Genomic DNA, 136065 nt, shown 5'->3' with positions numbered 1-136065 from the left:
CAGGGTGTGCTGTGCACCCCAAGTACTCCTCAGTACTGGTCACCTCAGAACAGAAGCCTCAGGGTGTCCCGATATCTCTAGCACTATTTCTACGGTTGCCTCTTTTCAATGGGGACAGACTTCCAGGAGTCAAGCACACAGCCTCTCTCCTTCAAGCTGGTGAGCAGTCTGAGCTGGTTACATTCCAGTGCTTGGTCCAGGAGTGGCATGTGACTAGGAGTCCTGGTAGTGAAAGGTTGGGGTGATCTGGCTGAGAACCTAACTTTGGCAAGGCTGCTGGCCCTGGATGGAACCAGGCGATTGTTCAACCAGTGTCTCCAGCTCCCTGCCTGGAGAGCATCCAAAGCACTTGTAGCTGATGTGACCTGGTCCGAATGAGGCCTGAATGGAGGAGGATACGGGACACACTTTACGGGGAAAGGACACCTCCTGTTTGAGGTCTTCCACAACTCCATTTTCCATAGAACTCTCCCATAACCTCTTATCTGGCTAAAAAGCTACACTGGCCGCACTCCACGGTCTGCTGCATCCCAGGCTAAGCACACGAGGTAGAGGGTTTTTTGCGGGTGCCCAGCAGGAATTTATCTTGACTTAAAGAGCTCCTGCATCCCTTATCTAAGTGGAGGGCTGGTGTCAGATAATCGATACCGCAGTTTGAGGTGAAGATGGGAGAGAGCTGAAACATTGGATCAGCCATACGTCACATTAAAAACAACAACACCCTGTCCCCCCACCAAAACCAGTCCCTATCAGCACCTGAGTACAGCCCTGGGGAAGAACCTCTGCTCCATTCTTTCACCAGCATAGAGTGTATTTTAATGCGGATCCCATCATACTTACTGTAGAGCGAAGTGTGCTCAAGTATAAAGATGATGTGAACACGGGGACATCAGGCACATGTGAGATTTCAGTGCCATAGAAACCACTGGCTCTTGTAGAGTGCAGTGTGTGGGTATTGCTTAGACAGGCAAAAGGAAACCTAGGCATTCTACAGTCTGAACAAGAGGTGACATGAAACATGTATATAATAAAGCAATCAGCGGCTACACACTCAGGATTTTCATACTTCCTTATGTCATTCTGTAATTTACACTTCAATAAAACCAGTAGCCACCCCCAAAAGCAATACTGGTCATATAAATATGAGAGCATAATTGTGGGGTAGGAGTTAGCCAGACACTCTAACAGTGTCAAACTCTGTCTTTGTTATGTTCGTAGGCATGCATAAAGGCTTGTTTTTCATCATTTTAGCCTGATGCAACATCTGCTCACAGAGGCACGTCTGTATGTACTTACATGTGCCCACACAAATATACAGGTATACCTATACATATACACATGTGTTTAGACACATGTGTGCACACATTCACACAGGCATAGCATGGGTCTTTGTGCAGATACGTGCATACAGTAGCAGGTACATTCACACATGAGTGATATGGGCCAGCATATACACATGCACTTCAATATATACATACATTTACACATGCACTCATAAACAGTTATTATGGCCCCCAGATGCTGTCCCCACATGATTTTGATTTCATAATGTTTTCTGTGCAGTGCTGGAGCAAGGTGCCATCGAAGGACTTCTATCTTTCTCATTTCTATACTGTTGATATGGGGGGGGGGGGGGAGCCAGCACCTCTCCCTAGGAGCCTAAGTATTGTCCCTAGCCTAGCTGTCCTTTCCTATGCATTTTCCCAAGTGACCAGAAGGGGGAGTAAAAGGGAATGTTTTATGGACTAATGCTGGATTCAATTCACCTCTTCTCCCAATGTTCCTAATTACAAATGCAGTTTTCAAGGAGGGCACAAGTCACTGGGCTGACTCTATTTTGTCCCTCTCTGGCTCTGTTTTTAACCTCTTTAACTTTCTTCTCCCCTGAGTCAGTGTTTCCCACTCTGTGCTGGGGACGACAGTACTGATTAGAACTGCTTGATAAACATTTTCCTGTCCAGGGATTCGAACCACCCACAAAGCAACAGCTAAGCTTTGCAAGACAGATCATCCCTCGAATGGGGGTGACTACCTAGGATGGCAAGTTTGCACCATGGAGAATGAGCAGTCTTTTGGAAACAAGGTTGCTCTAAAGTAATGACAGTGGTGACTTCTGCAGAATCCCTTAGAGAACAGGAACTGGAAAAAAAAAAAATGACCTGGCCAAGATTGCCTTGCCGGTGACCTGCTTCAGCAGGGGTTTCAGGTCCCAAAGAGGATGTGTGGAGTCAGCGGAGGCGGAGGGGGGGGCGGGGAGGCTCTGAGGAGAGGAAGACAGACACTATCTGAGGGTGAATCAGGTTGGCTGCCTGGAACCTTTAATTGAGAAAAGATTACACCTGTTATACTGTGTAGTTTCGCAGAGGACTGAACGAGAGACAAGGGGCATGTGAGCTGGCGTGTGGCTTGAGATCAGGAGTTGAGGAAATAGCGTTGATCTTGACAGTAGGCCCCAGTCCTATGTTTTTATGAAGGACCACAAGCTCCTCTTGCTAGATATAGGAATGACTGCTTTATCAAGCAGGAAGTTTTCCCAAGTCCTCAAGGGAACGGAGACCCTGATCCAATGCCTGGCCTTGGGAAAAGGACCTCTGGGGAGCAGACTCTATGCTACAGTTTCTTAGTCTTACTCTATTGGCCTGCTCCCCTCATACACTCCCAAAAGGGAAAGTCTTAACTCTCCTCCCATTATACCACACCATTCTGATTTCTCTGTATTTATTAACTGAACAGTAGCCCTTAATGGGCTCAGGCTCTGGATCTGAGCTGTAGGCAGTTCATCCTTGGGATCAAGTGTGTCTAGTAAATCTCTAACTTGCCTGCACTTGGTGTTACTAGATGGGCACAATGGGATTCCTGGTTCCCTGGTTGCGGGGATTTTTTTTTCCGATGAATTATTTTGTTTAGAGGCTACCATTGTACACATTTTCATCCTTTTACCAAAGCCCACACAAAATTTCCCAAAGGAAAAGGGATTAGTATTGAGAATCATTAAAAATGAAAGTAAACTGTGCTGGAGAAGTGTGGTCTGCAATGCTGAAATACTGGAACCTTGTCGAGCTTCAATGGTCGTCATGTGGTCCACGCCACAAGATCATCTAGATGCTCTCGGTTATGAAAACTCTCAATCCTGACCGCATCTAGTGTCATTTTCCATAAAATCTCAAGTTCCTGTTGGTCGCTTGAAGATGGGCTCAAGGTTATAGAAGCCCTTTGCTCTTCACCACATGGCCACTGTGATTAAATCTTGCTCTACCCAACTCACTATTTGCCCTTTTTTTTCTTTCTTTCTTTTCTTTTTTTTTTTTTGGTTTTTGTTTTTTTTTTGTTTGTTTGTTTGTTTGTTTGTTTTGGTTTTTTTCAAGACAGTTTCTCTGTAGCTTTGGAGCCTCTCCTGGAACTAGCTCTTGTAGACCAGGCTGGCCTCGAATTCACAGAGCTCCACCTGCCTCTGCCTCCTGAGTGCTGGGATTAAAGGCGTGTGCCACCACCGCCCGGCTTCCGGCTTTTTTTAATTTGTGTTTTGGAATGGGTGGTCTAATCCTTTGGTTCTCCTCGAACTAGAAGATACTTTTGTCAGTTACAATGTATCATCATCAGAACAAACACGACAGACTCAGCAGCCTCAGTCTGGGAAGGGAGTGATACCATAGCCAAGCATCATTCTCTGCGGAGCTAAAATATTTAACAATCCTTTTAGAAGCCAAGAAGCCATATGTCTACCCATCAGCAGTGAAGGAAGAGGACTTTATATTTATGCCAAACCCTTTTTAGTCTCCTTTGCTCTTCCTTCTTTTGACCCCAATATCAGTCCAGTAACAATAAATTCCCTTTTAGAATTTTCTACTGAAGGCCAGGCAGTGGTGGCGCACGCCTTTAATCCCAGCACTTGGGAGGCAGAACCAGGCAGATTTCTATAAATTCGAGACCATCCCGGTCTACAAGAGCTTGTTTCAGGACAGGCTCCAAAGCTACAGAGAAACCCTGTGTTAAAAAACCAAAAGAAAAGAAAAAGAAAACAAAAAAGGAAAAAGAAAAGAAAGAAAAGAAAAAGAAAAAAGAAATTTCTACTGGATTGTTGTAGTCACAAAATAGTAATTGGCACAGTAAATGTGTGCTGGCTAAAAGAGACAGAAGGAGCCAAATGCAGAGGTACAACATTGACGGAAGGTCCAGAATAAAGTTCCATGTCAGAGTGGACGAAAAGAGGCATTGGGGAGCAACCTGTGCCTACTCTGCTACCTTATCTTAGATAAAGGACCTTAAACCGGGCAGTGGTGGTGCATGCCTTTAATCCCAGCACTCGGGAGGCAGAGGCAGGAGGATCTCTATGAGCTCGAGGCCAGCCTGGTCTACAGAGCTAGTTCCAGTGACACCCCTGGGCAGGTTGCACTGGGTTGTATAAGCAGCTGAGCAAGTCAGGTGGAGCAAGCCAGGAAGTAGCCTTCTTCCATGGTTCTGCCTCCGTTCTTGCCCCGACTTTCTTTCATGATGGATTGTGGTATAGAAGTGGTTTTGGTCATGGTGTTTTACCACACCAATCGTAACCCTAACTAAGATACAAAATGGTCCACATGTAAGAAGATTGAAGCCTGAAATCGCAAATAAGCCTCCAGAGGGTAAGGTTTAGTGCTACGTACGGGATAAACAGGATGGTCTGAGGCCTGGTGGGAAAACACAGGGAAGCACTCAGCAGACTGTTCATGTGTCGACACTTCAGAGCATTTCATAGGACCCTTGTTTATGAATGCAGCCTTGGTGAGTAAGGGTTTTTTGTTTGTTTGTTTGTTTGTTTGTTTGGCCTTCTGATGTCAGAAGACCACCTATGGGATGGTTACACTGCCCAAGTGGAGGAACAATGTTTTTAATGTGTTTGGGTTCCTAAAAGACAACTCAAATGACCATTACAAAGTGTGTAGAGTCCGTGGTGGTGATGCAATAACCTTAATCCCAGTACTCAGGAGGCAGAGGCAGGTGGACCTCTGTGAATTCAGCGAGGTTACAGAGCTAGTGCCAGGACAGGCTCCAAAGGTACATAGAGAAACCCTGTCTGGAAAAAAAAAAAACAACAATAACAAAAAACAAAGTGTGCAGAAACATACTGCTCAGCTGAGCAACCTCTAAATCAATGTGTTTACTCAGCCTTTCCCTTGGCTTTAACTTTTAAAGTTTCCTCTCAGCAGTTTTCAACTCATAATTTCTAACATGCGATGTATTATGATTCTTTATATCTCTTAATAGCATAACATGCTTTCATTATGAAATATTTACATTTTTCATACATTCTTAATATTCCAATTATGTAAATATATCTAAATTCAGTAAATCCTGTTGCTCAGTAGTTAGATTATTTGTATGCCTTTTGTTTTGTTTTTGTTGTTTCCATTTGTATTTCTAGGAGTTGGACCCAGGACTTCACGCGGGGAGGCACACATTCCACCAGCGGGGCACTCTAGCCTATATTCAGTACCTTAAATGAGGATACAAATGAACATATCTTGTGCTCTGTGGAAAACTTTGTATTCGGGTGTTTCTGTTGACCTAGGTTTTCGAGTTAGAGCACCAGAGTTAGAAGTACCCTGCGGAGCTCTGGGGTTTTTGCATCAAACCAGGTGCTGCACTGTGTGGAGGACCTAGGGTATTGCAACACCAAGGAAGGAAGCAGGTGACCAAGGCCCAGGGCTCCTAATGCCCAGGTGGATGGTTACTGGGCAACAAGCAGGGAAGGGCAGCAGGTGCACACAGAACACTGGTAGTGGCAGGGGAGGGGAGGGGAGTTGGAGAGGGTTGCAGGTAGGTCAGACCGAGGTCTAAAAGGAATCACTGCAGCAGTTAAGGACAGTGATCTGCCCAGGTGGCTGCAGGTGCCAGGGTGCCAGGGAACCCCAAGAAAGCTGGGTTTTGTACAAAGGTCCAGGAGGAAACCCAAGGCAATTTGATCTAAGTTGAGAAGGTGGGGACAACAGACAGAGGAATCTGGTTTATCCTCAGCCCTGAAGTTTAGGTGACTTGAGGGGGAAAAAATATAAACACAGAACATAAATGGATATAGTGGGTGGGAAAGTCTCTTGTAAATTAAAACTTTAGTTCAAAGTGTGTCTGGTGTCCCCCGAGCAGCCACGGGGTCCTTTACAAGTAGCAGTGACTAGCTATTGGGGTGACTCTATGGGAGTGATTGGGAGGTCAGCTGGAGCTGTGAGTTGATGCACACAGCACAGCACATGGATCTACCCTCATAGTCAGTTCCACGGGCAATACAAAGCTATTACCAGTAACCTGGGGTATCTTCAGGCTCTCGGCATCTTATTGGAGGAACTGAAATAAGCACACACATTATAAGCCAGGTAATTTTATTCAAAGCAAAGCGATAGTACAGGTCAGATATGCTGTCAAGCGTGACTGCGGGCCATAGGAATAGGTTGTTGCCTCCAGGCTTCTTCTATGGAGACTGACGGAAGGAGGGGATACTATTGGCTTAGTTTGTGTGGTTCTCTATTTTGAAGGGCAGGCTTGGAATACATAAACCCCTTGTCCAGTGCACATGTCTCTTCCTGTAATGCATCTTGCTTTAATAACATGCATGCCCAACTATGCATAGGTACAAAATGGTAAATATGGAATTCTCCCTAAACGTTCACCTACAGAACAGTTTGCCTTCAAAGCACATGTATCCCAAGTCAGTGAACACCAAATCAGCCTCCCTAGTCTCACACTGAATGTTAGGAAGGAGAAACTTACTCCGCTTTTCAGAGTGGCATGTACGTGCATCTCAACGAAGGTGGGGGTCCTAGGTGGGTAACAAGTTACTAGATACATTGTTTTGAAGAGGGATGTATGTGCATAGTGCATGTAGGTAAGGATCCCAGGCTGCCAAGTGCATTGTTAGAAGAGAGATGAGGCTCAAACCAAGTGGAGTCCCAGGTTGCTAATCTATTCCCTATGCTTGCTGGCCTTAAAGCCAGAAGAACCCAGGACAGAGCAGGGCTTGAGGGGCAGCTGGAGAGGTAGGAGGAAACAGCAAGGAAAGGCCACCAAGCATGTCCCACAACTGTCCTAATCGCTAGGCAGAAGGAAAGACGTTAACCATGTGAAGAACCAAAGAGACCTGTTGGAGGGTCCTGGGAGGGGGCCAGGCCCTGGGAGGGATACAGGTCACCAAGGACACAGAACTGGAAGTGAAATGGTCGGAGGTCATGCCTCCATCACCAAGCACAGGTCTCAGGTACGGGTTTCACGCCACTCCCAAGCGGCTGTCTGCCTCTTTATAGCATTGCTAAGTAGCAGAAAGGGATTTACAAATCTTCTTGAATGTGTGGGACGTCCCGGCATCCTAGCTAAAAGGTGACAACTCCACAGTCTTCGTCCCTGATCTTCACACAGATTGTGAATAGTTTTTCGTTTGTTGACACACTGAAGTAACATTTAAGTCAAGATGATTTTGATGGTTACTGTTCTTTGTGGAGACAGGATCACAACACATCCTGTCCCAGCCTCCAGTGTCCTTGGATTGTAAGTATGTGCTGCCATGGCCAGCTGAGAGTTGATGTTTATGTAGCAAACGGTCAAGACCATCCCTTTGATCACTGCTTCATTCAGAACCTTCACCCGGGATCTTGCTACAGTACTGCTAGAGATCAGAGGGCACAGACCTACCCACAGGGGCTACCAACTGTCATACTGACACTCCTCTGGAGTTGGAGTCACTTAGAAGTCCCAGGAAAGAATCTCGGTGAGGATCTATAATCACCTACAGGCTACAGGCATGTTTTTTTTTTTTTTTAAAAAAAAAAGCCATCTACTTTCTTCTTTCTGAGTAAGACTTTTAAAAAATATCAGTTTTAAGACCCACAGGCATCTTTTCTCAAGTTGTTCATGGCACACACACACAAACACACAACACCCCCCCCCCACACACACACACACAATGATCTGGATCATGCCTCTCCTCGTACCCCAATGGGAAAGACACAGAGGCTGTGGCCAGTGCCTCCTTTAAGGCCTTGGCTATCTCTGTAGGAAATGAAGTGTGTTTGGCGAAGACATCTGTGAAGACTCCCTGACACCACCTCCAACACAGCTCTAACACAGCGTGCAGTGACCCACCCTCAGCAGGACTTCAGGATGTGCTGAAGGCATCTCCCAGTTCCCATAACCCCCTCACCCTGGGCCCTCTGTTTCCATTTGCCATGGGCACTTAGGCCCTCCACCTGGGCACCACTTTAAAAACAGCCAGGGTCACACCAAGCAGAGTTTATTGAGGCTGTGGGCGGGGCCCACGTACACAGCAGGTGGCGTACGCAGGGCAGATACTCACTCGCTGGACTGCAGGGGTGTTAGCGGCAAAGCAGATGACCTGTTGGGAGCACCCTTTAGGGTGCCCTCCTCCTAGCAGCATTGGGGGCTTTGGGTGAGCATCAAGAACCACCTCGTTGCCCGAAGGTTCTCTTAGAAACCCCTCCCTCTTTCCCCTGAGCTCCTGTGGGTGGGGGCTAGGGTCCCTTCCTGCGATCAGAGACGGGATGATCCCTTGAGATTCACTATAAAAATTAAAATTCATTTATAAATCACAGGAGACGGGCGGGAGGGAACCATGGGGGACCTGACTTCATCAGTTACCTTGAGCCTACTCCCCTCCCTCAAGTTCCACCTCCAAAAGAGAGAGCAAAGAGCGAGGTCTACAGGCACAGAAAGAGGTTGGGGAGACAGAGGGAAGGCAGTTGGAGGAACGGGACAAAGGAAGATAAGAGAGAAAAGATGCTTCAGAAGAAAAGTATGGCTGCTGAGGCTCCTCTCCCCAACAGCTCCCGAAAGCCATGACCTGGGGATAAAGGATAAGAGTTCCCAGCCCGGAGACTCCCACAATGTAAGGTTCCAAATGTCCCCCAATCCAGTCCTTGCTCAAGCCACGGTGGCCTTGAGATACCCAGAGCTGTGTCGACGGGAGCTGAGGGAGGTGGGCGCTACTCCAGGCTACTCCAGGTAGATGTCCTCTGTGGGGCAGGCAAATGCCAGGTGCTCCTGGTAGTACTCCAGGAAGGCCCGGCTGCGGAGAGGGAGGGGACCGAGCTCAGCCCAGAGCTCCTCCTACTTTACTGAAGACGCACTACTGTCTTCACTAGCCACCATGCGTGTCCACACAGTATCCTTTCTAGCGACCTGTACCCATGCCTCTCCCATGCACCAGAGCCCTTCCGTGCCCCATATCCTCCCTCCCGGGGCTCCGGCTCCATCTTCCCACTCACCCCACGCTCTGCGCCACTGGTCTCATAGACTCCTGGGACACAAAGACATGGCAGGCAAAGCGGCTTAGCAGCGGGTGTTTGGTGATGAAGCCAAAATAGCTGGGGAGACGTTGACAAAGGAGGTGTCAGGGCACTGGCCTAGCCCTGGGCACGCCATTAGTACTCAGAGCAACGGCGATCCAGGTGAGCAGCTTGAGACTCCAGATCCCACCCCACCCCAAACTGTGACCAGTCAGATGCACTGCCCCGTATCTAGCAGATGCTAATAAAGCATTTATATTAATTCACACATGTTAGCCATGTGAGGTAGATGTACCATAGTAACTAAGCATACAGGGCATTAGTGTCTTGCCAAAGGGTACACAGTCAGTCCGTGGCAGCACTGTGGTAAGGGAGGCAGTCTGTGATCTTAATACCTAATACCCCACATCCCTAACCTTATACAAACATGGCACACTCAGTTCCTTACTCCTCAGCCAACACCTTAGCCACAGTCATGCAAATCAACCATCCACCCATTCCAATCTTCCTTACAGTGGGACCAGGATGGATTCTGATTCACTCCTGTAGAACTGCAGCTGGATCAGTGTCTAGACTGACTGGCATGAATTGGGCACCATATCAGGGCAGGTGGAGCCCTGAGGGTGGGCGGGGATCGGAGACCAGGTGACCCTCGGCCTTTGAAGGAATGTAGGAAGAACAGGGAAGTCCTTACCAGCTGTTTCGGGGATGGCAGCCGCAGAAGGAGATGTTCTTCATCTGGAAGAAGTGGCTGCAACGCTGGAACTAGAGCAGAGGTGAACAGAATCATCCCACATTGGCTAAGACAAGCCTGAGACCACGCCCACTACACGCCTCCTCGCCGTCCCCGCCCCACCTTTTTCCTGTGCTTTAAGGGCTCCACCGCCGCCACCTCCAAGCCTCCCCCTGGTCCCCAGCCTATCACACTCCCACCTCAGGTCCTCCTCCACTCAGACTCAGCTTGACCCCCCGCAGAGAGATCTCAAGGTCACAAGAGGCAGGAGGGCGCAGGTGGACGGTTAGCTTCCGGGCTGTGGCAATCTGAGGGAGAAGTTAGAGGTGAAGGGAGGGTCTTGAGGAACCCATCAAGGGCTCTCTTGCTCTCTCTTCTCTCTCTCTCTCTCTCTCTCTCTCTCTCTCTCTCTCTCTCTCTCTTCATCATGCCTCTGTTCATTTTAGATTATCTGAATACTCTTGGCACCTCAGGGCCCCAGAGACAATTCTGGAAGACAAAAGGATGACCTTGGTCATCTTTGCTCTAAGTCAATCGCACCCTGCACCTAGCTTGCCTCCCTTCTGTTACAACCAGGTTGTTTCTCTTGCTTGGTTCAGGTGCCAAGAACTTTTTCTGCCCACACTTCCAGCTACCTTATGCCTGATCCCCATAGCCTGACAGGAGCTCTCTGATACAGAGCTGATTTGTGCTGTATTAGCCTCGGGTGTCTGGCAGGGGGAGTGGGGGGGTGGCCAGGTCAGAAGGTACTGATAATTGTCCACGGAGTGGATAAATGGGTGACTAAGGAACTTCCAGGAAAGAGGAGGTGATGAGAGTTGGGTTTTTGTTTTGTTGGTTGGTTTTTTGTTTGTTTGTTGTTTTTTGTTTTGGTTTTTTGTTTTGGTTTTTTGTTTGTTTGTTTGTTTGAGACCGGGTTTCTCGGTAGCTCTGGAGCCAGTCCTGGAACTCACTCTGTAGACCAGGCTGACCTTGAACTCACAGTGATCCACCTGCCTCTGCCTCCCGAGTGCTGGGATTAAAGGCATGTGCTACCAATCAATAGGCCCAGAGGTAAAGGGCACAGCTGCTTCACTCTGCCCTAGGTCTTTCTGCGTAGGCTTCTGAATTGGGCCTGAGAGTCAGTCCTGTAACATCCCCCCCTTCAAGGCTGGAGGCCATTGAGTCAGGGGAGCTGTGCTGTGATGGACTGGGGGACATCCAGGTGGACCTCCAGCCGGTGCCAGCCACCATCTCCACACTGACCTTCTGCATGGCTGCACACAGGATGCCGTTGCCCTGGTGACACGGTACTTCCACAGAGCCCAAGAACTGCACATCAAAGCGCTCCACCCAGCAAGGGCTCCGCTTGCTCCCTGGGGAGAGGAAGGGGGTGAGACAGGAGAAAAGTCTGTGGTGGCAAGCTTCCTCTTGTAGGTGGGGGTCTTACCCAGCAGGTCCTTGGCAGGACCTGGCACTGCATGGGCATAGAAGGCCGGGAACACGCCACGCTCGCCAGTGCGCATGTTGAAGCCACGAAACCAAAAGTCATCCTCTTCAGCTTCCACGAGCACTGGGTCATCCACGTCTAGTTCCAGCTCATCTGGATGCCGAGGGATGAACCTGAGGTCAGGGAGAGATTGACTGAGACCAGGCAGGCCTCAGGCACGCCACAGGCAGCAATGTCCTAAGCAATCTGTAGGCTGGGGCTGGGGGTCCCCATGGGTGAGGGAGTTGATGTACCTGAAGACAGCCCGGTGTGTCTGCTCTCTCTCCTCCCCGTTGACCAGACAGGAAAAAAGACCAAAGGACTCAGTGCCTGAGAGACACGCAAGAGAGGCAGAGATGGGGAGAGTTAGGAACTCTGCCTCCAGGGAGAAAGAAAAGAAAGTGTTTAAAGACTGGCCTTGGGCTGGAGCCAAATCCCCTCCCTGCAGCACACTGTTGGGTACCCTAAGTCAAGAAAGGAAGGGAGTGCACCCGGCTATGGACTGGCTTCCCTGTCCCTTGGGGAGGATCACTGCTCATTGTCCCAGGAAAAAAGTGTCTAGCCTTGACCACCTCTAGAACTTAAGGCCTCCTGGGCACTTTGGGGTACCAGATAGGGTCTGGGACCAGGATGGTGGCTTCTTCTGCTGCCCCCCTCCCATCTTCCCCCACTTTCCCACTCACTGGAGGATCGAGATGTACTGTTGACAAAGACGTTGAGGAACTTCTTGGAGAAGGTGAGGTCGGGGCTGTCAGGAGAGGCATCATCCCCTGGCAGCTGGTCACCACCTAGCAATGTAGCTCCCGCCTCTTCCTCACTGGCCTCGCAGCTGCTGTCCTCTTCACTGTCGTCGTTGCCCAGGCCTGCACAGCGCCGCAGGCTCACCAGCTCCAGCTGCGTGTGCTCATCCACTACTAGTGTGTACTTAACAGCGTCGTACACCAGCGAGGCATCCAGCGGCGCAGTGGAGCCTGTACTCCTGGAACCAGGAGGGACCACGCTGTCCTCCGCATCGTCCTCATCCTCCTCATCCTCTTCGTCCTCGTCCTCCTCCTCTGAGCAGGCAGCAGAGCAGGAGCGGCCAGGGCGGGCCGTGCGGCCCGGTGTGGCCCAAAGCGGGGTGATGGTATCCCGTGTTGGGTTACTGAGGAAGAGGCAGGGCCCAGGCTGCGCAGGGCCAAGCCTAGGCGCTGCAGGGGCCGACGGAGGTGGACCGCAGAGGGTGTCCATGTCCACCAACTCCACGTGGGGCCCTGCTACTGCCTCAGGGTCTTGGCAGTCCTGGGGTACCCGGTTGGCCTGTGACACAGCCTCTTCTGGCAGCCGTGGTGCGGGAGATAAGCACTGGCCAGGGCAACGAATGGGCGAGGATCCCTCAGAGATCATGCGGCTCACCAGGTTGCTGAGCAGCCAGGGCGAGTCGGCGTCCTCGCTGAGGTCAGGCTCCGACTCAGAGCCGGACTCATACTCGCTGTTGGTGTCGTCAGGGCCCACAGGCAGGAAGGCAGGGCGGCGGGGAGGTTCATGCAGTGGTTCAGGCTCGGGCTCTGGCTCTGAGGCTGGCGATGAAGCCTCCTCGATAGAGTTGGTGAGATGTGAGGAGCGGCCGCTGCTGCTGCCACCGTCACTGCTCAGCTCCAGCTCCGTCTCCGAAATGGACGAGATCATGCGGCCCAGGCGTGCACCACCTGCATCCTCAGAGTCCGAGCCTGGTGACGAGAGCTCTTGACTACTTCGCCGACCCTCGTGGCCTCCACTGGAGTGGCTTCTCAAGTCAGCCTCAATCCCAGGATCAGAGGAAGGCGAGGCCCCACCTGACACTGGTGGCTCTGGGGGTTGGTTCCCTTCACAGTCACAGCCAGGGTGTACCAGAGACCGTACCTCATGGGGCTCCTCTTCTGCCGGCATGAGAGGGGCTGGGAGCTCTGAAAGAGAGGGGTTCCGGTCACTGCCTTCAGAAAGCAGGCCTCCTTTCAGCACCCAGCCCCTCCTCTCTTTCCCTCCCTCTTCTACTAGCCTCCATCCCTCACCTTTAAGGGGCTCCTTGGCTGGCGAGCCCAGCACTGTCTCCTGCCAGGAGGATGGAGGTGCAGAGGTGAAGCCGCCATTGTTGTTCAAGGAGTCCTAGGTAGGAGGACAAAGCGGTGTGACTGAAGACCACTCCAGCAATCAAGAGAGGGAGGGGCCTGTGGTGGATATCAGGAAGCTCACCTGGGCCCCGAGTGTAGTCAGGTGCAGAGTGGTGGGTCGGTGCTTGTGGGGCTCCTCTAGGGAAGGAGAGGGAATAAGGGGCTCTCCAGCAAGTGCTTCGGAACCACATCCAACCCCTGCTTTGCCCTCCCCATCTCCTTCTTCCTCCTCTTCCTCCTCTTCGTCTTCCTCTTCTTCCTCCTCCTCCTCATTGTCATCGATCATCTCAAACTCCTGGAAATCATCTTGGAAGGAACAGATAGGGTGTGGCTGCTCTGAGCGACCCAGGGAGAGGCTGTCCTGCAAGAAGGAGGGACAAGACAGGGCTGGGCCAGAGGACAACAGTATCCTGGAGTCCCAGGTAGGAGAAGAGGGGGACGCAGGAAACCAACGAGCTCTTTCCACTTCGCCCCATCAACATAGCAACGTTTGTTTTTTGTTTGTTTGTTTGTTTGTTTGCAAAAAAAAATCTTCTTAAGACACATATTGATCACTGCACTTCCAGGAAGGGCCCAAATTTCGGAGACATTCTCAGAGTAACCCTAAGTAACCTTCGAGCTTTAGTCGTCCCCAAACCGCATCATCTCTGACACTGCCGCTCTGCTGCTTTCACAGTGTTTTAACAACCCACACCTCATGGATTTGATGTGTCTTATGCAGCAGACTGTTAGACTACAGAACAGGTTCACCTCCACGTTATGTACTGATGTACTCTCCCACGGGAACATCATCAATAAGTAACAAATGTATCAATAAGGAGAGCCTGCACTCGGATGATTCACCAAATTTGTACCAAACCCAGGGTCTTTGGCACAGTTAGTCCTTCTGCCAGCGAGTCTTCTCTTCCACACACACCCTCCTGCCTACCCCCCATCTGCCTGCTTCCTGCTAACCTCGGGGTTATGCGCGACGTTTTCTCCGAGAAGTCTTCCTGATTCCTGCAGTCTGGATTAGAATCCCTTCCCCCTGGTCACACTTGGTGTCCAGTTGGAATCCCGCCACTGGCATATTGGGTGATCACAATCTCTCGCTTGTATTTCTCCCCTGCTAAACTGAAAGCTGGTGTGTGTGTGTGTGTGTGTGTGTGTGTGTGTATGTGTGTCTGTGACTCTGCTCCCAACACCTGGAAGCCCCCTGCACTTGGCACATGGCATCTTCTCAGAGCAAATGAAAATGGAAACATGTAGAGACAGAACCAGGAGGCAGGATGGAAAAGATTTTAGAGGGAGACCAGACAGAAAAAAGAGACACAGAGACTGAGTTGTGCTGGAGACCGGAGGGTTTAAACCTTTGTGGGAAGTGACCTGAGTACAGAGGACCCAAGCAAAGGCACACTCCTCCTACCTCTTGGGGCACTATGTCGGGGAGAACTGACAGAGAAGGCCCCTCGAAGGGCCTACCGTGTGTTAGGAAAGACAAATAACAAAGGCTATTAGCAAGGGCAGAGTCTTTCTTGCTTGGAAGTTGAACTCAGACACTCTTAAACCCACAAGGGTGCTAGGGAAACCGAGCCTAGGTGAAAACTCTTCTCTAGGCCAGTCCTGCACACCCAACCCTTTCCCCACCTTCTCGCAGTGGTCTGAATCGTAGCTAAGGCCCAGTCCACAGTCGTCGGTGATCTCAGACAGGTCTTCATCATCAAATTCTTCCAGACTTATGTCCTGGGGAGGCCTGAAGAGGGTGCCAGGGTCAGACAGCCATCAATCCTAGGCTCCTGGCCTGAGAGCTGATCCTGAGGACTTTGGTGGAAAATGTCCAGCTCCCAGGGTCCCCAACATCTAGACTAAAGCCATGCCATTTTGATCCCAGACACTGCTCTCCCCTGGATCCCTTCCTTCCTCACAGCAAATGAGCCCAGAGCAGCCATCACTCCCCAAACCCCTCCTACTTCTCCTCAGCTCAGCTCCCAGTCCCTGTGGGTCACACATCTTTAGCCTCAAGGGAGACACCTTGAGCCAACAGGGAGAGGGGTAGCTGAAGATGCCACAAAAGGAGAGGGAGGGGTTCAGCTGCTCTGCTTGTGTCCCCATCCCCCTCCTACCAAGCAGGCCTACACCCAAAGGTCCAGCCCCCTCCCACCCCAGCATCTCCCATCCCACCCCAGCATCCCCCATCCCACTCCAACATCCCCCATCCTTCTCCAACATCCCCCATCCCACTCCTAAAGCTTCAAGCTTGATTTCACTCTCCGCAGGCCTGGACTAAGGGCCAGGCCCTAGCCTCTTGGAAGGAGACACAACAAGGCCAAAAGGACACTGTCAAGAACGGACTAGGTGCTGGGCACCCTGCCTAAAATCCCTCAAAGGGTCAGTCTAGGGACCCCATCCTTGCCAGGTCATCTCTCCTGACTGGGTGCGGTTCGGTATCCCAACAGGAAAGGTGTGTGTCTGTGAGGGGGTACCATTGGGTCTGCGCGACAGGGAGCAAACACGGAGGGACCCGGAGCCCAGGATGGGGGATGGGCAGCATCAGTCAGAGGCCTGCAAACCAAAGAGGCCCCTGGCTTGAGTAGCTGCAATCGACGGGGTGGGGTAGCAGGCGGAGGAGTCCTACGTGAAGATGAGACCCAGCCGAGTGCGTACCTGCAGCCCGGAGGCGACAGCGAGTGGAAGGTGGAGAGAGAAAACATCTCCGCGCGATCCGCCATCTTCCCAGGAACCGCCGGCCGGCAGCTAGGGGGAGGGGTAAAGAACACCGCGCGCCCTTGGTGCTCAGGCTCGCGGCCTCTGTCTCCCCACTCACCTCGTGACACGCCCTGCGACACCCGCCGGCGACACACCTCAGCGCCCTGCCAGGACACCGCGGCAGCAAGCCGCGCCGCAGGGGTGAAGGGAGGGAGTGGCGCAGGGCGGGGCCTGAGGGGGGCGGGGGGATGGGGGTCGAGCCGTGGGGGATGCGGGATGTAGTGGTGGTGGTGGTGGTGGTGATGGTGGTGAGGTTCTGGCCGGGAGCGCTGGCGTGTGGCTTGCGTGGTCAGAGCGAGGTACCGGCGAGAAGGGATAGGTGGGAGCAGGAACCGGCTCGTAGACCGAAGGTTTCTGCAGGAGCCGAGAAAGATGCCGGGGAAATGGGTGCGACAGACCCAGGAGCCAGGACCGTGGCTGCCCGGGTCTGCGCACTTCTAGTTATCTACGTTGTGCCGTGCTCCTGGGAGGTGGGCGGCTCGTGGGGGTGGGTGAGGCCCTAGGAGCAGCATTCGTGTCCCAGGAAATCCGAAAAGCAGAGCGGGGTTGGCCAGCCGGCCAGACCTCCCAACCCGCTAGATCTCCAAAAGTGTGACTGAGGGAGCTGTCCACCCGTGGGTGCTGATCAGAGCTCGTCGGAGCTGTTCTCCACTGGGTGCTGATGGGGCCAAAGGAAAATTCTCCCTAAAATTCACTGACCCCGGCTAGAGCAGTCATTTCCCTGATAGTGCTAACGGGGCCAGGACAGTGACACTGGCTCAAATGATGTGAAAGAGGTCTGGATTCAGAGTCCACAATCCAGAGGTCAACACTGAACTTTCTGTGTGTAGTACAGTCTGCAGAACCTGAACAGAGATATTGGTGGGTACTGAAAGAAATTGAAGCTGTGTTCTTTCAACTGAACCACTGTTTTTTTGTTTTGTTTTGTTTTTATTTTTGTTTTTGTTTTGTTTTTTATTTTTGTTTTGCTTTTTTTTTTTTTTTTTTTGAGACAGGGTTTCCCTGTGTAACAGTCCTAGCTGTCCTGGAACTAGCTCTTGTAGACCAAGCTGGCCTTGAACTCACAGAGATTCACCTGCCTCTGCCTCCCAAGTGTTGGGATTAAAGGCATGTACCACCACTACCCATCCCTGAATCACTGTTTTTTGAGGTCACCTATGCTCTTGGCTCTTTTCAGAGTATGGACAACCTCCAACTTGAAATGTGGGCTTACTAAGGAGTTCTGTGTAGAGAGAAAGGGCAGAAAAGGAGCCAACTGTGAAACTGAGAGAGATTAAAGTGGTGATGAACAAGCTAGAGAAGGGATAGGGAGCCTCCACTCAGAATTAGCTTTGAAGGGAGTATGAGCCACTAGTGTATGAAGGCTGGAAATCACAGAGCAAAGGGAACTCAGATGATCAGTAGAGACACCTGGTCAACCAGTTTCTTAATTTCTGAATGGCCAATGGTGTGTGGATTCTCTGTAAAGTCTCCAGAATTTCTCAGGATTCATTTGGAATTGCACAACCTTAAACTCATCTCAGACTATAATTTCCACACCCTCCACAAGCCTCCCTCTTCCAAGATCACACCCAGATTCCAAAGGCATAAATAGCATTGGGGGGGGAGCTTTTACCTCCAATTTACTTGGGAGATTTCTATTTGTCTCCAAAAGCACAGTCTCTAGACTTTGGATCTGAGAGATTGCGGTACCCGCTTTATTTAGTCACCAAGTAACTTTCTGAACATCAGCCAATTGTTTCTTCCCCTGCACAAAGATGCTGTGGCACACGCAAAACCCTTGGCATAATGATTTATGAATCATCACTCGATGTCCATCCTTCAAAAATGCATAGTCAGGCATGTTGGCACATGTCTTTAATCACGGCATGCTAGAAGCAAAAGCAAGTAGATCTTTGTGAGTTTGAGGCCAGTTTTGTCTACATAACGAGTTCAAAGCCAGCCTGGTCTACATAGTGAGACCCTCACCCCTCCCAAAAAAGGATACATTAAAGGGCAACAGTGACTTGCACACCTTTAAGGGAGGGGATTTGGGAGAGTCTGCTGACATTGGTTCTGACCTTCTTATCCATCACCCTCAGTGTTTTCCAACCCCACTGTTTTAATCAGAACTTTTCTTTTTACCTCAACGTCCATTTCCACTGCAACACATTGACAGTTCTCTTTCTTCTGCTGCTGGGCATAAAACATCTCCATCTCTGGTGTTTGAAGTTTGCATCATAGTGTAGATTTATTTAACATGTCTAACGTGTCTTCATGAGGCTCACTGACCTTAATTACGTGAATCACTTTTCATCAGTGAAAAATCTGACAACCATTACCTCTTAGAATTTTTTTCCCACTATCTCTTTACTGTCTCAGAGCCAACCTTGGTGGCACAGGCTTGTCATTTCTGCACTTAAGATGTTGAAGCAGGAACAGTTCAAGTATGCCTGGGCTGCATAGTGAAACTCTTCTATCAAGAAAGCAAACAGAGAAATATGGCCTCTGCTCCATTCCTTCGTTTCTTTCAGCACTCCCATTAAACTCATGCTGAATTTCCCGTCTCTGGCCTCCAGGGCTCTTTTAACATCTTCATGTGTTTTTTTCTGTCTAAGTCTTTTCAGACAATATTCTCAACACTTTTCAACTGTTTACAATCTGTGAATAAAGCTGTATGCTGTCTCAAATTTCATTAAATTTAAGATTCAAATAAAATTTCAGTTACAAAGCCAGGTATTTAAATTAAAGGTGACACATGCCTTTAATTCCAGCACCTGGGAGGCAAATATAGGTGGCTCACTGAGAGTTCAAGACTAGCCTGGTCTACATAGTGAGTTCCAGGACAGCCAGGGCTACACAGTGAGACCTTGTCCCAAAATAATAAAACTAAACTATTTCAAATACATTTTAAAACTTCCATTTATTTACTTATAAAAACAGAGTCTTGCTATTTTGTGGTCTCAAATTCATAATCCTACTGCCTCAGCCTCCCAAGTGCTGACATAATAAACAGGTACCAGTACATTTGGTTCATTTTGATTTCTACATCTATTTCAACCTTCTCTATTATTATTTTAGCTGTGTTAAATATTTAATTATTTATTTAATTTAATAATTAAATAAATTTAATTTTTTATTTATACATGTATTTATTTTATACATGTATTTTTTATTTATAATTTAATTTTTATTATTTATACATGTATTTATGTATGTGCAAATGTACATATTGCTGTGAGATGATCTTCCTGTATGTTGTGAATGTGTGTTGCTCTCATTGGTTGATAAATAATGCTGTTTTGGCTATGGCAAGGCAGGATAGAGCCAGGCAGGAAATTCAAGCAGAGATATAGGAGAAGAAGGATGGAGTCTGGGAGATGCCAGCCAGTCAGAAGCAAGACATGTAAAAAATGGGGTAACAAGCCCCAAAACACATGGCAAAGCATAGATTTTAAAATAGGTTAATTTAAATGTAAGAGCTAGCTAAAAATAAGCCTGAGCCATCAGCAAAGCATTTATAAGTAATAGTAAGCCTCTGAGTGGTTATTTGGGAACTGGTGGGCAGGAAAGAAAGCTCCGATTATACATGTGTGCATTTCATGTGGAGGACAAAAGCAACTTTGTGTGTGGAGACCCAAAGATAACTTTGGGTATCTCCTCAGGAATGCCATCCACTTTCTTTGAGATAGGGTCTCTCCTTGGCCTGGAGCACACAGCTAAGCTGGCTAGTGAGCCCCAGAGTTGATCCTATCCGTCTCCCTAAGCCTGAGACAAGGCATATATACCATCGCACCTGGCCTTTTTCCTTGAGTTCTGGGGATCAAACTCAGGTCTTCATGTTTATGAGGCAAATACTTTACTGACTGAGCTATCTTCCCAAACCATAGATGTTTAATAATACTTTAAAAAAAACAGACATGGTCTCTCTACATAGGCCTGGCTCCTCTGTAGACCAGACTAGCCTTGAGATCACAGAGCTCCGCCTGCCTCAGCCTCCCAAGGGGTGAGATTACATGCATGGACCACTATACCTGGCTTTAAAATTCAGGAGTTTTTTTTTATTATTATTTATTTGGTTGGTTAGTTTTGTTTCATGCATGTCTGCCTGTATTGTGTGTGCTAAAACTCAAAACCAAAGCCTCTGTGTGCTAAGCAAGCACTTTACTACTGAGCTGAATTCCTAGCCCAGTTTCCTTGCTGGTTAGTTGCCTTTGTAAACTGGGAATCACTTGTCTTCCTTGGTATTGTATTTCCAAAACAACTCTAAGGCTTAGGAAGAGTTAAGCACTGACACAGAGAAGAACATGTGCTATACTGCGTAGTTTGTAGTCAGTTCGAGCTATTGCATGTCACAGACGCCTGAAAGCTCACAATTAAAGCACAAGAGGATTCGACGCCTTGGCAAGGCCCATTCCATGTAGCTGGAACCCTCTTGTGTATTCTCACATGAAGGACAGGGCAAAGAGGTTCTCTGAAGCCTCATTCAGACATCAATTCCAGGTTCAATCTCTACCACTAAAAAAACAGCAGAAACCTGTGTATTTTTGATGCAGTGGTTCACGCTGCAATACCAGGAATCAGCAGGCTGAGATGGGAGGATTCTGAGTTCAAGGCCATTTAAGGATACATCCTAGATCTGTACTAATCATAACCATAAAGGCTCATTCATAAAGACTGAGCTTTCATGACCTAATCAGTTCCCAAAGACCTCTTCCTCATATTCTTAGATTGGAGGATAGGATTTCAATGTAGAGATCTTGGGGGACAGATGCATTCATTTCATAGCATTCTTTAGAGAAAAAAAAATAACAAAATCCAGATGTTCAACAGGGAGACACTCACAATAATCTGCATCCATTAAAATAATCAAATAATGAAAAAATTAAATACATATTAAAATTGCTGGACCTGAAGTGAAGCAATGAAAAGAGAAAAACCTCCCTCTGACTGACTCACACAGGACAGGAGAGAATGAACAGACACAGGCTTTAGAATGGCTTTTATGGCCATGTATATAAAGAAAACATGGACATAATGACCAACGAATGTGAGAAAGAAACAAGTGGAACCTGTTTGTGGATTTAAAAAGCCAATAAAAACAAACCTTAAGGGGCTGGCTGGAGAAATGGTTCAGCAGTTACAAGCACTTGTTGAGGATTTTTTTGTACAGGGCCTGGGTTTCTTTCTAACATACAGTGGCACACAACCATCCCTAATTCCAATTCTTATAGATTCGATGCCCTATTCTGACTTCCACACGCACCAGGTACACATGTGGTGTGCAACATATATGTAGGCAAAATGTTCATATACATAAACAAACTTTTTTTTTTTCAAAACAGGGTTTCTCTCTGTAGCCCTGACTGTCCTGGGACTCACTCTGTAGACCAGGCTGGCCTCAAACTCAGAGTCTGCCTATCTCTGCCTCCCAAGTTCTGGGATTAAAGATGTGTGTGCCACCAGTGCCCAACTCAAGACAAACAAATCTCAAATCGGGCTACGGAGATAGAGAGATGGCTCAGAAGTTGAGTGTATTTGCTGCTCTTACAGAGGGTATAGTTTAGTTCCCAGCACCTACACTGGGTAGTTAGTACACAGCGGCTAGTAACTCTAGCTCTAGGGGGATCTGATGGCTCTGGTCTCTGTGGGTACCTGAACTCATGAACAGAACACCTCCAGACACATACAGGTATACATAATTAAAAATAAAAATAAATCTTTATTTTTTATTTTTATTTTTGTTTTTTTTGGGGGGGGAGCAAGGTTTCTTTGTGTACCTCTGGCTGTTCTGGAACTCACTCTGTAAGCCAGGGTGGCCTCAAACTCACAGATATTCATTTGCCTCGGCCTCCCTAGTGCTGTGTACACCACCACAACCAGCCAATTGAATCTTTTTTTTTTTTTCCAATATAAGCTGTGGCAAGGAAGAGAGCGCACTGGGTAAAGCGCTTGCTGCACAAGCTTGGCAACCTGAGATTGGATATAAGGAATCCACATAAGTTCCAGGTGGGACAGTGTGTGCTTTTAAGCTCAGCATGCTTCTAAGGCAGTGATCCTCAACCTTCCTAATGCTGTGACCCTTTAACACAGTTTCTCAGGCTGTATGACCCCAACCAGAAAATTATTTTCGTTGCTACTACGTAACTGCAGTTTTGCTGCTGTTATGAATTGTAATGTAAATATCGGATCTACAGAATACCTGATATGTGACCCCTGTGAAAGGGTCATTCAACCCCAAAGGGGTCATGACCCACAGGTTGAGAACCGCTGCTCTAATGGGAAGCTGGAGGCCCAGCTACTCTGACATATGCAGCAATGAACAAGAGACAACCTGACTCAAAACAAGGTAAAAGGTGAGGACGAACAGCCAAGGTTGTCCTCTGACTTTTATATATGTGCTACGGTGCATGTGTGTGCATGCACATACACACACACAAACACGCCCTACAAGCTAAGTTTTGTGGTACAGACATAGGATCCTAGCACTCTGAAGGCTGGGGCTGCAGAAGAAGGAAGTCGAGGTCAGCTACCTTAATGGGACAAAACTTTAAAAGGAAAAGGTCACTTTGGCTTATAATTTCAGAGGTTGCTTGATCCTGTGCCTTTGCATAGGACTTCATGGCTATGAGAGCACAGAGGGAAGAGGTTATTCATCTCTTCTTAGACAGGAAGTACATAGTAAGGACCATGGACTAGGCACAACCTTCAACACACACCCCCAGTGTTTTACATCCTCCAGCTAGGTAACAACTCATAATAGTTTACAGAACCTACCAAAATAGCACCGTCAGCTTGGAGCCAAGGGTTTAATGCCTGAGTCTATTGAGACCTTTTATATTCAAACCACAGTGTTGCACCCATAGACCCAAAGCACAACAGCTCCCACAAAACATAATAATAAAGTTGCAGAAAACCTGTGACTGAGAGAAAATCTTCAGAATTAATCAGATTTTCCAAATACACACTGGAAACACGTGTCTTTCTGATTAGAAAAGGTGCCTTGGTGGCGCGCTTTGACTTTACTTAAATAAACACGTTCTCACAGAATCTCCTAAGATCCTTAGTCTGACATTATCTCTTAAGGACCATATCAGCTTCTCTCTCTCTCTCTCTCTCTCTCTCTCTGTGTGTGTGTGTGTGTGTGTGTGTGGCAGGAGGGTGTTTCCCTGACCTTCTCCCTTATGCTAAGGTAGTTTTGCTACTCAAAATGGTTAAAATTTTGTTATCTTGGCCAGTCATGTACACAATGTAGTCTCTTCTATTATTCTTAGACTCATGTGAGACCAAAAATGTAAAAGGGCTCTTTAAAAATTCAAGCATCATTAAAGTCTGTATAAAAATTCATAGAAAAATAAAAACTTGCAGTTTAGCTGCGTGTGGATAAATGATGTAGCTTGTTTATTCTGTTATAAACACCATTTGGATTCAGCTATCTATTGGTGAGCTTGTGAATTTATTTTGATATGTCGCTGTCTCATGACAAGATCTTTATTTTTGCTATGCTAAGGAAGAAAGCAGGGTAAAAGTGATGTAGTAGAAGGAGAAAGAGAAGAAAAGAAGTCTTTAGGGGAACATTTTTTGAACTAAGGATGGACTTTGCATGATAAAATACTTTGTCCTAAGAATTGCTCCAAAATGGAAGTAGATACGGGCCAAACCAGAAGATCAAAAGTATGTTGCAGAAGAAACATGACAGGAATTATGTCATGCCAGGCATGCCATGAAATCTAGTTGAAAGGGCTGTGTACTGCAGAGAGCAAAATAAAGTAGTGTCCCTGTTCAGAAGCTGCCAACCTCACTCTCCTTCGTAAACTGATACAAGCGATGGGGTTGCATGATGCTAATGCTTTATTTAACGCCTGTGTTTCAGGTTTTTTGTTTTTTTGTTTTTAAAGCCTGAGTTAGTCAGGTAAATTTTCACTCAAAGATTTCCCTTTTATTACACCATCTTTCTTAAAGATTTATTTATTTTATACACATCGGTGTTTTGCCTGCAAGAATATCTGTATGAGAAGTTACAGACAGCTGTGAGCTGCCATGTGGGTCCTGGGAATTGAACCCAGGTCCTCTGGAAGAACAGCCAGTGCTCTTAACCGCTGAGCCATCTCTCCAGCCTGCATTTCAAGTTTTTATTGTCTGTTGTTCATGTAAGCCTCCCTGTGCTCTATCATCACATATGAGTGGGGATGCTTGCATATATTTTGCTGTCCTGGTTTCACACGGTAGAGGTAGAGAAAGAATTTATATGTGTATTTTTGCTATGCAACACCAAGACATCTCCTTAGGGCATTACTCAAGCTATGCTGATCATCAAACCTGCTCTTACAGACAGCAGCAATCGGGTTAGAGATAGCTCCACACTATTCCGGGACCTCCCCCAGCAACCTGAGGAATTTTTTTCAGAGATGTCAACTCAGGTAAAACTGAAATCATGATCTTACTGAAGAAAAGAATTTTCCGGGCAAGCCAGTATGAAGCAGAATTTATTAAAAGACATTTGAAACACACATTTAAGCTTAGGGGTTAATAGAAAAGTGCTCAGGAAGAGTGAGGCTTGTCTAAGAACAGGGAATGGATGTCTTAGTGCTTCTGCTGCTGTGATAAAAAAAAAAAATCACCGTGACCAAAAGCAACTTGGAGAGGAAAGGGCTTCCATTCCACATCACGGTCCATCACCAAAGGAAGTCAGAGGAGGCAGGAGCTGAAGCAGAAGCCACGAAGGAGAGCTGCCTATTGGCTTGTGCAGGCTCAGTTTGCTTATATACTTCAGACCCACCTGCCCAGTGGAGGCACCGCCCACGGTGGGCTGGGCTCTCCCTCATCAATCATCCATCAAGAAAATGACCTACAGGCTTGCTATGGCCAACCTGATGGAAGGATTTTCTCTGTTGAGGTTCTCCCTTCTCAGAAGACTTTGTGTCAAGCTGACAAAAATAAAACAACAAATAAAAAATCAAACCAACCAGGACTTCTCAAAGTGGGCTTCTCAAATGAGAATACTATTTCATTTATCTTGACAATGGCCAGATGTATAGCTTTTGTAAGCTATGACATTAACTTCAAGGGGTTGCTAAGAAATTTAAATGAGATCACAGGATGGTGACCACTGTGGCAAGATTACAGTCAATAAGGTAAAACTCCAGATCACAAAGATTAGGATATCAAAAGTCAACAGTTTTACTTCTGAGGTCCAGGAATTATGCAGTGGAGGAGGGGGTCATACCTAAGGGCAATATACCCAGTATACCCAGGCTAAGTCTGGTTTATTGCTACTTTAACCTTTTTTTTTTTTTTTTTGCTTTTCTTTTCCTTCCCCCCCCCCTTTTTTTTTTGAGCCTGTCCTGGAACAAGCTCTTGTAGACCAGACTGGCTTCAAACTCACAGAGTTCTGCCTGCCTCTGCCTTCTGAGTGCTGGGATTAAAGGCGTGCGCCCCCACCACCTGGCTAACTTTAACATTCTTACTTGAAAATATTTCTGTAAGAAAGAAATATTATTTCCAGGTAGCAACCTTCGCAGCGGTGATCAGCATCCAGGCTTGTGCTGCTGTCCTAGCCTCTGCTGTTTATTTTCCCTCCAACCACCTCACCCCACGCTTCCTGCCCCCATCCCCATTTGCAGACTCCAGGGTCTTGCCATCCTCCTGCCTCCCATTCCTAAGCAGGGCAGACACCTCAAATGGGGCTCCACAGAGCAGGCACCAAGTAGGAGTCCTGAGAACTATGGCAGGAACAGCAGGAATGGCTCCACTCTCAGCAAAAGGGACTTACGAGTGGAGCTTGGTGAAGTGAGGGTTCCTGTAACCTGGAGGACCAAAATGGGGTCCTGGAGTAGAGGAAAGGATAGACCGGCCCTCTCCACCCCCACCCCTGAGGAAAGGAGACCCTACAGGCTTATACTCCTCCCATTGGGAATACTCGGTGTTTAAACACTTGTGCTTTTGACTCTCTGTTTTAGTGCCATGCTAGACCACATAATTTACCAGCCCAAGCTGCTCTTCGATCAAGTTTATCTTGTGCAGACTGAGCTTCCAGTACCACAGGCGCATGCGCTTCAAGTTTCCTCTCAAATGGTTCCAAAAGACTGAGGGAAGACAGGAGATAGTTCATCTGTAAATAGGGAGACAGCTAGGGAGAGACATCCTGAATCAGGTCAGACTAAATCCCAATCACCCTCTGTCTTAGTCAGGGTTTCTATTGCTGTGAAGAGACACCCATGACTACAGAAACCCTTATGAAGGAAAGCATTTAATTGGGGCTGGCTTACAGTTCAGAGGTTTAGTCCATTGTCATCACGGCAGAAAGCATGGCAGGGTGCAGGGAAACTTGGTGCTGGAGAAGCTTGAGAGTTCTACAGCCAGATCCATCGGCAGCAGGAAGAGAGAAACTGAGCTGGCTTGAGCATCTGAAACCTCAAAGTCCACCCCCAGTGACGTGTCCTCCATCAAGACCACAGCTACTCCAACAAGGTCACACCTCCTAATAGTGCCACTCCTTGGTGACCAAACATTCAAATCTATGAGCCTATGGGGGCCATTCTTATTCAAAATACCACACTCCCCCACCCCATCCCCAACTCCCTTTTTAGACTAAAGTCTCATTATGTAACCCTGGCTGTTGTCCTGAAACTCACTATGTAAACCAGGCTGGCCTGAAACTCATAGAAATCCACCTGCCTCTGCCTCCTAAGTGCTGAAACTAAAGGTATCTGCTACTACACCCAGGACCAGTTACCTTTGGAACTGAGATGGCTTATTTCCATGTTCTTATTTCCATGTTCTTGGTCATGCTGGAGAGGCCTCTCTCTCTCTCTCTCTCTCTCTCTCTCTCTCTCTCTCTCTCTCTCTCTCTCAAGATGGATGGGCTAATTACTCCTCACTCTCACTAAACCCGGGATACTGGCCAACACAAGCAGAAACTTCAAAGGCTCTCCCCACCTTATCTCACCCATTCAGGTTCCTGCAGTCATTCAAAATGACCCAACCCACAGAGTACATCCTGGCAGGTCTAACTCAAGAAGAGGGACTCAGCCCTGTACTACACCCAACTAAAAACATCTACAAATCTATCTCAGCTAGTACAGCTGTGAGCAAACACAGGGTCTGGAAAAGGAGGGTAGTGGTAGACAGGGACACTGGACTGTTGGTTCACTTTAGGGATGAAAAACTTATTTTTCCCCCAATGCTGTTTATGTATCATTTAGCAAGCTCCGGAAGAGCTAGCTCTGCAAGCAGAACTTGAGCAAGCAGTCTCTTTGACCTCTTAGTTCCTCATTCCTGTCCTTGAGGTCTTCTTTTGCCTTGCAAGGCGTTCCTTCTAGGCCTCATTTTGTATCTACAGTTTCCTACAATTGCATTTAGGTCAGAGAAAGGAGCTGTGGACCATCTGGACACTCCCAGGGGCAAATGCTGCTCCACCAACACACACACACACACACACACACACACACGCACACACTGTGTTCTTCACTAAGCTATGACTTTGTGTACTGTACTCTCTGCATATGCTATCTTTTGCTGCAATAAACTTTGTGCGAGCTGGACTTCAAACTTCTCATCTATAACTATTTGCCCAGAGAAACTGAAGCAAGAAAAACTATCAGGCGACAGGACTATTTGCCTTCCCTTGAAGGTTCATATCAGAGTCTGTTTTGCAGATTTCCTGGAGATCCTCTTGTTTTTCTCTGCTTTAAATCAAATCTACAAGTCACTGAAAGAGAGAAGCCAACATTAGGAGTTCCTATTCCTAGTTGGGAGTCATCAACTTTTTCCACTAGTGGCTTTGTTTACCTGGGAAACTGATACTCAGCCTCGGGTATATAGGTAATATCAGTGAGTACACAAAACATTTGTGATAATAATTCATAAAATACTTAAAAACAATTCTTAGTCTTGGGTCCGGGGGGTCATGCAATGATGGGGAACAGACCACCAAAACCTATTAAACCAGAAGCAAACTTTATTCCAGAAAAAAAAAAAAGAAATTACCATAGGGCACACAAACTTATCAGCTATAGCTGTGACCACAGCCAGAGATCGGATTTCTGCAACTGTGGCCATGGAGGGCTGGTTTTGGGCCTCCTCTTATAGTAAAACCAAGTACCAGGTGTGGGTCAAAGAGCTTTTACAACCTTGAGGTCAGACTTACATCTTAAGTAAGTCACATTACATCTTAAGTTTTACAGCTTTTGGTTATAGGATATTAACTTACGATGTTTGCGAAAGCCTACGGCTGACAGAGCCGCTTTTCATTGTCCCTGAAAGAATGCAAGGCAGAGAGTAGAGTCCCATGGGGGACAGTTAAAAATGAAGGGAATATAAGCAGAGGGTCCCATAGGCAATAGTTAGCAGCTAACCTTTGTCCCCAGTACCTCCCTAGCTGGGAAGCTGGGAGGCGGGAGCCAATTGTTAAGTTTACCTCTGTATGCAGTGATTGCCAGGATGTCTGCTCTTAAGGCAGAAAGTGTTTGTTAAAGATTAACTGTGGCTACCAGCTTTATTTATTTTTCTCCCAAAATGTGTTTGGGCTTGCACCTTTATATTTCTATATTCCTGGACTCTTCACTTAGGAATACATATAATTTTACCATTTATTAAGATGGGAAAAAGTTGCTGCCTAATGAGATAGACTTGCTTATGTTTACATAAAACATTAAATTTTGGTCAGGCAGTGGTGGCTCACACCTTTAATCTAAGCACTCAAGAATAGCAGAGTTAGGTAGGTCTCTGAGTACAAAGCCAGTCTGGTCACTCTGTAGAATGAGTTCCAGGACAGCCATGTCAACACAGAAAAACCCTATCTCAAAAAAACAAAAAAACCAATCCAAAAACAAACAAACAAAACCCACACCAAAACGTTAAATTTTGGCTGATTTTTTTTTATATTCTTGGCTGTAGATCATCTTCAACATTTTTTTCAAAATTACTGATATTTTGATTTTGTAATGATCAGTACTGAGAGTGTGTCTACAGAAAGGCAGAAATATGCTGAGGGCCACTTCAGAAATATCTCTTGTCACCAAGAACCTTGGAATTATTTACTTCCATATGGCAAATAAAGTTATTCATTTTCCCTTTGCTGTTTTCCCACTCTATTCTTAGAGGAAGAATGAGAACTTGGCCAGAGACAGGAAGCTGATCTCATTTATGACAGGAAACCGACCTCACTTACCAACTGTTTCTATAATATCCAACAGTCTCAAATCCTCGCCAAGCTGTTAAGGTACGTGTTCCCACTTAGTTTAAAATATACATTCTGTGTGTTTTAAACCAAGGCTACAATGATGTTGTCTGGTGGTCAGAAACATCTTGAATTCTATGTTTGGCTTTTTAAAAATGAATTTCTGGTTATTACTTGTTCAGAAATCTTTAGTGGTGCCAAATCTTTCACCAGTTCCCACACTCAGTCAACCTCCTAGGGTCATGACTCGTAGGTTAAGAAACTGACCTCTAATAAACCATAAGTAAAGGACGAATCATGCCAATCCAGACCTAATTTGATTTACTGATAGGAGCAGTTATAAAAAAAAGATTGGAGCCGGGTGGGTGATGGCGCAGGCCTTTAATCCCAGCACTTGGGAGGCAGAGGCAGGCGGATCTCTGTGAATTCAAAGTCAGCCTGGTCTACAAAGAGAGTTCCAGAACTGCCAGAACTACACAGAGAAACCCTGTCTCAATAGAAAAATAAAAAATAAAAATTCAGACAGCAGAATCAAGGCCACTTTCACCTAGAACCTCTGGCCAGAAGGCGGAGCTCATAACTCCCCACCACCACTCCCCACCCCCGCTTTCAAACAAGCCAAAAATAAAATCACCACTAAATATCTCCAGGCCTTCCAACTTCTTAACATTGCAACACAATGGATCGCCTACAAAGTTCACTCTCCACAAAGTTCATGGTCCAAGTAATGTTAGAGCGCCAACTTGATATCGTGAGCTTGCATCTTCAGGCCGGCTCCCACAGCCTCCGTCATGGTATGGCTCTCTCCCACTCAGTGGAACGAGAGTTACACTACCTGTGATGTGAACTGAGAACAGCCCGTGATTTAGGGTCCTAACTGGTACCTGGCTCCATGTTCTTTGTTCTGTATATGAGCTATATTTAACTAGATAAAGTGATGTGAAACTTCTGATACCCCTAAAAAGTTTAATAAAAAAAAAAAAAAAAAGGAGGAAAAAAAGAAGCCAAGTTCCTCTTTTATTTTGGAGATTGGTCTAGAAACTCCTCAGGGATTTCCGGAGAATAAAGTCTGCTCTCTGATCAGCTCCTCTGCACGCTCCCCATTCATTCTCATGGACTCTCTCTTTTTTGAGACAGGGTCTCACCGAGTAACCTTGGCTGGTCCGTAGCTCGATCTGTAGATTAGGCTGGCCTCGAACTCACAGGTAACTAACCACTGGGTTTCTTCCTCCTGAATGCTGGGAGTGAGGACTTGCACCACTCCACCATGCCTAGCTCTCTTACACACACGCTTAATGAAGTCCCTCCCTAGACTTAAAGGGAACTCTTTTAATTTTGTGGTCTCACGTTTAGAGCTACATATATTTTTATTATTTCTGTGAGATTCTCTCTCCCCCATCCCAAAGCCCTTTTATTTTAATAAACCTCATCCTTCAAAGGAATTATGAATTGTGTTGGCTTCCTTTCTGGACTGACCACTAATGTCTCCCCCCGCCCCCCGCGCGCCCCTATATTTAACAGAAGTCGCACACACACACACAAATAGAGAAAAAAAATTCACCGCATAATATTTAACTTTATTGTGTTGGGTCGCATTCACAGTGCTCATGCGGTCCATGCAGTGCTGGAGACGCCGGGCTGATTCCAACTACGCCTTCCAGCATTACGTACACGTGCTGCCTTGTGGAAAGAGGAACTGCTGGAATTTAAAATCCCATTCTTCTATTCACTCACCAAAATGCCACTGTGTGCTCGATCACTCTATGCCCTAGTCGGGCGTCTCAAAACGCCGGTGCTATAAGGAAGCCGCAATCTAGCACAATCGCCCATTCATTGGCCAGAGCCTGGCTCCGGGTCAACGTTGCTGAGCTAATGGCCAACCGTCCACGGCGCTCCGGATTGGCCTACGTCACTTCCTCGGCTCGGGACACAGTCCACGCTGTAGCCTTGTCTTTACTGAGACCCGCCCACAGGGCGGGACCAGAACGCATCCCGCCAGGGAAAACAGCCGTCGGTCTTTGCCCTGAACGCCGCACCCCTGAGACTCTCACTTGACTTGGAAACAGTCCCAGGACTGGGACCACGAAGAAAGCCGAAGGCAGTCGCCACGAGCCGAGTACGCCCAGAGACGCTCCGGACCAGCAGGAAGCGGAACCGAGCAGAGCCGGAAGGAGCTAAGCCCACCTGAAGGTTGCTGAGCACCGGCAAGCGTTGAGCCCAACGGAGCCCACGTCATGGCGGCAGACGGGACAGGTGTACCCGGAGGAGGCGCTGTCGGCTACTGCCTGACCAAAGACAGTTTGCAGGATGCTAAGTCCCCAGCGGCCATCCCCAATCGGCGGCGCGCTTCATCGCTGTCTCGTGACGCGCAGCACCGAGCCTATCAGTGGTGCCGGGAGTACCTGGGCGGAGCCTGGCGTCAAGCCCGGCCGGAGGAGCTGAGCATTTGCCCCGTGAGGTCAGGGGTCAGCCTCGGGGTCCTCCGGACACTCCCTATTTCCACGCTGTCAATGCTCCGCGGGGGCGGGGGCGGGGCCAGTACCAGATCTGCAGACTGCCATGCAGGGGGGTCAGGGTCTTCCTGGGGGCGTGGTGAGGTCTCCTCGGAATAGGGGCTAGGGTGGGTCTCAGCAATCCGGGCGATTTTTGCTGAGCCTGACCCGTGTGGATCTGCAGCGGAGGCCTTAGCAACCTGCTCTTTCGATGCTCGCTACCGAACCACCTGCCCAGTGTGGGCGAGGAGCCCCGCGAGGTGCTACTACGACTGTATGGGGCCATCCTGCAGGTGAGGGGGAGCGAGGGCCGTAACCTGAAGTGAGCAAGGCAGAAACTTGTAATTGTGCATCTGAGTATGGTGGTGCTCGTAGACCATCTAGAGCTTTTGCTCCAGAATCCCCAGTCAGTAAAACCAGAAGTCCCAGCTATGATGGATGAAGAAAACATCCCTTTGCACCCAGGCCCACTTACTTCTGGCTCTTTCTGACTTGGACCCTTTGCCATCTTCCTTCAGGGTGTAGACTCCTTGGTATTAGAGAGCGTGATGTTCGCCATTCTTGCAGAGAGGTCACTAGGGCCCCAACTTTATGGAGTGTTTCCAGAGGGCCGCCTGGAACAGTACCTCCCAGTAAGAGCCCAGTTTTTGTGGGTTTTTTTTTTTTTTCCAAGTCCTTCCTCTTCCCCAATGTCTGCCTTCACATCCTAGGTAGGGAAATTTCCCTAAGACCTTGATCTCCTCCCATCCCATATCCCTTCCCCCTCCTGCCCCAGCCCCCTCACCACCCTGATAGGTTACTGGGTACAGAGCCGACCATTGAAAACTGAAGAGCTTCGGGACCCAGTGTTGTCAGGAGCCATTGCAACCAAGATGGCCCGTTTCCATGGTATGGAGATGCCCTTCACTAAGGAGCCCCACTGGTTGTTCGGGACCATGGAGCGGTGAGTCAAATTTGGGAATGAGACACCTACACTGACCCAGCCTCTAGTTGAGTGGATAGGTTTCCCCGTATCTGTCATGGACTCTGGTGTTTCCCAGCCAAGTGACAGGGACAGGAAAACTTGACCTAAAATTAGATGGGAGAATAAATGTACCCTGTTGGGGGGCTTACAGGTACCTCAAGCAGATCCAGGACCTGCCTTCCACTGGCCTCCCCAAGATGAACCTGCTGGAGAAGTACAGCCTGAAGGATGAGATGGGCAACCTCAGGTGACGGCAGACCTGGCATTCAGCAGTGTCTCCCCCAGGCTTTGCTGAGGGCTAGAGCCAGTGCCAGTCTTGGAAGGTGGCTGTCGTCACATGGCCTTATAACCTATGCCCCTCTCCCTCTACAGGAAGTTGCTAGATGCCACCCCATCGCCAGTGGTCTTCTGCCACAATGATATCCAGGAAGGTATGAGAAAGTGTGAGTCTTCAAGCCCAAACTGAAAGGGGTAGAGTGCCTTGACGTGACCACAACCCCCATGCCCCCAGGGAACATCCTACTGCTCTCAGAGCCAGAAAATGACGACAGCCTCATGTTGGTTGACTTTGAGTACAGTAGTTATAACTACAGGTAAGAATGGGAGGAGAGCCTCCTGTGGGGTCTGTTCCTGCAGGGCTCCGCTCAGACAGACCGCTGGGCCTTCATCTATACATCCAGCTGCCCACAGACGGACGTTTGCTTTCTTCCCTCAGGGACTTTGACATTGGGAATCATTTTTATGAGTGGGTTTATGATTATACCCACGAGGAAAGGCCTTTCTACAAACAGACAGATGTTTGCTTTCTTCTCTCAGGGGCTTTGACATTGGGAATCATTTTTGTGAGTGGGTTTATGATTATACCCACGAGGAATGGCCTTTCTACAAAGCAAGGCCCACAGACTACCCCACTAGAGGACAGCAGGTATGTAGCTGGAGGTTGGGAAAAGAAAAACATTTTATTTATTTATTTTTGATAAAAGGAAAGAATGGCTAATTCTTTAAGCCATTAAATTCTTTAAGAATGGTAATATTCCACAGTCTCCTCAGGTTCTGACTCTTGTCCATTGATCTTAGCTCCATTTTATTCGCCATTATCTGGCAGAGGTCCAGAAAGGTCAGATCCGCTCTGAAGAGGAGCAGAAGAAACTGGAAGAAGATTTGCTGATAGAAGCCAATCGGTGAGAAAAGAGGGGAAGGGTGGGAGTGAGGGAGGACATGGGTGGGAGTGAGGGAGGATGTAGAAGGAAGTAGGGGAGAGGGGAGTGAGAGAGGACAAGGTAGAAGGGGGTGGGAATGAGGGAGGACGAAGAAGGAAAAGGAGGGGGGAGGGGAGAGATGGAGGACATAGAAGGAAAAGGGAGGGTGGAAATGAGGGAGGACATAAAAGGAGAGGGGGAGGGGAGGACTTAGAAGGAAAGGGGAGAGGGAGGGAGGATATAGAAGGAAAGAGGGGAGGGAGGACATAGAAGGAAAAGGAAGAGAGGAAGGGAGGGAGGACACAGAAGGAGAGGGGGAGGGGAATGAGGGAGGACAGAAGGAAAAGGGGAAGAGGAAGGGAGGGAGGACATAGAAGGCAAGGGAGAATTGTGGCAGGGTAGAGATGAAAGATGACATCAGAGGCTAACATAAAAGATAAAGAGAGCTGGGTGGTGGTGGCACATGCCTTTAATCCTAGCACTTGGGATGCAGAGGCAGGTGGATCTCTGTGAGTTCAAAGCCAGCCTGGTCTACAGAGCTAGTGCCAGGATAGTCTCCAAAGCTGCACAAAGAAATCTTGTCGTGAACACCCCCCCCCCCCCCAGAAAAAAAGTCACACTGGGATAAAGATTAGGAAAATGGGGAAGAAGTTGGAGCTTTACAGACTGACGAGCCGTGGGGGAAGCCAGGCAATACTCTTGATTGCACCCTCTTTTCCTGTCCCCCATTCCCTAGGTATGCGCTGGCATCTCATTTTTTCTGGGGTCTGTGGTCCATACTCCAGGCATCCATGTCCACCATAGAGTTTGGCTACTTGGTAAGCAGCCCGTCAGGTGGGCATGTTGGGTGGGGCTTGAGGAGAGCGCTGGTCATGTCCTCCAGCAAATCCAGGCAGTCCCTGGTGGCTGTGGGCAGAACACAGCAGCTATTGGCTCCTGCTTCCAAGCCTTCCTGCTGCTCTGCATTACCGTTTCCTTCCTTAGGAATATGCGCAGTCTCGCTTCCAGTTCTACTTCCAGCAGAAGGAGCAGTTGACCAGTTTCCACCCATCATCTTGACAACCCAACCCCACCTCGGATTCCTCCTGCAGCCTCCAGGGCAGGACCTTGGAGAGAGGGGCAAAGAAGAAGAGACCCCAGAGACTGGGCTGTGCCTCTTAAGTGAGACTGTCGTTAAAATAGCTGACCTCTGTCCCCCTGTTTTGAGTAGTTGCCCAAGGTGGGCATCTGGGAACCCCTGGGAACGTGTACCTAAATAAATGAATTTCTTCAGAAATACAAACCGAGGGATACAGATTTAAGTGGTTTCTCTTTAGTGCACCGTGCTTAAAAATAGCGAGGGGTCCGTCCATTCCACTCATTGAGATTTCCTATCCCATAATATCCCCGGGCTCAAGTTTAGAAGTAACAAATACTGACTTGGGGAAGAGGACTGGAGGGGGTGGGGCAACAGCGGGCCCTGGATGTGATTGTCAACCTTGAGCCCTGAAATTAGGGAAAAGGCTGCACAGCTGACTCCTGATGACCTTTTCCCTACATTCAGCTATTTTTAGCACTAATGCAACCATGCTCACGTGAGACCCTCTACTCCCCAGTCCCAGACCTTTCAGCAACCTTCAGCAGGCTTGTGGGAACCCTGCCCACTCCTTCTAGGTGCCCCCCCCAAAGGAGGGGGTTCTGGTTTCCGCCCATATCTGTTTTCTCCACCCCAATTTGGGAGTGGGTGTCAAGTTCCCAGCGAGGGCAGGGCGGGGCCAGGCCTGAAGGACGTGGGGACGTGGGCCAGAGTGGCCAGACCCATACACCGACTGAAGCAAACCTGAGCTGTGAGTGGGGGACCAGCACAGGGAGGCCAGCGGGACCCAGAGTCATTCCATCCCACAACTCTTCGCCTTTACTGTCGGGTCGGCAGAGTTTTCTGAGCGAGGACTGTGCTGGGTGCATCTAAACCTAGGCTCTGTCCAGGCCCACTTCTTTCCCTGGGCGTCTTTCCCGGACCCCAAACCGCCCTTCGCCGCCCTTGGGGTACCTGGAGCCCCGACTCCTGCACCATTGTAGATAGGCCTGTCCGGAACCCCACGAGGGTTCTGTGGCGGCAGCGGCGGTTAGCCAGGCTTGGGAGGGCCCAGCGGGGCGCGTAGCGTTGGAGCACGGGCGGGTTTGGGGGGTGGTCGCAAGGGGAGCGGGCAGGGGGTGCGGGGGAGCGAGGACCAGATGGGGCGGTGGGGGGCGGAGCCTCAGCTAGAGGTGGATGGGCGGGGGCGGGGCGGCGCTGAGCACACTAAGCACCTCCTGCCCCTACCCTTAGGTGCTGACTAAACCCCCGGGATGGCGGAAGCACACCAGGCAGTAGCTTTCCAGTTCACTGTGACCCCAGATGGGGTCGACTTCCGGCTTAGTCGGGAGGCTCTAAGACACATCTATCAGTCTGGAATCAACTCCTGGAAGAAACGCCTTATTCGAATTAAGGTGTGGGAACAGGTGGTTCTCCGGGTCTCTTTTTCTCAGCAGGTGCCTAGGCAGAAGCTAGCTGTCCGCAGTTAGTCTCCTTGTCAGCAGCTGTCTCCACCTCTGATCAGCAGTCCTGCTGGTTCTAGACAGGGTCCAGTAGTGCAGAAGCCGGCAGGATTGTGAAGAAGATGGGATGGGACATAGAATGTAGATGTGAGTGGAGGAAGAACACAGTGGATGGATGAGGCAAGACCAGGAGCCCTTTCTCAGGACTTCCCGGGTGCCGAATTACATTTTCTCACCCCACAAGGATGCCTGTTTCTTCCCCCCCCCACAGAATGGCATCCTTAGGGGTGTGTACCCTGGCAGCCCCACCAGCTGGCTTGTTGTTGTCATGGCAACAGTTGGTTCCAACTACTGCGAGGTGGACATCTCCATGGGGCTGGTGCATTGCATCCAGAGATACCTCCCTGACAGGTAAGGCACCTGGAAGATACCAGTTTCAGGAAGAAGGGCCAAGACTGTTCCCAAGGCCAGGATTCCTGTAGAGGACAGATGCAGGAAAACAGCCATTGGCAGCCGAGGGACCCCCTCTCACACGCAGGACTACATCTCCCGGTTCCAAGACCCTTTGTCTACTTGATGCACTCGGACCTGAGTGCACCAGCGAGGTCTTTTTCCATTCATCGTGTCTTCTCCAAGAGAGTTTAGAGCCACCAACTGCAGTTAGAATTCCCCAAAAGATGAGCTCAAAGGGATACCCTGAAGCCTGCCTCCTTATCCCATAGGTACGGCCCCTATGGGACCCCACAGACCCGGGAACTTCTCAGTATGGTCATCTTCTCCACCGGCATCTGGGCGACAGGCATTTTCCTATTCCGGCAAACACTGAAGCTGCTGCTTTCCTACCACGGGTGGATGTTCGAGATGCACAGCAAGACCAGCCATGCCACCAAGATCTGGGCTGTGAGCAGAAGCCCGGGAGGGGCAGGCATCTGGGGAATCTCATGTGGGGTACCGAGCAAGAAGGGAGAGACAGACTGGAGAACAGTGTCTGGTGCATATGTTTGTCCTGAGGGAGCTGGGAAGGTTCCGAGGACTTGGTCATCTTCTAGTTTGTGTCCATTCTTTCTGCTAGGTCCCACCCCAACACTGTACTCTGTACCTTTAGATCTGTGTTCGCCTTCTATCCAGTCGACGGCCCATGCTCTATAGCTTCCAGACATCTCTGCCTAAGCTTCCCGTACCCAGTGTGCCAGCCACAATTCAGCGGGTAAGAGCCCGAGTATCAAAGAGCACAAAATCCTGGATTCAGAGGACTAGCCCAAACTTATCAGGACTGTTTTCCACCAATAGCTGGCTTGAGAAGAATAGGGTCTGGTTGAGGAGAGGTTGTAAGAAGGTTAATGTGGAGGTGTAGCCATCTTCATGATAATAATTTGTCTGGACAGTACCTGGATTCTGTGCGGCCCTTATTGGATGATGAAGAATATTACCGCATGGAGACCCTGGCCAAAGAATTCCAGGACAATACCGCCCCCAGACTGCAGAAGTACCTGGTTCTCAAGTCATGGTGGGCAACTAACTATGTAAGTTTGCCCTGCCGGCCTCGTTCTTATCCACGTGGCCTTGATTCGCCCTTCTCAGCTCTAACCTGCACCTGACCCTCCACAGGTCAGTGACTGGTGGGAAGAATACGTCTACCTCCGAGGCAGGAGCCCCATCATGGTGAACAGCAACTATTATGCCATGGTAAGAACCAGAGCCTCCTAGGGCTCCTGTGTGCCCAGCTCTGTCCCCAGCTCTGGAACAAGGATCTAGAGGACATCCTTTGCATTGGTTTCCATGGGTGAGTGGGGGTTATAGAGCGAGGCCTGAGGGAACGAGAAAGGGAGAAAAGATCCTGGCACAGCAGTCCAGAGCCAGCCTGTGGGTGGTAGGAACCCTGAGGGAGGAAGAATTCTGAGACTCCATTGAATTTCTCAGGCCAGTTATACCATACCCCATTGCTCCCTAACTCCTGGCCTCTCAGGCATAGGTTCTCAGCTACCTTAACACCATTTTCAGAGAACTTCTTACAGCATACTTTGCTATTGTCCCATTGTAAGTGAGACCACAGGATGACTAGCAGCTTCTTTTAGTACTGAGTCACTGTCTGCCTCACTTCACGTGACTGGTGTCCATATACTGGTGACAGGTAGCTGATCTTCCTGCTGCCCAGTGCCCAATTTCTCCTGATGTCTAAAACACACACTGCTAGCCTCCTGGAATCCCCCTTGCCCGTGGGCTGTCTTTCTGGCAGTTTGCCACCTGTCCAAATCAAGGATTTGTTTTTGCTGTTTTGTGGTAGAACCCCTTTGAAGCAAAATAAGCAGAATATGAATGGGCAGAGAACAGTTCTGGTCGGAGCTGGAGCCTGTCAGTTACACATTTCTGGAAGTTCATCCTGATGTGATGTAGGATGGAACACAGACAGGGAATATAATCCCTCAGGCCCCTGAAGTTTCTTCAGGCTAGTGAGACTCAGGTGACACCCACACAGAGGAGCCCAGCCTACAGACTCTGCTCTGTCTGTAGGATTTTGTGCTTATCAGGAACACGAATGTGCAAGCCGCACGACTGGGAAACGTTGTCCACGCCATGATCATGTATCGCCGCAAGCTGGACCGTGAACAGATCAAGCCTGTGAGTTCCATTAGGGTTAAGGGTGGGGTAAGGAAAGGAGGTCTGAATCTAAGCCATGCTGGGCCTTCCTCCCAGGTCATGGCACTGGGCATGGTACCCATGTGCTCCTACCAGATGGAGCGAATGTTCAACACTACACGCATCCCAGGCAAGGAAACAGGTACGGGGCTACAGCAAGGCCTCCATAAAAGGAGTCCTCCCCATCCTGGGCATCCCTCAGGAGGAAGTCCTCCCCTCCCGGGTACCCCTCAGGAGGAAGTCCTTCCCTCCCGGGCACCCCTCAGGAGGAAGTCCTCCCCTCCCACACACCCCTCAGGAGGAAGTCCTCCCCTCCCACGCACCCCTCAGAAGGAAGTCCTTCCCTCCCATGCACCCCTCAGAAGGAGGTCCTCCTCTCCCGGGCACCCCTCAGGAGGAAGTCCACCCCTCAGGAGGAAGTCCTCCCCTCCCACACACCCCTCAGAAGGAAGTCCTCCCCTCCCACACACCCCTCAGGAGGATGTCCTAGCCACAACAGCTAGATGCCCAGCCCCTGTTTTTCTCCAGCACTCCAGTGTCTCAGGATTGTGAACTTATGAGAAGCAGTCAGTGTGTGACAGCTACTAGACAGTTGTTGTGGACAGACCTGGTGCTGATGCTGGGACCCCAGGGGTCCAGAACAGTACTGTCCTTCCATGGCTTCCGAGTACCACGGAAGGCAGTCATGAGTAAAGAGCAATGAAAGGAGCCCGGCTGGGGTAGTGGAATTCAGGAGAAGACGGCCTATCCCTCCTAGAGCCTAAAGAAGCGGTGGGAGGGGCTCACTTGGGACACAGGTACTAGCTTAGCATGGAAATCCACCCATAATGAAGGAAGGCCCAGGTCAGATATGAGGCAAAACAGAGTCTGTGGGACCGCCTGTGTGTGGGAAGTGGGCCCTTTCTGGGCCCAAGAGGGGGCAACTGTGTATTCTCTGAGGTCCTGCCTCAACTGTGCACTGGCTTCTGTCACAGATGTGCTCCAGCACCTCGCGGAGAGCAGGCACGTGGCCGTCTACCACAAAGGCCGCTTCTTCAAGGTGTGGCTCTATGAGGGCTCTCGCCTGCTCAAGCCTCGAGACCTAGAGCTGCAGTTCCAGAGAATCCTGGATGACTCTTCCCCGCCTCAACCTGGGGAGGAGAAGCTGGCAGCCCTCACCGCAGGAGGAAGGTACCCAGGGCCTGTGGGGAGGGCTTGGCCGGGCCCAGGTTCAAGGCTTCATGAGAAGAAAAGCTTGGTCCTATTGCTATCCTAGAACTGAGGGTCAGAGGTGTCCCCAGGATAGGAACATAATACAGAGTGAAGGGTGTAAGGACAGAGGACATCTTTCGGGATACCCGAGGGGCCCCACCTCATCTCGTCTCCACATTCAGTCAGATCCCAAGATACCGTGGTAAAAAAGTTGGGTTCAACTGCTTACCCGCCCTTATACCCACCCCCAGGGTAGAGTGGGCACAGGCACGTCAGACCTTCTTTAGCTCTGGCAAGAACAGGACTTCTCTGGATACCATTGAGCGTGCTGCCTTCTTTATCGCCCTGGATGAAGAATCCCACTGTTACAACCCTGATGATGAGTCCAGTCTTAGCCTCTATGGCAAGGCCTTGTTGCATGGTAACTGCTACAACAGGTATGTGCCCCAAACTCATGGGACAGAGGCTAGAGGGTTTTTTTTTTGTTTTTTGTTTTGGTTTTTGTTTTTTGTTTTTTGTTTTTTTTTTTTTTTGAGACAGGGTATTTCTGTGCAGCCTTGACTGTCCTGGAACTCTCTCTGTAGACCAGGCTGACCTTGAACTCACAGAGGTACACTTGTCTCTGCCTCCTGAGTGATGGAATTAAAAACATGTGCTGCCGCTGACAAGTTTATAGCTAAAATTTAATGATTGGTATTATAGACTAGATGATTAAAGTAGAGGGCTGGAAAGATGGCTTAGAGGTTAAGGGCACTGGCTGCTCTTCCAGAGGACCCAGGTTCAATTCCCAGAAACCACATGGTGTCTTACAACCATCTGTAATGAGATCTTGTCCTCTCTTCTGGTGTGTAAGCATATGTGTAACCATATACATAATAAATAAATAAATAAATATCTTTTTTAAAAAGGAAGATTAAAGTAAAAGTCAGGGTCAGTGTTAATGGGTAGGTAGCATTATTTAGGGGTAAGGTGTTATTTAGGGGTAAGTTAAGGCTGGCGTGGAAGATTAAGAATAGAGATGGGGGTTAGTGAGATAGCTCAGTGGGTAATGGTCCTTGCTTCTAAGCCTGATGACCTGAGTTCAAATCCCAGAATTCACATGGTGGAAGAAGAGAACCAGCTCTCGAAAGTTATCCTTTGACCTCCACACATGCATATATTCACACAGACAAATGTAATTTAATATTTTTTGGTTTTTCAAGACAGGGTTTCTCTGTGTAGCTTTTGAGTCTGTCCTGGCACTCACTCTGTAGACCAAGCTGGCCTCAAACTCACAGAAATCCAACTCTCTCTGCCTCCTGAGTGCTGGAATTAAAGGCGTGTGTTGTAAGAGGCTGCTTGTTTGTTCCCAGCTGCTCAGCCCTGAAATAATCACACAGAAACCAAATTATTTGCAATACTGTTTGGCCAATAGCTTAAGCATATTTCTGGCTAACTCATATCTTAAATTAACCCATCTCCATTAATCTGTATATCACCACAAGACTGGTATCTGTGTATCACCACGAACTGAATAAAGTTCCAGCATCTGTCTGTCTCCAGTGGGGCTACATAGCTTCTCCTCTGACTCCACCTTCTTTCTCCCAGCATTCAATATAGTTTTCTCTACCTACCTCGGTTCTGCCCTGCTATAGGTCCAAAGCAATTTCTTTATTAATCAGCATACAGAGGGGAATTCCACATCAGGCATGCACCACTACCACCCCGCTAAATTTTTTAAAAGGCAATAGAAGTTAAGGTTAAATTGTAGGTTAGTAATTAGAATTGGATCATTCGCGTTAGCAGTATAGGGTTAGGGTTGGAGGTTGGAGATCTGTGTAATTTCCCAGCTTTGGGTCTACCCTGATCTACTCCTGCAGGTGGTTCGACAAATCTTTCACTCTTATTTCCTTCAAGAATGGCACGTTGGGCCTCAACTCAGAACACTCATGGGCAGATGCCCCCATCATTGGGCACCTCTGGGAGGTAAAGGCCGAGAGAAACAGAACCTTCAGGGTAGGTACTGGCAATGACGCTTGTTTCTCAGTTTTGATTTATCCCTGCAGTTTGTCCTGGGCACTGATACCTTTCACCTGGGTTACACGGAGACTGGACACTGTGTGGGGGAGCCGAACACGACGCTGGCACCTCCTCAGCGACTACAGTGGGACATTCCTGAGCAGGTATGCAGGCTAGGAATGGGTGGGTTAGATCTCACCCTCAGGATGAAGGGTGCCAAGGGCTACAAGGAGAGTGGAGACCCCAGGTTGTCTGCTTAGGGAAATACTGAGACCCATTGCCCACGTCCAGAATCAGGGTTCCCTCCTCTGCACCAGGCTCAGCATGGCCTCGTGCTGAGTCCTCACAGGCTGTCATTTGTGTCTTCAAAAGCTGTTGGGCCGACTCTTTCATCCAACACCTAGACTTCACACCTCTTAGGCCTAGAGGCCTCCCTAGAGGACTCTGCCCTCAACTGACCCTTTTCCACCTCTTGGCAGTGCCGGGAAGCCATCGAGAATTCGTACCAGGTGGCCAAGGCACTGGCCGACGATGTGGAGTTATTCTGCTTCCAGTTTTTACCCTTTGGCAAAGGCCTCATCAAGAAGTGTCGGACCAGCCCTGACGCGTTTGTGCAGATTGCCCTGCAGCTGGCTCATTTCCGGGTAGGAGCTTCTGAGGGCTGCTGAGTGTGCAGGGCATCCTCAGGGTCCACCTGCTTGATTCCCCCTGCTGTGTACCCCAGGACAAAGGCAAGTTCTGCCTGACGTACGAGGCCTCAATGACGAGAATGTTCCGAGAGGGGCGGACTGAGACTGTGCGTTCCTGTACCAGTGAGTCCACAGCCTTTGTGCAGGCCATGATGAAGGGGTCCCATAAGGTGAGCCCCCCCACCTTGTCTCTCTTCCTCCTTCACCCCTGTTTACTTCAAGGGCCACTTGACCCTTGTGTTCTGACCCCCCAGAAAGAAGACCTCCAGGAACTCTTCCGGAAAGCTTCTGAAAAACACCAAAACATGTACCGCCTGGCCATGACAGGGGCTGGGATCGACAGGCACCTCTTCTGCCTTTACATCGTCTCCAAGTACTTGGGCGTTAGCTCTCCTTTCCTGGCTGAGGTCAGTGAAGTTGCTGGGTGTGACCTCTCTCCCCTTGCCTTTAGGCCCAGAGCAAGGCCTTCTTGCGATAAATTGGGCTCTGTGGAATTAGTGCTCTTATGAGGGAAAGCACACGTGTGTGTGCTTTACCAGTCAGCGATAGTACTTGTGAAAGAGTAAAACGGGCTGAGGGCAGGGAGGGGCAAGTCAGAGGGGACCAAGGCAGCCACGGCGCTATCGCAACATAAACATGCAGATTTTTTTTCAGTATGGGGCAGAGGAACGTTGGGAGTTCAGAGGACTCCTGCACCACACATGTCCATTTCTGTGCTCTCCAATAGTGCCTTTTGCCTTTTGTTTTGTCTTGTTTGCTTATTTAAGACTAAGTCGTTATATAGCTTTGGCTGGCCTGGAATTCACTATGCAGAGCAGGCTGGCCTTGGACTCATGAATGACCCTCCTACCTCTGCCTCCGCGGTATTGGGATTGCAGGCGTGTAGTTCTCGGGTACTGTGGGTAGGACAGGTGCACACTGGGTGCCTGTGTCTGACAGGTTCCGCCTCCCTGTTACAGGTGCTTTCGGAACCCTGGAGTCTCTCCACCAGCCAGATTCCGCAGTACCAGATCCGCATGTTTGACCCAAATCAGTACCCCAATCATCTGGGTGCTGGAGGTGGCTTTGGCCCTGTGAGTGCCCCAGAAGGAGAGTGGGTGGCAGCACCGGGACCCTGGAGTTTCAGTTTAGGGGTGCAGACATGGGCACAAGCACTTTATTTAGAGAGGACCTGTGTGAATGTAAATGATAGCTGCTGATTTAGGTAGGCATTCCATGTGCCTCCCTAGTGAGGCATCACCGTGCCCAAGGCTAGTCTTCAGGGGACACGGCAACACACTGGGCCCTTCAGAGCTGTAGTCTGAGAACATGAGCTACTCTGGCTGAAGAGTAGTGATTGCTACAGAGAGGGGGGGTGATCTATAGTGTAAGTCCCTGAGGAAACCCCCAAACACAGGGGCAGCATCCTTTAGAAGAAACAGAAGTTCCAGTCTTGGAACCAGAGGCAGAGTCCTTTGGTTTGCATACTATTTCCTGGATTAGGAGAGTGGGGCTGACCTCAAGAATGCAGTATCCAGCATGGGCCCGCCTCCTGTGAATCTTGTGGGAAGGGAAACATACATCGACTTGACTTTTGGGTATCGTTTGCTTCTTGTCCCCAGGTGGCAGATGATGGTTATGGGGTTTCTTACATGATCGCAGGTGAAAATACTATGTTCTTCCATGTTTCCAGCAAGTTCTCAAGTTCCGAGACGGTGAGTCTCCCCTGTTCCCATTTGGGGTGGTCCCACAACGAGGTGCTACCCAAGGTATCCCAGAAGCACACTCCATCCTCTTGTGAGTACAGAGGGGTGGGGACTGTCCTGAAATCGTACCTGAGCTCTTCAGTTTGCCCACAGAATGCCCGGCGCTTTGGGAAACACATCCACCAAGCCCTGTTGGACATCGCTGATCTTTTCAAAGTTGCCAAGACGGAGAGCTGAGGACGGGAGAAAGACCAGCTGCCCTTTTGTCCCCACCTGGTGGAGGAAGAGACCTGTGGCCAGTTCACAGGCATAAGGGGTGGCATGCACACGTGCCCAGTTCTGCGAACAGCTCTGGTGGCAGGTGCTCCCCAGGCAGATACTGCTCCTTTAGGGCCCAGTTGGAGGTGGGATTGGAGTAGAGAGAGGATTTTGATTTTTTTTTTCTGTCTTGGTAGATGCTAATAAAAAATGAGGCTGTATAATTCTCTCTCAGCCTTTAGGTGCCTGTGTTTTGTTAGAGAACTCTAAGACCCTCTTCCTGCCCCAGGTCAGGCTAGAATGGAAGGGCTATGAGAACGTTGATGAGGGCTTCTTACCTACGCTGAAATGTGTGCCTTTCTGCAATAATGCAGGCTTTGAGAGTGCCATCCAACCTCATGTGCACTTGGAATAAATGCTTGCTTTAGAACCTTTGCCTGTTCCATGGGGCTACTTCTGTTTGTCTGTCAGGGAGTGGGGCCCACCTGCCCATTCCACACATGGGCATGCCTTCTGTACCAATCTGGGCTATAGTGCAACACTACAGAGGCCTGTGACATCCTCCTAGGCCGGAGGCCAGGGTGCCAGGCAAGCCTACCTGTGCGGGCACACAAGATACCCTGCAGCAACATGCTACTTCAGTCTCACATATTTTCTTGGTGAAGTAACACTAAACTAAGTTGGACGTAACGGCTACAAACCATCTAGACTTGCCTTCAATGCTTCTGAAATAGTATTGCCTTGCACTTAGGCTGAGGCAGAAGATTACTAAGAGTTCAAGGATAGTCTGAGCTGCAGACTATCTTTTCAAATTCCTGTCTCAAAAGAAAGAAACAAGCCTGGCAGTGGCGGTGCATGCCTGGAATCCCAGCACTCAGGAGGCAGAGACAGGGGCAGATTTTTGTGAGTTTGAGGCCAGCCTAGTCTACAAGAGCTAGTTCTAAGACAGCCAGGGCTACACAGAGTAACCCTGTCTCGAAAACCAAAAAAAAAAAAAAAAGAAAGAAAGAAAAGAAAAGAGAGAGAGAGAGAGAGAGAGAGAGAGAGAAAAGAAAAGAAAAAGGAACAAAAAGAGTAAACCAATAATAGTCTTTTATGGAAACGGAAGTAGCACTCAGTAAATACAGCTGCATACTTGAATAAATTAAGATTCCAGATGCTAAGAACCTACATGCAAAACAGATTTAGAAATCTTGTTCTTTGAGCATAGATAGGACTCTGTTCTGGAAACTCAGTGGTGAACAGGACACTCTCTCTGCCTCTACAGAATTCTCCACTTGAAAAGGCTGGTGTGAGTAGGGGACATCACAGCTGATGGACACAAAGCTATTTTTGGAATGACCCATTTAGCCAGTGTGTGCTGGATGCCTGTAGTATGCAAGGCAAGTGAACTAGCAATGAGCAAAATTAGCAGACGGTCCTTCCCTTGGCTCCCAAAGACTTCGGTGAGGAACACAGATTACAGCTAAAAGTGTGTGTAATGTAGTAAGTCAGATGTGAGTTAGTGACCAGGTCAAAGTGAGCGAGCAGACACTGAAAAAGTACACTTTTGGATGGTGGTAAAAACAGGCTGCCAACTTAACATGCCTGCAAGAGAAAGGAATAAGCCATGTTCTTCCCGTCTTTCATGTCTCAAACTGGACGGCAGAACATCCCTGGACAAAGGTGGCAGCAAGATCCAAAGGTGTATGGAGAGAAATACCTGTTGGAAAACATTAGTACATGGTAGTCTACAGCTGGTCTGAAATCAGAGAGCAGGAGGGTGGGCTAACCTAGCTTGAAGACATTTTTTTCACATTCTGTCTTCAAATGATAGGAGACTCCTGGAGTTTGAGCAGAGGGAGTCGTAATCCCTCCTAATTTTAAGATTTTTTTTTCCTGGCCGACCAGAATGATATAACAAAACAGGATGCAGTCATGGGAGGATCATGAGGCCTACCTAGAGGCAGTGGTTATGACAGCAGAGCTAAAAAGAATGGCAGGATTTACACTCAAGCTGTGCCGTACACAGGACTAGAAAACTGGGAAGTTGAGACTGTCAAAGGTAGGATGAACAAGCCTGGTGAGATCTCAGAGACAGCTTATTTTTAAAAAAACTATTAGCCGGGTGGTGGTAGCGCACACCTTTAATCCCAGCACTCGGTAGGCAGAGGCAGGCAGATCTCTGTGAGTTCGAGGCCAGCCTGGTCTACAAGAGCTAATTCCAGGACAGGCTCCAAAGCTACAGAGAAACCCTGTCTTGAAAAAAAAAAATCATTACATTAGCCAGATGGTGGCAAACACCTTTAATCCCAGCACTTGGAAGGCAGACAGGTGGCCCTACAGCCTGGTCTATGGAGCAAGTTCTAGGACAGCCCGGGTTACAGAGAGTTGTTGAAAAACCAAACAGCGACTGTTGGAGGAGGCTGCTTGTTCATTTCCCAGTCACCCAGGCTCCCAAAATAATCACACAGAAACTATATTATTTAAATCACAGCTTAACCAATCACTTAAGCGTATTGCTAGCTAGCTCTTCTTATATCTTTGGTTAACCCATTTCTATTATTTTATAAACAACAATACATGTATATTTATGTTAAAAACATTTAGACTTTTTTATCTGTATGAGTGTTTCACTGCGGGTATGAATGAACATGTACCACATGTGTGTCTGATGCCAATGGTAATCAGAAGGAGGTGTCCTTGGAACTAGAATCACAGATGGGTTTGAGCCACCAAGGAGCTGCTAAGAACCAAACCCAAGTCCTCCATGAAAAACAAGTGCTCTTTTTCATTGTGCCATCTCTCCAGCCTCAAATTACTACATTTTTACTTTCTATGTATGTGGGTAGCGTAATACTGCATATGTGTGGAGGTCAAAGGACAGCTCGTAGGAGCTGGTTTTCTCTTTCTACCGTGTGGTTCCAAGGACCAAACTCAGGTTGTCAGGCTTGGTAGCAGGCACATTCACCTGCGGGGCCATGTCCCTGGCCTTGTAACTCACATTTTAAAAAACTTTTTGAGCAATATCGGTGATTAAATGAAAGATTAAAATATTTAGTTCAATGTCTATTAGAAATACCTTTGAAGGGCTGGGCGTGTGACTCAGCTGGTAGAGAGATTGCCTAGTTCATATGAAGCTCTGAGTTTGAACCCCAGAACCACATAAAACAGGTACGATGATGTATGTAGCTGCAATCTGAGATGTGTGATGCCCTATCTTTAAAAGGGAGGAGGAGGAGGGAGAGGAAAGAAAAAGAAAACGTCTCATATGTTCAAAAGTTGAAAGCAGAGGAAGATCTAGGCTCCTTATACTCCTTATTATAATAATCATTAAGACCCTAATAGCACATGGGAGAATTTCCAGAGCAGAAATTCCTAATGCCCTTTGAATCCCCATAAACTTTAAAAAGTATAAATATGCTCACATAAGCTTTCATTGTGCTAAAACATCCCTGAGCTTCCAAAATATTTTCCCAGACTTCTTTCTCATGAGATCTACGCAACCTCCCCTGAAGAAGTGTCTGGATCGCTATAAGTTCTGGGCAACATTAGTTCACCCAGTCTTGGAAAACTGAATAGAGAATTTCCAATGAGCTGCTTTGTAATTCATGTTAAAATTCAGTCATTAAAGCTGATGGGTGGTGGCACACATCTTTAATCCCAGCACTCTGGAGACAGAGGCAGGCTGATCTCTGAATTCAAGGCCAACCTGGTCTACAGAGTGAGTTTGAGGGCTACACACACACACACACACACTTAAGCTTTGGAGCTGGAGTGTTGGCTCAGTGTTTGAGATCACACGTTACTCTTGTAGAAGGACCCAGTTTTAGTTGCCAGCACCCAAAACTGTAAATCCAATCCCAATCTGAGACCCTTCTTTTGACCTCTGCAGACGTCACTCATGGACACGGTGTACATACATACACACAGGCAAAACATTCACATGAAATAACAAAATAAATCTTAAAACAACAACCACCACCCTTCAGCTTTAGTGCACAAATCCTTATCTTACTGTCCCGTACTTACACTACAGGAGATTCGAAGGAATGCAGTCAGGCGTGTGTCTAGGATGTAATTAATAGGAGCCTGGGGGGACAGTTTGCTGGTCTCAGCTATGCAAGGCATGGGCATGCCTGACAGATCCTCTGGGCTTCCTGAGAGCTCAGGTTTTCATACCTGACTTGTACAGGACATTTCAGCTAGTGCAACTCCACTGCCAGACGACACTCAGGGCCGTCACCTTCCACCTGAAGAGGTCCCTGAACTTCCGTCTTTACTCCTTCCACAGGATCAGGCCCATCTACACCCCTTTACTTTGTTCTTGCTAGATTTCTACCTAGAATCTTGCCCCCCTCCTTTTTTTTCCCCTTGGCTAACTTCATTGCCCACCAGGGCTAGTCTTGATTTGTGTTTTCTCTGGCATTTTATCACAGAATTCAGGAGTGAGCTGTCTATGCAGTTGGGAAGTGATTGGAAGACTAAAGGGTAATTCAGACTGAGAAAGGACAGTTAGTAACCCAGATTCAGAAGAGGCTGGGGCCTGGCAGTGTATGGAGGGATTTGACTAAACCTCATTCTTCTCAATAAGCAATAAAATGGATGTTCACTGTGTCCAGAAGGATTTGTCTCAACTCCCTATGTTTTCCTCTCTGGCAGTCTGCTCAGGATCAGAATCTCAAAGAGAAAATTGTGGGTCCTGAGTGATGTGTATTCTCAAACACTTGGTGTCCAAATTTCGTCTCAAACCGACCTGTCCCCTACTCTTCTCACCTCAGTTTGTGTTATGGACACCTTCCAACCACTGCTTCCTATCTCTCCCTCACCTCCCACATTCCCAGATCCTGTCAAATTGTTGTGGTTTTTAACTCTGCTCTTCTCTCCTCTGCGACCATGCCTCCCTTTGTTCACACTTCCACCATTACCCAAACAACAGCCTACTCCATCTCCACCCTGCCTCCACAGCCAGAAGTTCATTTAAACCATTTCAATCCTCGGCTGCCATGCCCCAAACAATACGTCCATGGCCTCTGAAGAAAGATTGATTTGGGAGTTGAGGAGATGGCTTAGGGAGTAAGAGCACTTGTCACACAAGCATAAGGACCTGGGTTTAAATCTTTGGCACTCGTGAAAGTCAGGCATTGCCACAGCGGTTTGTAACCCCAGTGTTGGGGGTGGAGAGGAGAGAGGCAGACCACAGGAGTTCATAGGCAAGTCGGTCTAACAGAAACAGAGGGCTTCAATTTCACCGACTCACCTTTCCGTAAGGCATAAGGCAGATAGTGACAGAACAGGAAAACCAATGCCCTCCTTTGACCACACACACACACACACACACACACACACACACACACACACGTGGCTGGGAAGACAGCTTAATAAAGTCCTTGCCTTTCAAGCAGGAGGACATGAATTCAGTCCCCAGGGTAGAAAGGGGGTTAGGTTTGGACTAGCCTATTAATCTCCAACTAGAGATTTTGGGGTTGTTTTTTGTTGTTTTGTTTGTTTGTTTGGTTTGGTTTTTTGAGACAGGGTCTCTTTGTGTAACTTTGGAGCCTGTCCTGGAACTTGCTCTATAGACCAGACTGGCCTTGAACTCACAGAGATCTTCCTGCCTCTGCCTCCAAAATGCTGGGATTAAAGGCACGCAATACCACCGCCCAGCCTGATTTTTTTTGTGTTTTTTTAAAAAGATTTATTTATTGTATTTAGGAGTGTTTGCCTGTATGTCCGTATGTTCACCATGTGCCTCCATCTAAGGTGCCACTGGAGATCAGAAGGTAGCTTTGCATCTTCTGGAACTGGACTCTAAAGCGGTTGTGCTGGGAACCGAATCCATGTCCTCTGTAAGAGCAGTAAGTGCTCTTACTCGCTGAACCATCCCTCCAATCCCTCCACCCCCACGTAGAACTTTGTACTCTTGGCCTCTAAGTACTGAGTGGCTCTGTTGCCTGTCCTTGCTTGGTGATATTGGGAACCTATTCTGTGGAGACAGAACTGCTCACTACAGGACAGACTTGAGCCAGAATTAGTGCACAGTGCTTCGTCTGTGTGTGCCGGTGAGGTAATACCTCTGCCTCGTCCGAGCCCCGCCCTCCCTCCACAAGCATTGACTTCCCCTCTAAGACAGGTGCAACAATGTCTGTCACACATAATATTGGACATTTAACAACTGTGTCTAGCACCTTCTGAGCCAGGTGCTGTCCTGAACACTGGGGACACAGTGTCAGACAGGGCAGTGCCCTCGTGGCTGTACACAGAGAACTTAATTGTCAAGCAGTGAAGGCTGCAGGGTTGGGGAGCTCAGGCAGGAGGCAGCGTGTGGCTTCCTCCTCTACTGCATTGACACTCAACCTCCAGCCACCTAAATCCAGGGGAAGACCAGGTGAGGTCAGGTGGAAGGCCGCAGAACAGGCCCCGCCTACTGAGAAGTCCCGCCCCTAGGAGAAAGCGAGCCAATGAGAGTGAGAAGCCAGTTCCGGGGGCGGAACTAGCAGCGAAAAGGGGCGGGGCGTCGTTGCCAGGTGTCCCTCCTTCCTCTCCCGCCGCGTGGGCTGTGGAGCTGACCAGAGCGCGGGCCCAGCCTGAGGTGAGCGAGGCCGGCGGGGCGCGCCCCGGAGCACCGACTGTGTCGACACGCCTGAGGTCTGTGTGGATTCTCGGACTCTGGGGCTGGGTCCCCGCGGTAGTCACCTTCAACGCTGTGCCTCGCGCCTTGCTTCCGTCCCTCACGCCTCACCCGCCACTTCTGACACCTTTCTCCTTAGTTCCTCCACCCCTGAACCCAGCCGCTCTCCTTCATGTCCTCACCCAAAGCCTCGTATCACACCCCAAGTACCTCCCCTCAGGCTCTTGGACCACAGCAAAACTGGCTCCCCCATCTCCTCACCCATGCGGGAGATGCCTCGCCTCACCTCACACGTCATTATTTCCCTCTCCTCAGCTTTCTCAGTCCCAACCCCAGATGTCTCCTTCCTCGACCCTTTCCCTTATGTCCCCTCAGCTTCTTCACTCCACATCCCAGTGCCACCCCTCATCTCACCCCACAGCCCCAGTTCCTTCTCCTCAGTTTCCTCAGCCAACATCCCAGTTGACCTCTGCTCAGCTTCTCCACCCCACAGCCCAGATGTCTCTTTTTGTCTCTTTAACTCCATACTCCACCAGGCTTTTTCTTTTGGGCCACCAACCAGCTCCCAAATCACAACAGGGAGACTTAATAGTTATGAATGCACAGCCTAGATTTGGCTCGCTTCTGGCTAGCACTTTTTTTTGTTTGTTTGTTTGTTTTGGTTTTTCGAGATAGGGTTTCTCTGTAGCTTTGGAGTACATCCTGGAACTCTGGCTCACACTTTTTAATTTAAATTAACTTCCTTCTCTTTTTTTTTTTTTTAAAGATGTTATTTATTATGTATACAATACAGTGTTCTGCCTCCATGTATGGCTGCAGGCCAGAAGAGGGCACCAGATCTCATTGTAGATGGTTGTGAGCCACCATGTGGTTGCTGGGAATTGAACTCAGGACCTCTGGAAGAACATTCAGCGACCTTAACCTCTGAGCCATCTCTCCAGCCCCAACTTCCTTCTCTTTATCTACATTTTGCCTCAGGAGTTTTTACCTTTTCTTTCTGTATATCTGGCCCCAGGGTGTCTTGCCTCTCTTCTCTCCTCTCCTTTTTCTCTCTCTTCCTCCTATTCATTCTCTCAACACCACCTATCCCTTTCCTGCCTAGTTATTGGCTGGTCAGATTTTATTAGACCAATCAGGTGCCTTAGGCAGGCAAGGTGAAACAAATGCAACTCATTTAACCTAGTTAAACAGATGCAGCACAAACAAATGTAACACATCTTTACATTGTTAACAAAGGCAGCAGGAACAAATGCAACACAAACAAATGTAACACCCCTTTGCACAGTTAAAGTAATATTCTGCAACATAAGCAACCATAACACATCTTTGCCTAGTTAACCACAACACCACACTCTTATTACCTTATTAACCTCCCCTCAGTGTCTTCTATCATACCCCACTTTCTTATCTCTCTTCGGTCTTCTCAACTCCCTTCATATCCTCATTCCACACTTTATCTCCCTCAGCTTCTTCAACCCATATTCTTACCTGCTTCTTCTCTGTCCCTGGTCCAGTCTGCAAACCCTTCGTTCAGTCTCCTTACTCTATATCACTAAACTCTTGCCCTTAAACTTCTCATCTACAGCCAAAGTCCACACTCCTTTCTCTACTCTGCACCAACACTTCCCTTCAGCATTTTCTCTTTATATTTGAGGTGATTTGGATAAGAATGCCCCCACCCACTGGGTGATGGTGGTGCATGGCTTTAATCCCAACACTTGGAAGGCAGAGGCAGGTGGATATCTGTGACTTCCAGGCCAGTCTGAACTACAGAACTAGTTCCAGGACAACTAGGACTGTTACACAGAGAAACAGTGTCTCAAGAAAAAAAAATGCCCTCACACACCTACCTCCTAAGGCTGAGGCGCTTGTATTTGAATGTTTGGTCACCAGGAAGTGGAACTCTTTGAATGGATTAGAAGGATTAGGAGGCAGTATAGCCTTGTTGGAGTAGGTGTGGCCTTGTTGAAGGAATTGTGTCATTGGGGTGGGCTTTGAGGTTTCAAATGCCCACATCAGGCCTAGACTCTCTCTGTGTCAGGATGTAGCTCTCAGCTACTGCTCCAGAACCTGCCCGAATGCCACCATGATCCATACCATGATAATGGACTAAACCTCTGGAACTGTAGGCAAGCCCCCAATAAAACATTCTCTTTATAAGAGTTGCCTTGGCCATGCATCTCTTCAGAGCACTAGAACAGTGATTAAGAGAGAAGTTAGTACCAGAGAGTGGGTATTACTATGACAGGATTGACCATGCTGCTTACTGGTGGATTGTGAACTTTGGGACTTTGTATTAGGAAAGCAGTTGAAGGCTTTAAATGGTGCTTAGTGGGTCATGGAAGACAGTGGTGCTGAAAACTGAAAACAGCATAGATTATGATGACCCCACTCATGGAGTTTCAGAGGGGAAGAACTTCAGTAAGTGACCTAGAGACAATTCTTGTGATATTTTTGACAAAGAATGTGGCTGCTTCTTGCTCTTTTTTAAAATATTTATTTATTTATTATGTATACAATATTCTGTCTGTGTGTATTCCTGAAGGCCAGAAGAGGGCACCAGACCTCATTATAGATGGTTGTGAGCCACCATGTGGTTGCTGGGAATTGAACTCAGGACCATTGGAAGAACAGGCAATGCTCTTAACCATTGAGCCATCTCTCCAGCCCCTGCTTCTTGCTCTTGTCTGAAAAATCTGCCTGAGGCTAAATTGAAGAGCTTTTGGATTAATGGTATTGACAAAGGAGCTTTCAAGACAGCCTAGTATTGTTGTTATTAGTGATCATTCTTATGTAGCTCTACAATGAAAAGGAACAGCAGGGCAAGGAGAAATACAAAATGCACAGTTTGTGGAGAAAAGGAACACTGGGAAATGTTTTGTTGGAGCCAAGTCCAGTGCTCAGGGAGACAGGAAATTTAAAGAAAAGTCTGAGGCTAAATGGAATAAAGAGAGTGGTGACTTCAGGTCAAGGCCCTCCTTTCTCCCTCCCCGCTCAGGGGGGCTTGTGAAAAAGAATTAAGGAAAGCTTAAGTAGTGAAGAAAACCATCAACATCAGAAAGCTGAGGCCGTTGTAATTGAAGGAGGGATCCATGTTCCAGCCCCAGCAAGCAGCAGGACTTGGCAGTCAGACACAGTTGTTCTGACTTTAGAGTCAAGGATACTAAAAGGGGGTGTGGATACTCCCTCTGCAGCCAAGGAAGCCAATGAGGCTAGGCATGTAGGAGAGCCCCTGCATGGAGGCTGCTTGGAGAGGCCATTGCCTGAAGCTGTGAAGGTGAAGCCTGGATTGTATTGGAGACCCCAAGATGTTGAAGATGCCAGAACTGTGAGATATCTGTCAAGGATAGCTGCGGACCAGGCATGGAACCAGTCCATGAGAGAAATGTGTTGCAGTCAACAAAGCTGAAGAGCATTTTGATGTCAGACAAAGGAATGCAGAATTTAGAGTTTGCCCTTCTTGCTTTGGTCCAGAATTTCCTTGCTATGCTTCCTTTCCTACCTTTTGGAATGGAAATGTATATTACCATGATGTATATGTGTCATTGTACTTTGGAAATATGTGATCTGCTATTTGATTTTTCTTTCATATGGGACTTACGGTTAAGAAAATTCCGTAAGTCTCAGAAAAGACTGTGGACCTTTAAACAGTGTTGAGACTGTGATAGACTATGTTTGAGGACTTCTGAAGTTGAATTGAATGCATTTTTTGTGTTATGATATGAATACAATCAATGGGAGCCAGGGAGTGGAATGTGGTGATTTGAGTAAGAATGTCCCCCATAGGCTCAGGTATTTGGATGCTTGAACAACTATTTAGGATGCCATTAGAAATTATACTGGTTTAGGAAATTGGCAGTAATAGTTCTGCTCTGATTTCCATGACTTTACCATCCACAGGTTGATTTTATCGTGCCAAGCATGAATCCCCTCTTAGTGAGTGGGCCTTAAGTCCAGTCAGGTTGCTGTTGGGTATACACAAGTGTCACTCCTGCATCTTTTGGAATATCTTGTTATGAGAGTCATTATTGTAGTACAGAGGCATTACAGCTGGCTAGGACTATTGATTGCTTTTTTTCTCTTAGCAGTTTGTGTGACTTCTTCCGGTAGTATGAGAGCTAGTCCTCAAGGATGAGGCTTCCCTGTCTTATCCAAATTGGTTCTTCCAAGTCCAGTGTCCAAAGTAGGTGGTAGCATCAGCAAAAGGGTATTACCTCCTTTTTCCGTAAGGTACTAAGGGCTCAGCTATAGTCTATATTGTTTGGGTGGAGGGGGTCCTCTTGAATTGCCCTGACTAAAAACTCAAAAGGAAGTTACCTATGCCTGGCAAAGGGCTTTTTTCCCCCTTCCTTTGGTTTTTCGAGACAAATTTTCTCTGTGTAACAGTCCTGGCTGTACTGGAGCTCACTTTGTAGACCAGGCTGGCCTAGAACTCACAAAGATCCACCTGCCTCTGTCTCTCAAGTGTTGGGATTAAGGGTATGTGCCACACACCCGACGTGGAAACAGGGAGTGGTATGAGGAGTATTGTCACCCCAGTTGACATAACTTCAACTAAACTATATACATATACAATTGCATATGAATTTGTGCATGTGTGTGTGTGTGTGTGTGTGTGTGTGTGTGTGTGTGTGTGTATACTGTAATTTTAAGTATGGCATTTCAAATATCCTTAGTGTCATTTGCCCCTCTCCATGTTGCCCTCCCCATCCCTAGGTAAGCCTCCCCACCTATTTTTCCCATTTCTCCTTCATAGCAACTGCGTCCTATTATTCCCCTCTCCTCCCCACCCACATAGGCCTCCTTTATTTTTGAAACAGCACCTTACTATGTAGCCTTTGCTGGCCTGTAACTCCCTGTGTAGGCCAGGATGGCCTTGAACTCATTGAGATCCTTCTGCTTCCTCAGTGTTGGGTTAAAGGTATTGCCTCCACACCCAGATGCCATCTTTCCTTCAGAATTTTCTGGTATCTGTAGCTATTCAGATTATATACTCACTGCAGTGGTTGGAATGAGAATGGTCCCATAGGCTCATATGCTTGAATGCTTGGTCACCAGTTAGGGAAACTGTTTGGGAAAGGACTAGGAGCTGTGGCCTTAGAAGGAGAAGGTGTAGCCCTGTTGCAGGAGGTATATATCACTGTGGGTGGGCTTTGAGGTTTCAAAAATGCTTTGGTGGCTCAGTCTCTCTCTCTCTCTCTGCTTGCTGCCTGCTAATCAGGATGTAATGCTTTTAGCAACTGCTCCAGTGCCATGCACGTCTGCTTCCTGCCATGAAGGTCATGGACTCTACTGCTCTTGGGAAGTATGAGCCCTTTTATAAGATTTGCCTTGACCATAATGTCTCTTCACAGCAATAGAACACTAAGGCTCTTTTCTGAAGATTCAGAGCTAGCATCCACAAATAAGAGAAAACGTGGTCTTTGTCTTTCTGGGTCTGGATAATCTTTTCTAGTTCCATCCATTTACTTGCAAATTTCCCAATTTCATTTTGCAGCTGAATAGTGTTCCTCTGTGTATATGTAGCCATTTTCATTACCCATTCACCAGTTGAAGGACATTTAGGGTGTTTCCTTATCCTAGATATTGTAAATAGAATGATGCAGGTATCAATGCAGTAGGATGTGAAAACCTTTGGACATATGCCCAGCAGTGGTATAACTGGCTATATGGTAGGTTTGTTTTTAGTTTTTTGAGAACTCTCAAATTTTTTGAGAATTTTCCAGAGTGACCACTGTTTTGGTTTTATTTGTTTGAGGCAAGATGTCATGTAACTTAGGCTGGCCTCAGACCCATTATGTAGCTAAGGATAAGTTAACCTTAAATTCTTTTGGGGGGGCAGGGAGGTTTCAAGACAGGGTTTCCCTTTGTAACAGTCCTAGCTGTCCTGGAACTAGCTCTGGTAGACCAGGCTGGCCTCGAACTCACAGGGATTCGCCTGCCTCTGTCTCCCGAGTGCTGGGATTAAAGGTGCTTGCCACTACTGCCTGCCGTAGCCTTGAATTCTTTTTTCTTTAAATATATATTAATTATGTATATAGTGTTCTGCCTGCATGTATGACTGCATGCCAGAAGAGGGCACCAGATCTCATTAACAGATGGTTGTGAGCCACCACGTGGCTGCTGAAAATTGAACTCAGAACTTCTGGAAGAGCAGTCAGTGCTCTTAACTGCTGAGCCACCTCTCCATTCCCTAACCTTGAATTCTTGATCCTTCTCCTTCTAATTTCCTAATGCTGGATTACAAGCACGTGCCACTATGCCCAGATACTTTACTTTCTTAAATGAACATTTATGCCAAGGATAATGGTACATACCTATACTCCTAGCACCTGAAAAAAGAGGAAGGAGGATCAGGAGTTCAAGATCATCTTCAGTTACAAAGCAAGTCTGAGGCCAGCCTAAGCTACATGGGACCTTGTCTCAAAAACAAGTAAGGAAAAAAGATCCATAAATAATTGACATTTCATTAAAAATTTAAAACCCAACTTTATCTTATTCAGTGTTCAAACTCCTAAAACGTTGAGAATTGTATACAAGTGCACTGTACTAGCATGATTTTTTACCCCCCCCAATTCTTCATGTATACCACCACCACCTCTCAATTTTATTACTTTTTCTTCTATAACTGTTGCGCTATTATGTGTATATAATATATGTATATGACATATGTGTATGTGAACCTCCTGAGTCTAATTAGTGTTGCTCATATGTGTATTGTTTAAAGCCAACAACTTAGGGTTGGGTACTTGTCTCTGAGGAAAGCTGATTTACCCTCCCTCATCAGCTATTGACTGCCTATAGCTCTTCTGGGGATGCAGCCATGTGATATTTTCCTCCAGCCACATTGGCATGTCGATCGGTGTGGTATTTGCAGCAGACGATCATATTGTTAAGTGTTTGTGATTATGACATCCCTGTAATGTCCAGAAGACAGTGTCTTACAGCAGTCATCCTGGTCCTCAGGCTCTTACAATCTTTTCATCTCCTTCTCTGAAATATTCCTCAGCCCCGAGTAGGACATCTAGCATGCCATGCTCGCCTAGTCTCTACATTTTAACCATTTCAACAAATGATAGTATCTCTGTAGTATCCTCCATCTGCTACAAAAAGCAGTGTCATCGAAGAGGAATGAGAGCTGTACCTATGAATGTAAGAATAAGTATTTAGAAGGAAGTTGTAAGTTTTATTATTTAGCAGTACACTTGTAGCAGATTATCCTCTAGAATTTGACCTCTTCTGCCATGTTTTTTTTTTTTTTTTTTAGCTAGGTTTACAGGACCAGGCATAAGTTCCCCTGAATTAAGCAGGCTTTTGGTTACCCACCCCCAAGTAAAAGTGCCACTATTGCACCATTAGGGATATCTTGCTAGTACAGTAGTTGTGGTTCTTGAACTTTACAGTGACGTAGAATTGTTGATAACTTTTCTCCTTTGGCAGCTTACCTATCACCTTTTTGACACAGTTTCATTTCTTTAAGGACTGTGACAGATTTTTATGGTGTCTTCAGCAATAGGGTAATACCCTCATGTATGGCAATCAACCAAGAACAATGGCAATAATTTATATTGGTTTTTTTTTGGGGGGGGGGGGTTCCTAGATTTGAATCTTTAGGTTTGAGTGTGTAACTTAGTGTAACCAGCCAGAAAAACAGAAAGGAATCATTACAGGGGGTGGGTGTGAAGGACCTCTATATAGAGAGAGGCATGGCAAGATGGCAAGAGACAGATGCTAGGAAGGAAGAAAGGAGATCAAATGGGAAATGGGAGGGAAGATAATACAGAGGGAGAGAACCAGGCAGTGGTGGTGCACACCTTTAATTCCAGCACTTGAGAGGCAGAGGCAGACGGATCTCCATGAGTTCAAAACCAGCCTGGTCTACAGAGTGAGTACCAAGACAAGCTCCAAAGCTACATAGAGAAACCCTGTCGAGAGAGAGAGAGAGAGAGAGAGAGAGAGAGAGAGAGAGAGAGAGGGAGGGAGGGAGGGAGAGAGAGAGACCCTGTTTCGAAAAAAAAACAAACCAAAAGTACAGAGGAAGAGAAAGGAGAGCTAAATAACACTAAGAATGATTGGAAAAGCCACTGGGAAACCTACTGTTTTATAAGCTTACTTAAAAATATATTTTACTGCTCGGCTCTGGGGGAATAAGGGCAAATGTGCTTGTCATGAACTGTCCTACACTGAAGTCTACCAAAGTGAATGTGTGCTTTGAGTAGATCCATTGTCTGTTCTTTTTATTTTTTCCAGTGAAAAGTATTTTGATAGGACTTTTCATTTTATAAATACACTGAGTTAACCAAAATATCATGGATTTTGTTTATTCTTATGACATGGAATTCAAATGTAAATACAGGAAGTGGAGTATTACTGAGATAAAAACACCCGGTGATGAATTTTGAACGATTGGAAGAGAACATGAAGGATAGTTGGATAATGCCTGTTTTTAAAGACTAGTGCATTTTACTGTACGTCATAAAATTGGATAGAAACATGTGTTTGTGAAAACTGAGCATTAAAATCTTAAAATCTTACAGAGACCGTCAAAAAAAATGATATATATATTTTAATGGAATTACCCTACACAGTTTAATAATACTTCCCCCAGGAGCTACATGCAACAAAAGCCCAGTGCCAGGAAGATGATACCTCCCTTTGCGTTGTTAGTTTATAAGTCATGGTCTAAGTCTAGTAGCAAATTTTAGTAGTAACTTTTAAGACATTTTCTTGTTGTTCCATTTACAAATGTAACCTCATCTAATTATAACCTTAATATAGTCTATCTTTTTAAGTGTCTGAATTGTCTTAATAAAACCTTCATGGTTTCTTAAACAGCTAGATTTTTCTGTTTAGTTCGTTTTTGGTTTTGGTTTGGTTCATGTGTGTGGTTCTCTTAGAGTTTCAGTATGTAGCTCAGGCTGGCTTAAAACTCAGGATGATCTTCTTGCCTCTGTCTCTTAAGTCCTGATAGTATAGGCATATATCACCAAGCCCCATTCTCTTAAGTAATTCTTATCTATATCCTATCAGCTTGAGTTCTCTTAAATGCCCCCAACTGTACAGAGACTTTGGCTAAAATTTACATCTTAAAGTAGAATAGTAAAATTGATCTTCTATAGCCAAATTAACAAAGTGTTGAATACTCATAATTATTTTTTATCCTTGTAGACATTTCCATCTTAATATCCTATTTTCTTAGGATTATAAATTGCTCACATACAGTGGTTTGAAAGAAAATAGCCCCCAAAGGAAGTGGCACTATTAGGAGGTGTGCCTTTGTTGGAATAGGTGTGGCCTTGTTGGAGGAAGTGTGTCCCTTGAAGGTGGACTTTGAGGTTTTATATATGCTCAAACCATGCCCAGTTTCTCAGACCACTTACTGTTCCTGTGAGTCAAGATGTAGAACTCTCAGCTCCTTCTCTAGCACCATGTCTGCCTCCATGCTGCCTTGCTTCCCGCCATGACAATAATAGACTAAAAACCTCTGAACTGTAAGCAAGCTACCACAATAAAATATTTTCCTTTATAAGAGTTACCGTGGCCATAGTGTATCTTCACAATAATGGAAACCCTAATCCAGACACTTACTAACAAAACACATTATCCCATATAATTATGGGGATTCCTACTCTTGTGCTTTTTAGAACTTCCTTTTCAGTTTAGTAAAATTCTTCATGTTGGGAGAATAATGGTTAGAAAGCCCTGAACTTCCAGAACATGACTCTGCCCTACTTGTCCACTTAACAGATTATTTATCCTCAGTCTCTGGATGGTTCCTTCTCATAATTTCCCTAGTCTCTGGTGCTAGGCCTCTTCTCCGCCTGTACTTCCTCCCTAGTGATCTAATCTTTGTCTTTAAACACCATCTCTATGTGGATAGCACTCACATTTCCATCTCTAGCCCTCCTTGCTGCAGAATTCACTTTCCAGCACCCCACTCAGCACCCCCACTTAGATGCACAGTAAGTATAGTAAACTTGTGTTTGTGACAGTTTTACTGTCAACTTACTCTAGAATCACCTGGAAAGACAGTCTCAGTGAAGGAGTGCCGGGGTTCTGTGTTATGCGCGACAGGCCAAAAAGTGGATCTCTCCAAGATGCAACTCGGGCTCTGTGACAGCAGGAAAAGTTTTGAGGAACAACTATGCAAAAGCACATTTACTGATAGTTATGCAAAAGTTGCTTTTTTGGGTTCAGCAAGTTCCTCATACCAAAGGCCCTGATCTAATCTGTTTTCTAGAGAGAGAGAGAGAGAGAGAGAGAGAGAGAATGTGGGAGAAAAGAGAACAATTTTGAGAGTCACTTCTCTCCTTTCACAGTGTAGATTTCCAGGAATTGAACTCAGGTTGTTAGGTTTAGCAGAAAGCACTCCTATCAGCAAAGCCATCTCACCTGTCCTGGAATTGCTTTTTGTGCAAAGAACATGGAACACTTTGGTACTTCGGACTAGAAAAGCTATTGAATGATATAAGCATAGCTTAATGGAATATAAGCATAGCTTAATGGACCATTGTTGTGCTTGGAAAAAAAGAATACTGAGAAAAATGGAGAGTGGAGGCCCAGCTCAAAGGTTTCAGATAGGAACAAGAACTCTAATAGGAACTAGGATAATGACCATTCATGTGGATAATCATCTGCTCATGTCTTGAGATCACAAGTGAAGTTGAATTTGAAGGTAAATGACAGATTTATTCAGCAGAGGAAATTTCAAAGCAACCTGATATTCAAGCTGGCACTAAAGAAGCAGTTGTAACAGAGAGATCAGTACCATGTGGAGAAGTTTCCTGCTCTGCACTGGGACAACAGGAAGTGTTCCTCGGATCAACACACAAAAGGTGACACAGCTGTGGTTCAAGGAGGCCAGGGTACATCATAAACGAGCAGCAGAACTGGGCAGTGTTGTAAACATTGTTTCACGAGATGCTGGTTTTGAAAGCATGATGTATTCAAGATTCAGATGACTGTGAAGGATAGCTGAAGCCGGATACCATGTGACAGGGTTAGAGACCCTGCTGAGAGCTCCAGGAAGACCACTGAGTGAGGCTGTGAAGACAAAGCCTTAGTTACAGTGGAGAGCCAGGTTATTGGAGATGCCAGGACAGTGGAACATCTCCCACAGTCATTCCATAGTTGTGGAATAGAGCCAGCCTAAGCCTAAAAGGAGAGCTGTGTCTGGTGCAAGTAACAGCTGGAGGGCACAGGGCTACTTTTGAGCCCATCAGATTGCGTCATAAATCCAGATGCTGGACGTGGAACTACACAATTTGGTATTTTCCACACTAGATCTTGGTTTTGCTTTGGTGGGATTGTTTCATAGCTCTGCCCTTCCTTTTCAAAATAAGAATGTTTATGCACGCTGTGTCAGTATTTTGTTGAAGTACATAGCTTGTTTTTTTTTTTATTTTACAGGATCTCATAGTTAAGAAACTAGGACTTTTACAGTGTTGGAATCTTAAAAGACTCTGGAAACTTTGAAAGTTGGGCTGTATTTTACATTATGAAATAAATATGAGTAAATATAATAAATATAAGGGGCAGAAGACTATAGGTCAAAATTATATATTTGTGTGTTAATTAACAAGGAAGAGAATTGTCATGGTTAGTTTGAATTCTCAACTTTACACAAGCTAGAATCAACTTGGGAACACAGTCTCAATAAGGGATTTATTCAAATCAGGTTGGTCTGTGAGGAGGTCTGTGGGGGATTTTCTTGATCTCATGAGCTGAGGTTGGAAAACCTCATTGTGGGTAGCACCATTTGAAACGTTTTCTTATATTGTTCTATTATTAAATAAGAGTTGGGAGTCGGATATCAGGGTAAAAATCCGATTGATGAAAGAAGTGGTGGAGAAGCTACCAGTGACCTCCTCTCTCTCTCCTTCCCTGATCCAAAGGGCCCACGAATATTTTTCAGCCCATCCTGACTACTTCCTGTGTCTTTCTATATGTGTTCTAGGTCCTCCTAAACCTCTATAGCTAATTCTGGAATTCTAGTTAGCCAATCACTAATTCTGCCCCCTGATTCAAGGTTAAACTTTATTGTCCATTTCAGAGTAACAGTAAGAACAAATATCTTGCAACATTTTCCCCTTTTTGTTTAAAAGGAAAAGTTTTTAACAAAGTAAAACTGTATACAATATGAACAATTATCAAACCAAGCGATGATGCCACACACCTTTAATTCCAGCATTTGCGAGGCAGATGAAGGTTGATCTCTGTGATCAACCTTTTTTTTCCTCAAAAAAAAAAAACCAATCAAACAAACAAAAAAGAACAATTATCAAGTAAGAATTACCTTCACAATGTTCAGTCCATTTGTATTTGGAGAAAATGATCTAATTATCTATCCTATCTTGGTGAGTTCAAAGTTTTGTACCTAATTCACTTTTTATCATAACTTGTATTTCTAACCTAGAAATATCTTTTTAGACCTTAAAACATTTTCTTAGATACACAACTTAAGTTTTTATGCCTTTCAGCCTTATACACTTTACATATCTTTTGTTAGTTTCTTTCTGAATTTGGTAACAAGGAAAATTGTAACTATAACTATCTAGTCTTTAATCCTATCAGAGACATGAGAAGGTTATATAATTTCCTGAGTAAACAGGAAGCACAGAGCAAAGAACTTCCAAAAGTATAGAAATGACAGACACTGGCTGCCTGGACAGTCACCCAAGGTTCCTCTGCAATGTTGAGGCATCCATCTTTGGCCTACAGGCCTAGATATCTAACAGATTTTTCTGTGAAGCAGGACTTTTTAAAGGACTGTCCTATCTTGTCTTAGCAAATTTGGAAATCATCTTCTCTTTTGTCCTGATTGTCCAATTTGGACAGCATACTGTCAGCACTCAAGGTAAGGGCTGTTTCCTGCCCAGTAGATAACTTTGCCACAATGAAAGTGAACACACTATGGAGGTTCTTCAATGCCCATCCTCTTTTTTTTAAAGTAAATTGATACTGCCAGGAACAGATGTGTCTCACTGTCATGAAAAGCCTTATGTTATTAAAACTTATTAAGAGCCATATTCTGTAGGTCTCTGAAGTGTTTGAAGACCATCTCTCTATCTAAAATATATCTCTGTTTGACCTTGAAAACATACCTATTGTGACCACAAATTTGATTATCATAGATAACAACTACTAACCTGTATTTCTTAATTATCCTAAATAGTTTGTAATAATAATTTTCAAGGACTATAACTTTACATTATATTGTTAAATGAGTTGTATAGGCACAATACCTTAAACAAGAGTAGAAATATATACATTATAACAAATATAACCATAAATTTGTATCACTATACAAAAATCCATACCAATGTAAAATATTTGAGATTAGTAGTTGCTTTTTTTTAAGTTTAAACGTAGATTCAATAATCTACCCTTTTTCCTTATCATTCTATGTTCCCCTTTTTTTCTTTTCAGAATGAGATCCCTGATCTAATCTCCTTTATTTAGTTTCCTACCTGACCATGACCAATAACAACTTGCAACCAACCTTCCTAAACAATGATAAACATCTGTAACCCACCTAACAGCCAAAAACCATCAGCCCACCTTTGGGAATGGGTATCCTGTTTTACTTTCTGTTGTCTGGGAGTGACAGCAGCTTTGGGGAACCCTGAGAAAATGGAGATAATGGTCAAGTTCTGGGAGAGCTAACTGTTATCTTAGTGTGATGGGAAAGTTCACAGCTTATCTAAACTCCTGACTGGAGTAGTCTATGAGGCTGTACCATCTTAGCTAAACACTTTGAAGTTGTCTTGAGCAGTTTGTAGTCCAAAACTGATCTTTGAGTGATATTTGTCAGCTTAATGGAGTTACCACAATCCAGGTGGAATCGTCTTTGCAGGGCCCTATGATCTTCTTGGAGATGTCAAAGGTCACTGCTAGGAATAGTTACGGTCTACTGCAGAAAACTTAAACATTTTATCACATGCAGCAGATCTCAGAGAGAAAGGACCACATTTTGCTAAGTATATCTGGGGTATGCAAACTTAGTTCCTAGTTACCTACTTTAGAGACATACCCAAAATCACACACAGGAAGCTAGATTAAGCTTCTTTCTAGAATTAGTACTCTATATGACCATTAATATCATGACATAAAGTTTAAATATTTAATAGTCTTATGAATTTTGAGATAATATTTATACATTTTTTTTCTTAAAATCAGGTGTCCATAAGAGTGTGGATTTATGTCTGAGTCTTCAATTTGATCCCATTGATCTGCCTGTCTGGGTTTTTTAATGATTCATTTATTTTTATTTTATGTGCATTGGTGTTTTGCCTGTGTATTTGTCTGTGTGAGGATGTCAGATCCCCTGAGGATAGAGTTACAGACAGCTGTGAGCTCCTGTGTAGGTGCTGGGAATTGAACCCGGGTCCTCTGGAAGAACAACCAGTGCTTTTAGCCACTGAGCCATCTCTTCAGTTCCCCTAATATTTATACTTTAAGAAAAGTTTGAAAAAGTCAAAATAAAACCAAAGGATTATGAGATTAATGGAAATAGAATAGTCCCTAAATTTTGATTTTTCTTCTGTCCCATACCAGATGGCTCTTCTAATATGAGACAGAGATTTTGGATTTTTCTTTAAAAATAATGCTTGGGTTTAGAGAAGGAGAGAACCATACTCCAGCTCCAAAGCCAGCTTTAATTTTTCATTGAATTGGGACTACAAAAGACCATCTGCCTTATATGTCTGTAGAAAACAGCAGAAGCAATCATTTGGGAAGATTTCTGAAATTTTATCCTACTAGGAATGTTCCAAACCATTAGGCCAATTTACCCTTTTGGGGGGACATGTTCTCTTAATGATTTGCCCTTTTTCTTACAATATCTCATTTGTCCAGTGGTCTTCAAATTCCTTAGTTATTGAATGCCCTTATTCTCCTGGGAAGATGAAACAAAACCCTGCCCCAACCCTAACTTTGAGGAGTTTCCCTTTTTTGGCAGGTTATATCTGATCAAATAAAAGGCATTTATTAGTCTTATAAGTCAGTTTAGATTGAATGGCCATGATGTTTGATGAGCTATCACCTCTCCTAATCAAGAGGTCTTTCTGGTTCGAATCTAATCCTTATCAATCTTGATGGTATCTATAGCTTTTCTTCTGTGGAAACAAAAGCAAAACCTCTTCCTCAATGTAATACATATTCTTGTTTTCATTCTGAGGTAAACACATCTCTAACATATATAGGCTGATTAATTCAGTAATTGTTCCTACTATCCAATGTCTCTCTGTCCCTTTCATTTTTTCTCATTAGCATTTAAAAAATTTAAAATTAATAAAGCATTGTGTAATCTATCTCTGGGGGTCTTTATTACACCTTTCTGTTTATTAAGCATATCTTTTAAATTGCTATTAGGTCTTCTTATAATTTTTTGTCTGGTAGGGTTGTGTGGTATGCCTGTAATATGCTTTACGTTGTAATATGCAAAAATGTTTCAATTTACAGAGATATCTGCTGGAACATTGTCAGTCTTATTTTGTATGGGTATTCCCCTAATGACCATAACTTCTAATAAATGTATAATTGCAGAATCAGCCTTTTTAGAACTCAAAGCAGTTGCCCATTGAAATTCTGACTATGTATCTATGGTATGGTGCACATTCCTTAATTTTCCAAACTCTGCAAAATGAAATACATCCATTTCCTGATAGCAACGGTTTACCTTGCCTGTCCCTTGTTGATCTGCATTCATTAGTCTAATGCTAGCCTTTGACACACCTCTGCTTACTCCTGAAGTCTAGGGCCTTCTGTTCAGATTATCTATAGAAAAAACATTGGTTCTATGATGACTTGCCTATAATCCCTTTTCAGATGACCTTGTTTACCACAATTAAAACATCGGGCCTTTTGATTTTTTTAAAAAAAATTTTAGAAATCACTTCTCCTATCAAAGTAACAGCATAAGTGTGATATCCAATATCAACTATATTTTGTATATATTCATCTATGGGTGCTGATCTTGCCTTTAAAGGTCTTATTGCCCTTTTGCATTCTGAATTAGCATTTTTTTTTGTTTTTGTTTTTGTTTTTTGAGATAGGATTTCTCTGTAGCTTTTGGAGCCTGTCCTGTAACTAGCTCTTGTAGACCAGGTTGGCCTCGAACTCAGAGATCCACCTGCCTTTGCCTCCCGAGTGGTGGGACTAAAGTCATGCACCACCGCTGCCCGGCTTGAACTAGCATTTTCAAAAGCCAAAGATTCAATTAATATTTGTCTGACTTCTTCATCTGATACTAGTCTATTTACAGCTGAAGTCAATTTTTGCAAAAAGTCAGTAAAGGCTTCTTTGGGGCCTTGTATAATTTTAGTAAATGACTCAATCCTCTTTCCTGATTCTTCAACCTGTCTCAAGCAGTCAAAGTTGCTATATCCACATAGGGCCAAGGTGTGATCATCAAATCCAAACTGTCTTTGTAAATCAGCATACTGATCTTTACCAAGAAGTTGATCTTGAGAAATGTCAATACCTCTAGTCCTATTTTGTAGTTCTATGACCCTAGCTTCTTCTTTTCACCATGTTTTTCATTGTAATTGAAGACCAGCATCCACTATTGCTGTAGCTAAATCTTTCCAGTCTTGGGGGATAATTCTGTTCTGAGTTCCCTGTGAATTTAACATTTGCTTCACATAAGGTGAATACATACAATATGAATGACTGCTTCCTTAAATCTCCTCAAATCCAACATTTCTGCAGGATTCCAGTTAGCTTCTGCGTAACTTTGGGGAGATATCTAGCATCTGGTGGTCATTTTTGTTTGGTAACTGCATAAATTAAGGTTGGCTTTCTAATAACCTTGGGCCAGTCCTCTTCAGTTCCATAATGCAGTGGTGTGGTGGGCTCTGTTATAAATTCCTCTGCCTGTATGTGGATTTCTTTTATTATTTTCAGTAGATCTTTCTAAGACTTATATCTTAACAGTCAAATTTTCATCTTTGGCATAGATATCAAACCACTTTTTAAGGATAAAACATGAATTACCTAACTGATAATAATTATAATCATCAGTATATCAATCCCAGATAATTCAATTATTTCTTTATTTTTTTTCAATTTCAAACCAGAAAATCTGGTTAATTATAGTTTAATATTCTAAATAATGTTTTATTAAGTACTTATTATGATAGTTTCTGTCTTGACCAATATATGTTTAATCCTTACAAAAACTCTATTCCATTTTATATTGCTACTATTACCAATTACCTATTACAAATTACAGCACCATATTTTTTGAGGGGGAGGTTTTGAGACAGGGTTTCTCTGTAGCTTTGGAGCCTATTCTGAAACTAGCTCTTGTAGACCAGGTTAACCTTGAATTCACAGAGATCCGCCTGCCTCTGCCTCCCAAATGCTGGGGTTAAAGGTGTGCTCCACCACCACCTGGCTACAGCACCATATTGATGCAAAGATATGTCCTCATGTTTATTTGGGTATCTGCCACATTCTGGTTTTGTATATGGTCTATGACTCTCTTATTACATTAGAAATTTCTTTTAGGTTCAGGAACTATACTTTCTTTTTTTTTCATGATATTTATTGAGCTCTACATTTTTCTCTGCACTCCTCCCTGCCTCTCCTTTCCCCCCTCCAACCCTCACCCAAGGTCCCCATGCTCCCAATTTACTCAGGAGATCTTGTCTTTTTCTACTTTCTACTTTTCATGTATATTAGATCTGTATAAGTCTCTCTTAGTGTCCACATTATTGTCTAAGTTTAGATTCCTCTGTTGAGAGTTCTCTGTTTAGGTCTGTACTCCATTTTTTTATTGGATTATGTGATATTTTGGTGTCCAATTTCTTGAGTTCTTTGTATATTTTGGAGATCAGACCTCTGTCTGATGTGTGGTTAGTGAAGATATTTTCCCATTCTGTCTTGTTGACCATGTCCTCTGCTTTACAGAAGCTTTTCGGTTTCAGGAGGTCCCATTTATTAATTGTTTTTCTCAGTGTCTGTGCTGCTGGGGTTATATTTAGGAAGTGGTTTCCTGTGCCAATGCATTCAAGTGTACTTCCCACTTTCTCTTCTCTAAGATTCAGTGTGACTGGCTTTATGTTGAGGTCTTTGATCCATTTGGACTTGAGCTTTGTGCATGGTGATAAATATGGGTCTATTCATTTTTCTACATGTTAATATCCAGTTATGCCAGCACCACTTGTTAAATATGCTTTCTTTTTTCCATTTTACATTTTTTGCTTCTTTATCAAATATTAGGTGTTCAAAGATGTGTGGATTGATATCTGGGTTTCTATTTGGTTCCATTGGTCCCCCTGTCTGTTCTTATGCCAATACCAAGCTGTTTTCAGTACTGGAGCTCTGTAGTAGAATTTGAAGTCAAGGATTGTGATGCCTCCAGAAGTTCTTTTATTGCCCAGGATAGTTTTAGCTATTCTGGGTTTTTTGCTTTTCCAAATGAAGTTGAGTACCATTCTTTGGAGGTCTTTGAAGAATTTTGCTGGGATTTTGATGAGCAGACTATATTTTCTTAACACGTCAACACAAAGTTTGCGTTTTTATTGATTGTTCTTTTTTTTTGTTGTTGTTGTTGTTTGTTTTTTGTTTTTTCGAGACAGGGTTTCTCTGTAGCTTTGGAGCCTGTCCTGAAACTAGCTCTTGTAGACCAGGCTGGTCTTGAAGTCACAGAGATCTACCTGCCTCTACCTCCCGAGTGCTGGGATTAAAGGTGTGTACTGCCACCACCCGACTTCATTGATTCTTAATATATTTTTGTGCAAATAAATTCACTCTCATATCACCATAGCAGCAAAGATTTCCCCGTGACCAGTAAATATGTCTTCTGCTGTAATCATCTCAGCACTCAACTTTGAAGAGACATTCATCATCATTTATGCCCCAGCAATGCTTAAGCCAGCATGAGCAGACCATCTATGGCGGTTCTCCAGTTGTTCCTATCCTGGGCATTCCTAGATATTTATTTGTCTTATTGTCATACCCAAGGTTCCACCATCTTCCTTTATGCTGTTTATTCGGTGTTTTTGGGGCTTTCCTCTTCGCCTTATCCCATGCATTCCTCCAAGCAGTGTTGTCTTCAGGTATCTGCCGTCATTCATTCTCATAACATGGCTGAAGTGTCTTAAGCGCCGTTGCCGAATTCTGTAGTTTGCTTCCTTCTGTAGATGGAGATGTTTCTTATATCTCCATCAAACCTCAAGCAAACAGTTAACTTTGTCTATCTGGGAAGAAACCTCAGTTCAAAGGAGGGAACTATTTCAGACATCAAGAGACAGATAGGGATAGCGAGGGCTGCATTCCAGACACAGGAAAGGTTTGGCCAGCAAGAGACATAACGACAACAACAAAATTACAAGTCTATGAGACGCTTCTCTTGAGCTGCCTTCTTTACAACTCTGAAACCTGGACAGTGAAATGCTCCTCGGAACAGAGCCGAATGTGTTTGAAATGGCATGTCTCAGGAGGATTCTAGGAGCCACAAACATGATGACATTGAAGAGATATTAGCTTGGTGTATTAGTTTACTTTCTTGTTGCTGTGATCAAACACTGACCAAAAGCAATTTGGGGAGAAAAGGTTTTATTTCATCTTACAAATACAGTCGAAACCAAAGGAAGCCAGAACAGGAGCTCAAGCAGAAACTGAGGCAGAGACCATGAAAGAATGCTACTTACTGGCTTGCTTAGCTACCTTTCCTGTATAGCCCAGGACTACCTGCTTAGGGATATGTAGGTGGGGGAGGGGTTTCTGTCCCACCAGCCAGCTCCCAAATAACCACAGAGACTTCTTTTTAAATATAAATGTTCGACTGACAGCTTAGGCTTATAACTGATTAGCTCTTACAGCTTAAATTACCCATATTTCTTCTCTACACCCTACCACACGGCAGTACCTTTTTTCAGTACAGTATGTTCATCTCCTGCTTTCTCTGCATCTGGCTGGTGACTCCTCATGCCTCCACCCTTCTTCCCAGCGTCCTCTCAATCTACCTCTCCTGCCTAACCCTTTTCTGCCTAGCTATTGGTCTGTTGGCTGTTTATTAAATCAATAAGAATAATGCATATTCATGATGTACAAAAGAATTATTTCACAGCAGGGATGTCACCACCCACAGTGGCCCTCTTAAATTATGATTGCGGAATGCCCCCAATGGGGGCTGGAGAGAGATGGCTCAGCAGCTAAGAATACTTGATATCCTTGCACAGGACCTGGGTTCAGTTTCCACCAACCACATGGTGGCTAACAACTATTCATAATTCCAGTTACAGGATGTTCAGTGTCTTCTTCTGAACTCCATGGGCACCTGCACTCATGTGCACATACCCCCAACACAGACAGACAGACGACGGACAGACACACACACACACACACACAATTTAAAAATAATAAAAATAGGCGGGCGGTGGTGGCACACACCTTTAATCCCAGCACTTGGGAGGCAGAGGAAGGCGGATCTCTGTAAATTCAAGGCCTGGGCTACAAGAGCTAGTTCCAGGACAGGCTCCAAAGCTACAGAGAAACCCTGTCTCAAAAAACCAAATTAATTAATTAATTAAAATAATAAAAATAAATCTTTAGGACTGGAGAGATGGCTCAGTGGTTAAGAGCATTTGGATTCAATCCCCAAGACCCACAAAGCAGCTCATAACTAACTCCAGTTCTACAGGATCTGATGCCCTCTTCTGGCTTTCTCAGGTGCTGCATACACAAGATGCACAGCTGTGTATACAGGCAGATAAAACACACACACATAAAAATAGATAAAACTTTAAAAATCATGTTAAATTAAAAATCAATCGATCATCTTAAAGAAGAAAGAAATTTTCCCACAAGCTTGCCTACAGAACAATCCAATGGAGGCAATTCTTCAGTTGAGATCTCATCTTCCCAGATGTGTCAAGTTGACATCTGAAGCTAAATATGACACATAACAAGGGTCAAAGAGCTGGGCAGTGGTGGTGCATGCCTTTAATCCCAGAACTTGGGAGACAGAGGCAGGCAGATCTCTGTGGGTTTGAGGCCAGCCTGGTCTACAGAGTGAGTTCCAGGACAGCCAGGACTGTTACACAGAGAAACCCTGTCTCAAAAACAAACAAAAACAAACAAAACAAAACAAAAAACAAAAAACAAAAAATAGAAAGGATCAAAGAAAGAAAGGAACAATCAACACATGTTATGGTCTGTGTGGACCCTCTCACACATTTCCATCTAACCTGCACAGTACCTCTGGGGCATAAGACACGTATTCAACCCTTGACAGATAGGGTAGCAGTTGTTCGAAGATTGCTCTGTGAGCTGTAGGGTGGGAACTAAAAACGCCAGTGTGTCCCATGCAACTTCCTTTTGTTCACTGCTTAGATGGCTGACTCTGATCCTGGGGAAAGAAACTATGATAACATGCTGAAAATGCTGTCCGACCTGAATAAGGACCTGGAAAAGCTATTGGAAGAGATGGAAAAAATCTCAGGTAGGCTGTCTTCCCAAACAGGATGTCTTCCTCTTCTTTCCAAGGCTTCCTTGTCCCCTTAACTTATGAACCTATATCAAGTGCTTTCTCCCATAAGGGCTTCCCTAACATTCCTCCAACTTTATAGCTTGTAACTATCGATAGTTACAATGATTGGCTCTGAATTATTTTGATTATCTTTCATGTGATTATATCTAACTTCTACCTATGGACTGTTATCTTCCTGAGAGTAGAAAGAGAGACATGTAACTGGCATAGCGCCAGGTACTAACTCACATGTGTACCACATGGCAAGCGCAGGTCATTATTACACTAGAGAACAGAAGCTGAACAGTCTGTCTGTGAATTACTTAAGTTGAAAGGTTTGGAATGATCTTGATAAGATTAATGAATTACTGAAAATGGGAGGCACAGCACCATGAAATAAAGCAGCAACAGGATGTATGTATATATTTATTTATTCTTGGGAAGGGATATTATATTGTTATTTTACTCAGCATGTTTTCATGAGGCAGTAGCAACAACATTATAAATTCATATGTTCTTAATTCAGAATGATTCCAGAGGCAAATTTCTGAGTTCTAGGCCAGCCTGCTCTATTTAGTGAGCTTGAGGACAGCCTGAGCTACACAGAGAAATCCTGTCTCAAAACAAAATAAAAAACTTTAAAAAATATACATATGTCTTTAATCCCAGCACTTGAGAGGCAGAAACAGGCAGATCTCTGTGAGTTTGAGTCAGCCTAGTCTACAGAGTGAGTTCCAGGACAGCCAGAGAGAAACCCTGTCTTGAAAAACAAAAAAATAAAACACAAAAAATTCTTATTATCTGGGAGCCCAAATTTTGCTACAGAAAATTATTGGGGAAGGATGTTTTCTAGGGCATATATACTTTACTCAAATGCAAACAATTTTGGAGCAAGCAAGATGACTGAGTGCGTACAGGCACTGCAGCTGAGCCTGACCACTGAGTTCAACCCTCGCAGCTGAAGGGGTCAACTTCTGACCGCCACACATGCACTGTGGCACCTGAACATGTGCACACCAACACACAAAGTTTTGAGTAAATTATTTATAGCAGATTGTAAAGTTTTCTGTTTAGAAATGTTTGCAGGGGATTTTTGGGCCTGTATATATGTATGTGTACGTATGTATGTATGTATATATATATATATACATATATGTTGTGTGTGTGTATGAACATTTTAAATACATTTTAGTTATCCTCTTCTAAAAGGTCTGTAATTCATTTTCCACTACAAATATAACTCATTCAAACAGAGTAGTATCACACACCTGTAATACCAGTCCTCAGGTAGGGACCATGGCAGCCGGTGGGCACCATGACAGCCAGTGGGCATAGCAGCTAAGAACATGCAACTTGAAACACAACCACAAGGCAGAAAGAGCTAACTGAGAATGGCATGGACTTTTGAAACCTCAAAACCCATCCCCAGCACCATATCCTCCAGCAAGGCCACACCTCCTAATCCTTCCCAAACCAGTCGGCCAACGAGGACTAAGTATTCAAATAAGTGAGCCTATGGGGCCATTCTCAGTCAAACCACCACACCCATTTTAACTCATGGAGTTCTGTGTGTGTGTGTGTGTGTGTGTGTGTATGTGTGTGTGCACGTGTGTGCATGTAAATGTTTGTGTTAGATATGTGTGTGCATACATGTAGAGGTCAGACTGTGTCCTCTTGGATCACCGTCTGCCTTATTTTTTTGATACAGACTCTCTTTGAACCTGAAGCGTGTTGATTCAGCTTGACTAGCTGACCATCAAGCCCTAGGGATCCCCCTGCCTCCACAGCCCTAGAGCTAGGATTACCGCATGGACCTCCGTGCCCAAAGTTTCACATGACAACTGAGGATTGAATTTGGTTCCTTGTATTATTTACACAGGAAGTACTTTCCCTGAACCATCTCCCCAGCCTCAACCACCTTTGGAGAGGGGAGGGCCTCACTATGTAACATAGGCTGGCCTGGAACTCAGTGTGTAGATCAGACTGGCCTCCAACTCACAGAGATCTTCATGCCTCTGTCTCCAGAGTGCTGATGTTAAACGCATGTGTCACCACACCAGGCCACCATGAACGTCTTATAGCTTATTTGATAGCTTAGCTGCATTGTTATATGCCAGGTTTAAGAGAGCACAGTGTCACACAGCTGTTGTTGATGTTGTTATCATCACTGCCATCACCATTCAGGAAGGTCCCCTTCCTCAGACCTCTTTCATATTTTATGCTTCTGGGATTTCCAGTAACAGATTCATTTACTTCATATTCTGTTTGGATTTGTGTTAAAACTGAATGTTATGGTATTCATTAGATCTTTGTTTTCCAGGGCTAGGGGTTGAACCTATGTTCATGTGTGAAGTAAATGCCATATCCCAAGCTCCTTCGATCCTTTACATTAGTATGGACAACAATGTTTTGTTTGTTTGAGTTTCTTTGAGAAGTCTCACTCTAGCTCAGGCTGTCCTGGAGCTTGCTGTATAGCTCAAAATGGCATCTTAATTCCTAGTAATCCTCTTGCCTCAGCCTCCCAAATGCTGGGATTACAGACATGAGCCACCACACCGGGCTGGAAAAGTGGTATTGTTTCACCAGGAAGTGTTCTGGTTCTAGCGGTGACACCTCAGGTTGTTCGGGTACTCATTAAGGTTTCAGCTTTGCAGTAGTTTCTAGACTTTTGTCTTTTTCCTTTTTCTTTTCTTTTTTACTTTTTTGTTGTTTTTTGTTTGTGTGAGATAGGATCTCTCTACATAGCTTTGGCTGTCCTGGAATTCACTGTGTAGACCAGCCTGGCCTTGAACTCAGAGATCCACCTGCCTCTGCCTTCTGAGTTCTGGGATCAAATGTGTATGCCACCATACCTGGCTTCTACATATTTTTCTATGCACATACTTCTGTAGTTTTGTTAGAGATATCCTATTAGAAATGGATATTTTGGGACTGGAGAGATGTCACATGGTTAAGAACACTGACTGCTCTTCCAAAGGACCCTGGTATAATTTCCAGCACCCACATGGAAGCTCACAACTGCCTGTAACTCCATTTCTAGGACTCTGACACCCTCACAGACATACATGCAGGCAAAAAAATAAATAAATAAAAATAAAATAAAAATAATAATTTTTTTAAAAAGAAATAATGGATATTTTTCTACTTTATTTGCTCACTAATACTAGACCACAAGAAGGTTGCACAGGTCTGGCTATTTAGCACCCTTAATATGTTATTGGCAGTGATAATACAACCTGTTTATTATGTATATGTTGATATCTTTTCCACATGATCTTATTTACCTCTTTTAACAATTTTAGGGGGGATATGTACCATTATTATTCCTATTCTGGATGAGGCAACTAATGGTAGAATGTGATTAGCAAGTGTTCAGTGCCCTGGGTTTATTCCCCGGCACTAGCGCTACCTCTTTTCACACCCTGAAAAATAAAAACAATGTACCTAAATCCCAATAAACAGCTCATTAGGTACATTTTTTGCCTTTGAAATTATTTCTTGTGATGATGTTGCTTAATCATCTCCCTCTACCTAACGAAGCCCCCACCCCTTCAGTTTTCATTTTATTGTCGATTCTGGAGCCAGTGCACTGAAGGAACTGTAAATTTTTGCTAATTCTCACTTCAAAATCGTCACAGCTTTTCTGCTCACTGCTCTTTTCCAAAACGACCCCTCGTGGGTTAGGGTTTTACTATGGACACATCATATTCTCGACACCTAAGTCAGTATCTGCTATCTGTTGCTGCAAAACCAATCCAAGAGGCTGGACACCAAAGCATTTATTGTGGCCATCTTTAGGGTAATGAATCTGAACTCAGCGTAGCTGACCTGTTTTGACTGATTCTCCCAAGATCACAGTCACCATTGCTTCAGTCTCTGAACTCTTGACTGGGTACTGGAAAATCTGCTTCCAAACTCACATGTTTGTTGACAAGAAATTTTATTTCCCCTTCCTTTTTCTTCTTTCTTTTGGAGGTTGTGGCACTAGGGCCTTGGGAATACTAGGCAAGTAGCGCCCCCACCACCACCCGAGCTACAGTTTTGGCAGGAGGCTTCTCTATGTGGCCTCTCTGTAGGACTGGCCTCAACTTTGCCTGCCATTTCTCTGTTACAGCATATACTGTTTACTTCCTCCTCAGCGTGTCTCACACTCTCCAATGCCTTGTATGCTGATTATCTGTCTTCTCCCACTGCAGCTTAGCATGGACTTTTCAGGAACACAGATTTGTCCACTGTATATCCTATATGTAGTGCCAGAGCTGCCTTGGCAAATGGCAGCACAGAATGGCAATCAGTAAATTGTAAATGAATTGAAACCTCAGGAAATTTTTTTTTTTGGTTTTTTGGTTTTTCAATATATAACAGCCCTAGCTTCTCGCTTCCCTGGAACTTGCTCTGTAGACCAGACTGGCCTCGAACTCATGGAGATCCTCCTGCCTCTGCCTCCCGAGTGTTGGGGTTAAAAAGATTTCTGAAGTGAAATGTGTTAATACACTCCTGTAATCCTAGCGCTTGGGAGGTAGAGGCGGGGGGGGGGGGGACAGGAGTTGAAGGTCGTTCACAGCTACTTAACCAGGTTGAGGGCAGCCTGAGCTACAGGAGACCCTATCTTTACAAAACAGAACAAGACGTATTTCTGGAGAATCTTCTGATTCATTCTTCCTATTCTATATATCTAAAATATTTCTCTTGGATCAGAAAACAAGAGGGTTATGCAAGTAACAGAATGACTTGCTATCTGATTGATTTGTTCTCCCTTACAGTGCTGTGAGCCATTTCGCCAGCTAACCTTTACCAGTGATTCTAGCAACAAGCATGGAGGGGCTTCCTTGTATTTAAAATACAGATGACGTCAAAGTTACTTGCAACTGCAGAATGTTGTTGTGGGGGTTTTGTTTGTTTGTTTTTATTTTATTTTGTTTTGTCTTTGCTCTTTGGCTCTTACTCTTTGGGGGCCCACCACCCAACTGCCAAATAAATCACACACAGAGGCTTATTCTTTTTTATGAATGCCCAGCCTTAGCTTGGCTTGTTTCCAGCCAGCTTCTCTTAACTTAAATTATTCTGTCTATCTTTTGCCTCTGGACTTTTATTTCTGAATATCTTTCTTTACTTCCTCCTTGGCTCGCTGTGTAGCTGGGTGGCTGTTCCCTGATGTCCTCCTCCTCTTCTTGCTCCTCCATCATCTCTTCCCAGATTTCTCCTGTTTATTCCCACTGCTATTGGCTGTTCAGCTCTTTATTAGACCAACCAGATGTTTTAGACAGGCAAAGTAATACAGCTTCAAAAAAGTAACAAATGCAACATAAAAGAATGCAAAACATCTTTGTATCATTAAACAAATGTTCCACAACATAAATGAATGCAGGACATTTTTTTTAAATGTAGGCCATCTTTAACTAATATTCTACAAGAACAGAATACACCTGTTCTTAACTTTTATTGTAAATATTTTTATTTTATATGTATGGATTTTTGCCTGCCTGCGTGTATGCCTTGCACTCTGTTTGCAATGCTCAAAGAGGCCAAAAATGAGTATCAGTTCAATCTCCTGGGACTGAAGTTATAGACAATTGTGACTGGTCATGTCAGTGCTGGGAATTGAACCCCTGACCTCTGGAAGAGCAGCCATGCCCTTAACCACTGAACTAACTCTGCAGCCCCCAAATATTCTTCATAGAGGAACCTCCTTGGGAATTTTTTTGTTTTTATTTTTGCTTTGGGTTTTTTGGGGTTTTTTTTAGTTTTCTTGTTTTGTTTGTTTTTTTGGTTTTTTTTTTTCAAGACAGGGTTTCTCTTTATAGCCCTGGCTGTCCTATAACTCACTCTGTAGACCAAGCTGGCCTCAAACTCACAGAGATCCGCCTGCCTCTGCTTCCCTGAGTGCTGGGATTAAAGGTGTGCACTACCACTGCCCAGCTCCTCCTTGGAAATTTCTCTCTTAGGATAGCGTTCTTGTTTCAGTTTGTTTGTTTTTGTTGACTTTTTTTTTATTCTGGAAGTTTTTATTCTTCCTATGTTGGGAATCAAACTGAAGCTTCGTACAAGCTACAGAGGGTGTGGTGATTTGAATGAGAATGACTGCATAGCCTTGTAAGCTTGAATACTCAGTCCTCAGTTAATGGAAGTGTTTGGGAAGGAGTTGGAGGTGTGACTTTGTTGGCCCAGTCAGCATGCCATGCTGCAGGAGTACCTTCCGCTGCTTCAGCCAATAGTCGCTGAAGCACAAGCCCACAGTGCTGTGGGAGCGCCTTCCGCTCTGTCAGCCAATAGCCGCTGAAATACCAGCCCACTGGGGCGTGGTATATTTCTCTTTAAAAGAAGAGCGGCAAGCTCGGCTCGGCCTCTTGGTTCCGGCTCCTACTCCCGGCTCCTGCTCCAGCGACTAGGCTCCCTTCCTGACGGTTTATCGTGTATGTAAGTTTTACCCCCCCCAAAATAAATAACCCCTTAAAACATAACCAGTGTGGGATTGATTCGCCATTAATGCCAGGCCCAGACTCACACACACTCTCTACCTGCAACTTGTGGATCAGATGTGAGCTCTCCAGCACCATGCCTGCCTGCCGTCACACACCATGATGGTCACGTCTCACCTTCTCACGCTGTCAGCAAGCTCCCAATTAAATACTTCCTTTAAGAGTTGCCTTGGTCTTGGTGTCTCCTCACAGCAATGGAGGTAACTGAAACAGAGGGCTCAGCTCCAGAACAGAGGTGTGTTCAAGAGCCTGTTTGTATCTTTCATGGACACTGACCTTACAAAAGAAGTTTTTTTTTTCTTTCTCTGCTTTGGCCTAGGAAGCTCAGAGGAGTTTGAATTCTAGGTGCTGTGGGAAACTATGTGGCATTTATTTTGGGGGGGGGGTTACTTTTATCCCCTGATGTTATTTTCCTTCCTATCTTAAGTCTTCGTCCTGAGTACTTGAATTATTTATAGTAAAAGTTTCTAATTTTGGCCAGGTAGTGGTGGCACATGCCTTTAATCCCAGTACTCAGAAGGTGGAGGCAGGCAGATCTCTGTGAGTTTGAGGCCAGCCTGGTCTACAGAGTGAGTTCCAGGACAGCCTGGGCTGTTACACAGAGAAACCCTGTCTCAAAAAAAAAAGTTTCTAATTTTAAGCAATTCTCCCCTGGGTATCCAGTTTCATTGCTCATAATTCTACATTTCACAAAATATTGAGCATGAATACAACCCAGCCAAGTCCTTTGACAGTTAGGACAAGGGTCACCTTTCTTCTAGCTCCCAATTAACAGTCCTCATTTCCATCTGAGCTGTCATAATAATGGCTTTACCATCTGTAGGTCCCCAAACATCCTGTCCAGGATTACATATATTCTCTCTGCAGACAGAAGGTTTGTCTCTCCAAATTCCTCTTTTCTTCCTGAACCAGAATTACTTTTTGTTTTGCTTTTCGAGACAGGATTTCTCTGTGGCTTTGGAGCCTGTCCTGGAACTAGCTCTTGTAGACCAGGATGACCTCGAACTCACAGAGATCCGCCTGCCTCTGCCTCCTGAGTGCTGGGATTAAAGGCGTGTGCCACCATCGCCCGGCCAGAATTACTTTTAAAACTCCATTCATGTCACTACTGTATCATGTACTTCTATTATGTGCTTCAAAACTCTGGCCACCTCTACCCACCACCAGAGCTGCTCCCATACTTCCAGGTGTTGCTATAGCAACACTCTCCTGGTTGGTACCAATTTCTAACTAATCATCTGGGGGTGCTATAACAAATGACCACAAAAAGATGGCTTTAAAAACAAACATTTATTTCTCGTGGTTGGTCCTAGAGTTGGGAAATCCAAAATCAAGTTGCCAGCAAGTTATCTGGTGAGAAGTCTCTTCCATGTTTGTATGGTCATCCTCCTCCTCAGGGTGTCCTCACACGGCCAGCTGCAAGTGCTGTGTCTCTCCCATGAGTCATGAGGCCTCTACCCTGACTACTGCACATCTCCCAGAGGCCCATCCTATGCATTAACTTGGGACCGTATTTCAGTAATAAATGTAGAGGTATGCATACCTTCGGTCCATAATATATGCTAAGTGGTTCATATAGTGTCTGTTTGGTTCTCACTGGAAGCTACTAGGTGGTCTCTTATCTTGTGAATGAGGAGACTGAGTCAGCAAATTTGCTCCCTTGTTTACGGTCACATAGCTAGCAGGTAGAGGGATGGGAAGCAGACTCTGCTCTGGTTTCCAGATCCACGTGTCATCTGCTGCCAGGGACTTGAAAAGGTGGTCTGCAGACCCTTTGTGCTAGAATGAGTCTCAACCTGCTAGATAAAAGCTGTCGTGGAATGATCCAGTGGTCGACATTGTAAGTGTCCCAAGTGCCACTCCTAATTCAAAAATTAAAGGCTCCCCATGCTAGTAATAGAATCATATAAACTCTGTTGAGACCTGTAAGTAATTTTTCCATAACTAAGTACATGCTTCTCTCCACTACTTCGAGTCTGTGATGAAGTGATGTTGCTTTCATATATGTACACATGCTCATATCTAGCACTAATCATTTTCCTGTAATCTCATTGGTGAATTTCCTCGAAGATATAATTTCCCAAAGTATCCAATACTTTTCACCCTAGTAGAAGAATTCTAAGGGACATGTCTGCTGTGTTCAGACCATGTTCTGTACAGTCTAGAGGGAAGTGCCGCACCAGAAGTGGATGCTGCAGAATGGATTCTGCACACACTTCCACTACACCTGCACAAGAAGCATGTGCTCACTTAGACGGTCCAGCTGCACTCCAGTTGTCTGAGGAAGAACAGAGATGCTTGTCTGTGTGATGGTGAATGCTCAAGGATGCCTAACAGTGAGGCAACCTAACCTCTGGAGGAGAAGACCTGCCCTGTGCCTTACTGATGTCAGGGACAGGTAGAAAGGTGTCTCAGGTCACTGGGCATGAGAAAACACATCATTCGGGTCTCGTGGGTCTAGAAATGGTTGGATTACCTTGAGCATGTAAGCTTGGGTAAAAATTATGACTTTTTAAGAGTCACTGTGCAAACCATTAGCTGTGGACTACAGACAGGTAAGAGCCCATGCTTTGCTCTAACTTTTCTGTCATTCCATATCAGACTAATCTCCAGCTTGTTACTGCCATAGGCTTAAGTACTGAGACCTTTAGGAGGTGTCATTGTTGCTATTGTAGAAAGAAGTTTTATAGGGGGTTTATAGCACCCTCTCAGCTTTCTCTTCTTGGGATACTTGGTGTCCCTCAGGGTCTGACCCCTAATGCTGAACACAGTGCCCCCCACCCAGAGCTTCAGCACCTGTCACCTGACTGGACCTGTTTGTTGTAGTGCAGGCAACCTGGATGGCCTACGATATGGTGGTCATGCGTACCAACCCCACACTAGCAGAGTCCATGCGCCGGCTGGAGGATGCCTTCCTCAACTGCAAAGAGGAGATGGAGAAGAACTGGCAAGAGCTACTCACCGAGACTAAACGCAAGCAGTAAGCCACCATCTGTCACCAGCCTGAATGCAGAAGCCAGGGGCATGGGTTCAGAGGCCCAGGTGTGTAGCTGTGTGCACGGCACTCGTTTCTCAATAAACTTATTTTCAAGCAAACCCAAGAGCTCCTCTCTGTCTTGCACTACGATTGGCACAACTTCATATCAGACTCTGTGAGCAAAGAACGGTGTGTGAGGGAGACGCTTTCAATGGTAACACCTGCTGGTGTCAGTTGTCCTAAGTGCAGAACAAAAATAGGGGGGGGAAACGGAGCTGGTGAGACTGCAGACACAGGTGCTTCCACTCAAGACTGAGTCCAGTCCCCAGGACCACGTAAAGGGATAAGGAGAAGAGCAACCCACAGAGTTGTTCTCTGGCCTCTTCACAATACACATGGCACATGCATTTCCCTCACAATAATAATAAAAAAATCATTTCTTTTTAAAATATTTTATTATTTTATGTGTATGGATGTTTTGACTGCATGTATGTTTGTGAACTATGTGTATTTAGTGCCCACAAATATCAGAGGAGGATGTCAGATCCCCAGGAATGAGGCTACAGACAGTTGTTAGCCACTGTGTGGATTCTAGGACTCAAACCTGGGCCCTCTGGAAGAGTAACCAATGCTCTGAACACAGAGTCATCTCTCCAGCCCCTAAATTTCTTTCTTCTTTTTTTTTTCAATGTAGAAAATGGCCTAGTTGGGACAAATCAGGTTGCAGGCCAGGACAAGTAAGAGTACTCAGATTTGAGCCGGGTGGTGGTGGCACATGCCTTTAATCCCAGCACTCAAGAGGCAGCGGCAGAGGGATCTCTGTGAGTTCAAGGCCAGCCTGGACTACAAGAGCTAGTTTCAGGATAGGCTCCAAAGCTCAGAGAAACCCTGTCTTGAAAAACCAAGAAAGAAGAAGAAGAAGAAGAAGAAGAAGAAGAAGAAGAAGAAGAAGAAGAAGAAGAAGAAGAAGAAGAAGAAGAAGAAGAAGAAGAAAAAGAAAGAGTACTCAGATTTATCTACCTGCCTAACGTGGGCTTCAGTAGTTAGCCTCAGACACCGGGCCAGATGGCCACTGGCGCTCCTGTCCCCACAGACCTCCTGGATGGCAGGTGTTCAGAGGAGTATTAACTGCCTCTCCTGCTTTACACAGCTAACAGCAGGTTTAACTAGAGTAAGTGCAGGGCTCATCTAGAAAGAGCTTGAAAGAAGTGGTGTTGGGTCCCAGAGAGTTTGAGAGAGGCTCACAAGGTGCCAAACCATCCTGACCCAGTCTGGGCTGGGACTGTGGGTAGCAAAGTGATTATCCAATCAAGGAATAAGATATTGAAGTGCCATTCAGACCCAGACTCTCTTGTTTGTTTTTGTTTTTTGCTTTGTTTTGGTTTGGGTTTTTTGTTTGTTTGTTTGTTGTGAGATAGGTTTCTCTGTGTAGTTTTGGCTGTCCTGGAACTTGTTCTGTAGACCAGGATGGCCTAGAACTCACAGAGATCCGCCTGCCTCTGCCTCCCAAGTGCAGGGAGTAAAGGTGTGTGCCCCACCGCCCAGTCAGACCCAGACTCACTCCTAAAGGACCTCAAGATAGCAAAAATCCCAGAGTGAGGATGTTTCCTGAGAAACTTTGTTTCATTTTCCATCTTGGGAGAACACAGGAAGTTCAAAGAGGTTTCCAACAAGTACCAAAGAATCCCACAGACAGGGTTGTGATGAAGTCAAGACATCCTAAGCAGGTCGGCCCTGGGACCCAAACCACCAGGGTATAGGGGGAGCCAAGAAGGGACCTAGAGAACCAGGGTTGGCAGGGGAGGGCGCATAGAAGAGATTCATTTCAGATAATTAGCAACCCTTAACTTGACAGAGAGCTTTGGACACAAAACAGAAGGTTCTGCTCCAGGTTTCTTCCCCACACCCCGGGTCCACTCAGACCCACCCAGAGAAGGGTTTCTCTTGAGAGCAGACACGCAGTTCTGTTTTTTCACCCAGAACTTAGATTGTGGTCTGTAACCAGGTCTTGGGGGGCAAAGTCAGAGTGAATGGATAGAGGACCCCCTTACTTCCCAGGGGAAAGGGCTGCAGCTCCTTGGCCTGGAACTGGGCAGTCCCCTCCGAAACTGTGAAGGTAGCCGTGACCTGGTGGTTGAGACAGTAAATGGTGTTGCCCAATACTGTGCAATGGAGCGGGGCAGGGTCAGGCAGGGGCAGGGAGGCAGCTCGGCTCCAGGAGCCTGTCACTGTGTTGTAGCGCATCACCGCAGCGCCTACGCCCCGCAACAAGTCAAAGCGGTATAGGAAGCCGCCTAGTGCCACCATATCACTGGAGCGTCGGTGGCTGGCACTATAGGGGCACTCATCCCATGAGTCTTTCACTGGGCTGTATCTGAGCAGGCGGTAGAAGAGATGACCCCCCGTGACATAGATTTCTCCTCGGCAGACCACAGCCTCATGGGCCACAGGGAAGGTGCCTTCGGGGAGGGATGCTCTCAAGGTCCAGGTATCTGTGCGCGGGTCATAGCGCTCCATGCTGTATAGGCACTCACCACCAATAGCGTAAAGCATCCCATCCAGAGCCACCAATTTGAGCTGGGCCCGGGCTTGCTGCATGGGCCGAACCTGGCTCCAAATGTTGGTCAGAGGGTTGTAGCAGAACACCTTGTTAGAGCAGACAGCCTTGGCACCAGAACCTCTGATGCCACCTGCCAGAAACAGATAGTTATGCATAGTGCACAGCCCACATCCCCGGAGTGGGACCTCCTCTGGTACTTGAATCAGGGGCCGCCACACATTCTCTTGTGGGTTGAACACATGCAGGTATGTATGAAGATGCAAATGCTCAGGCCTGGTTGCAGGCGCGTCCTCACCATGAGGGCCCCTTGTGAGCCCTGAGCGGCTCACCTGATAAAGGCTGGGCAGCTCGAGGACTCCCAGCACTGTCTGGCCCTGGCAGGTCCGCAGGTTCAGGATGCGCTCCCTATCGGCGCCACTCAGCTGTCGGTAGAGGTGTGGGTCTCCCAGGACATGCAGCAAGTTGTTGCTCATTAAAACATAGGTGTCCTGGGCTAAGCCCAGCTCTCCACGCTGCTGGGCAAAGGCCAGAACCTCCAAGCAGCTCCCTAGATCTAGCTTTGGCGGCCACAGCGCCGTTGCTCTGGTAGGCTGCGAGCCCTGTGAGCGGGACTTCTGAGGCCCCTCCACCACTCCCCAGCTGCCAGGCTTCTGCAGAAAAATCATAAGCTTTTGTGTCTCTTTCTGTTTCTCTGTGAGGACGTCCCTGCTGCCTGAAGGTCTGGTTCCCTCCTTTAGCACCTGCCCCCGGGGCTTCTGGGATACTTCCTGAGTAAGTATCTGTTCAGAGCTCTGAGCTAAGCTACGTTTTCTCCGTTGCCGAGGCTGAGGGATGGGCTGAGCTTCCTGATTCATAGTAGATGGGACAAGACCAGGCTGTGCCGGCGCAGGGAACTCTGGGACAGCTTCAGGCTTCACATCTGGGACCAGAGATTCTTGACTTTTCTCCTTGGTTTCATCTGCTCTGGGGTCCCGAGTGGAAGACTCACTAGCATCCACGCTCATCGGCTGCGTTTCACATCTACCCTCAGCTTGGCCCGCTGGACCTACTGGTGTGACTAAGATTGACGGTGGTCTGTGTTTGTCCTGGAGGCTGGAGATCGCCCCTGCAGAGGAGGTACCTAACTGTCTACCGCCCAAGTATGCGGATGTGCTGGGCTGAGCAGTAGTTTGAAGATCTACCCTCGGGGTACTACCATCAGCCTTTTCTTGCCTAGGGAAGGGGTGACTTCTAAGAACCATGGTAATAAGGTTTCCCCAGCTAGCTGAGATTCGGCCCTCCAGGGAGCGCTTGGAGAGGCCCACACTTGACTCCCGAGACGTAGGTCTTGGTTCACTGTCGACTGCAGGAACCTGAGCTACAACTAGGGCAGAGGCTGGGGTTGGTGGTGATGTTGGGGATGGGGTTGGTGTTGAAATTAGGGTTAAGGCTGTGACTGGAGTTAGAGATGGGGTTGGTGTTGAAATTGAGCTTAAGGCTTTAACTGGGGCTGAGGTTAAGGTTGGGGATGATATTGAGGATGGTGCTAGGATTGCTTCTGGGGCTGAAGCTGGGGCTCCTGCTGAGGCTAAAGTCTGAGTTGGAAGGGAGGCTGATCCCGCTTTGAGATTTTCACCACCAGAAGGACCCTGGTTAACCTCCAGAGACAAATTGTTTAAAGGAGCAAGGGTAGAGACTGCGTGTGGAAACCCAGGGCTGGAACGTACTGCCGTGACAGAGGATGGAACCAGCTCTGTATTCCGGGTCAGAGGAGAGGCTGGAAGATTGTGGGAGGGGGTGCAGCTGAAGCCACCAGTGGACTTTGTCTTGTCCAGCATAAGCACAGCCCTCTGGCCAGCAGCTGGACCTCCAGCTATCTGCTCACTTTCCTTGCCCTGACGGGAGCCTCTCCCTTGGCTAATGAAGTGACCCTCTCCTAATTTCTCCATCTTGCTCTGGTCAGCAACTTGGTCCTCTTCACAAGCCTCAGGGTGCAGCTCTTCCGGCAAGGGGCCTTGGGAGGACGTGAAGTTGCTGATAACAACAGCTTCCCCGCTCTCCCGGGACCAGGCTTCCTCACCAGTCAGGATCCCCTGAGTCTCCCGAGGGGCAGGGGACCCAGGCTCCCTGTTCTCCCTGTCCTTAGCCCCTGAGCCTGCAATGCTGGCGGGAGCAAGCTGAACGCCGCTCCTCCCACACATGTCCCCGGAGTCCACCCGAGGTCGGTTCCCCATAGCATCAGCGAGGACCATCTCCTCAGGACCCTTAAGCCCCCTGTCTGAGTGGTGCGGTGAGGGACCTGCAAGGGAACTGCTGGTGGAGATGTCCTGAGTGGCCGCAGTTGCCAAATCCACAGCATCCCACACACTCACCACAGTGCCCAGGCGGAGGGGGTCCAGCTTTAGAGGACGGCAGGGTCGGTCTCCTGATCTGGCACCAGGCCGCCGACGCCTGCGCAAGCTGCCTAGGCTTCTCCCCAGGGGCCCAGGAGTCCCCACAGCCAGGTGCCACGGGCTGGTGTCCTGTTGCTCTGTATGGACGAGGCCCTGTTGAGCTGCCCCCTTACTAAGGGTGCCAGCTGCCGCCACTTGCATCTCTGTTTTGCTATCAAGACTTCGAGGAGTAAAGTGAATCGTGATGGGGACAGGAATATCCCTTGCTTTGCTGTGGCCCTGGAAGAAAGTTTCTGGTTTGGGTGGCTCCCTTCTTTTCTTTCCCGTGGCTGCTGGGGTGATCCCTCTGCTGGCCACCTCTCCAGGTGTCTTGAGTGAAAGCCAAGCATCCGATTCCGCACTTCTGCCTCGTGATGGCTCTGGGTCCTGGGCCCTCGCTATAGCTGGTCTTCTCTGGCCGTCTCCGGGAGCCTCTGATTTCTCCTGTCCTTTGTTCTGCCCCTCACTGGCATCACTGTCCTTGGACTTCGGGTGCAGGGCCAACTTGTGTCCTTCAGCCTGAACCCGTTGCACACCCAGAGGTATGGGCGCTGATCTGTCTGCCTCCTGGTCCTGCCTGGAGCCAAACCACTGCAAAGTCAGTGCTATGGTGGCTACCACAGCTAGTGCCAGCAAGGTGAGTACAGCCCCATCCCAGTCGTCCTCTCCGTCACCATCCCAGCCCCAGAGGGGCCCACTGACCTCTCCAGCACCCTGGAGCATGGTGCAGACCGCAGATGTGCTGTGAAGAGCCTGTCTGGCTGACAGCTATGCATGCCCCACACCCAACCTGCGCTGCAGGGCTGGGCAGATGACACTGGAGGCATCTCACCTAGAGACAGCCCCATTAAGGTGGACTGACTCTCTGGGCCCTCGACGGATACCTACGGGCAATCAGGTTTGCAGGCTTGTCAGTAAACCGAACTGGCCGTTATCAGGAAATCCCATGGCCTACAGCAGCCTGCCCTTGGCTGTGTACCCCAGTTCTGCCCCTTCCCCTCCTTCTTTGCTCAGGGTCCTAGGGGCAAATGAAAGTATTCCTGGGCACCCTACCAACCTTTCACCCAACTATCTTCTGCCTTAAAGACCCTCGTACCCCTCCCCCATTCGTCGTCCTACACCCTTTAAGCTATGTAAGAGTTCTGACAGGGAAGGGTTACCACACAGGGAGATGCTATCTCAGGGCTCAGCAACATGATGCTGCCCCGATGAAATTACCAGAAACCGGAGAGGCCAATTCCACCATGGCCACCAGGGAAAGGTGTTGCGGGGGGGCCGTTGTTTTTGGTGGGTTTTCAGGCTGAAAACGGAGAGCCTGGGATGAGGGTTGTAAGAGTTCCCTTCTGGGTGTGAGACAAGTGCAGGTCTCATCCTCCCTCCTCCATCAGCTACCAAACATTGCACCAATAAAGAGATAAAGTCCCAGTCAAGGGGAAAAATAAAAGTGAGAAAGAAGGAAGAAAACCTAAACTTTATATCTCCCTCTCTGTGGCCAGTCTTATTCCACCCTAACCTAAATCTGGAGCCTCCTGGCTCCTTTTACTACCCTGTTCAGGGACTGCCCCGGGGTCCCTCAGAAAAGCTCAGGGCATAGCCTGCCTCTCCTGCAGTCACTTCATTAAACTGTAGCTAGATCCTTCAGAAACCCTCTCTGCCCCGGTGCCCCACCAGCCCAGTCCCTAGGACTCCTCTCACTCCCAAGCCGTTCCTATCTGAACCAAAGCACACTCATCCCACCTCTTGGCCCAGTTTGGTTCTCAGGGGCTGCCATGTGGATACTCCACTAGGCATAGCACTCGGTATTTTTGGGAGGGGACTTCTCAGTCTGCTCATCACTGGAATCTATCTCAGGAATGAGTCTTAACATTTACCAGGAAGACCCAGACACATAGAAAAAGAGACTGGAGTCCCCACAATAAAGGTAGCTCCCTCCTCCAATAGGAAGTGGACCTTTTCTTTCTCTGGAACACAATGGACCCAACCATTCCTTGATTCAGGCATCGAGGAGGTGGCAAGAGTGTCCCTGGCACCTAGCCTGGGCTCTGCTGAGCCTCAAATATCTCATCTGGCCTGGTCCCATCCCAGCTTCCCATAGAACTATTAAGTAACAGTGAGAGGTTGGGGTGAGCCTTACACCTTAAGGTGGACTTCGACTGGCAGAGGCCTTTCTTGCCATTATTCCCTGTCCCAGACTCAGGCTCGATAGTTCAGTTTGATTTGTGGTTAAGTTTGAGATCCTGGACCTTCGACAGATAGAGCTGCCACTTTCCCAATGCCTCTTTATGGGCTAGCCAGTACCTTGTCAGCTCCGCACAGCTTCTGAAGATCTGGGGCAGTTAAAGGGTAAGGGAAGTCACCGAGGGAAAGTAAATGCAGAAATCAATGCAAACCACAAAGAATGAGGGTCACTTAGGGGGCTCAGGAAGGAGAGGTAAGGAGATATCTTGGGCATTTTTGGCCAGTCTGATCTAGGTCGTGAGTTCCAGGACAGCTAGAGCTATGTAGTAAGACCCTGTAAGGAAGAAAGGAAGGAAGGAAGAAAGGAGGGAGGGAAGGAGAGAAGGAGGGAGGGGGGGAGAGAAAGAGAGAGAGAGAATCAAGATCTACCATAACAAAAACTAATAAAATAGAAATGTAAAATACAGTTGCCGGTGGTGACTCACATCTTTAATCCCAGCACTTGGGAGTTAGAGGGAGGCAGATCTCAGCCAGTTCAAGGCCAGCCTGGTCTACAGAGTGAGTTCCAGAACAGTCAGGACTGTTACACAGAGAAACCCTGTCTCAAAAAACAATAAGCTGGAGGGATGGCTCAGCGACATATGTAAGTCAATTAATGTAATACAAACATAACTGGCCTAAAAGACAGAAATCACATGACTGTCTCAACAGATGCAGAAAGGCTTTTGGCAAAATCCAATATCCTTTTTTGATAAAATACCCTAGGAAACTAGGAACAAAACAGACATATTTTAACACAAAAAGACTATATATGACAAACATACAGCCAACATCATACCAAGGAGAAAAGACATAAAAGTATTCCACGAAAACCAGGAACAAGACAAAATGATTGCTTCCTCCACTTTTATTCAACATATTCCTTGAAGTCTTAGCCACAGCAATAAAACAAAAGGAGTAAAAGTGGACACAAATAGGAAAAGACAAAGAACCCTCAATTTGCAGAATCTATACATAAGACCCTAGGGATTTATCAGACAGACTCAGAGAGCCAACCTGCCATCACATCCCACGTGCTGGAATTTCAGGTATGCCCCATCACACCTGGCCTGGTGTCTAATTTTGTTGGCTATTATTTTTGCCTTTACCAAGCTCCCTCCATTGTCATTTTTTTACAAATAGATATTTTATAATTTTGCCTATAATTTTGTTAGTATCTTTTTGTTGCATTTTATTTTAATTGAGACATGATCTCTTTATGTATCCCAGGCTGACCTTGAACTTGAAACCTTCCTGCTCCAGCTCTGAGGGTTGGAACTACAGGCTTACTCCACCACTGATTTCTTTTCTTTTCTTTCTTTTTTCTTTTCTTTTCTTTTTTTTTTTTTTGCTATTGTTTGGTTTGGTTTTGGGGTTCTCCCCCACTTGTAAAATGAATTTTAAATGTCATTAAACATTAAAATTTTTATTAACATTGAGGTTATCTTAGGGCTATAATTTTTTTTCTCTGAATACAACTTTAGCTGTAGCCTATACAGTTTTCATCTCAAGTATTTTATATCAATTATAACTCGAGGTTTGAGTTTACTTTTGATCCCAAAGTTTTTAATTTTTTTTTTTTACTTAAAAAATTGTTCACTGAGAATTTGTATTGGAGTGTGATTTAATCATACATTGCCGCCTCTCTATTCAACTGGTATTATTTTCTGGCCAAAACATTAGGTTTTGCAAATATTTCGTGGGCTTACATAAATACATAAATAAATTGAACTTTCTATATTATTCCTTTTTTCTTAAACTTGGGGGGGGCTTGTTTTTTTTTTTTCTAAACTTGTTTTTGTCCGCAGATTTATCTAATTCTGGAATGGGTGTGCTGGCCCGCGGCCCGGCCTAATGTCCATCCAGCACAGTCTCAGCAGTGGCAGGAGATGATAGGGCTGAAGGCCCCGGAGGGTGGGGCCAGGCACTTGATCTGGTTGCCAGGAAGCAAGACGGGACATAATGGGTCTGAGAGTTTGATGAGAGTTTGTCAAACTGCCCGGCTTTGCTTTCTCAAGAGGGTAACCACCGTAGCAGGTTAGTGCATCTCCAGACCTTCCCTCGGAGCATCCGGTGCCCCTACAAGACCCCTCCCCAGGACATCCTTTCCCAACACCTCTAAAACCCCTCTCCCACCCAGAAACTCCAGATCATTCTCTTTCCAATGTCTGGGTCCAAACTTGGCCTGTAGGTAGTCAAACACTGGTACTGAAGGCCCTGGGATAGGAGGCCAGAGATGACTTTGAAGCTCGTTCCTGCCCCAGTGCACCCCGCCTCCCAGCCTAGGAAACTACTGTTTGTTTTCCCGGTGTCATGGGATACGTGTTCGGCCTTGCGGTCGATCGGTCGTGCTGGCCCGGAGTGGAGCTAGGGAAGCGCGTCTCCTCCGAATTCTGTCCACAGGTGCTGCAAGCCCTAAGCGGCCCCGCCTGCGCCATGAGCTCAGAGGTCTGGGTCGGCACTTGGCGGCCACATCGGCCCCGCGGCCCCATCGCGGCACTCCACAGAGGCCCGGGGCCCAAATACAAGCTGCCACCGAACACCGGTAGCAAGGGCGGATACCCGGGAGGAAGTAGGGAAGGTGGGACTGTGGGCGGTCTACACTGGTGCCAGGAATCCAAGAACCGGAGGACTCTGCCCCGGAGCAGAAAGGGAGGCAAAAAGATTATGGGTTCTGTGCCTTGGTGAAGTGGGGGAGGGAAAGGAGCAAAGCTGGCAGCAGCAGGGCGCTGCGGAAGGTGACGCGGGGATGCTCCCGCAGGTTACATTCTGCACGACCCATCTCGGCCGCGCGCCCCCGCCTTCACCTTCGGCTCGCGCCTGCCCTTGCAACACACAACCTGCGGGCCCGGGCCGAGCCACCTGGTGCCCGCCCGCATGACGGTGCGCGGAACCGATGGCACTCCAGCCTTCTCCATCTATGGTCGCCTACGCCACACAGCGCCCGTCCTCACTCCGGGACCGGGTCAGCACCCTGGGGCACGGGTCTCCCCAACGTGGAACTGCCTCTAAGAAAGCCCACTGGGAAACTCCCCACCCAAACCCAGAATCCCGGGAACCTTCTACCTATACCCAGAAACCCGAACCTCAATGTGGCTCCAATTTCTCTCAAGTGCCAAGACCCCAGGCTAGGCTCCCCATACCTCACCCCCAGCCCGCCCCAGTTCTGGCCCACACTCTTGATCCATTCCATAGGCAGATACTTCCCAGAACGCGCGGGAAACGCAACGTACCCCAGTGCCCCCCGGCATACCATCGCTTCCCGAAACTGGGGCATCCTCTCGAAGCAGCAAACCCCAGGTGAGGCCAGAGGGCTGTATCCAGCACTAGGGACCTTCCCACACCCCAACCGGCAGTCTGCCATAAAGACAAGGCGATTGGCCCAACATAACCTCTTGTTGGCTCCTCCCTAGGCCCTGGGTCCTACACTGTGCCTTCGCTCTTGGGTCCTCGTGTCATAGGCAAAGTCTCAGCCCCAACCTACTCCATCTATGGCCGCAGCGCTGTGGGCAGCTGCTTCGAGGACCTCAGCAAGGTGGGGGAAAGAGCTGCCAGCTAGCTGAACGTCTCTAGTAATCAAGAGAGTCAGTAGAACTGGGGGTGGTGAAAAACACCTGGCATTCTACCACTTAGGAAACTGAGGCAGGAAGATTGTGGGTTCAAAGTCAGCCTGGGGTACATAGTGAAAGTCTAGCCTGAGGGAGGGAAAAACAGGATTAGTAGTCCACAAGGAATTGAGGCTAGACTCAACATCCTGCTCCTGTCCTAGACCCCAGGCCCCTGTGCCTACCACGTTGTGAACCCAGGGGTCTACAAGACTCGAGCCCCGCAGTTCACGATGCTGGCACGGACTTCGCTACCCCAAGAGAGCACTCAGAAGCCAGGACCCGCAACCTACAGCGTGGACGAGGTGGTCTGGAGTCCAGGGTCACGGGGCAGGGGGTGAGGGTCTGAGGACAGGGTCCCTGGGGAACAGGCGTTCCTGTATGAAGCCGAACAGCTGGCTTGGTAAAGTCAGCAGCATCTCCTGGCCCACAGCACCGGAAGCCTCGTGGCTGGAGCTTCGGGATCAGGCACTCAGACTACCTGGCCCCCATGATACCGTACCACGTGGAAGACTGACTCTAGCAGGCGCGCATCGGCCCTCGGTTGTTTTCTTAAAGCTTTTCAAGCCGGCGCTGTGTGTGTGCTTCTCTTTATGCGTGGTTCGGCGGGTGAGGGGTGGGGCAGATGAGCGCGAGCGTCGATAGTCCTAGTGGCGTCTGAAGTTTGAGAGTGTCTGAACCCAGAGACTAGTCGGACAGACAGCAGTGCCCGGACCCATAGATATCAAGACCCCAGAGAACTGGGCAGAGCAGACGCCAGTCCAGAGAGTACCATATCCTCCTGGCCCTTAGAGTCCCGGAAACATCTCCAATTGGCCATAAGGTAGCAGGTAGGGAGCAGCTGAAGTGGCGATTGGCCTGACCAGTGCCACCTCCTGGGACCGCCCCGTCTGCCGGCTGTTCCTGAACTACGTCTTTCATTGGCTAGTCTGTTCTGCACCTAACTCCACGACGGGCTGAGGCATACCAGGTCGGAACCCGGCCAGAGCCAGAAAACTGGTAAAGGCCCCTAAGCTGACTAGGTACTGGACTGGGGTCAAGTTGTGAGATCGAGAAAAGGAAGCCAGACTTGGGGGTGAAAGGTACTGGGTGCTGAGGAAGACATGGGTCAGTGATGGGCACCAGAAACACATTTAGGAGCAAGGCTGGGGGACAAGGGACCATGGTGGCTTCAGGGATATGGCCGGGGAGGCGGGTTCCAGCGGTGTCTCAATATCCTCTACAGGCTGAAGCAATGGCAGCTCCGGGGACACCACCTCCCTCAACCCCAGAGGCAGCTGGTGCCGTCTCAGAGGGAGGGGGGAGGGAACCAAAGAAGCTGCCTGAGCTGATCCGCCTCAAACGAGATGGAAGGCATCTGAGTGAGGCAGATATAAGGGATTTCGTGCAAGCAGTGATGGATGGAAGCGCACAGGACACACAAATTGGTGTGTGGCAAGCCCTAATTGGACCTTGACCCCTAACTTCCCCATACGCACCTCAGGGATCCACAGTACCTCCTCACCATCCCAGGCCCCAGAAAACCCATGCTCTGTGAACACCCCACTCATATGTCCACACATAGGGGCTATGCTGATGGCCATTCGGCTGCGGGGCATGGACCCAGAGGAGACATCTGTGCTGACACAGGCCCTGGCAGACTCTGGGCAGCAACTGGAGTGGCCCAAGGCCTGGCACCAGCAGCTTGTGGATAAACACTCCACGGGAGGTGTGGGTGACAAGGTCAGCCTGGTTCTGGCACCTGCCCTGGCTGCGTGTGGCTGCAAGGTTAGTAACTGCTATCTCCACGAATCTCTGACCCACTCACTCACAGGCACCTCCTACCCTCAAGCCAGGCTCAAAGCTCTCAAAGACAAAAAAAATCCAGAGTTGTCCTGTTCCCCAATACAGACCGTGGAATACAGTTCCACCATGGAATACAGCTGCCTCAGTACCTAACAGCACCCTCAGAGAAAGAGCTGGGTCTTTCTCTTGTCCCATGGACTTGGGTCCCAGACATGTATGAGTGCCAGTTCCTGTTCTACTGACAAATTGCTCCCTGCCAAGTATAATTTATTTTCCTTTCCAGCAATTGGGCACCCACATGAACTGTTTAAAATATCTGAAAATATTACAACTGCTTAAAATAACTTCAGCTGAAGTTCTCATTAGGGGAGCGAGAAAATGGGGATAAGGGGAGTGGTGCCGGGGCAGACAGTAATCCTCTCCACCAGGTGCCAATGATCAGCGGACGTGGTCTGGGGCACACAGGGGGCACACTGGATAAGCTGGAGTCCATTCCTGGGTTCAATGTCACCCAGAGCCCAGAGCAGGTACAGGTGGGCCACTAATCTATCACTGATCTGGGTTGAGGGAGAATCGCTGGCCAGAATCACGGGACAACCAACGAATAGGTTATTTATACGGGTCACTAGTGAGAGTGTTGACTATTCTAAAGGTCATCCATTGTAGATCGGCCGGAGCCATAAGAGAACTTTGATCTGGATTATTACTTGGGAGTAGGTGGAAAACACCAATGGGCTGGTAATCATTAATGTGTCATAAGTAAATCAGGTCAGTCATCAGAATCAGATTATTGGCACTTAGGCCATGTTTTGAACTTTCGCTGGGTCCGTGGCCAGGGCCAGTGAGAGGGCCCTTCCTCCAAGGTCACTGCAGGTGTCTGAACAGATATTGCGCTTACTGGAGGAAGTGGGATGCTGCATTGTTGGCCAGAGTGAGAAGCTGGTCCCTGCTGATGGAATCCTGTACGCTGCACGAGATGTGACAGCTACTGTGGACAGTGTACCACTCATTACAGGTGACCTGATATGGGGTACCCTGACTGACATACAATCCACTAGGCACTGCCATCTTTATCACAGAGGCAATACCTTCCGTCTCCAGGTATCATACCCTGGGATGATGTTTCTGTTCTCCACAGCCTCAATCCTCAGTAAGAAGGTCGTGGAAGGACTGTCCACTCTGGTGGTGGATGTTAAGTTTGGGGGGGCAGCAGTCTTCCCAGACCAGGAGCAGGCCCGAGAGCTGGCAAACACATTGGTGAGCCCATGCTGGGCCTCTATGGCCTTTTTTGTTTTGTTTTGTTTTTCGAGACAGGGTTTCTCTATGTAGCCCTGGCTGTCCTGGACTTGCTCTGTAGACCAGGCTAGCCTCAAACTCACAGAAATCCGCCTGCCTCTGCCTCCCGAGTGCTGGAATTAAAGGCGTGCCCTTTCTATGAAGGAATGTGAACCTCACCTTCCATCGTATCCCTGCCTCTGCCCACTCAACAATCCCAGTAGAAACAATTGGCAATCCCCCTTTCCAGCCCTCCTACCGTATCTAATCAAGGCTGTCCTGAGCTTGGGACTGGGGCAATCCTCCACAGAGCCCCTCCACTAGGGCGAACGAGACCACCCCACCACCACCTGGCAGTGTTGCTTTCTGATCTGCACCCGAATCCTTCCTGACATCCCAACCCAGGTGCAGTAGGCATGGAATTAGGTAATGTCAACTGGACACTGAGTAGTGCCTCCCCAGGTTAGGGCGGGAGTGGGCCTGGGGCTGCGGGTCGCCGCAGCCCTCACCGCCATGGATAGCCCTCTGGGCCGCAGCGTGGGCCATACCCTGGAAGTGGAAGAAGCGTTGCTTTGCCTGGACGGTGCGGGGCCGCCGGACCTACGGGACCTGGTCATTAGGCTAGGTGAGAGAGCTGGGGTTAAGACCACCTATCTATGTGCCAGGCGCTCTCAACCCCTGCGGTTCCTGAGCTCCGTCCCTCCCGCCAGCAGGGGGCGCCATCCTTTGGCTTAGCGGACAGGAGGAAACCCAAGACAAGGGCGTTGCCCGAATGGCCGCGGCGTTGGATGACGGTTCTGCGCTGCGTCGCTTCCAGTTGATGCTTTCGGCACAGGGCGTGGAGCCAGGCCTAGCCAGAGCACTGTGCTCCGGGAGCCCCGCGCAACGCCGCCAGCTGCTGCCTCACGCGAGAGAGCAAGAGGAGCTGCTCGCCCCTGCGGACGGTGAGACCGGATATCCCCGGCGCCAGGCCCCACCCACTTCCTCTCCGCGTCTTTTCCTTCCTGGTCCCGTCCTCGTGCATCCGCCTGCAGCCCCTTAGCTTCTCCGCGACCGCCTCTCCCTCACGCCCCAGGCACCGTGGAGAACGTCTTGGCGTTGCCACTGGCCCGTGTGTTGCACGAGCTCGGGGCCGGACGCAGCCGAGCGGGACAGCCAATCAGGCCGGGAGTGGGTGCCGAGCTGCTGGTCGACGTGGGTCAGTGGCTGTACCGCGGTGAGCGCCGTTCGGGACCCATAAGCAGTCCTCCAGTCCGGGTCGCCCTGTGTGGCCTAGGTAACCGCTTTCGTCGCTCGCGCAGGTACACCCTGGCTCCGCGTACACCTGGACGGCCCAGCGCTCAGCGACCAGCAGCGCCGCGCTCTGCAGGGGGCGCTCGTGCTGTCTGACCGCGCACCCTTCAAGGCCCCTTCACCTTTCGCTGAGCTAGTCCTCCCACCGACCTTCGTTCAACCCTAAATCCGACCCCACAGCAGGCAGGTGCGTGGGTCCCGCAGTTAAGCAAGCCTCCCACCCTCCAGGGCGGGACTGGGTGGGACAAGGTGAAACAACCTCTGTGGTTTGTCTTGAGGGTGCTGCCACTGCCTCGTCCAGTCCTTTGAGGGTGAGGTGCGAGTGGCGCAGCTCAGAAAAGGGGTATGTTGTGAATATTTATCAATCCCGTCTTCTCCGGGTGATGCCAGAGACCTCAGAGACAGACGGGCCAAAGGTGCTCTGAGCACGAATGAGCTATTCTGTGGGACACTAGTGGCAATGGGTTTCTGCTGAGCCCCAGATCACCGGAGGCTAGAAAAGATTACCCCTTTAAGGTAGTAAACCAGAGTATCAACGACATCCTTCCTTAAAAAAAAAAAAAAAGATTTATTGTAAATAGACACGTGTTGTGGTGCCCAGGCAAAGCATGTTCTGAATGCTTCTAGGCATCCAGAAGGAAGCGTGGTTGAGGGGCAGGTTATGGACAGACTGCGGTAATGAGGCTGAGGCTCCTAGTTAAAGAACTAGGAGTGAACCAGCTATGGACAATCGGTGTTGCCTAAGCTGAAGCTTAAGGCTTGAGGTGGAGCGGTTCTGCGTTCAGATGAGCCCAGACAGGCAGCTAACCTGCGTGGATATGGGGTGACAAGTTTCTCCAGCAGCGGGGGCCCAGGCACCTTGTCTGTTCTTTCCCAACTGCTGGCATCTCTGTTCTTTTTCAGGAGCTTCAGGTCCATGGTGCTACCGGTTCTAGGGCCCAAAGCCTGGCCCAGGCTCTCTCAGTTCAAACCTCGAGTCCTTCTCCGGATCCCAGGAGGTGAAACTCTGTATGTAAAGTCCCAGTCCCGACACTGGTCAGGGCAGGGCCAGCCCCAAGGTCCTGGGCTAAGAACCAGGCTGCTGATCACTGCTGTGTTTGGAGCTGGGCTGGGCTGGGCCTGGCTGGCAGCAAAAGCTGAGAAGGAACAGAGGCGCCAACAGCAACGGATAGAGGCCCTGCGCCAGGCTGCTGTAGGCCAGGGTGACTTCAGCCTGCTGGACCACAAAGGCCAGCCGCGATGTAAAGCTGACTTTCGAGGCCAGTGGGTACTGATGTACTTTGGCTTCACTCACTGCCCTGATATCTGCCCTGATGAGCTGGAAAAACTGGTCCAGGTGGTACAGAAGCTGGAGGCAGAGCCTGACCTGCCCCTGGTGCAGCCTGTCTTCATCACCGTGGACCCAGAACGGGATGATGTGGCAGCCATGGCCCGGTATGTGAAGGACTTCCACCCAAGACTGCTGGGTTTGACTGGTTCGAAAGAACAAGTGGCCCAAGCTAGTCGCAACTACCGTGTATACTACACTGCTGGTCCCAAGGATGAGGACCAGGACTATATTGTGGACCATTCCATTGCTATCTACTTGCTCAACCCAGATGGTCTTTTCACGGACTACTATGGTCGAAGCAGGTCAGCAGAGCAGATTGTAGACAGTGTTCGTCAGCACATAGTTGCCTTCCAAAGCATCCTGCCCTGAACATCCTACCTAGGCCCTGTCGGTAAATAAATGAATGTACTTAGTCAGCGTGTGGGTGCTCTCTATCCGCAGTCCATTTAAATGGCTTGTTGAGTGAACAGGGAGGGGGTAGCAATATCACTTAACAGGCTAGGCCAGCCTGGAGGCAGCACTGGAGTAAATGGCCCCATGGTACATTAGGGGCACAAGATTTCCAGGTATACACTACCTTCCACCCCGGCGCCTCAGTGCTCTCCACTCAAGGCTGGACCATGGAGGGGGCAGCATAGGTCTGGAAGCGTGTATGGGCTCGCTGGTGTGTGAGCAGTCTCAGAGACATGGTATCCACAGCTGCCTCCAGTCCTGGCTGCTGGGTGATCTCCACCGTATAGTCATTAGCCTGTGAAGATGAGGCATCAGCAGAGTCCAGGGGGGTTTCCCCATCCCATGTGTCCCAGGCCACTCACCAGTTGTAAGGAGGCCAGCATGGAGCGGCACACCTCAAAAGCAGGCTGCCCCGCTACAAGCTCTGCAAAGGGACACCACTCATTGAGCTGGGGGAAACGTGAAACCAACTGGTCTCCATAGGTGTGGATATCAAAGGGCACGTGCTGCTCCTACACAGGGAAAGGCCATGTTAGCTTCAAGTGGAGAGACAGCTCAGGATAACCCCAAGCTGGTGACAGAAGGCTGGAGTTCCCAACAGCATCCTCACCTGCTCCTGGAGCAGGGGCTGGATAGAATCTTCCCAGTCCCTGATGCGCTGGCTCAGCTCTGTCTCCTGGACAAACTTCTGGGAGGTGGCGATGAAGAGTTCCTATGGAAGGACCAGTGGGTTCTTCCTGCACGTAAGGGCCCAGGACGCTCCACTGCTCCCACCCGTGACCCAGGCCTACCACATTTCTTCGGACCAGCTCCTCATATCTCAGGGACTCTGGCATGGCCTCTGCATCTAGAAAGGCCCAACCATGAGCTGCTGCAGCTGTGGGGCTGCACAGCCTCATCTCAGGCAGCTCTTGCTCCCTCGGCACATCTCAGGTATCCCATTAAAGACCTACCTAGGTCAGCAGCTTCCCCAGGCATCACCTCCTCCCGCTCTGCATAGTCCTCAGGCTCTAGAAAGTCATCTGCTGAGACATGGGAGAAGTGACCAGAGGCAGCTGCTCAGACAGCAGTAGGTGCTGAGAGCACGGACCCCTCCCATCCCATATCAAATGGCACCTACCTGCTTCCCCAAGGTCTTCTAGGGCATCTTCCAAGCGTTCCTCCTCTACAGGCCACAGATCCTCGGTGGCCCCGGGCAGCCATCTCTCGGTCACCTGTCCAGAGAATATCTGTGAGGAGACTCATCTTCCAGGCCCCGTGGAGTCTCAGACTTGAATACTATGGGTACTTGCCTTCCGTCTCTGCAGCTTCTGAATGCTCTCGAGCTGTTCTCTTACGTGTTTCCAGTACAGCACTTCCATGTCTGCAGACAAAGGCCTTATGAGGGGCTTCCCCATCCAGACCAAGTTCACCTTTGTCCACACAGGACTTCAAGTGACCCTGGCAGGGAGGACGGCAGTGGAACTGGGGAAGGCAAATAAAGACTACCTTCCCCGAAGAGGTAGGACTCCAGCCTTACCTGCAAAGGTTGGGCCCTTCCGCCGAGGCCTCCTGCTATCAGCATGGTCAGCATCTATGAGAGAGCAGTTAGCAAGAACCAGGCCAAAGGGACACAGTACCCAGGCAAAGGGATGTGCCACCTTAATGCACACACTCACTCACAGGCAGCCAGGTACCACTGGTGGAAGTCCTGCAGCTTGGTGGCACCCTTCCTCTTGCGCTTATGTCCTGGAGGCTCCTCCACACCAGGCGGCACAGAAAAGGGCTTACCTGGAGGCAAAGAGAGACTGCCTCAAGAGTAGCCAAGGAAAGCGGATACAAAGTCCCCTCCAATCCACCATCTTATAACTCAGTAGCCCTAGACAGGAAAACATAAATGAGATGCCACCAATTCTACTGACCTTTCTGGAAGACCTTAGAGTCCAAGGAGTCAAAAGGGTCCAGGCTCTGCCAGGGGTCTGGGGTCTCCTGAGTACAAACAAGCAGAAGTTGAGGGAAGAGCAGGAGCCCTCCCTACCAGAGCTCACAAAGTGGTGACAGCCCAAGGATTAGGCCCAAAGCTACATAGGGGAGAGGACTTGTTTCTGGAAGAAGTGCTGAGGGTCTGAAGGGCAACAGGGCAACGACAGAACAGAATACCTTTGAATATAGCTGCCCTGCCAGGGACCTGGCATCTCTCACCTGTAACCGGGAGGCAGCCTCCGGGTTCCCTTGTCGCTCCCGCAGCATGTATCTCCTTGGCAAGGTGGCACTCTGCAAAGAAATAGCTCACAGGGTCTCCTCTCTTGTCTCTAGTCCACCAAAAGCTCTCAAGAGCCCAGAAATTCTGCTTAGTCTCACAGCAAAAACACGGTTTAAGGGCCCTCTTAGGGACCAAAAGTAAAAACCTTACGGAGGGGCCAGAAAAAGATGACAAAGTGCTCGCCCTGCAAGCCTGGGGACCTAAGTTCAACCCCCAGCATTTACATAAAGTCAGCCAGGTGTAGGGATGCTCACTGTGGTGGTGAACAGTTTCCTCTGACATAGGATATGAGTAGGGCAATGAAACAGCAGGATGGTCTAAGGCAGCACTCTCGGCCTTCCTAATGCTGCAACCCTTTAACACAGTTCCTCGTGTTGTGGTGACCCCAACCATACAATTTCATTGCTACTTCATAGCTGTAATTTTGCTGCAGTTACGAATCATAATGTAAACATCTGATATTTGATATGGGACCCCCCCCCCAAAAGGGTCACAACCTACACGTTAAGAACTGCTGTTCTAAGATGAGGTGAAATACTCCATTCTACAGGATGCTCATTAACGTATTAAGTAAACCCAACAGTTTCAGGAAATTCCTAAAACTGACTACATTTACTAGGTCCCTATTTCCCCAAGAATACATAAACAGTAAAGACTGCTGAGAAGATTCTTCCAACAGCCCAACTACATAGAAGGCTTAGAAGTAGATACCAGCCAAGCTTCAGTGAAGACTCATAAGCTCAGCTGTATAGAAGAGGCTGAGACCAACCAAGCCCCCATGAGGACGCTCTTCAACCTGTTGAGCTGCCTCTGAGTTGTGCAGCGTGCTCCAGGTTTTCAGCTTTTGTGAGCTTTCACATATGCTTGGATGGGTCTTTGGTGATGCAGGTATCTCTGAGTCATTTCTGCTCCTATAGGCAACACTTCACCCATATTCCTCCAAATAACCTCCCACCCCCACTCCCCCCCCCCAAAAAAATGCTCATTGGTTCACCAAGCTGATCTGTCTTCAGTTCTCTATCTAGGGTGAAGACATTTGTTCACACCTCCCCCCAAAAAAGAATGTCACACAACATAACTGCCACCAAAGAGGGACACAACAGAAGAAAAGATGAAATGGAGAGCAGTGTATGGTCCTGGACATACAGCATAGCAAGTCAGGTAACTGAAGCTGAGACACCTCTATGGATGGGGAGATCTCCAAATATAGCACTGTGTGATAGTGTCTTCTTGTTATGGCAGCAATGGCGTGATTCTTACTACAGGTAATGAGACATGCCACTAAGCTGAGCCATCAGGCCCGGAGTGTCTGTGAAGGGAATTCCAGGATGACAGTTTATCCACATGGTATAGGTGGTATGCCTGATGAGTGGGATCTACCACATGAATATGGAGATACCCTGAAAACAGCTAAAGGGTTTAGAAGAAATTCTGCAGTCTCTGACAGCGCACCAGGGTAGAGATCATTGGCAAGAAGTGGAGGAGGTTGCTTCACAATTGCTGTGTGTAGTGAGAAATGCCCAGAGCCTGAGACAGCAGCCAACCAGGAACTTTTTGTATAAAGGAGAAAATGCAATAAAGGGAGATGCAGTTAGCATCTTTCATGCCAGACTCTCACTAATATGGCAAGTAAATCAGATAAATAAGAGAACGAGATAGGGGCGCTGCCTTGACATTTCTTAGGGCTTGGAGGCTGAAAGGAAACTAAGGTACAAAATAGATCCTTGTTCAAAAGCCCTTCCTGGAATCTAAAACTTGGAACCCATGGGAATAAAGTGTGAGGAAGAGAACATGATAAAGTGATAGAAAATACCTTTCAGGTCTGACCTTTAATAGTAAAAAGGGGGAAAATACATGACCCAGCATGCAGATGGAGGGACTAACTATAGCCTAGTACAAGGAACTGTGGTACTTAGCACTTAAACTGCTGGAAGTGGGGAATATTTTTAGACAAGCAATGAAAGAGCCTATCACAGCTCTTGAGGAATGAAACCCAAGGTGGACCTCTAGCCTCCATATACACACACAAACACAAACAATCCTGAAGAGAACCAGTCATCAGGGAAATTTTTCCTTTAAAACCACAATAGGGTTCATCCACTGAAACGTTTACCTGAGCTAATGGGAGCTCACCAACTCCAACTGGACTGGGAAGGAACAAGCATAGGACCAAGCTAGTCCCTCTGAATGTGGTTGACAGTTGTATGGCTGGGGCAGACTGAGGGGCCACTGGCAGTGGCACTGGGATTTATATCTACTGCATGTACTGGCTTTTGGGGATCTTATTCTCTTTGGATGGATACCTTGCTCAGCCTAGATATAGTAGGGAGGGCCTTGGACCTTCCACAAAGCAAAGTACCTTACCCTCTCTTAGGATTAGATGGTGGTGGGGTAGGAGGGTGTGTGGAGGGAATGGGAGGAGGGGAGGGAGTAGGAATTTGGATTGCTATTTTTTTTTAAATCTGATAAAAAAAACAGTATTTCTGGGAGCATGTGACTCCCTAGTAGAGTGATTACCTAGCATGTACAATTACTAGGTACAATCCTAGGATCATGAATATAAATAAGTAAATAAACAAGGAAAGAACAAGACAGACTGGCATGCCGGCTCATATTTGGCCCAACACTTGGGAGGCTGAGGCAGGAGGATCACAAGGTCAAGATTAGCTTGAGCTATAAAATGAGACCCTGTCTCAATAACCAAACAAAACCAAAGCTATATGTTATAGACTATAAATTTCATAATTGTTAATATTTCCTTCTAAATACATCAGGTTGGTTTGGGCAGGAGTAATTTCCCCATTTTTTGTGTTTATAACTTTTTTTTTGCTTGTGTGGGTGCACGTGTATGAGTGAGTGCATGTAGGCGCTGAAGTTGGATGATATGAAGCATCCTCAATTCTCTTTCACCTTATTCATTGAGAGTCTCTGAAACAAATCCAAAGTTCACCCGAGCTGTCTTGCTAGACAGCTTGTTCTGGGTATCCTGTCTCTACTTCCAGGCCTGAATTCCAGGCAAGCCGCCACACCTACCCAACATTTATGTGGGCTATACGGATCTAAACTCTGGTCCTCATGCTTACACTAAACATTAATGACCCTGCCTGGCTGATTTTATTAAGAAAGAAAAGAACGAAAAGGAAGGAAGGAAGGAGGGAGGTGGGGAGGGAAGAGAAAGAAGGAAAGAGAGCAAGAGAGAGAGAAAGAGAGAGAGAGAGAAGAGGAAAGAAAGAAAGAAAAGCCATGCAGTGGTGGCACATGCCTTTAATCCCAGCACTCAGGAGGTAGAGGCAGGCAGATCTCTGTGAGTTCAAGGCCACTCTGGTCTACAGAGTGAGTTCCAGAACAGGCAACCTTTTCTCAAAAAAAAAAAAAAAAGTTTAACAATTGTATATGTGTGGGGAGACAGTCAATTCACTTAGGAGTGCGGATGCCTGCCTGTGGAGGCAGAAGCACTAGATCCCCAATGGAGCTGGACTTACAGATAGTTAGCAGCTGCCTGATGTGGAGGCTGGGAACCGAACTTAGATCCTCTGCAAAAACAGTACAGTCTTAACATCTAAGCCATCTCTACAGTCCCCTAGTTTTTTTTAAATGTATTCATATTACAATGCTGGGGATTAAACTCTAGGCTTCCCATAGGCTAGTCGAGAATTCCACCATTCTACTACATCCCCAGCCTCAAGGCTTTTGTGTGGTTTGTTAGTGTTCAATAAGTAAGGATTTCTTGATTTCTCTGAACAGACTACTCCCGTGGGGGCTGAAAGAGGTAGCAAAGTCCTCCAGACTGATCAGCTGACAGTGCAGATACTATGAGCTCCACAGGGCTCAGAGCCTTGAATGCCAGTCCATTCTCAGGGAGCAACTGCAGTTCTGCTTAAAGAGGGAAAGGAAATGGAAGCTGCCATTAAACAGTCTGGCTGGAGGATGCCAGGCTTCTGAGCAGACACTCCCTCTGAGAGGAAACACAAAATTAGTGATGGGACAATATCAGTGTGACAGACAGGAGCCAAGACCACCGCACTGTTGTCCCCATGTAACGTTAATTCTACCCCAGAACCAGAGCTCGCTCTGTTGACAGCTTGAGCTCTGTGGAGTCACTGTTGTCCCACCTGCTGTGAGGTCCTGGGCTCTGCAGGCTCTAGAGCAACCTCCTGGGGCTCTGCTACATCCTCTGCATCCTCATCACCACCGCTGAGCATTGGGCCTTCTGGAAAAGTGTTTGGGTAGGAACCAAGAAACCAGTTAGCCTAAAGAGGCTGGAGGTCAGGCAGCTCTTAGAAGAGCAGGACAGGCCAGCCTCTCTTCTCAGCTTCACACTTTAGCATTTGAAAAACTAAACAAGGCTTTATATTCTCTTCCTCATACTGGCATGCTTTGGTTGTTTTACCTTATCTCTTGGCAAATATTTATGTATTTGATTATCTATCTATCTATTATCTGTCTGTCTGTCTGTCTGTCTGTCTATATATGCATGCTGTGGGCTGAACCCTGGGCTTTATATATGCAAGTGCTCCGACCAAGCTACAGCCCCAGCCCAGATAGTGTTTGTTACCATTTACATTACCCAGAGAAGACCTAGGAAAGCAAATCTCACTAATTACAGCACAGCACAGAGAGTCAACATAAGACTTTATCTGCTATCATTAGGCCTGTTCCCCAAAAGCCAATGAACAGGAAGCAAACAAGACAGGCTAAGGAGACTGAGAGCATCCATGGTCAGAGTTCTACCTAGATCACCCTCCCTGGTGCTCTCTTCTCACCTGGCTCTTGGGAGATGTTGAGTACGGAAACATGACTTCCATTCCTAGAGACTTCCATCGGCTGCCCCTCAGCACCCTCAGCACCCTCAGCATCTTGGAGAGACAGATTAGACTTGGTCAGTCCGTCCCCAGAAGGTCCCCACTGGTGTCAAAGGAGCCTCTCTAGATTGTCAGCAGAAAGTAGAACCCAGCAGGCTCCAACAAGAGGGAGAGAAGCTCTAGCCAAGCTATCTACAGTGGGAAATTATGGTGTGGTGAGACAGCTGCTAAGACTAGAGGTGGCAGGCTTAAGGTACCCAGCAGTAGTCTCTCAAAAGATCTACTTCCGGGCTGGAGAGATGGCTCAGAGGTTAAGAGCACTGCCTGCTCTTCCAGAGGTCCTGAGTTCAATTCCCAGCAAACACATGGTGGCTCACAGCCATCTGCCCTCTTCTGACCAGCAAGCATACAGACAGAACACTGTATACATAATAAATAAATCTTTAAAAAAAAAAATCTACTTCCCACTAAGTCTCAACATCCAAACCCTTACCTTTCTGGCCCCCTGGCATGGGGCACAAATCTGCAGGCTCCACAGGACACATTCCCACTGGATCCAACATAAAAGAACCTCTGGGGTCGGGGGTACATGTGTTCATCCTGAAATCCTTCCGGCTGGCCAAGACCTCACCCTGACAGCTGTGTTGGCAAATAAACAAGCTTGCTACAGAGACCTTTCCCGGGCAGGCTTCCTGCCCTTCTCGCCCATGCTAGCAGTGTTATACCTATACAAGGGGCTGCTGTTCTTCTCCACTTCATCAGGGGCCACCAGAGCCATGGGCACAAGGGGTATGATAAGTAGCTCCTGTGGGTGGGGGAGGAGAGTTCTGAATTCTACAAGGAGCAACGCTAAGAAGACTGCTATCCCCACCTCACAAAGGCCAGGACACTCACACTGGATATCTGATCATTTTTCAGATCCACATTAGCCCGGGAGTCAGGGAAATCATCCAGTGACAGGAACTGCAGGAGAAAGCAAGTAGTCATGGAAGCAGGACCAGGCCAGCACCTCGGGCAGAGTCCGCATGTCCCAACTCACCTCATCCTCTGTTTCATAGGGAGTTCCTGAGCTGACAGCCCTGTTGTTCCCATCCTCCTGTGCTAAGGAGAGCTGCTTGGCTTGCCTGAGAAAGTAAAACATACCAAGAGCATCCTGGGAGACTTCAGGAGCCTCCCAAGCTGCAAACAGGGCTCAGCTAAGAAGATGAAGGCCTCTTCCTCCTGGCTCACTTCTAATACTCACCTCTTGCCAGAAATAAAATCAAGAGCCTGGTAGACCAGCGAGTAGAGGTACTCCACCTAGCAAGCAGAGACAAGCAATAAGGACACGGAAAGGAGGAGACTATCTGAAATGGTGCTTGGAAACACCCCTTGCAGGGGGAGGAGCCTTTCTTATTAGACACTGGTATATATCAATATCTGGTCATCATTTCCAAACCTCCATACAAGCCCTGACAGTTTTACTACTATCAAGTAATTCTCATTACCCAGGGTGGTGGCATATGCATGTAACTTCAGTACGCAGGAGGCTGAAGGAGGAACATTATCATGAGTTTTATGCCAATCTAAGGTATAGAATAAGTTCTAAGACCCCATCTCTTAAAAAAAAAAAAAAACAAAAAAATGACAGGCCTGCTCCAGCACTGAAAGGCTAAGATTAATTAAAATTATAAATCTTAGATTCAAGGCCAGCCTGGGCTACATGCCAAGCTACTATCTGAAAACAAACAAAGGGACTAGGGAAACTGCTCAGTGAATAAAATGCTTGCTATGTTCAGATCCCGAGTATCCATATAAATAGAGTAGGTAACATGCATTTGAAACCCCAGCCCTGGGATGGGACGGCAAATTCTGGGCATTTGCTGGCTAGCCAGTCCAGCTGTAACAGTAAGCTTATATGGGATTCCCCTCTGTATGCTGTGATTACCATTAATGAATAAAGAAAGCTGGCTTGAGCCTATAGGGCAGAACAGAGATAGGCGGGGAAAAGTATACTGAATGATGGGAGAAAGAAGGCAGAGCCAAGGGAAAGCCATATAGCCCCACTGGAGACAGACATCAGAACTTGACCCAGTAAGCCACAGCCTTGTGGTGATACATAGATTAACAAAAATGGGTTAAATTAATATGTAAGAGCTAGCCAATAAGAAGCTAGAGCTAATAGGTCAAGCAGCGTTTTAAATAATATAGTTTCTGAGTGATCATTTTGAGTCTGGGCAGCAGGGAACGAACGAACAGCCTTCTACAACAGTGAACTCCAGGTTCAGTTAGAGGTCTTGTCAAAGAATATGGTGGAGAGCTGGAAAAATAGATGGCTCAGCAATCAAAAGCATTTATTGCCCTTACAGAATACCCAAGCTCTGTTCCTAGCATCCAGATGGCAGTTCACAACTATAACTCTAGTTCCAGGGGATCTAATGATCTTACCTCTGAGGTCACCAAGCACACATGGTGAACATAAAAATAAGCAGGTAAGGCACTCATAGCATAAAATAAAATTAATATTGTTTTGTTTTGAAGCACTATTAATAATATTGTTTGTTTCTATATAATCTTGGCTTTCCTGGAACTTGCTCTGTAAACCAGACTAGCCTTGAACTCAGGAACTCTCTGCCTCAGAGTGCTGAAATTAAAGGCATGTGCCACAATACTGACAAAAATTAATAAATCTTAAAAAACAAAAAAGGCAAAGAATTCCTCTATCAACTTCTGACCTGCATATTTAGGTGACCACACGTCCACCCACATACACATCACACATACCGCATACACACACACACACACTCTCACACACTGAAATATGAACACAAAAATAGTTCTTTGGGGCTGGAGAAGATGGCTTAGCAGTTAAGAGTCCTTGCTGCTCTTCCAGAGGACCTGAGTTTGGTTCCTACACCCACATTAGCTACTCACAACGACTTGTAACTCCACCTCCAGGGGAATCAGATGCCTCAGGTCTCTGAGAGACCCTACACTCACAGGCACACACCCACACACTTAAGTACCTGACAAGCAAACACATGAACCTGAGTTTGAATCCCCATAATCCATGTTAAAAATCCAAACATAGCAGTGCATGCTTGTGGCCTCAGCCTTGGAGAAGACTGGGGAGCAGAGATAGAAGGAGCCCTGGAGGTCACTGGCCAGTTGGCCAAACAAACCAGCGGGCTTCAGGTTAAATGAAAGACCCTGTCTCAAAAAATAAGAAGAGAGGGATCAAATAAAAAGACAGACATTAACCTCAGGGTTCTACATTCCTGGGCATACATATGCACAGAACACATATACAACAGCAAAAATAACAACAATAATAATTCTCAAGTCAAATCAGTCTCGTCAGAATTACTTTTGACAACTGAGGTTTCTATTTCTCTGTCCCATACTCCACACATTCTCAAGCACAGCCTCCTTGACACAGGTCATGGCCATGGCACGATGGGTGCCCACAATACTTCAGACAGCCCTTGGCACATGCTCTGTAGACTCAGAACCCTCATACATGGTACCCACTGTTCACTTGCCCAGTGCCCCCAGGCCAGCTGCAGCTCCTTCTCCTAGCTACACTGCTCAGTCCACAGGAGGGTGCGGTCTCTGATGGCCCTGTCAAAAAGTAAGCCATGATGGGCCTGCCTGACATATTTCATTTGCTTCTTATTCGTCTCCTACACAAAGCCAGAGGCCCCACCATAGGGTGAGACCAGCAGTTTTCCTAGATGATGTACACAACTGCATAGTACCCACATGTAGAAGCAGAGAAGGGAGAGCTTATACACACTGAGCTACAGATAATTGTGTACCTGAGGGACAACAGAACTCACAGCACACCTGACCCTCTCTTCCTGGTCATTTTATTTATTGACTGTGATGCTAGGGATCACAACCAGGGCCTCATGTGTGCTAGACAAGTGTTATACAATTGAACTATACTTCTTAGCTTAGCCATACCATTTTGGTATGTGTGTTATATATTTGTGTTTATGTGGGTGTGTGTGCAAATGTGTGCAGATGTACATTTATAAATGATTATGGAAGCTATAGGTTAACCTCAGATATTTTCTCTGACTGCTCTCTACCTTATTTTTGGCTGGACCTGAGAAGACCAGTGATTAGCTAGGCTGACTGGCTAGTGAGATCTAGGTCTCGACAAGTGCTAGGCTACACCTGCCTTTTTATGTGGGTGCTGAGGATCAAAACTCAAGCCCTCGTGCTTATACAGCAAACTTTTGCCAACTGAACCATCTCCTGGTAGTGGCATTTTAAACTTCAGTTTACCTGGACACTGGAGAACATGCCTATTATTCAAAGATGCAAAGGCAGACGTATCAGGGGTTCAAGGCCAAAGCAAGCCTTAGCTACAGAGCAAGCTCAAGGTCAGTCTTAGCTAATAAAATCCTGCCTCAAAAACAAGCAGGTTGGGAATATAGTTCAGCTGGTGAAGCACCCACCTAGCGTGCATGAATCCCTAGCTTTGACCCCTGACCACAGTACTGCAAAAATTGGATATGGTGATTGACACCTGTCCTACTACCACTCCAGGTGGCAGAGACAAATGGAACAGAAGTTCAAGGTCATCTTCCTCAGGTAGACACAGTGTTAGAGATCAGCCTGGGATGCATATGTCTTAAAAAAAAAAAAAAAAAAAAAAGAGCAAACAATATGCCAGGGCAATAGTGGTGCACATCTTTAATCCCAGTACTCAGGAGGCAGAGACAGGCGGATTTCTGTGAGTTTGAGGCCAGTCTGGTCTACAAAAGCTAGTTCCAGGACAGGCTCCAAAGCTACAAAGAAACCCTATCTCGAAAAAAACAAAAGCTATCAATAAACTCCGGTTTTTCTTTGGTACTGGAAGTCGTGAAGGGATCCTAAGTGTGGCCCACAATGAAAGCAGGCTACAGACAGATGCACACTGCTGCTGTCCCACTCAACACTTTAGCACAAAGGTTGGCAGTCTGTAGAACCCACCTTTTTACTGTAGACACAAGCTGAGCCCTGGATCAACAGTGCTGCCTCAATGAAGTTCATAGTGGTTTTGCCTTCATCAAAAGAAATGCAGATCTGGTCCAGCTGCAAGAGAGAACATTAGTAAGCCAGACTTGGTGGGCATGTCTATGATCCCAGCAGTTGGGACACTGAGGCAGGATTCAAGGTCCACCTAGGCTAAACAGTGAGACAGTTTCAGAGAAAGTAAGATGCCCATGCAGGAGAAGCCTATGTTCACTTCTTCCGGAACAGCTCAACCTACCACCCACAAACATAGATAGCTCTAAGTCTACTAGAGTTTGCCAGTTGCCTTTGGGTATTTCTAGAGGGAGGTTAGATCTTTGCAACTCCCCCCGAGTTCTTGGATCCTGTGAGATCAAGTGTTTTGGAAGAGAGGTCCCTAAAGGACACTGACCATGATGGCTCAAGTTGCATACCAGCCCTCATCAGCACTTCACATTATACCCACCTATGTCAAAACCAACCAGGACAGACTAAAGCAGAAAGACCCTTTACCCTGAGATAAGGAAAAGGAGACAGACAAGTACAGCACTGCTGGAAGCAAAGACTTGTATTTTGAGATCTGTATTTTGTTTACAGCCATCTTAAGCTTACAAGTTAAGTAAAATATTCACATCTATCCCCTCTTCAGGGTACATTCTGGGCCTAGGAAATCAACGTGGTATCTTATCTCCTAGTGAGACCTGCAGGCCCCAGGCTTTTAGAAACAATTAGCATTTCCTATGTTAGTCAACAATCAGAGACCCTCAGTTTTCCTTATCAGCTAGGGATGTTTCCAGACCTGAATTCCAGCAGACCTGACATCCTCCCCTCTCCCTTGCCCATTTTGTTATATAACAGCTTCTGAGAATTAATAAACCACGGCTTGATCAGAAATCCTGTCTTGCTGTCATTTCTCGTGTCCCTTGCCCTTCCATTCCTCTCCTCCAGGTTTATCAGGGACCCCCCATTTGTCTCATCCTACTGGCCGGGATACAGCATTCTCTATCCTCTGATTGGTGCTGTAGGGAGTTCTCCCTCTGCAGCCCTCCTTGGTCTCTGGTCTCTGTGAACCTTGGCTCCTAATCAGTATTTGGGCTCTTTTTTCCTACTGAACACCTTCTGCCAAGTGCCATCTGTCCATCCCTGTTCAAGTGACCAGCCACACACATCAACAATTGCCAAATCTATCCTCAGAACAGTTTTCTCCCTGAGGTTCCATTTACAGGCAGGCACCTACTGAGAAGCTTAAATATATATATATATATATATATATATATATATATATATATATATATATCCCACAGAAATGTCCAAGGTTTTAGGCATTAACTCAAGATCTTACAGACACTTTTACTACCGCTCAAACCCATATATCCAACTGTCTTGCTCAACTATCCAGATTTTATAATCTAGAGCCAAATGAGCAAGTCCATGGTGGATTCCAAGCATTCCTACACATTCCCAGAAACTAAAGGACCTCAGTTTCTCTCTTTTGCTCACCGGCCAGTTCAATCTAGGATCAGCCCCTTACCACTTCCAGGTTCCTCTCTAAAGACTCCAGCTCTGGCCCAGCCTCACCTCTAGCAGGACTCCACCTGACCCCCAGTCTTCTCCTGTATGTGCTTTGCAAGCTTTCTGCCACTCGGAGGGAAAGACCTGAAACGCTAAGCAGAGCCTCCAAGGCAGGTCTCTAAATCCGGTCTCCTCCAGCTATCAGGCTTCCCCTAGGAGCTGCACTTTCTTGCCTTCCACTGAGGCAAGCACCATGGTCCCTCTACACATTTTTTCAGCTTAGCAGACATGGCAAGTCCTTTCACCTCAAATAAAATCAGGTCCCTCAGTCAAAGTCGTCATAGTCATAACCTTTTCTTTCCAATCTATCACCCATTTGTGACAACACACAGATATAGTCAGAGGGAGGAATAGATCTGCTTTGTCCACTATCAGCTGTGACAGCCAGTATATCACCTAATCTCTCTAATGACTGTATCAGTTTTTGTCATAAAGACTACATTACTTTATATAAAACACAAAGAAACAGTGCTTAGGCCAAGTAGGCCCCTAATACCAAATAATGTGTCTCCTACCTTGGTATTTAGAATTTCTCCCTAGAGAGCAGAAATTCCATCTCAAAGCATAAATTACTATTTGCTTTGCCATCAGGTTTGTTTGTTTTTGTTTTGTTCTTTGAGACAGTAGGCTGTACTGGAATTTGCTTGGTAGCTCTGTGGACCAGACTGACCTTGAACTCACAAGCATCACCACTACCCAGCCAGTATGACCTCTTACCACTGTTCTTGGGACTCTTCAGCCAACTGTACAGTACAGGTTAATCATTAGATCACAAGTTCACTTAATAAGCATTTGTCCTGCATCTACTATGTGTAAGACATTCTACAAAGTTGAAGAAATCATATATAAAGTCTCTGCCCTTTTAGAATTTACATTGTAGGGTAGAGATAGACCACAGACAAGCAAGTTGAAGAATACCTTGTGACATTATGTCACAATAAGAGAGAATTATTTTAGCTTGGTGGTGGTGGTGCAAGTCTTTAATCCCAGCTCTCGGGAGGCAGAGGCAGGTGGATCTCTGTGAGTTTGAGGCCAGCCTAGTCTACAGAGCAAGTTCCAGGACAGCTAGAGCTGTTACACAGAGAAACCCTGACTCAAAAAAACAAACAAAACAAAACAAAACAACAAAAAAAAAACCCAAAAGCGAGCGAGCGAGCGAGCGAGAGAGAAAGAGGATTATTTTAGATAGAATGGTTAACTGACACTTCAGATTTAAGGGATGAGGGCGGGGCACAGTGGTGCATGCCTTTGATCCCAGCTCTCAGGAGACAGAGGCAGGCGGATCTTTTAGAGTTTGACGCCAGATTGGTCTACAGAATGAATTCCAAGACAGCCAGAATTAGAAAAATCCCCTCTCAAAAAACCAAAATAAATAAATAACAATAATAAAAGACTTACAGGATGAAAAAGACTTAGTTATAAATAGAACAGTCGCACAGATGACCTTCAGTCAAGAACAAGCATAGGAGGCCTTAGTTAACCGTTCAAAAAAGTGTGAGATAGCTCAGTGGATAAATGCACTTGTCATAAAGCCTAAAGACCTAAGTATCTATGTTGTAGAACAGATCCACAAGTTGTCTAGCCTCAGTAAGCACCCAAAGACATAATTTTAATTTTTAAAGTTAAAATAAATTTTAAAAAAAAGTCACAAGGTACAGAACCATGGATACAGCTAAAATTGATGAGCAATGAATCGTAATGAAAACCTGAGAGTTTTAAACTAAGCAGTGTTGTGGTGTGGCTATAATTTTTTTTTCTAAGATGTGTGTCTGCTTGCATTTGTATGTGTGTGTACCATATTCTTGCAGGAGTCCATGGAACCAGAAGATGGCCCTGGAACCCCTCAAAGCAGACTTACAAGCCATTGTGAGCGGCCTCTGGGTTCTGAGAACCAAACCCAGGTCTTCTGCAAGAGCAGGACGCAATCTTCAAGATTCATCTTTCTAGCCTGATTTTAATTTCCTAAAAAAATTCTGTGGGTATTTTTCCTACATGTATCTGTGCACCACTAGTGTGTTTGGTGCCGGTGGAGGCCACATGAAGGCATTGGATCTCCTGGAACTAGAGTTATAGTTAGTTGTGAGCTGTCACGTGGATGCTTAGAATTGAGCCTAGGTCCTCTGGAAGAGCAACCAGTGCTCTTAACTGATGAACCTTCTCTCCAGTTCCCTGCACTCCTAACCCTGTCTCGTTTTAATTTTGAAGACTCATACTAGCTACTGGATGATGTCCAATCTAGGACCTTGGATGAGAAGGTTTTAAATAACTAGGTCTAATAGGCCTAGACCAGACGTAATGCAGATCACATGAACTGAAGTGACACTCTGGCAGTATAATGGACAGAATTCACAGGTAAACTTGGTGTGGGACATGAGGCCTTTTTATAGCTCTTAATTTCCACCTTTAGTTGCACAGTAAAACTCTTCACCAAAAATAGAGGACTAGAATTTGAACCAAAAATCAAAAGCTCCACTTTAAATAAGACCCAAGAGATCACGTACCATCCCAGAAAAAGCCAAGAGAGTGGCGAGAACAAACAGATCTGGAGGCAGCACTGGGACAACCTACAAGTAGAAGTATGGGCGTATCCCACCATATAATAGAGTTAACACCCGCATTTTAAAGCACACAAGCAAGATGTTTTATTTTTAAGGGAAAGAAGGCTCCACCCCAAAAAGCTCAACATTTAGGAGAGTAAAAAGAAGCAGTGAAATAGAAATCCTAATAAGCACTGTTTCAGAAAGGAAACTGACAGACCAACAAATGCTCCCCAACTGAATTACAGAACATTTCGAGCGTCTTCTGGATTGTGTAAGATGAAGACCACTACTGTTCAAAGACAGGTAGTGGGATCCGATGGAATCGGGCTGAGGTGTGAAAAGGCGGAAATGGAGCAGACAGAACCTGAAGAGATCTAGACACTAGTGCCAAAAATGGAGACATGAAATGCGGACAGGCTAGATTACAGCGAGGGGCAGGGCCACACACTGGGAGGCAGGTCCTTCTGGACAAGCTAGCTCAAGTTAAGAGTCCCGGGTGTGGGACGCCTGGGGAAAAGACATGGGCGGAGCTTGAGGTCTAAGGTAAGAAATCCCTTTCCCTTCGGGATCCAAATCTCTCAGACATAGTAGGGTCGATTAGTACTCGCAAATAATGAGGAGACTGAGACAGCAAGATTTCGAATTTAAGGCCTGCCTGAGGAAGAAAAAGGGGATTTAAAAAAAAAAAAAAAGTTCAGCAGTAGAGCGCTTGCCAAGCTCGTACAGCCTTAGGTTAAATCCCAACCACCGAAAAGTGATGCTTAATATATTGAGCCCCGATTAAAAAAATATATAAGTAATGTATTTGTTGAAGAAAATGGTTATCGTCCAACCAAAACGATTTCACAGCTCGCTAACGGGTAGAGACCTGAAAATGACAGCTCCAGAATAATCTAATTGAAGAAAGTTTCGAGAGGCAGGCTGGAGTTGGGGGAGGAAAAAGAACACGAGAAACTGAGAACAAAACACCAGACGGCTACAGACCTGGAGGCGGGGGTGGCAGTGACGCCTGATTCCCAGGCTCGTACCATTTCCCCGCCGCCCTCACCTCCTCCAGATATTCGCCCAGCTGTGCCGCTACGTCCACCTCCCAGTTCTTAGTGAGATCTCGGATGGGCTGCAAGAGGTGAGCGAAGCGCACCTCCACATCCTCCATGTCCAGAAAGGGACTAGAAGCCCGGGACCGTACACTGGCTCCGGATAGGGCCAGCAGGATCAACCCGCCACCGGTTCTGGCGCCATTTTGCCGTTCCCACCCAGGAAGTACGTACACGGACGCGGCGCGCAAGCCGATGACGTAACGCGGGCCCCAGTTTCAAAGTGGAAGGCGCCCGAGGTGGGGGAAAGAGGCGTGCCTGGTGGGCGGGGCTTATGCCGAGGGGCGTGGTTACGCGTCCGGGGCGGGCTCTAAAGGACCCGCTGAGACTAAGTTTACCGGCCAGTTAGCGGTGAGTTTCTCCGCACGGGGTGGAGCGCAGTGACAAACCCGCCGGATTCCAGCTGGGGCGTGGGTCAGAGGCGGGGCTGTGGGGCGAGGGGGGACGGACCAGCGGGCACTGCTCCGGCGGACCGCGTAGCGGACATGGCGAGCTCCCGGGTCCCACAGCAGCTTTTCCTGCAGGGTGTGGCCGCTATCTACACGTTTGCCTTTGCGTCCCTCTACACCCAGATCCCAGGTGAGGGCGCCGAGAGTGGAACACACTCACGTGGTATCATCCCTTCCTTCACCCTGAGTACGATTTCTCGGCGGCGGGTGTGAGGTTCAGGCCTCTCTACGTGGGACTAGGGGGCAGTAGTCTCTGTACTGCGGGCTCCAAGAGTGTGGAGGGAGAAGGATGTGCAAGGGTCGGTTTCCCGTGACTGTTCGGATTCTCTTCTGGGATTAGGACAGAACCCTGAAGGGAGTAGGAGACAGATTTCTACCTGAACTCCCGCGGAAAGTGGTGACCGAGAGTTAGGTCTTCTGAACCTGGGGTTGAGGTCAACAGTTTCTAACCTGAGAGAGTTAATCTGGTAGAGCAAGTCCTACCTGGGGTGGGAACATCCGCAGGCACAACTCAGGATGCGGAGGGTGGCGATGAGGGGGGTTGTGGGGAGGGGTAGAGCGCCTTTGGAGGCCCTGACAATAGGGCATCTGCGTGCCTGGAGCTGGTGGTGGGACACCTTCAGGGCTTAACTTCGGCTGAATTTGGTGTGGGAAGACACTGACATGCCCTCCCACAGGCCTCTATGGCCCAGAGGGCATCCTTCCTGCTCGAAGAACACTGCGACCCCAAGGCAAGGGTCGGTGGCAGCAGCTGTGGGAAACACCAACCCTGCTCTGGGAGGCACCAAGACTGGGGCTGGATACTGCCCAGGGTCTGGATCTACTGACCCTACTGGGCACCGTGGTAGCACTGGGTGCCCTGCTCCTGAACTCTCTGCGACACCCCTTCACCTACCTGCTGCTCTGGGTTGCCTACTTATCAACCTGCCAGGCAAGTGAGACCCTTAGAACCTCAGCCTCTGTCTAATCCACCCACTGCCTCGTCTGGTGCCTCCTGACACACGACGCCTAACAACTCCTCTCCCTACAGGTGGGCCAAGTGTTCCTTTATTTCCAGTGGTGAGTGACTCCTGCCTGAGCCTGGGCAAGGGATGTTTGCGTCTCCTGGGAGGACCCTGTGAGGGCAACAGCCTTAATGGAGAAGAACTGTTTATGATCTTTCTTCTCCCCATAGGGATTCCCTGCTGCTGGAGACAGGCTTCCTGGCTATACTAGTAGCCCCACTGAAAAAGCCTTCCAACCACAAGGCCCCCCAGGGTGGACTAGCAGGGGCCTTACCCCATGAAAACCTCCCATTCTGGCTCGTGCGCTGGCTGCTGTTTCGACTCATGTTTGCCTCTGGTGTGGTCAAGCTGACCAGCCGCTGCCCTGCGTGGTGGGGACTTACCGGTGAGAGCCTGGGCCTGAAGCCGGGATGGTCTGGAGGCTCTAATCAACCCTGACCCCCACCCATTACCTGCAGCTCTCACCTACCACTATGAGACACAGTGCCTGCCCACGCCAGCTGCCTGGTTTGCCCACCACCTGCCAGTCTGGCTGCACAAACTCAGTGTGGTGGCCACCTTCCTCATCGAGATCGCAGTACCCGCCCTGTTCTTTGCTCCTATTCGCCGCCTACGGTTGACTGCCTTCTATGCACAGGTGGGTAGAAGAGAGCTTGGCCTTCACCACTGGCCAGCGAGTCTTGTTGGGGACAGAGCAGCCCTGGGAGTGGTCGTGTGATACGGGTGCTGTTGGGAAAGCATTGCAGGCAGAGGGATGTGTTACTCAGATCAAGGCTGCATGTAGCCTTTGTGAAAATGTCAGCCTGCGGGTTAGCAGGGCGCAGGAAGACCAGCCCGCCATAGAGCTGATTGCCGACCTTCCCTGCAGGTATTATTGCAAGTCCTGATTATCATTACTGGTAACTACAATTTCTTCAACCTGCTAACCTTGGTGCTTACCACTTCCCTCCTGGATGACCGGCACCTGTCTGCTGAGCCTGGCCTCAGATGCCACAAGAAGATGCCTACCTGTGAGTGTCATCCTGTCATGACAACCAAACGGATGTCATCTGCCTAGTACCCCCAAAGAGTTCCACCTCCGCCCAGCCCCTTGGCTGCAGATCCTCAGCCAACCTGTGACTGTCCTGCCCCTAGCCTGGCCTAAGGCCCTGCTGACCATGCTCTCCATACTGCTGGAACTGACTGCCTATGGGCTGCTGGCCTATGGCACCGTGCTCTACTTTGGCCTGGAGGTTGACTGGCAGCAGTGTATCATCCTCTCTAAAACCAGTAAGTGCCAGCTTGGGGGGTCTAAAGAAAAGGACTGGGTCAGCCCCTAATCACAATCTCCTCCCTTGGCAGCCTTCACCTTCCACCAGTTTTCCCAGTGGCTGAGGATGGTAACTCTGCCTACTGTGTGGCTGGGGGCAGCCTCCCTGGCCTGGGAATTGCTTATTGCCCTCTGGAGGTATGTATGTACCTGAAGAGGCAGGGGGAAGATGCTGCTTTCAGCTCAGGCATGGCCTGACAATACTTGGGCCCCCGTCCCCAGGTGGATCCACGTGCAAGGATGGCTACGGAAGTTCTTTGCCAGTATCCAGCTCTCCATCCTGGGCACTGCCACAGTGGCCTTGTTCTTGATAAGCCTAGTAGGTACCCCTGTGGAGAATGGGGTTGTGGGACGATGGGGCAGCACTGAGCCCTTGCCTACTTCCTTGCAGGTACCTTACTCCTATATGGAGCCTGGGACCCACGGGCGTCTCTGGACTGGGGCTCATCGCCTGTACAGTTCTGTGGAGCATCTGCAGCTGGCCAGCTCATATGGCCTCTTCCGGCGGATGACTGGTCTGGGTGGGCGGCCTGAAGTGGTGCTGGAGGGCAGCTATGATGGACAGCACTGGACAGTGAGCCTTCCCAAAGGATGTTGGGGTGAAGGGACCAAGTCCAGCCATCCCAGCTAACCGCATGTCCACCTTTCAGGAGATAGAATTCATGTACAAACCTGGGAATGTGAGCCGACCACCCCCTATCGTGATACCCCACCAGCCACGCCTTGATTGGCAGATGTGGTTTGCAGCCCTTGGCCCACATACACACAGCCCCTGGTTCACCAGCCTGGTGCTACGTCTCCTGCAGGGCAAAGAGCCAGGTGAGGGATAGGCCGGGAGAGGGGCTGGGTATGGAAGGACAAGCTCAGAACCATGTTAACCTCTCGTCCCCTGCCACAGTAATCCGCCTGGTGCAGAACCATGTTGCCAAGTACCCCTTTCATGAGCAGCCACCCACCTACCTGCGGGCCCAGCGCTATAAGTACTGGTTCTCAAAGCCTGGGGAGCAGAGGTAAGGCTGGGGTGATGGGTGAGGTGCCAGGCCTGGGCTATAGACACCTGCTGACTATCCAGGTCTGTTACAGCCAATGGTGGCACCGCCAGTGGGTAGAAGAATTCTTCCCACCTGTATCCCTGGGGCACCCAACGCTGGAAACGCTGCTCCAACAGTTTGGACTTAAGGTGTGAAGGAGTCAGCTGGACTGTGGGAGGTAGCAGGGTGCTTGCCTGTTGCAGGAGTAAAATCTTACAGGCTTTTCTTGGTTTTATCTCCACAGGATAAGAGTCCACTCCGGGCCCGAAGCTCAGGCAATGCTCTGGCTAAGGCACTGAACTGGGTGCGCACGCAGCTGTCTCCTCTGGATCCTCCCATCCTGCTATGGGGGCTTTGGGGGGCTGTGGTGACTGTCAGGGTTGTACAGACCCTACTTGCCCCCCGCCCACTCCAGTCCTCAAAACCGTCTAGAGAAGAAAAACGTAAGCAGACTTCTAAAAAGGATCCCAGAGCAGCCTCTGAGCAGGCTGCTGTAGCCCCCAACAGCAACAGCAGTGACTCTGGGGCCTCCCGGAGGAAAAAATAGCTTGATGTGCCGTCAGCACTCGTCCTGATGGTCAGATCCTCGGAATCCCAGCCCATCTCATGTCACCGCGCAGCCACTGTGACCTAAGCAGTCCTGCCAGGGCAGGTGCAGCTTGAAGTGCCACCCCTGAGGACCGCCGGTGTTACCTTGAACCCCACTGTCCCTCTGCACCAGCCATGTCTTCCCCTAGTCACCTTCCACTGTGTTGGCAGCCAGCCCGGAAATGGGCAGGTGGCCTCGCTCAGGACTTTCCTGGAACACTGTAATCAGTGCGCCCGTGGATGGAGAGGCCTGAGTCTGGAGCCCTATCCAACCCCGCTGTGGAGGGGGTGAGCTGGATCTGCTGAGGCTAGGAGCCAAGGGAAGTGGGCCCATGGGATGGTGCCTACCTGCCCCTGAGACTGTACCAATAAAGACCGTTTTGTACATACCCCTTTGCTAGTGGTTTCTTCCTTCTAGAGAGACCTGAGGACAGTTGGTACAGCCTAGACTGGTTACTGACCAGCTAAATGGGCTCCCTCCTTATCACTCAGTCTTCTCCATAAGCTAAACAAAAAGGCCTGCTTACAAGAAGGCTTGGTGTGGCACAGACCTATACAACGAGGGCTGTGAGACCAATGGAGGAAGATGAAGCTAGAACCACCTAAGGGCCAGGGAACTTTCCAGATGCATCCCTCTCCACCTCCTCGTGGTTTACTTCCTGGTCTTCAGAAAGGTCAGAGTGTGAAAATGGTAAAACGGGAAGAGTACTAGATGGTTGTATTAGCAGAGGTGCCAGACCTTGGATGGAAGAAAGGAGGTACATGTGGTCACCTGTACCTCTGTCCTGAGAAGAGGTCAAAGGGGAGCTGGAGTCCATTTCTCTAGGGTCAAGCTGTCAGTCCCTCCTTCCCTGGACACTTGCAGCACAGCGGCCTTTATCCCAGCTCCATTGTTGATCCACACCTCCACCTGTTGTTCTCCCAGATTCAGACACATTGGCTGGCCAGCAAGTCCCAAGGATCCTCCTGTCTATTCATCCCCAACGCTGGGATTGTTGGCGTGTACCACCAAGCCAATTTTTGTTTGTTTGTTATTTTGTTTTGACTGGGTGTTTTGTTCTTTTAAATCGGAGAGGAGGTCTCTCTGTGTGGCTGTGGCTGTCAGAGATCTTGCCTGCTTCTGCTTCCCTAGTGCTGGGATTAGAGGTGGGCACCACCATGCCTGCCTCGCCATGCTCGGTTCTTTTCCATGTGTTGTGGAGATCCAAAATTGGGTTCTCATTCTTGAGTGGTGAGCACTTTCCTGACTAGGACATTTTCCCATCACCTTAACCATTTTTTAAAGATTTTACTTTTATTGGTTTTAATTGCGTTTGTGTACATATGAGCCAGAAGCATCAGATCCCCTGGAGCTACAAACACTTGAGAACCCCCAGGTATGACTGTTAGAAACCAAACTTGGATCCTCCGCAGGGCAGCATGCCGCTTAACTGCTAAGCCATCAGCGTTTGGGGGGGATTTTGTTTGTTTGTTTGTTTTGGTTTTTTTGAGACAGGGTTTCTCTGTGTAGCTTTGGAGCCTGTCCTGGAACTAGCTCGTGTAGACCAGGCTGGCCTCAAACTCACAGAGATCCTCCTGCCTCTGCCTCCCAAGTGCTGGGATTAAAGGTATGCGCCACCACCGCCTGGCTCCCATCAGTGTTTTTAAGTATATGTTTTGTGGCATTAACTACATTCAAAATATTTTATAACTATACTCTCTTGCCATTGTTTGTAGAACTTTCCAACCCTGTATCTATTAAACACTAACTCTCCTAGTCCCTAGCAACTTGTGTTCTGTGGTTTTTTTGGGGATTTTTTAATTCTGGATACCTCATAGTAACCAAACTATATTATTCTTTCTGCCTCTTTATTTTTGGGGGGAGGGATCATCTTTTCTTTTCCATCCATATTATATTTTCAACCTCCATCCATGTTATAATGTATCAGAATATCATTCCTTTTTGTTTTTGTTTGTTTTATTTTCCTGAGGCAGGGTCTCATGTAGCCCAGACTACAACCTATCCTAAACCTGTCACCTCTGAAAGGGCACAGAGTGTGCATGGTAGGGTATCTGGGCTATCCACTGAAGGGGCATGTCAGGCCTTTCTAGGGATAGGTAGCTAAAGATGGCTTTGAATTTCTCTAATCTACTCCCACCTCCCAAATACTGGGGGGTTTGTTTTATTTGACTGGTGTGTGTGTGTGTGGTGCTTTGTTATGATTGGAGTTGATTGATTGGTTGGTTGGTTTTGAGGCAAGGTTTTGCTATGTAGCGCTAGCAACTGAACCAGAAGTTACTATATAGTCCTGCTAGTCCTCAAACTTGCCGCAATTCTCCTGCCTCAGCTTCTCAAGTGCTGGGATTACAGCATGTGCTTCCTCACCAGCCTACATTTCTTTTTGTCATATACTCATACTGAAGATTGAAGATTTATCAACAGTAGTCATTTTAATTGCTTCATCACAAACAAAACTGCCCTTTTCACTTTGTATTTTTGTTTGTAAGCCTAGCCTTTAACGACTGAGCCATCACTCTAACCCCCTTTGCAGCTCTGAGAGAAGTATTAAAAAACATGGCCAAGCCTGGCGGTGGTGGCACACACCTTTAATCCCAGTACTCTGGAGGCAGAGGCCGGAGGATCTCTGTGAGTTCAAGCCCAGCCTGGTCTACAAGAGCTAGTTCCAGGACAGGCTCCAAAGCTACAGAGAAACCCTGTCTCAAAAAACCAAAAAGAAAAAAAAAAAGAAAAGAAAGAAAAAAGAAAAGAAAGAAAGAAAAAAGAACATGGCCAACAGCCAGGTGGTAGTGGTGCACACCTTTAATCCTAGCACTGGGGAGGCAGATCTCTGTGAGTTGGAGACCAGCATGGTCTACAGAGTTCTAGGGTCACCAGGACTGTTACACAAAGAAACCCTGTCTCAAAAATAAAAATAAAATAGAATAAAATAAAAAATAAGGAAGAAAAAGAAAAACATGACCAACAATGACAGTCACTGTGTCAGTTTCTGCACGAAGTGTCGTTGTTGTGACTGAAGGGAGGAGGAACACCATTGTGATGGTGTTTCAGTATCCTGTCAAAATAGCGTTGGCCTTGCAACCCCTGAGAGGAAGTAAGCAGAAACCAGGGGCTACTTTCTGTTGCCAGAGTCTGCACAGGAAGACCAGACGAGCTGCAGAATGCAACTTCAAGGGCGGTGGCGAGGCTAGAAGGGGTCAAGAAAAAGCCAAGTCCCTATTCCTTCCTTCAGACCCCACAGCAGTCCCAGCAACCTGAGTCCCCAGAAAGCTGATATTCCCCTGAGTGGACAAAACCTGGAGCCCGGTCATCCTGCCATGACACTTTGGGCCTTTTTAGGGTCCCTAGAAAGGCTTGACACTCCTCTGAGAGGACAAACTGGAGCACTGCTGTCCTCGTGTGCACACCTCCGACCTTTTCAGGGAGACAGGTCTTGGAAAGAATCTACAAGGGGTGTAGGTTCTGGGGGCAGTAGTCAGGAGAATAGTAAAAGCAACCCTGTCCAGTCATCACAATCAGACTGGGGATGGATGTTCAAGAGACAATCAGATCAGCTATAGTGGCTCATACTTGTCATCCCTGAACTCAGGAGGCCGAGGCAGAAGGTTCTCAAAGTTCAAACCAGCCTGAATTACATACCAAGTAGAGACAGGTGTGGAAGTGGGGATAGTAAGTCATATTTGCCCTTTGTCTATACTAAGTCATAGCAGTCAGCCCCTACCTGTAGATTTGAAGCATGATTTCCAACCTGAGGAATAAAAGACCCTTGGAGAAATGGCAGGTGCTAGGAGACCTGGTATGTATAGCCTTTGAGCTAAGTTGAAAAACAGCCCCCCAAATTTCCTCAAATGAAATTCTCAGAATGCACCAAGCCCGACCTTCAGTCTCTAGCACTACAAACCAAACAAAGTCCCTGGAACTTGTGAGTTGTGCTGTTTAGAAAAAGCATATTTGCATCAGGGACTAAGAGTCAGATCTCGAGATTAGATCATCCTGGATCGTCTCGAGTGGTCCCTAAAATGCCATCCCAAAGTGTCACAGCAGCACATAGCCCTGTCCACACCCAGAAGACCTAAAGTCAGTGCAAAGACACAGCCACCAGGGAGCTGGGAGAAATGAGGAAAGCAAACACCACAAACCACTGGTTCTTCTCAAACACTCATTTTTCACTTACAGAAGTTGTTGCTGTTGTTTGTTTTCTGCCTCTGGGAATGACACCCAGGACTGGGAACACACTAGTCAGTTCTATGCCACTGAACTATTTCCTTGGGATCATTATTCCTTCCTTTTCCTTCTTTGTTTTTATTTGAGACAGGCCCAGGCTGGCCTTGAATTCACCTTGTAGCTGAGATTGGTCTCTATCAATTGATCTTCTGGCCTCTCTGTCTCGAGGTGTAGGACTGATACTGCTTTCTTTGTCTCTTAAACTGGTAAAAGTTGTTTGTATTTACAATGAGTGTTCCCCATGCGGGTTAGTTAACATTCTTATACAGTTTGTGAATGTGCATTAAAGACACTTAAGTTTTTATTACATTTATGTATTTATAGTACGTTGTACATGCACCACGGTGCTTATAGATGTCAGAGACAGCTAATGGGAGTCGGTTCTCCACCATGTTGGTTCCAACAATCAAACTCAGGTCTTCTGGCTTGCTGGCAAACACTTTACCAGATGAGCCATCTCACTACCCCTATTAAAAGTTGTATGAAAAGAAAGAAAAAAAAAAGGCAGACAGTGGGATCTGAGTTTGAGGCCAGCCTGGTCCACAGAGCAATTTCCAACACAAGCAGGGCTACACAGAGAATTCCTGTCTCAAAAAACAAACAAAAAATGATCTGTTCTGGGCTGGGGAGATAGTTGAGCAAGAAAAGCCCTTCCTGCTCAAGCTTGAAGACCAGAGTTTAGAGTCTCAGAAATCATGGAAAAGTTTTGTGAGCATGGCAGCCACTTTTAGTCTAACGCAGAAACAAGGTCTCCCCAGATAAAGCGGCTTAGCCAAACTAGTTGAAAAGGCAGTCTCTAGTTCAGCAAGAGGCTTTACCTCAATCTACAGGAAAGACACCCATCAACCTTGGGCATCTATATACATGTGCACATATGTACAAATGTGCCCAAACACAGGCATGCCTGTACACATAGAAACATGCATGTTAGGTCTGTTTGTAAAGCTACTAGCAGAGAGATCAGAACCTGTCTCTGGCACATAGCTGGATTTGGGGAACCTGTTCCCAGGCTGGATTACCTCCAGCCTCCACGCAAGGGAAGGAGCTCATTCTTGTGCCTGGCTTTGTTTAAGTCCATGGGAGGCCTTTCCCTTTCTGAATGGAGACAGAGGAGAAGGGGATGGGGGGCGGGGGTTGATGGTAGAGGGGAGGGAACAGGAGGAAAGGAGGAAGGGGAAACTGTGCTCCGGTGTGTAAAATAAAAAGAAAAGAAAAAAGAAACATGCACACACACATCACTTAGACAGACAGGCAAGCAGGCAGACACACACACAGCACATAATACTTTTAAGAGCCAGGCATGGTGGCAAGTACATATAGTCCCAGAACTCTGAAAACTAAGTTGAGACAGTATGATCACAGTCTACATAGAGAGTTCAAGGCTGGCCTGAACTATGTATAAAACTTTTTTTGTTTGTTTTTTTTGTTTTGTTTTGTTTTGTTTTCTTCAAGACAGGGTTTCTCTGTAGCTTTGGAGCCTGTCTTGGAACTTGTGTGGTAGACCAGGTGGCCTTGAACTCACAGAGATCGCCTGCCTCTGCCTCCCGGTTGCTGGGATTAAAGGTGTGCACCACCACCGCCCGGCTCCATCAGGTCTTACCCTCATTCTGTATCCTCTTCTTCTACAACCCCTGAGTCATATGTACAGGAGTGGTGACGGAGATGGATCAGTCAGGACTGGGCTCCATCACTGTGCATTTTCATTGATTGTGGGGGTTTTGTAGCAACATTTTTTAATTAATTTTTTTTTGCTTATGTGTATGCATGATTTGTCTGCATGGATGTCTGTGTACCCCATGTGACCTACCTACTACCTTATGAGGCCAGAAGACAGTGTTCCAGATCCTCTAGAGCTGGAATTATAAACAGTTGTGAGCTGCATAGGGGTGCTGAGAATTGAATCCAGTCCTCTGGAAGAACAGCCAGTGCTCTTATCCTTCTGGAGCCGTCTCTCCAGTCCTCTTTTTCTCTAATAGCCATCCTAACAAGTGGGAGGTGAAATTCCAGTGCATTTTGTTTTGTTATGTCGGTGGTGCTGGAGCAGCAGCCCAGGGCCTCCCGCATGTGAGGAAAGCTCTCTACCATTAACGATGCTTCCCAGTGCCTCGTTGTAGTTTTTGTTTGCAGTTTTCTGATTATTAGTGGTACTGAGCATTTTTTTCATACACCTGTTGGTCATTTTTATGTCTTTTGAGGTAGTGGTGATGAAGATTTCACCATTTCACCCAGGCTAGTTACAAATTCATGGGCTCAAGTGATCTCTTGCTTAGCCAGCCTCTGGTATCATGTAAGCATGTGCCAGCATCTCCAATCTGTATGTCTCGAGACCACAGGCCATGATGCATTCCAGGGAAACACTCTACCACTGAGCTACAGCTACAAGTCCCCCCCGCCCCGGTTGTTGTTTGTTTTTAAATTTTTTGCCTGCAGGAACCCCCAGAAGTCAGAAGAAGGTATCAGATCCCCTAGAACTACAGTGGGAAACTCCCTGGAATCTCTGAGGGTGACCCTAGAGAGGATTCCTGGTAATGTTGCGTTCAGAGCCTGAACTGGCATTCTCCTGTAACCAGGCAAGGCTTCCAATGCTGGTACTGGGACATCAAACCAGGCATAAAACCTTTGGCCTATTGCTTGTCCTGCCTTCAAGATGTGCTGGGGTAAAGGAGGTGCAGAACTTGTGGGAGTGGCCAACCAATGACTGACTGCTCCAACTGGAGCTCCAAGCTGTGAGAAGGAGCCCACAGCTAACACTGCCTGGATGGCTAGGAGCCAGAGACCTAAGATAGAACCAAACAGTACTGAAAAAAAAAAATTAATGAAATTATTCCTAATGATTATCCTGCTATACTCATGGATCAGGCCAATCGCCATCAGAGAGGCTTTATCCAGCACGAGGCAGAGCTCAGGGAGCCCCACAAAAGAGAGTAGGGAGGGTTGTAGGAGCCAGAGGGGTTAAGGACACCATGAGAATATGGCCCACAGAATCAACTAAGCAGGGCTCCTAGGGCCTCACAGAGACTGAAGGGACAATCACAGAGCCGGTATGGCTCTGAGCTAGGTCCTCTACACACATGTTATAGCTGCATAGCTTTGTCTCCTTGTGGGACTCCTAACGGTGAGAATGGGGGTGTTTCTGGATCTTGTTCCTGTTTGTGGGATCCTTTTCCTCATAGCGAGTTAGGTTGTCTCATCCAGCCTTGATATGAGGGTTTGTGTCTGGTCTTCCTGTGACTTGATTTGCTAGGCTCAGCTGATATTCCTGAAAGGCCTGCTCTTTTTTTTTTCTTTTTTAAAGATTTATTTATTCATGCATTTTATGTATATGAGTGCTCTGTCTTCATGCACACCAGAAGAAGGAATCTGATCCCATTACAGATGGTTGTGAGTCATCTTGTCGTTGCTGGGAATTGAACTCAGGACCTCTGGAAAAGCAGCCAAGTGCTCTTAACCACTGAGTCATCTTTCCAGCCCCCAAGCCAGCTCTTTTCTAAAGGGAAACAGAGGAGAAATGGATCTGGGGGAAAGGGGAGGTAAGGGGACACTGGGAGGAGTGGAGAAAGGTGAAACTGTAGTTGGGATATGTGACAGAAGAATAAAAAATGATTTTTTCCATGTGTATCACAAGCCTGCAGGCGACCCAGATGTTGGAAGAGGGCATAAGCTCCCCTAGAACTAGAGTTGCAGCCGGGCGGTGGTGGCACACGCCTTTAATCCCAGCACTCGGGAGGCAGAGGCAGACAGATCTCTGTGAGTTCGAGGCCAGCCTGGTTTACAAGCGCTACTTCCAGGACAGGCACCAAAAACTACAGAGCTACAGAGAAACTCTGTCTCGAAAATCCAAAAATAAAAATAAAAAATAAAAGAACCAGAGTTACAGGTGGTTGTGAGCTGCCATGTAGGTTCTAGAAGCCAAACTCAGGTCCTCTGTAAGAGCAAATGCCCTCAAACATTGAGTTACCCCTCCAGCCCTATCTCTGTCCGTGTTTTATTGAGTTATTTATTTTTCTACTTCTTAGGAAGCTCTATAAGTTTTGGATATTAATCCTTTTCAGAAATGTGCTTTTCTCCGTTCTGTAGCTTGTCACTTTTCTAAATTGTTTCCTTTGCGTGGAAAGATCTTAGTCAGTTGTAATTGCATTTACAGATATTTATTTATTTATTTATTTTTGGTTTTTTGAGACAGGGTTTCTCTGTAGCTTTGGAGCCTGTCCTGGAACTAGCTCTTGTAGACCAGGCTGGTCTCGAACTCACAGAGATTCTCCTACCTCTGCCTCCCGAGTGCTGGGATTAAAGGCGTGTGCCACCACCGCCCAGCTACAGATATTTTAGTATATATTCTAATGTAAGTGTGAGTGCTTGCACATGTACACAGCAGAGTGCAAATTTGTGTATGCGTAACATGCACATGGTGGTCAGAGGGCAGTTTCTGGGAGTTGGTTCTCTCCTTCTACCAAGTGGCTCTGGGGTTCAAATCAGGGTGTTAGACTTGGCAGCGAGCACCTTTGCCACGGAATCATCTCAGCACACACACACATTCAAGCATGCACATGAACCTTTTGGCTTGTTTTCTGAGGCAGGGTGTCAAGTAACCCAAGTTGTTCTCAAATTTGATGTGTAGCTTCTTTTTTGTTGTTTTGTTTTTCAAAACAGGGTTTCTCAGACCAGGCTGGCGGCCTTGAACTCAGAGGTTAGCAGCCTGCCTCGGCCTCCTGAGAGTGTTGGGATTAAAGGTGTGCGCTACCACGCCAGGCTATGTGTGTGACTTTTGACCCTCCTGTATACACCTCCCAAATGCTGGAATCACAGATATGCAATGATTGGTTTACTTTATTATGAAATAATGTTAACATTATTTCATCTGGAAACATGGGCTATCTTTCCGTTTGTGCATTCTAAAGTTCATTTCATTGCTTTATATTTTTCAGTGTAAATACCCTTATCTCCTGGGTTAAATTTATTTTCCACTATTTTTGGAGCTACTGTAAGTGGTTGTGTATCGGGCTTTTGTTTTGAGACAGAGCCCAGAGCCTCGGTGTCTGTAGCTCAAGTGGGCCTCAAATTTTGCCTCTGGCTGAGTGGTGGTGGTACATGCCTTTGATCGCAGCACTTGGAAGGTAGAGGCAGGCGGATCTCTGTTCAAAGCCAGCATGGTCTGCAAAGCAGATTTCAAGACACCCGGGGCTATATTACACAGAGAAACCCTGTCTGGGAGGGTGGGGTGGATTTCCTGTCTCTGTTTCCTGAGTGCTGAGATTATGGGCATGCATTGTCTTGCCTAGATGCTTTATTTTCTTTCTTTCTTTTTTTTTTTTATAACTTTTATTAGTGTACAAAAAACTGAGGACTGAAGGATAGAGTACTTACCTATACATGAGGCTCTAGGTTCAGTCCCCAGCAACACAAGAAAAAAGGAAGGAAAGAAGGCTGTCCAGCTGGCCACTGATTTCTCTCAGTGTTGGGAACTGAACCCAGGACCTTTTACGACAGGCATTCCCCACTGAGCTGCATCCCCAGCCCACCACTAACTTTGCATGCTGATTTATTTTCGTTTAAGTCTAACTTTATAGTTCATGCAAACCTGGAACTCATGATCCTTCTGCCTCAGCTCTTGAGTGTTGGAGTTATAATCCTGTGCCACTAGGCCTAACTCAAGGGGTCTTGTCAACTAAATAGTAACATATTTGAACTCCAGAGCCTCATGAAGACATCAAAAGGACCCAGAAACTCATCCTGAAAGCTTCTCTGTCTCCAGTAGAGATGGGACCATCAAGGAGCTGAAGCATTCCCAATATAGAAAGTTTATCCTTTTTGGGGGTTTGTTGTTGTTGTTGTTTTGTTTTTAAGAAAGGGTTTCTCTGTATAATCCTGGCTGTCCTGGAACTCATGTTGTAGACCAGGCTGGCTTCAAACTCAGACATCCGCCTGCCTCTCTGCCTCCTGAATGCTGGGATCAAAGGCACACACCACCACCGCCCGACTTTCCCCTCCCCCTTAGTGACCTCCTTCCTAGACTGGGGGTGAGATGGATGACTGGAATGGAGCCAAGAGCGTAAGCAGCATGTTCATGGTAGTGGTATCCTGTGCCGGGACCACCCCTGCTACCACAACCTGGGCCCCAGTGATCAGTCAGCTTTGTAAACTCTTTCAGTCTTTATTGATACCTGGCACAAGTGGCCTCAACTACAACAGGTGGGGACTGTGGACAGGTGTATGGGGGTCCTGAGCAAGGCTGAAGTGGGCTGATATTGTGCCTGATGGTGTCCAGCTTCGGTGCAGCTGGCTTCAACGGTGGGAGGGTTTCGGAAACCATTCACCAGCTCAGGATGCCCGGGCAGTACTTGTCTATCAGCCCCTGATAGTAGGGCCGCAGGCTGTCCACATCTGGTAGCTCAGGGCTCTTGGTGTAGAGGTCAAACTTGCTGCAGACACAGGGGAGCAACGATAAGCATCAGGTAGGATCCTTCAACCCCAAGTACCCTTCACTGCCCACACCTGCTGGGGACTCCGTACTTGAACTCTTGCACCCAGGGAAGCATAGCCAGGTCCTGCTGACTACACAGTTGGAGGTAGTCACCCCCCGTGTGCCATGGATAGAAGGAGTGGAATCGGATCATGTAGAAGGCCTGTGGACGCCACAACAAGCATGCTCAGATCTGCCAGATGAACGCAGCTGGGCTAGGCTCCTGCTTGGGCCCTCCCCGGACCTACCTCAGGGGGTAGGGAGAACTTGTTGAACTTCATCATCCGGTAGAGATACTCTGCAGGAGAGGGGGTGATGTAGCCAGGTGCCCAGAGGGACAGCCCTTACCACCATCCCCATCGTCCCCTGTGCTCTTGAGCTGTCCTCACCATCATGGCCCCAGGACATAAGGACATTCTCAAGTCCACAGTGAGGCTGGTACATGCCGAGCTCTGTGCTGCAACGATCAAGAGACGGGCGTGAGAGGGAGGACTACCTGGGGTCCTGTAATATTGCGGGAAGGTGAGGTGCTATTTCCAACTACCTGTATCGAGGGTCCCGGAGGTCGGGGTTGTCCTGGAAAGTAGACTCACAGAATACCACAGAGGCCTGGGGACGGCAGCCCACGGGAAAAGTGTCTCCAACAACGGCCCACTAGGAAAGGACAGGCAGCTGCGGGTGAGGGGTCAGACAGAAGTCTGCTCCCTCTCATCGTGCCCCAAGCCCCGTGCTGAGTGAAGCTGCCCCACTCCCCACACCTGGCCTTCACCTGAGGTTCCCCCCACAGAGCCAGGATCTTCCCCAGATCATGCAGAAGTCCGACCAGGTGGAACCAGTCTGTGGAAAAGGGACATAGGAGTTAGAAGCTGCAGGGATTGAGGTAGGCAGAGCAAGTTCTGGGCTAGAAAGCAAGGAGCCCAGGGGTCTACTTCTTTTAAGGTGAGGCCTGTGGGAGAGGACCAAGCCTCTGGGGTGGCTTTCTAGGGCAATGATAGGCCCCTCCCCCACCCGTCATAGAGCACACCTTTGTCTGGGTGGGCTTTCCGGATGCCCTCCGCTGTCTGGAAGGCGTGAAAGGAGTTGGGGAAGTCTACATCTGGGTCCGATTCATCCACCAGATTATCCAGCAAGTCCACAACCTCCATGACTGTCATTTTCTTATGTGAGAAGCTTCCAAACTGGATGTGCTGTTGAGAGGCGAAAATCAGTCGTTCTCCAAGAGGGGGCTACAGAGCACTCGGCCACTCGGGCCCAAGGCAAGGAAGCTCCCGCCCTCAGAGTCCACATTAGAAGCAGAAACTTGTACCTTCCTGCTGACGAAGTCCACCGTCTGGTGTGTGTGCATGAGCTTGTACGTGGTGAAGACGCGATCCAGCAGCGGGCCTGCCTGCAAGTCAATCAGCGCAGGCTATGTGCCAGACTGGCTCAGCATGCTGGAGGCCATGGCCTCCCCTCCTGCAGGCCAGACTGCACAGGTATCAAGTGGAATGGGGCTTCCCAAAAAGCCCCCTTAGAGCTGTGGGAACCAAAGACCGGGCAGGGAAAGTGAGAGGGGGTGGAACTGGGGCTTACTCACGGTGTAGTTTCGGAAGCTGTCCTTGTCTTTGGCCAACTCTGGGTCCGCATCAGGTCGATAGGCCAGGGAAGGGTCTGGGCCCTGGTTGGATAGAAGTTTGACCCACTTCACTGCCAGCCGGGTTTATAAGGAAATGAAGACATTACAACCCCAAGGGGCTAGATACTAAAACACCTCATCCCATGCGCACATCAGCCCTGCACCAGCCAGCCAGGGTCTACTTCCACTGTGAGAAGATACTAATTAAGACACAACAAGCCGGGCAGTGGTAGCGCACGCCTTTAATCCCACCACTTGGGAGGCGGACACAGCTGAATCTCTGAGTGCGAAGCCAGTCTAGTCTACAAGAGCTAGTCTAAAGCTACAGAGAAACCCTGTCTCTGATAAAAAGAGAGAGAGAAACAGACCCCACCTGCTTGACACCCTTGCAGAGAAAAGGTAATTTTAGGAGGAGACCTGACTCCACAGGGAGGCTGTAGGTAGGGGCTGGGCGGAGAGCTTCACCCCAACCTCAGCAGGACTGTAAAGCAAAAAGGAATTAACTCTGTGACCTTGAGGAGCAGGGCTAGCAGGAACCAGCTTAAGAGGACAGTGTTGCTGCCTCTTCCACTGCGGTAGGACGAGGAGTAGATGACGCCACTCCTGTACGGTCATAAGGTACTTACCATATCCACCTTCATCCTGAGAAGGAGCAGCAATGAGATGGTAGGCGAGGTCTTAGGCCAAGGCGGCTTTTATATACTCACAGGTTATGTAACCGACCGGATAATACCTATCTCCTTGGCCTTGACACTTGGTAATAAGTGACCACCTACCCTCCCCCTGGCCTCAGCAAGTTAATATATTAGCACAGAAACAGAACCCCCTAGCCTAGTCCCCTTTGCCTTCATTTGAGCCTCCTCTGTCCTAGAGTTTTGAATCCCTCAGAGAGACTCTGTAGCCAGACCTCTGATTCCCCCTTGTTGGGGGCACAGAGGTCCTTGTACTCACAGAGAGGCACTAAGAGAACCAGGAATGTTAATCTTGCAGGGCTGTCTCCTCAACGGAGGAGATAAAAGCCAAATACTTTCACTCCATCCGGAAAGCTGAGAGCAGATTTTGTGAGTGACCTGGTAACCCTTTTGTTATCTCTGGAGGCACACCTCACCCACCTTCTATAGAGACCGGCCTCACCCAAATTCCAGAATAATTATCCTAGGCTGTTACCCATCCTTAGAGACATCACATGTACTTTTATAGATCCCGCTACCGGTCAGAGACCAGACTAGATTCTAGACCTTCTAGCTATAGCGCCCACACTCGTGGTCACACGTACTTTGTAAAAGAGTCTCTGTGTAGTCACACTTAAGCTTTATGGCGCACCTGGAATTGGACTGACGGGATTGATGGTTGCCTGGAAACCTTTCCCCAAGTTGTTCTGTGTTTGCTGACAGTGAACCTGCTGACAAGGGACCTCCTGAGGAAGGAGGTCTGAACCCAGGATTCTTTTTTTTAAATTTATTTATTTATTTATTTATTTTTTATGTATACAATATTCTGTCTGCGTGTATGCCTGCAGGCCAGTAGAGGGCACCAGACCCCATTACAGATGGTTGTGAGCCACCATGTGGTTGCTGGGAATTGAACTCAGGACCTTTGGAAGAGCAGGCAGTGCTCTTAACCTCTGAGCCATCTCTCCAGCCCCTGAACCCAGTATTCTTATCTCTGCTCGGATCGCTGCCTGCATTGACATCTGCAGGATCCTCCTCCACTGGCACCAAAAACATGGGGCATGTGGCCCTCGGAGAAAGTAAGAAAAGTTTTCTTTCAGTAGAAATTGAGGGTTAGGGAAAGTCGATCCTGTCACTGGAAAAGGGGTCTCGACCTTAAAATAAGAGGGCGGAGCTGATTTTGAGGTCTTCTCAGTGCTCTGAGACATGTTGTACAATTATTACAAAATTTGTTAAGATCCAGAGGAAGAAGCCAGGCAGTGGTAGTGCACGCCTTTAATCCCAGCACTCGGAAGGAGGCAGAAGCAGGCGGATCTCTGTGAGTTTGAGGCCAGCCTGGTCTACAAGAGTTAGTTCCAGGACAGGCTCCAAAGCTACAGAGAAACCCTGTCTCAAAAAACAACAAAAAAAGGTCCAAAGGACATTCAGAGCTACGGCTCTGCAGCTCTATTTGCATACAGACTAAAGAGAGCCCAGGAAAAAGGGGAATAAAGTCCCTGGCAATTAGTTTTAAAAGAGAGAGAGAGTTGTTTGATTTTTGTTTGTATGGGTTTTTTTTGTTTGTTTGTTTTGGGGGGGTTGGTTTTCCCTCATAGTGGGAATAACTCAATATTAAAGGTTCTGTGGAAATTTTTTTCTCTAATAGTAGGAATAACTCAGTATCAACGGCCCTTTCATGAGGGAAAAAAAATCAAAACAAGCCTGACTTCTAGTACAGAAACAGTCCCAACTAGGGCATAAGGCACTAAGCCAATGCTGTTTGAATTGCCAGAGGGAGTAGTCATTCATTGTATGGAGGATGTTCTCCTCTCCTGACAGTGTAATGAATGCTTAAATGAATGTGTAATTTTCACAGTAAATAAACTGAAAGAGCAAAATTC

The 136065-nt window shown here is 47.4% G+C and overlaps 11 protein-coding genes across 33 annotated transcripts; 7 read left to right on the top strand and 4 right to left on the bottom strand.

Annotated features, from left to right (window-relative positions):
- Positions 1-8235: 8235 nt before the first annotated feature.
- Mapk8ip2 (mitogen-activated protein kinase 8 interacting protein 2) lies at positions 8236-16474 on the bottom strand. Its single transcript, XM_048444823.3, has 12 exons — positions 16237-16474; positions 15220-15325; positions 13676-13954; positions 13495-13588; positions 12148-13389; positions 11719-11794; positions 11426-11598; positions 11242-11351; positions 10197-10304; positions 9958-10028; positions 9243-9341; positions 8236-9043 (listed from the first exon to the last, which is right to left on the bottom strand). Exons 1-12 carry the CDS (start codon positions 16299-16301, stop codon positions 8971-8973), a joined length of 2496 nt encoding a protein of 831 aa, XP_048300780.1. The 5' UTR covers positions 16302-16474; the 3' UTR covers positions 8236-8970.
- A 14705-nt stretch (positions 16475-31179) lies between these two features.
- Positions 31180-35434, top strand: Chkb (choline kinase beta). Of its 2 annotated transcripts, none has more exons than XM_048444825.3 (11): positions 31180-31955; positions 32174-32282; positions 32508-32621; positions 32799-32932; positions 33105-33200; positions 33326-33384; positions 33465-33546; positions 33770-33878; positions 34031-34134; positions 34889-34970; positions 35137-35434. In XM_048444825.3, the coding sequence occupies exons 1-11, from the start codon at positions 31732-31734 to the stop codon at positions 35209-35211; spliced, it is 1188 nt and encodes a 395-aa protein (XP_048300782.1). In that variant the 5' UTR covers positions 31180-31731; the 3' UTR covers positions 35212-35434. The 2 variants fall into 2 exon arrangements, with proteins under 2 accessions (XP_048300782.1, XP_048300783.1); XM_048444826.3 differs by having other exon boundaries at positions 31815-31955; positions 32785-32932.
- A 188-nt stretch (positions 35435-35622) lies between these two features.
- Positions 35623-45561, top strand: Cpt1b (carnitine palmitoyltransferase 1B). Its single transcript, XM_048444824.3, has 19 exons — positions 35623-35978; positions 36461-36621; positions 36941-37080; positions 37392-37569; positions 37775-37876; positions 38055-38192; positions 38278-38355; positions 39181-39288; positions 39364-39448; positions 40281-40476; positions 40749-40934; positions 42357-42462; positions 42543-42659; positions 42975-43139; positions 43220-43354; positions 43439-43591; positions 44144-44257; positions 44786-44878; positions 45023-45561. Exons 2-19 carry the CDS (start codon positions 36481-36483, stop codon positions 45104-45106), a joined length of 2319 nt encoding a protein of 772 aa, XP_048300781.2. The 5' UTR covers positions 35623-35978; positions 36461-36480; the 3' UTR covers positions 45107-45561.
- Positions 45562-51628: 6067 nt separating this feature from the next.
- Positions 51629-82790, top strand: Syce3 (synaptonemal complex central element protein 3). 4 transcript variants are annotated; one of them, XM_085678823.1, is made up of 3 exons: positions 51629-51698; positions 73080-73188; positions 82521-82790. In XM_085678823.1, the coding sequence occupies exons 2-3, from the start codon at positions 73080-73082 to the stop codon at positions 82676-82678; spliced, it is 267 nt and encodes an 88-aa protein (XP_085534949.1). In that variant the 5' UTR covers positions 51629-51698; the 3' UTR covers positions 82679-82790. The 4 variants fall into 4 exon arrangements, with proteins under 4 accessions (XP_085534949.1, XP_048300785.1, XP_048300786.1 ...); XM_048444828.2 differs by having other exon boundaries at positions 51636-51754; XM_048444829.2 differs by lacking the exon at positions 51629-51698 and adding an exon at positions 61583-61699.
- Positions 82685-91749, bottom strand: Klhdc7b (kelch domain containing 7B). The gene has a single exon (XM_048444830.3). It carries the CDS (start codon positions 88363-88365, stop codon positions 84655-84657), a length of 3711 nt encoding a protein of 1236 aa, XP_048300787.3. The 5' UTR covers positions 88366-91749; the 3' UTR covers positions 82685-84654.
- Positions 91734-94124, top strand: Cimap1b (ciliary microtubule associated protein 1B). 7 transcript variants are annotated; one of them, XM_087899180.1, is made up of 7 exons: positions 91734-91896; positions 92263-92404; positions 92621-92824; positions 93055-93159; positions 93273-93394; positions 93629-93769; positions 93898-94124. In XM_087899180.1, the coding sequence occupies exons 1-7, from the start codon at positions 91749-91751 to the stop codon at positions 94107-94109; spliced, it is 1074 nt and encodes a 357-aa protein (XP_087755306.1). In that variant the 5' UTR covers positions 91734-91748; the 3' UTR covers positions 94110-94124. The 7 variants fall into 7 exon arrangements, with proteins under 7 accessions (XP_087755306.1, XP_087755305.1, XP_087755307.1 ...); XM_087899179.1 differs by having other exon boundaries at positions 92621-93159; positions 93898-94035; XM_085678834.2 differs by lacking the exon at positions 93273-93394 and having other exon boundaries at positions 91779-91896.
- A 182-nt stretch (positions 94125-94306) lies between these two features.
- Tymp (thymidine phosphorylase) lies at positions 94307-98911 on the top strand. 6 transcript variants are annotated; one of them, XM_085678827.2, is made up of 11 exons: positions 94307-94463; positions 94690-94891; positions 95029-95231; positions 95678-95782; positions 96135-96264; positions 96388-96506; positions 96987-97149; positions 97238-97468; positions 97600-97740; positions 97826-98004; positions 98721-98911. In XM_085678827.2, exons 2-10 carry the CDS (start codon positions 94699-94701, stop codon positions 97981-97983), a joined length of 1443 nt encoding a protein of 480 aa, XP_085534953.2. In that variant the 5' UTR covers positions 94307-94463; positions 94690-94698; the 3' UTR covers positions 97984-98004; positions 98721-98911. The 6 variants fall into 6 exon arrangements, with proteins under 6 accessions (XP_085534953.2, XP_085534956.2, XP_085534957.2 ...); XM_085678830.2 differs by having other exon boundaries at positions 94310-94434; XM_085678831.2 differs by having other exon boundaries at positions 94329-94486; positions 97826-98000.
- On the bottom strand, positions 98366-117001 carry Ncaph2 (non-SMC condensin II complex subunit H2). Of its 7 annotated transcripts, none has more exons than XM_048444840.3 (21): positions 116788-116922; positions 111607-111708; positions 107888-107943; positions 107684-107768; positions 107539-107607; positions 107370-107449; positions 107138-107283; positions 106606-106698; positions 105955-106052; positions 101782-101853; positions 101502-101568; positions 101263-101370; positions 101120-101173; positions 100893-100963; positions 100721-100814; positions 100554-100625; positions 100392-100447; positions 100211-100312; positions 99963-100112; positions 99725-99895; positions 98366-99532 (listed from the first exon to the last, which is right to left on the bottom strand). In XM_048444840.3, exons 1-20 carry the CDS (start codon positions 116893-116895, stop codon positions 99755-99757), a joined length of 1824 nt encoding a protein of 607 aa, XP_048300797.3. In that variant the 5' UTR covers positions 116896-116922; the 3' UTR covers positions 98366-99532; positions 99725-99754. The 7 variants fall into 7 exon arrangements, with proteins under 7 accessions (XP_048300797.3, XP_048300798.3, XP_048300800.3 ...); XM_048444841.3 differs by having other exon boundaries at positions 98366-98823; XM_048444843.3 differs by having other exon boundaries at positions 98366-99895; positions 116881-117001.
- Positions 98734-99559, top strand: Sco2 (synthesis of cytochrome C oxidase 2). The gene has a single exon (XM_085678835.1). It carries the CDS (start codon positions 98734-98736, stop codon positions 99514-99516), a length of 783 nt encoding a protein of 260 aa, XP_085534961.1. The 3' UTR covers positions 99517-99559.
- Positions 116930-121606, top strand: Lmf2 (lipase maturation factor 2). Of its 2 annotated transcripts, XM_085678824.2 has the most exons (15): positions 116930-117002; positions 117361-117415; positions 117963-118216; positions 118316-118344; positions 118460-118674; positions 118748-118926; positions 119158-119299; positions 119424-119558; positions 119631-119736; positions 119821-119917; positions 119990-120172; positions 120249-120417; positions 120497-120608; positions 120682-120778; positions 120874-121606. In XM_085678824.2, the coding sequence occupies exons 5-15, from the start codon at positions 118614-118616 to the stop codon at positions 121174-121176; spliced, it is 1584 nt and encodes a 527-aa protein (XP_085534950.2). In that variant the 5' UTR covers positions 116930-117002; positions 117361-117415; positions 117963-118216; positions 118316-118344; positions 118460-118613; the 3' UTR covers positions 121177-121606. The 2 variants fall into 2 exon arrangements, with proteins under 2 accessions (XP_085534950.2, XP_048300796.3); XM_048444839.3 differs by lacking the exon at positions 116930-117002 and having other exon boundaries at positions 117258-117415.
- Positions 121607-131570: 9964 nt separating this feature from the next.
- Miox (myo-inositol oxygenase) lies at positions 131571-134265 on the bottom strand. The gene is made up of 10 exons (XM_048444557.2): positions 134141-134265; positions 133476-133556; positions 133206-133286; positions 132924-133086; positions 132669-132736; positions 132444-132553; positions 132289-132356; positions 132148-132197; positions 131950-132062; positions 131571-131858 (listed from the first exon to the last, which is right to left on the bottom strand). Exons 1-10 carry the CDS (start codon positions 134153-134155, stop codon positions 131750-131752), a joined length of 858 nt encoding a protein of 285 aa, XP_048300514.1. The 5' UTR covers positions 134156-134265; the 3' UTR covers positions 131571-131749.
- Positions 134266-136065: the final 1800 nt, after the last annotated feature.

Source organism: Myodes glareolus, chromosome 19 (genome assembly GCF_982192425.1).
Source record: "Myodes glareolus chromosome 19, mMyoGla1.1, whole genome shotgun sequence".
NCBI classification, from domain to species: domain Eukaryota; kingdom Metazoa; phylum Chordata; class Mammalia; order Rodentia; family Cricetidae; genus Myodes; species Myodes glareolus.
The sequence above is the reverse complement of the archived record's forward strand: the minus strand, read 5'-3'. Positions and strand labels throughout refer to the sequence as shown.

Excerpts from the sequence above, each read along its gene's own strand:
- Mapk8ip2 (XM_048444823.3), bottom strand. The coding sequence starts at position 16,301 with ATGGCGGATCGCGCGGAGATGTTTTCTCTCTCCACCTTCCACTCGCTG. Across the intron at positions 11,599-11,718 it reads ACACACCGGGCTGTCTTCAG|GTTCATCCCTCGGCATCCAG; the intron begins GTACATCAACTC and ends CCCTGACCTCAG. Across the intron at positions 9,044-9,242 it reads CCAGTGGCGCAGAGCGTGGG|CCGGGCCTTCCTGGAGTACT; the intron begins GTGAGTGGGAAG and ends CCCTCTCCGCAG.
- Chkb (XM_048444825.3), top strand. The coding sequence starts at position 31,732 with ATGGCGGCAGACGGGACAGGTGTACCCGGAGGAGGCGCTGTCGGCTAC. Across the intron at positions 32,622-32,798 it reads GCCTGGAACAGTACCTCCCA|AGCCGACCATTGAAAACTGA; the intron begins GTAAGAGCCCAG and ends TACTGGGTACAG. Across the intron at positions 33,201-33,325 it reads GATGAGATGGGCAACCTCAG|GAAGTTGCTAGATGCCACCC; the intron begins GTGACGGCAGAC and ends CTCCCTCTACAG.
- Cpt1b (XM_048444824.3), top strand. The coding sequence starts at position 36,481 with ATGGCGGAAGCACACCAGGCAGTAGCTTTCCAGTTCACTGTGACCCCA. Across the intron at positions 37,570-37,774 it reads ATGCCACCAAGATCTGGGCT|ATCTGTGTTCGCCTTCTATC; the intron begins GTGAGCAGAAGC and ends CTGTACCTTTAG. Across the intron at positions 39,289-39,363 it reads ACCGTGAACAGATCAAGCCT|GTCATGGCACTGGGCATGGT; the intron begins GTGAGTTCCATT and ends CCTTCCTCCCAG.
- Syce3 (XM_048444827.2), top strand. The coding sequence starts at position 62,507 with ATGTGGAGAAGTTTCCTGCTCTGCACTGGGACAACAGGAAGTGTTCCT. Across the intron at positions 62,573-73,079 it reads CTCGGATCAACACACAAAAG|ATGGCTGACTCTGATCCTGG; the intron begins GTGACACAGCTG and ends TTCACTGCTTAG. Across the intron at positions 73,189-82,520 it reads AGAGATGGAAAAAATCTCAG|TGCAGGCAACCTGGATGGCC; the intron begins GTAGGCTGTCTT and ends TGTTTGTTGTAG.
- Klhdc7b (XM_048444830.3), bottom strand. The coding sequence starts at position 88,365 with ATGCTCCAGGGTGCTGGAGAGGTCAGTGGGCCCCTCTGGGGCTGGGAT.
- Cimap1b (XM_087899178.1), top strand. The coding sequence starts at position 91,749 with ATGATAGGGCTGAAGGCCCCGGAGGGTGGGGCCAGGCACTTGATCTGG. Across the intron at positions 92,405-92,620 it reads CAAGCTGCCACCGAACACCG|GTTACATTCTGCACGACCCA; the intron begins GTAGCAAGGGCG and ends ATGCTCCCGCAG. Across the intron at positions 93,160-93,628 it reads CTCGAAGCAGCAAACCCCAG|ACCCCAGGCCCCTGTGCCTA; the intron begins GTGAGGCCAGAG and ends CTCCTGTCCTAG.
- Tymp (XM_085678827.2), top strand. The coding sequence starts at position 94,699 with ATGGCAGCTCCGGGGACACCACCTCCCTCAACCCCAGAGGCAGCTGGT. Across the intron at positions 96,265-96,387 it reads CAGTGTACCACTCATTACAG|CCTCAATCCTCAGTAAGAAG; the intron begins GTGACCTGATAT and ends TGTTCTCCACAG. Across the intron at positions 97,150-97,237 it reads GGACCTGGTCATTAGGCTAG|GGGGCGCCATCCTTTGGCTT; the intron begins GTGAGAGAGCTG and ends TCCCGCCAGCAG.
- Sco2 (XM_085678835.1), top strand. The coding sequence starts at position 98,734 with ATGGTGCTACCGGTTCTAGGGCCCAAAGCCTGGCCCAGGCTCTCTCAG.
- Ncaph2 (XM_085678825.2), bottom strand. The coding sequence starts at position 116,895 with ATGGAGGATGTGGAGGTGCGCTTCGCTCACCTCTTGCAGCCCATCCGA. Across the intron at positions 111,709-116,787 it reads TGGGCGAATATCTGGAGGAG|CTGGACCAGATCTGCATTTC; the intron begins GTGAGGGCGGCG and ends TCTCTCTTGCAG. Across the intron at positions 100,815-100,892 it reads AGAAGCTGCAGAGACGGAAG|GTGACCGAGAGATGGCTGCC; the intron begins GCAAGTACCCAT and ends TTCTCTGGACAG.
- Lmf2 (XM_048444839.3), top strand. The coding sequence starts at position 117,322 with ATGGCGAGCTCCCGGGTCCCACAGCAGCTTTTCCTGCAGGGTGTGGCC. Across the intron at positions 119,737-119,820 it reads TTGCTTATTGCCCTCTGGAG|GTGGATCCACGTGCAAGGAT; the intron begins GTATGTATGTAC and ends CCCCGTCCCCAG. Across the intron at positions 119,918-119,989 it reads CCTTGTTCTTGATAAGCCTA|GTACCTTACTCCTATATGGA; the intron begins GTAGGTACCCCT and ends ACTTCCTTGCAG.
- Miox (XM_048444557.2), bottom strand. Across the intron at positions 133,287-133,475 it reads ACAGCTTCCGAAACTACACC|GCAGGCCCGCTGCTGGATCG; the intron begins GTGAGTAAGCCC and ends ATTGACTTGCAG. Across the intron at positions 132,063-132,147 it reads AGTTCTCCCTACCCCCTGAG|GCCTTCTACATGATCCGATT; the intron begins GTAGGTCCGGGG and ends TGGCGTCCACAG.